This window comes from Scylla paramamosain, chromosome 10, assembly GCF_035594125.1.
Source record: "Scylla paramamosain isolate STU-SP2022 chromosome 10, ASM3559412v1, whole genome shotgun sequence".
Classification (NCBI taxonomy): domain Eukaryota; kingdom Metazoa; phylum Arthropoda; class Malacostraca; order Decapoda; family Portunidae; genus Scylla; species Scylla paramamosain.
This window is the reverse complement of record NC_087160.1, coordinates 5325001-5445000: the sequence shown is the minus strand read 5'-3', so window position 1 is coordinate 5445000 and position 120000 is coordinate 5325001. Positions and strand designations below refer to the sequence as shown.

Genomic DNA, 120000 nt, shown 5'->3' with positions numbered 1-120000 from the left:
AGTTCTCAGCCATTAGATTTCTCTAATCCACCTGGCAGACCCGATCCCCATGAAATAATCCATCGTCCTACCGCGCTCAATCCTCCGTCAGGTTTTTCTCTACCATCTAGTGACTTGAGATCGGCTGAAATTTTTCATTCCCTTGAAAGTCATAGGCCATCCTCACAGAGATTTCCCTCGTCCTCATCCGACCACCTGGCTTCGTCCAGCACCTTCCACGGCCCTGGTGTTGGCTCTCTTTCGCTTCATGACTCGAGCGAAACTTCCTCTGAGTTGTTTTTGAGGACAAGTGGACAGCCGCGGCCCAACTTTGCCCCGCAAGTTTCCGCAAGTCAGCCGCAGACAAGCTTTGTTGGGGTAAGTTACCTGGTGCTGGGATGGTAGGTAGAGTTAGATAATAGTTGAGTGTTATTATCGAAGAGGGAATGGCTACCAGGTGGAGGATTGTGTTTGGATGATGATGAAGAGATATCAAGTTATTGAGGCACTGAGAAACGCCAGCTCCTTTCATGAGTAACAAATAGCTAAGTCAGATGTCAAGAGCTCCGTGGTATGCTTTTAAGCGTCACGTGTTTTGGCACTGGCAAGTCCTAACTCATATGAAATTGGGAAATATGGAGCCATGAGTGTACATGGAGATCAGCTAGATTTGAGATGAACCATCAATGACATGGCATCGCAGGCAGCAGGCATGAGTGTACATGGAGAAGACAGTAACGTCATTCATGTGACCATGACAGTAGATTTTGTGAACAATATAAAGTTTATAGATTTCCATTTCTCCAAACCTTTGGATGTACAATACTTGCATATCACATTTTAGTGCACATACAATTGACAAAACAGGTACCAAGTTTAAATTTATAGGTTAAGAGAGGGCGTTGACCTGACAACACATAATGAATAGCACCATTGAGTTTACAAAAGGTGTACTTTACAAACTGCAAACAATTAGTTATTAGAGAAGACAAGGCCAGTATAGAATTACATTCCTTACACGTCAAAAGAAGCATTGTCTTCGCGAGCACCGTGCACGAGACAACAATTATGAATGCATCGTTGTAGTTCACACAAAGCCTTATACAGCACTCTTCACAATATGGATGCAACGCAGTAATAGACGTAATAGTAGCTGTTAAATAGTACATCGTAATAACTAGCTAAGAGTGCTATAGTCGTGTGTTGTATCCCGACAACATCCAAACAGCAGAGGCGCCGCAGAGGCCTATGGTTGCCGGGGCCGCACAGATTACTGTTGTCAGACATAAGTGTTTTTAGTACCTTCAGGAATCAGTGATAAGCACGATAAGGATTCTGCTTTATTTTAGTCATTCGTTGTGTTATTCATTTCACTGGCTTCCTTCGACTTCCTTCATGTTCTCCTCCTTTGTTCTTATGCATTATGCTGTAACTTATTACACAAGATGGGAGTTGTTGTTTTAGATTAACACACTCGTTGAAAATAAGATGTATTCAATGAGAAACCTGTGTGTTGTCTCCTCCTTGTCTTCATTACGAGAAATGTCAGCAACGTTTTTATTCATCCATTATTTGTAACTGTGAGGTGTGCCCATATGCATAAGCAGAAATGCTCTTAAATATTTTCCTTTCTTTTTAAAACCCCCAAATCATTACTTCGTCATGAACGAATCGGTAGAAAATGCGTTTCCTGTTACTAACATAAGTCCTTCCTCTCCACAGGCATTTCCAAACTACTACTTCAATTACAACGTGCACGATCCAGAAGAGGATGACTTCGATTCCCTTGGGCGAGGTAATAAGGGGCCTAACTTCGGGCACAGCGAGCGACGCGAGGGCGGCCGCACCGAGGGTCGCTACTACGTCGAGCTGCCGGACGGCCGCACGCAAGTGGTGGAGTACTACGCGGACGAGACGGGATACCACCCAACCATTACGTATATATAGAGAGTGAATGGTAGAAACTGTCAAGGCATATAAATGACTAATTTTCTATCTGTTCAGCGCCATATATGACTTCGTTGCTGCGGCGTCGGTGTTGGTCAATCAATCAACTAATCAGTCTCTGCCTGCTGCTTGAAAACTCTTGATGTCTATCGAGTTGTTTTGAGTACAAGGGTAAGAGATGAAACACAAGGCAATACTTCCCTCATAGTCATTATCATACACTGTCTGTAATTTTCAACAAACCAAACAAACCATAATTGTAAACTTAATGCTTCTCAAATCGCTCCACATGTGTATAAGATTAAGAGATGGGCTACTGTGTACATCACAAACCATTGCTTCCACCAGTCATTATCGTCCGCTGATTATGTATATTCTCGTACGCACCAAACTAAAGAAGCCATGGTATTTGTTTGTATTCGTGTTCTACAGCACGTCGTGGGATGGACTTACTGAGGACAATAAAAAAAAAAAAATGTTCTGCAGAAAAGTCAGGAACTCATGTAAATACCAGAGAATAAAGAGAGGTTCTGGATATGCTGCGTCACATGGTCATTACTGGTCCTACACAAACACACACACACACACACACACACACACACACGCTCTCTCTCTCTCTCTCTCTCTCTCTCTCTCTCTCTCTCTCTCTCTCTCTCTCTCTCTCTCTCAAGAGTTACTATACTATTACTTCTACTACTACTGCTACTACTTTTCTTTCTGTAAGACGGGCTACAAAACAAAAAAAAGTCCACTACTACTACTACTACTACTACTACTAATAATAATAATAATAATAATAATAATGATAACGACAACAACGACAATAATGTATATATGTTGCTAGAATTTAAAGTAAAAACGAAACCCTAAGGCGAGGCGTGCAGCGCAGACTAGGGTGCAGCCTGTTGAGGGAAAAAACAAATCGAGCACTTGTTTATCAATGCGCTAAGTGCGACGCAATATTATAAGCTAGACAGATCCACTCCACCCGGAAGAGAACGCGAGTACGACGTAAATGATAAAGTGAGAGCTTGTCGCAATCACGCCACTAAGTTTGGCATTGGGCCGGAGCATATCTCCCTCGTAGGCCATCTTCCCGCGGTGAAGTATAGCCGAGACAAGGCGCCCATCATGCATACTTGCAATCACACACAAATTTCCTCTTACGTTTTATTTTTCTACTTGCACGAAATAAGCGAAAGAAGAAACTAATGTAGACGTTTTAAGTTAGAGTGTATCTCCCACAGTATAAACAATAAAATGAATTATTCCCTCCTGCAGCACCGTCAATGGTTGCTTTATCAGGACTTCTATTGCATTCTCATCTACTGCAACTTTATTAGGACTATACATTAAGGAATAAAAGGCAACTAGGAAAGTATGCATCTGTTACGCGTTTGCTCACCTGGATCCTACTGAATCTGGCAGTGTGGCAAGGCCATCTAGGTTTACCTACAGACGGCCTTGTGTTTGTACTGTGTAGGGTGGGGATGGCAGACTGAAGGTAAGCATGTGACAGGCCAGCGCACCCGTGAGTCACTGCTGTTCCTTCACAACACACCTCACTATTCCTCTCAGGTCGACAAACAAATCATAAGCAAAACAAGACCACAGTTATCTTGATATATTTATCCTTGAATTTACTGTTGGCATCGATCGTTAACCACGGCAAACCTCACTACTTTTATCGTCTTTATCAGGGAAACAAATACGAGCTACATTTCTCATCTTCAGCGATCTCGGCATTAGCAGTGCCCGTGTATGTGATGCTCCAGTCACCCGTAAACATGTAGAAAGATGGTAATAATGTGTATACGTATAATTACATGGTCTAATCGCGCAGGTAGTTACAAAAACCTTTTTTTATTCTTTTGAAGTTTGTGTAGCGCCACTGTGGCTCGCTGATAGGTCGTGTGGTAGCTGAGAGCGTGAATCTGAGGTGAGCGAGGTGATGATCCTCAAGTGCCGCCTTAACCCAAGGATTGGCTCTCAGCTTTCTTTGCTCCCTACACTGATATATCAGTTGAACATTTATAAAAAAAAAAAAAAATATATATATATATATATATATATATATATATATATATATATATATATATATATATATATATATATATATATATATATATATATATATATATATATATATATATATATATATATACTCGTACATATATGTATATATATGTATATATATATATATATATATATATATATATATATATATATATATATATATATATATATATATATATATATATATATATATATATATATATATATATATATATATATATATATTAATTATCAGTTTACTTATACCCTGACACATACATCAAAAGATCCATTAAGGGTCTTCAAAAACACAGGCGGCCTTCCTTATAATAATAATAATTTAGCAAAACATTACTACCGATGGTGATCTCAGTCTCAATGAGTCTTATCAGTAGTATCCCATCACTTTCCATTTTAAAAAGCTTTGATGCACAGTCCATAACTTTTTTGTTATATTTTGAGCGATTACGAGTTACAAAAAACACAAGAGAAAGGGCTTCATAAACATTCTAAAGATAACACATAAATGAAGGGCCCCATGGGGACAAAACATTTTTGATAACATGAACTTGCCATAAAGCAAGTCAGCGATCAGGCAGCTAACTCAGGACGGGAGAATGGCAGGTAGTTTTCAACGAAGCATAGGGTTATGTAATCACGCACGATATCCAAATCATTCCTATAAGACTGACAGTGGTATGAGTATCACGCAGATTTTTACGTAGTAAATGCACGCTGGGCAGCTTGTCCATTACTCACTTTCATGCGTAGTAAAAATGTTGACTACTTATATGGACCACAAGTGGTGTTTGCATGAGGATTTTATATCTAGAAAATATAACTCTCTCTCTCTCTCTCTCTCTCTCTCTCTCTCTCTCTCTCTCTCTCTGAGGCTACAAGTATTATAATTAGCACAACTACATCCCTATAAGTGATAATGATATATCTGGAAAACATTCAAATATTATCAGCATCCATGGGTCACGCGGCCTCCACCAATAAACAAAATCATTGCCAACAACACGTATTCAAACAAAGCTAGTCACTGCTAGATCATCCATTAAATACACAACGCCCAAAAGTGCATTATATCTTTCTAAAACCAATACGCTTTCAGCTTGATTATAATGAAGGATGTTAGGAAAAAAATATAGATATAATGAGTAACTGGGACCTTTGTGTTTATAAGGCGCCAGCACAGTGAAAGCAGACCAGCTGATGACAGTCATAGTCCCTCGCGTTTAGTAGGTGTGTGCGCCTCGGTGGGCTCCTCACTTTACACAATGAGATTGTTGGCCCTCCTCCTGTTAGTATGTCAAGCCCTGGGTGAAGTCAAGAAGCTTCGGCCAGTCCCACCAGTAATTTTAGGTAAGTGAGTGGCTTTGTCAACAAGGATGGTGTGTGTTGTGACGTTCACCTTCACACAACTGTTGCGTCATTGCTTTGTGTGGCTTATTCTGGATCAGCCTTCAGTGCTATGGGGATGTTATTGATTTGATTTATAAGATGTTGGTTGAGTTTATCGCCTCTGCTTGATATGTGAGTAGCTGTGAGTGTTTGGGTTTATTGACAGCGTAAATCTCGTTGGCATCCCATCGCCGTAGTAAATGCATTATATTATGATAGTATATAAGATGCAGTAGTTACCCAAAGATACAGTATATAAGATGCAGTTGTTAACCAAAGCACTCTAAAGATACAGTCTCAATCCATCTAAGATAAGAGTTCACGTGGGTGCAGGGCTGGCTATCACCAAGCACCTGCTGGCCTGATAAGGTCCTCGTGTGGTGCATGACCCACCTCACACCACCACCACTAAGATATTGGTTTGAATGTCAGGAACGCGGCTATTGTGATATGGCTTTTCCTTCAGATAGTTTAAATGCTTAAGACATTGACATTTATTTATGTGCTTCATAAGACATTGATAAATATGTATAGTGTAAGAAAAGGTTACTTGTATGTTTTCAGACGTGTTTTTTTCCTGGTTTCTGGTTAGATAATTGTGTTCATTGAGTCGTTTTTAGTTGAAGTATCGCTGGTAGAGAAAACTAAAAACATTGAAGGATTTTATGGAGATAACATTGGATGTTGTCAGGACAAAGATCCATAACATAGCAGTGGACATGATTGACTTCGTGGAGTTTACACAACATTGTTGATGTTAACTTGGCCACCTAGAGAAAACCTTCATACTAAGTGAGATAACTAAACTCAAATGAAATTTTGACTTTTCTGAAAGTTACTCTTTTGTATTGAAGATGAAATGCCAGAGACTGCAGTATTCATTCATGCCACCAATGTGGCTTCATATTTTTCATGGCAGTGAAGATAACCAGTTAATATTTGTGAGTGGTCTTTGTTGCCATCTCACTGTTTATTTAGGCTTTCCTCATTGAATAGTATCACCAGAGCCATTTAAGTGCTAGGTTTGTTCATAGCAAAGATTTAAGTGATTTTATATAATAGGACCTCATCTGGAACATCCACCAACAAGCTCTGAGGACTGGTGGGGAAGCAAACTCTCAGGAAGGGGGAAGGAAATACCTACTTTATATTATACATACTGCTTTTCTCCCTTGGGACACCAGTCCTGCAAAAGTCATGCTAACTGCTGTACATCAGTCTCTTGGCCACATGAGAGTGAAGGAATCTTCAAAATGAAATTAAACTGAATATCTCAGGTCCTAATTGACTGGACTTTGCTGTCTATGCACCTGCTAAGAGATTAACTGCTTGTGTATCATAGTGCATGGTCACGAGATCTTAAATTTTTCAGTTGGTATTGTTTTTCTGCAAACTGTTATTCACTTTCTATATATTTTCAGTAGTTTTGCACATGTGCTTAGAGCCAGTTACTTTTAAGCTATGCAGGATCATCTTGTAAATATTTTCCTGGATAGGCTCTTCCATATCAACATAAACCTGGATCCAGGGTCAGATTGAATCCCAAGTTGGATTTGGGCTTGTACAGGTTAGGCTGATTTGATTATATGATATTGATGCTAATATTTTTATTAGAACAGTGAGGTCTAGTTTATTTGAGTAGCTACCTACATTGCCAACCTATATGATGCGCTTGAATACACTTTGTTAGTGATTTTAAATATTCTTTAGAACATACCTAACTGTTATGATGGTGTGATGTTTATTCCTAACTTAAGGCATTTATATTCTCAGTAAAATGAATTCTGATAAAACACTGTGCTTTACAGCTTTTGGTTTTGAGAAAAAGTTTATCCAAAATTAATAATTTATGCAAACCCAAATATATTTACTATGTTCTATCTTGGGTGTTTTATCAGAATTAATTTTACTGAGAATATAAATGCCTTTAGTTAGGAATAAACATCACAGCATCATAATATAGGATAAGTTTCTCCATTGGTTGTCAAGCACCACATCTCCATTGCAGTGCCTGGGGATGGCGGCTCTCAGATGGAAGCCAAGCTAGATAAGCCCGCTGTTGTTCACTATGTCTGTACAAAGAAGACTGACTCTTGGTTTGACTTGTGGCTCAACATGGAGTCACTTATTCCTGGGATCATTGATTGCTGGGTGAGTACATTGTGCTGCATTCATGGTGGTTCTGAATGAAAGGGTTTAGTGTATTGAAGTATATTTTTGAAAAGGTTAGGCAAGAAAAAAATTGAGAGGAAAATTTGAATGTTATTTATTTTCCATGAAATTAGAAGATGGATATATAAAGAATAGAGCTTTTGATCCACTTCAAGATGAGATGAAAAAAAGAAATTGATGATACATACTGCAGCTCAAGTGAAGCTATTCATTATGTATGTGATTATTTTTTATTTAGTACTTGATTAAGTTTTATACATTTTTAAACATTGTATTGCAGATAGACAATATGCGCCTTGTATATGACAACACCACCAGGACCACCAGGAACTCACCAGGAGTGATGACCCGAGTGCCAGGCTTTGGCTCCACATCTACAGTGGAGTGGCTGGACCCAAGTCATCACTATCCCACCAGCTACTTTTATGATGTGGTTGAAGCCATGGTGAAGTCTCCGCTGGGCTATGTAAGGGACTCCACGATCAGGGGAGCACCGTATGACTTCCGGAAAGCTCCAAGTAGGACACGACAATTTCTCACATTGTTATGCAAAGTAATTTACACAAGCAGGTGGTGCATAATTTGAGTTATCTTTGTATATTAATGAAAACATGCTTGGATGCTTGTGAAGAAACAAGGGATGAAGCAATAGTTCTTTATTCTCAAATGTTTCTAATACCATGTTCAGTCCCTCTGAAGAAGACAATAGTTTAAGTGTTAGAGGAGTAAAGTGCTTTTCTCTTTTGCATCCCATGTTTTCTCACCACAATTCTAAGTGATGGTTGTCACAGAGGGAAAAAAAAAGGGCTCAATTATTTAATATCCACATGGCAACAGATGAACAGAAGAACTATTTCAAGGCTCTGAAGCACATGACAGAGTCAATGTACAACTCTGAGGGGCAGCGTGTGGTGTACCTGCTCCACAGCATGGGGGGCCCCATGATATGGTACTTCCTGGCTAACCAGCCACAGTCATGGAAGGACGAATATGTGGAGGGTGTCATCTCCATGGCTGGGGCTTGGGGAGGTTCCATCAAGGCCGTCAAAGTGTACACTGCAGGTAAGGTGTGAGGGATTGCATGTATATTTTGTCAGCATATCTGTGGCTTCATTCATATTGTTTTCCCCTTGTTTTATCTTCATTGCCTTGAATTTATGTTATTTATATCAAATGTCTTAATCTTCATCTGTATTGTGGTTCTCCTGTGCACTGTGTCTTTCTTTTTTCCCAATCGCATGGTATTTTCATGATGGTGGCAGACTGGTGAGTTGAAGTACAGACCTAGGTTCAGTCCTGAGGTAGTTGTCAACCTTCTGTGTTTTACTGTTTTCCAGTGTCTCTGTATCCTACAAGCTCATCAGACTTTTGTGCACCATGTAAAAGTTGGCATTAGTAGGCTTGTCATAGGACCCCTTGCTATACTTTTTTTCTCCTACATGACTCTGTCAGAGTATTGCACAATTTTTTTTTAACATGTAGAATTGATCTCAGTAGAGGATGGACATGACAGAAACTACATCAGTTATTAGTCTCCATGCTTACCATAATCACCATCTTTAATACCTATTCCATTTCAAAGATGATTAAAAGTTTGTTATAAGTTTCATACTGTATGCTGTGAGCTCTGTAGTCTTCCAGGGGACAATCTGGGGATCTATTTGATAAATCCACGGTCGATCCGAGAGGAGCAGAGATCAGCAACAAGCCTTGCCTTCTTGTTGCCCTCACCTGATCTTTGGAAGGAAGATGAAGTGCTGGTCCAAACACCTGAGAAAAACTACACCACTGCAAATTTCAAGGATATGTTTGAGTGAGTATTCTTTTTTAATTCTTTGAGTGATTGTTTTGATAATTATTATGACCAAAGATTAGTAGAGTCACACTTCCCATGCATTTTGATTCCATGATTTTCAAAATTTGCATATTTTATCTTCATAAAGTGTTTCACAATTCATATTATGTTATTTATGATGTTTTATTTTTATTTTTCTTAAAAGGAACTTACTACGGCATGTAGAATTATAGGTAAAGAATCCTTTGGAAACAGGTCCTAGTACATATACAGTGGAACTTCAGTTCATTAATTTAATTTGCACAGTTCATGATCTGAAAGCTGAAATCATTTTTCCTATAGGAACAAATGTAAAATGGATTCATTCATTCCTGGATTCCAGATGATTGTTTCTTTAAACTTCTACAACAATACTTTGTGGACAGGTTCGTACACAAAACCAATGAAAATCATTAAATCTAACACAAAAAGAGATAAACATATTATTAAACAGGTAAAATATAGTCAGATCACTGCTAATGTGAGTGTTCAGTTCCACTATCAGCTTTCATTAGATGGAATTCTCATTAGAGTTTTCATGAAAGCAATGGCAGAAAATGATTATGGTTATGACCTGGCTGAGACAGGCTCCAAAAAAATTTTATTATTTCCAGACTACCTATAACATTTTAATCTTTTTAATGCATACGAGTATAACTGAAGGTAATGAATGCATACAGCAGTTATGGCTGCAGCCCACCCTCATCACTAAACTCACATCACTGTGTATAGCAACAGCAATGCCAGCAGTGGCTGCTGCAGCCAGCCTTTCTCCTCACTAAACTTACATCACTGTGTGTGGTGGCAGTTGTGGGATGCCCTTTTCCCTGCAAAACTAGTATCACTGAAGATGGTGGGGCTGGTGGTAGTAGCACACTTGCTCCCACGACATTAGTGTTACCCTACTCCATGTTATGGACTTCCTTGCAGTTTACTGCAGGCCATCCCCATGTTAGGCCTTCAGTTCCCCACGTTAAAGTACGACTTGTAGGCAAACTAACCCTGAGCATTAAATGCAACTCACATTTAATTTAACCATATGTTGACATGTGAGTTGCCAAAAGCTGCTGCACACCTCATGGCATAGCAGAACAATTGCTTGCTTCAGACTACAATGTAGAGCTTTTACTGTTGCTTTCACCCTAATTACAGAGAAAGAGAGTCAGTCCTATTCCTGTAATTGTCTTTGACTCATTAGAAGGAAGGAGTAGAGTATATATTATAAGTTGGTGAGAGAGCTGAGTTTAGAGAATCCCCAGACTCAATGAATGATTTTCCTGGAGAGACATAAATTGCAGCATTTGCTGCAACTTTTAACACCACAAAAGGTGACAGTGAATGAGAACTGAAATGAAGTTCATGTGGTTGTGAACTTGAGTTTGGTAAAACAACACAAGTAATGCAATTGGCTTCATATCATGCTTGAATTGGATAGGTTGGGAGTACCAGCTTTTCTGAGTCTGGCAACTGCTGCCAATTTCAGTGCTGGGAAATAAATACACTGCTCTGTGCAAAACCAGGGTACAAATTTGGCAGTTTGGTGGTTGCCATTGCTGATCTTGGTGACTCGTAGCTGGAATTTGGCAAATGTAAACTGTCCTGATTATCCCATCTTGTTGCCCCATGTTATTGCTGGCATGCATGTTTGTTACCTGAGGCATTTTTTGTTAGGAAATTTTGTTCATGATGAGAGAAGTTCCAGTGTATGTATAATTTTTCTCATGTCTTTGTTATGAATTTACATCTCATGTGAGAGACTGATTAATTATGAGATTTGAGATTTTTCTTTATATATGTGTAGCTCACTGACAATGTTTGCAGGGCACTGAACTTGCCTGATGCATATAACATATACCTGGACACCAAGAACCTGCTGAAGGATGCACCGCCACCAGGAGTGGATCTTTATTGTCTTTATGGACATGGCATCAACACTGTGGAAAAGTAAGTGCATTGACCTTCCATGAATCTTGTCAGCAGACTGCTTGGGCACCTCTGCAGTCTGTGTAGATTGTAGATGGTGTCAGCATTTCAATAAATCAGTTTTACACAACTCATATTGTTCCTGGTGGAGCCAGCTTTAGCATCAATTACTCAAGCTGCCTTCAGATGGGTGATGTAAAGATATTTGTAATGAACCATGGTTAACTTTTTTTTATCTTTTTTTTTTTTTTTAAGCTAGGTTTATTGCTTTTATGATTTCCTGCAGCTGTTTGCTTTGGAACTTATTGCTTATGGTTTATTGTTACTTTCTTGAAGAATTTTGTAAATTCATGTATGGGGGCCTGGCAGAGATTCATGGTTTAGGAAACAGGTCTCTCACATGATGATGTGCTCTTTGAATCTAAGATGATGTAGTACCTAATTTAAAGGTTTTAGTTGCAAAGAATTTTTAAATAGTATACTTGTCTTCAAGGGTTGCTGACTGTAAAAGCAATTCTTACTTCTTGTGTTATTTAGTGTAGAATGTAGATTATGTCACGTATTCTGTAGCAAATGTTTACACACACACACACACACACACACACACACACACACACACACACACACACACACACACACACACACACACACACACACTGCATTCCACTACATGAATAAAGACATGATGAGAAGGATAATTACCACTATGATTAGGCCCAAGTTGGAATATGCTGAATCAATGTGGTATTCCCATAAGAAGAAACATGCAAAAAAAATTAGAAAGGTTACAAAGAATGGCAACGAAGATAATTTCAGAGGTGGAAGAATTAACATATAAAGACAAGTTAAAGGAAATGAATCCCCCAACGTTAGAACAAAGAAGAGAAAGGGGAGACAATACTAATTTATAAATTATGGAATAGTGTGGAAGAAATAGATAATGAGATACTGCTGCTAAGAGAAGTAGGAAACACCAGATACACATGAGGGCACAGCAGAAAACTAAGAAAATGAAGATGCTTGTGTAACATACAGAAATATAGTTTCCCTCAGAGAAATATAGAAGTTTGGAACAGGTTCAGTGAGGATGTATTGGCAATGAATGTGCACAACTTCAAGAAAAAACTGGACAGATGTAGATATGGAGACAGGACCACACAAACATAGCTCAGACCCTGTAAATACACTCATGATAAGTGAAGTAACAGCTCATGGATGTTTTGGTGATTAAATTATCTCTCTATGACATAGCTGTGATGAGGATAATGCAGGGCAGGATAACTGTGCTTTATAGTGGTGTGGACATGTTCATTCTTAGATTTCCTTTATTTTTGAAAGATTCAGTCTGTCTTTGCTGATAATGTGAAGTCACAGAGCAAAATGAAAAAAGATTCATGTAATTCAATGGATGTGAGCAGTAGTTAGATTTTCAGAATGAAAGAAAGTAGGAGTAAAAGTGATAACCTAATCTGAGTTTGGTGCAAATGTGTTAGGATATTGCTTCAGTGTCTTGTTTGCAGCTTTCAAGCTATTTGTTTGTTTTTTTGTGTTATCCTGGTTGCTTTTGGAAGTATTGGCTATGACATCCTTCTCTGTTTTCCCCATACTTTCATGACTTTTTTACTAACTTCATTGGCTGTGTTTCAAACTCTAGTGCAAGTTGCACATAAATTAAACTATTTTTTTCTGTTCTTTGACACAGACTAGTCTACCAAGAAGGCTCATTTCCTGATAAACCAGATCTTGTGTTTGGGGAAGGAGATGGAACAGTAAACCTTCGCAGTGCCCAAGTCTGTGAATCGGTAAGTTATCATTTGTAGTTTATTATTCAAAACATGTTGAAGCATATGCCATGCAACTACCTCATGTAGTGTGGTCAGTGAGGATCATTCTTCTCTCCCTAAGAAATCCATAAACTAAGATGTGAGGGAATGCATATTGGTGGGTTTGTGAGTGAGTGTGTGTGCATGTGTGTGCCTTGTCTGTGGAGGATGGAAGGATGTTGGTGTGATATATGCAGATATGTTTAATAAGAATGAAGACTGTGTAGGAAAGAATTAGAGATGACTTCAAGGAACACCAGAATAAATATAAATATTCTGCATCCTTAGGAATAAAACATTTTTGAAAATGTTTTAAAGTAGCCACCACATATTCACTTTGCTGTTGGTAATATTGTCATTCATAAGGGTGTGTTTTTGAAGGAAGGTGAAGGTGCATTGTACATAAACTTGATACTGTGGTTGAATTACACCTTTGTATGTATCAATATATATATATATATATATATATATATATATATATATATATATATATATATATATATATATATATATATATATATATATATATATATATATGTTCTTAATGATATGCAAACTAGTATCCTTTCATGTGCAGCATTCTTAAACTCTTGTTTTTTGATGTACAAGTAGTGGATTGCAAATGTTCAGTGGTAGTGTAGCTTATTAATAGAAAATTTGTTTAAAGACTTTCATGTATTTTCATCTATATCAGAAGCTTTGGCATTCAGTGGGTGTTTCTCATACAGCTGAAGAGATGATTGTGATCAGTCTGTGCTTTTTTTTTTTTTTTTTTTTTTTTTTTTTTTTTTTTTTTTTAATGACTGGTGCTTGCAGCAATCCAGTGAACATCACTCAAAATGTTTAGAAGATGCATTAAGTTATTCACCTTCAGCATTACAATAACAAGTCCATAGTGCTTTTTGTTCCTTATTTATAGATGAAAATAAGATCTATGTAAATTTGAGATGTGACCAAGTAGAATAAGTGCAGTACTTATGGTTATTTATCTTGTTAAATTTCTTTACTTGAGTAAGACTGACCAAGGGCATAAAAAAGTATTTTTTGATAATTTGAGATGATGACTTGGGGCAGAATTTTGTATGATAATTGAAAGAGAAACTAAGCAAACTAAACATGAAGTGGAGAGATGATACTGAAAAGTTTGTAAGTAGAATGTGGCAATGGTTAGCATTGTGCCCGGACTCATGAAGATTGGGAGGTCCAGCTGTGGACATATAGGTTATATTATAATGGATGATGTTGATTTTTTTTTTTTTTTTTTTTTTTTTTTTTTTTATGTAGGAGGGACACTGGCCAAGGGCAACAAAAATCTAATAAAAAAAACTCCACTGAGATGCCAGTCCCAAAAAAGGGGCCAAAGCTGTAGTCAAAAATTGAAACCTCCCTCTTGAAGGAATTCAAGTCAGGAAGGTGGAAATACCAAAGCAGGCAGGGAGTTCCAGAGTTTACCAGAGAAAGAGATGAATGATTGAGAATACTGGTTAACTCTTGCATTAGAGAGGTGGACAGAATAGGGGTGAGAGAAAGAAGAAAGTCTTGTGCAGTGAGGCCGTTGGAGGAGGAAAGGCATGTAGTTAGCAAGATCAGAAGAGCAGTTAGCATGAAAATAGTGGTAGAAGACAGCTAGAGATGCAACATTGAGGCGATGAGAGAGAGGCTGAAGACAGTCAGTTAGAGGAGAGGAGTTGTTGAGATGAAAAGCATGACTGATGTGACAAAAGTACAAGTGGTAAGAAAGGGTTGATATATTGTAGAAGCTGAGTTAAAGTAGAGGAAAGCTTGTTCCAAATAATGGAACATGTATGTTAAAATGTTATTATGTAGGTATTTATGCTTTTGCAGTGAATTCTGCAGAAGCAGGTGGATGAGGAAGATGGAAGTAAGGATGTGAGAATTTAATGAGGAGATATTGGAGAGATAGACATGTTTGTATGTAGTTAAGAAAAAAAAAAGAATGAAAAGTAGAATGGATATGTTAATAGGAAGATGCTCAGCAGACTATTTGACAGTGAGAAATTATAAAGAAAAGGTACTATGCATTAGGGCATTAGGATTCAGAAAATTATGAAGCTAACTAGTAGCAAATCAGAGTAAGTACACCATTAAAGTTGTGAGGAGGATTAGGCAAGGATAAAGTATATGTATTTTGGAGAGATGGATTGGAGGACTATTGGTTAGCAAGGTAATGTTGAATAATTGCTGTATGTTTGAAATTTTCCTTCTTGCAGTTTGCATCAAAACAAAGGCAGAAGGTGCATGCTAAAGCATTCCCAGTGATGGAGCACATGGCCATCTTGAAGGATGTCGACAGCATCTCGTATGTCGTAGAAACGCTCACAAACATTACCCAGAAGAACGAGGAGGCTGCTGCCAAGGCCACTCAGGTGGAGGCTTTGGAAAAGCAAAGAGAGAAAAATATGGTGGATCAGCATCTTTTCCACATCTTATATAAGAAAAAGAACTTTAAAAGAAATGATATTAGTTCAGCATCTTTCTGGAAGGTCTTGAATATGAATGCCATGCCTAATGTGTTGTGATGAAACATAACTGTGTTATTAACAAATGAAAGCTGTCAGATCCACCACAAGTTACCTCTACCTTAGTATATTGTTGATAGAGTCCCAGAGATGTTTGATGACTGTTCTCATGTGATACCTTTTCTCCTGTGTGTCAGTGTTTGGTCTTTTTGGTCAAAGATTGATCCTCAGAAAAGGATGTTCTTGCTAGTATGGAGAGATAGAAATTGCACTCAGTTGAATTTCCACTAATTGAATACTTTAGTGAATGTATATGTGTATATATATATATATATATATATATATATATATATATATATATATATATATATATATATATATATATATATATATATATATATGTATGTATATGTATGTATATGTGTATATATATATATATATATATATATATATATATATATATATATATATATATATATATATATATATATATATATATATATATATATATATATATATATATATATATATATATATATATATATATATATATATTAATTGTATCTGTATTTGTTTTTATGGATATATCTATGTTCAAATATTTTTACTATATGCAATTTTTTACTTTTTTTTCCTTATTTTGTTAATTTCATTACAGTACTTTATATATTTATGCAAATTGCTCAACATACACTATGTTTTAATGTTTTGTAATTCTTTCCCAGACGTTGTCATTACTTTTTGAAGTATAAAATCACTAAGTGTTGGAGAGCAATAGCATTCCCTCTCACATGCACAGCACAACACATTTGCTTGTTGCACAAATCTGAAACCAGCACATGAATATACTATGTATGTAACTTTTTTAATGTTTTGCAAAGCATCATGCTGTCAATTTTTTTTGCTTATACTGGGAGGAAGTTCATGCATGCAGTCAACTTTGAAGAGTTTTCTTGGTTTCCATTAGCTGCTTACCTAGTTTCATTGTCTTGATAGCTGGACTTCAGCACACTGCTTCATGCTGTGGTCTTATATAAGTATTGCAGTGAATGCTCTAGTCAACAATAAACCTCAAATTTACCTGACCAGTAGCAATGTTGCTTGCTATATTCTACTCAAAAGATGAAAGAAAAAAATGTGCAATTCACAGTTTATTTGACAAAGGATTAAATGTTAAATGTAGTGAAAAAGAAGAATGTTGAGAATTTTGAATTTTGTATTTTGAATGATGTGTGTATGTAGGTATGTATCACTGCTCATTGTTAGGTATTCCAAGGTTTCTGAATGCCCATAGCAAAGTGATTGAGTGCTGTGAGTGTTGAGGGAAGGACTCAGCAGGTGCTGTATTATTATTTTTTTATTTATTTATTTATTTATTTTTATTTATTTATTTTATTTTTTATTTATTTATTTTTTTTTTATATGTAAGTAACGAAATAGACATGGAAGTTTGAAGTGTGGAGTGTGATGAATGGAATGGTGAATGAGTGTGCAAGGATAGAATAGAGGCAAATGAATGAAAAAAATATGCACTTCACATGATAGTTAAGAGATAGTGAAAAATAGAAATGTTAGAAATACTTGAACTATATTGTGGGAAGTTTCCAGAGCATGCAATGTGTGCTGTGAAGTGTTTTGGCAGCTGTAAAGAGAGATATGACTGCATTCTCTATAGTACAGAAACTGATAGAGAAAGGATAATTGTGAGGTCATGTGTATTTTGATTTTTTTTTTTTTCTTCTAGCAGTTTGAGACGAGTGAAAACTTACTTAAAGGAAGAGTAACAAATAAAGTTTTTAAAACATGTCAGTGAAAAAAAAAAAAAATGAAGCTCTGAAATTAAGTAGGAGAAAATTCATTAGTTTTGTAAAAAGCGTAATGAAGAGGCAGGAAGGAGTAGCATGCATTTTTTTAGGTATTACTACAGTATTATGGAAGGGTGGCAGTGAAAGTTTGTGCCAAGTTGCAGTGGAGTAATTGTTGTCTCATAACAGCAGTGCATGCAGCTCTCAATGTGAAGCCTCTGGGTATCTCAGGAAGTGTACATGTTTATGTTCATGGGGCCATGGTTATGTAGTTACTGTTTTAGTAACCAGGAGATGGAAAAGTGTCAGTCCCATCTCAGAATCACATGTTAATTCTAGATTACCGAGCAAACTGAAAGGCATCAAGTTGGAGGTACTGAAAATTGCCTATTCCATGTTCTGACAAGTCATGCATTGTTTTACTCTATTTTAACTTTTAGATTAACTTACTATTTTATCCTCTGTTTGCAAGTACAAGTAGATATTTTTTTTTTTTTTTTTATCTATGTATACTGAACAGATGGCATTATTCGTGGGTAGCCTTGCAGCATAACCAGACCAGAAGCAGCAAAGATGTGCAACAAGATTGACGTGATTTGCTTTGAAATAAATGGTTTATTCTTAAGTGTTGACGCGTTATCTCTATCCTTGAGCTGAGAACGTTCCGTGCTGGATATAACTCAGTTGACCTGAGTCAAATATGTATTTTTGTTCCTTTACTCGTATAGCAGGTCTAAAAGAGGATTTGCTGTAACAGCATCGATCCACCAAATCCGGGTAATGTGTTCCCTTGCACACTATCGAGGGGTACTTTTGAGGATGGAGGTGTAACAATAAACCCTGACAAGGTCACGCAAAGGAAAAAGTCGATCAGCAAGATTGAACTGGTTCTGGTGTGTAGCATTCACACCTGGTTTGGCGAATGTGACTCATGTATATGAATACAATGTAGGGTTCTAAACAAAACGTTTATTTTATTTACCAATAAGATTATTTACAGTCAATGTGCGCATGCCAGAACGCACTGCATCAAAATGTTGCCACGTACAGTATCTATACACCTATCTGTCTCAGACCCTTATTTCCATTTATCATGTCCCTGTTAACGAAACAATGTACTGTATGTATGAAAGGAGTATGACACAAAGTCTGCATCTCTGATAGATCGATAGGCAGGTGCAGTAAATAATAATCTGGCGGTATCTGGAAGACTACGTCATTGATCTCAGGGTACAGGAGACGGGGGCCTTCACTCCGCCTGGCCAGTCCCCCGCATCGACGAGGGTAGAGAATACACTCCCGCTCCTCAGTGCGTCACTACACGTGCGTCCTCATTTCATTAACATCCCCAAGCAAAATGTTTGCGCATAATTTTTTAGGAGTCTGAAGACAGTCCTCCCTAGGATTGCAGTGTGCGATCTTCATGTTGGCACAGTAACGGGAGGCACCAAGGCACTCTACCACCACCACCTCCGCTACTACAGGCCCAGCCACCGCCACTTGCAGGTGAGTCCCTCTAGGCATTTTTCTTGTGATGTAACGCGTGACAGGTGATGGCAGTGGACAGGGAGTGTGATGTACACCCTGTCCCTTGATGTACCTCTTTTCTGAAGGTGTTATTGGTTAGTGTGGGCATAAGGAACCTGTCCTCTGGTGTTTATTTATATGTGTTTATATGTGCGTGTCCTTCACCTGTGTCACCGTCTGGGATTTACGTTTTTAAGTGACATGATAGGTGGTGGTGTTATGCAAGACAAGACTCTCTCTCTCTCTCTCTCTCTCTCTCTCTCTCTCTCTCTCTCTCTCTCTCTCTCTCTCTCTCTCTCTCTCTCTCTCTCTCTCTCTCTCTCTCTCTCTATATATATATATATATATATATATATATATATATATATATATATATATATATATATATATATATATATATATATATATATATATATATATATATATATATATATATATATATATATATATATATATATATATATATATATATATATATATATATATATATATAATTTTATTGTATTATTATTATATTGTTATATGTTATATACTATTATATTATTATATTTTATTAAATTATTATTATTTATTTTTATTATATTTATTTTTATTTATTTTTCCCCTTTCCTGTCACATCAAAGACCATACCAATTAACGGTTGGGTCAGGAAATCTATGCGTTTATTTTTACACACACACACACACACACACACACACACACACACGCACACACACACACACACGTGGCAATACGAGCGCTGCATCTCAAGGTATGGATTATTTTTATGATCGCCGACGCGCTTCCTTGCAAGGCATTGATGTATTCATGTATGCGTTCTCATGTGCATTTTTGTTACCATTATCAGTTGCTTTATTTTTTTTAGACACCGAATCATCTAGTAAGCTGATCTATTCATGTATCTATTAGTATATTGAGGTATTTATTAATGCATTTATTTGTATATTTGTATTACGTTGACAATATTAAGATTAAAATGATAAATTCGTAGTTAGGTAAGCATTTTGAAGTGTCGATTCCTTTTTGAAGTTGCAGATGAATTACTAAATTTCTACCTGTAGCTTATAAATCGTAACGATGTTAAAACTTACCCTCGTATTATGTTTAACATCATCTTTAACCCACTTTCCTCTTTACAAATGTCTCCTAAACTTCTTGCATGAGACGAAAATTATCTTCTTGATCCTGAAAAAAATAGATTAGTAAATAAAGTAAATAAATAAATGAATAAGAAAAATAACGTGTAAGGAAGTAAAAGTAGGTAAAAAGAAAGACAGAAAGAAAGAAGAGAATAATACCGATGTGTTTATAGTAGACATGGTTAGTTTCCTTCAAACATCAGCAGATGGGTTGTGCAGTAGGAGTGTCACATCTTAGCGGATGCGTTGCTGTTAAGTATTCGTATTACGCAAAATAGTAGCCCATATTATCTTTTTTTTATTTTATTTTTTTTATCTGGCGTTCTGAAGAGTCTGAGGCGTGAGTGAGACGGATAAGGTATGTGGAAATATTAGTTTAGAGGGTTTGTAGGGCAGATCAGCGTGCCTCGGCTGGCTGTCAAGTGTTTAGCAGTGAGGCTTAGATTGTGTCTGTCATGTTGTGTGAGTGTGCTCTAGGGGGCGGGGCATGTTACGTAATGGTTGGATGGACGGGCTCTCTCTCTCTCTCTCTCTCTCTCTCTCTCTCTCTCTCTCTCTCTCTCTCTCTCTCTCTCTCTCTCTCTCTTACCGTGTTACTCCTTTTTGCTTTTGAATATTTCTGTATCATATCTCACACACATTCATAACAATTTCAAACAGGAGAAAACACACACACACACACACACACACACACACACACACAGACACACCCCGGCAGCACGATACATCTTTCCGACCCCACGCCACGCACGGCCTGGTGGGTATCGATGGGCTGCTGTGGCCTTGAGCTCCATGTGACGCGGAAGGAGGTCAGGGTCGCGGTAGGGCGGAGACAATCGCTCTATGGGTCGGGTACATCACTGACGCCGCAGTGTACAATCGCGGTGATATGCGTGGTGTGTCAACCGTTGTGCCTCAGCCGTGTAGTGTCTCAACTAATGTGTTTTGACCTTAGTTGCAGTGCTGTAACACTTTTAAGTATAGTGTTAAGTGCCCACAAGGGTCCACGCATCCGCAACAAGAGTCAGGCGGCGGTGGTTGTGGTTTCACTCTTTGCTATTAACTACTTTGCTGTCCGGTCAAGGTAAAAATGGTTACAACACGTCGAAAACTCCAAGTTTCATGGTGCTGTAAGGTTGCGGCCCCTGGGTGTGGTTGTGGCGGGCGCTGTGATGCAATCCCGCGCCCCTTGTAGCTCGGCAATCGGCTGCTGGTGCAACAAATACCTGAAGGAGAGAAAAAAAGAAAAAGAAAAACGGGGATTCTAAACGGAGAAACGAGGAGAAATCGTGTGAAGGTCGAACGTTGCCATCGAAAATGTTGAGTGGTTTTTTGGCTCTCCTCCCCTTATGACTTGGCGGCTGGCGTGGTGTTGTGACGCGGGTGACACTTCCTCGCTCAGGAACGAGTGAATTGTCTTTAGGTCGAGGTCACATCGTGGACAGAGAGAAGAATTCTATTTAGTAGCTATAGTAGATTAGTAATGTGTTCTTACGTATGTAGGAGACTAGTCAAGGGCTGAAACAAATAGATGAATAGGTAAATGAATTAATAAATAAAAGTAAAAAAAATATAAATGTAAGAAGCAAGAAATCAGGAAAAAAAACGTTGAATTGTTGCTCCCGGAAAACATTGTAAAAGAAAGGTGCTTCAATCGAGTTATTAATAAAAGCATGCGCACCCATCGATGGTCCTCATACAGAGATACTTTAAAACAACACGTCAGCAGTGTACAGAGAGCCACAGAGATCCCTGGGTGGGTAGTGTGGATGAAGGATGTGACGGCAGGATATCCTTTTTCCAGACAGCCTTCATGGGGACCGGTGTCGAGGGTTAGGTGACGCAACTGTGGAGGAAAGACGAGATTGGCACCATACAGCAGCAACGCCGGTGCTTGCGGGTGTGGTGCGTGCGGTCCGCGGTTGTCTCAGCATCTCAGCACACTCGGCACGCTGACCATAAATTCGTACCCAGAAGTACCTTTACCTATAGTTATCCATAATGAGGGTACAAGAATGGCTTGGAAAAAAAAAAGTGTCCTCAAGAGTCTAGACAAGCTGAATGGGGACTGTGCTCACTCACCAGTCTTCGTGTGGAAGTGCTTCTATTTGTCTGTGTTCCTTACCTTAAGTCCCGAGAAGTGCTTAGTTCTCCCCGAGAGTTTACTTTTGACCGCGTTTTGGGGATTTTCTTTGTCGTGGGACGGTTGTATTTGGGTCACACGAACCGCTTCAGTGCCATGGACAATTCCCAAACTCTGTAAAATCTATTGTTAGTCAGAAGAGAGAAAATGGGTTGTAAACTGTAGCGGATGAGTGACATCAAGACATTTTTAACACATTGGTTATGAAAATATCCTCCAAAATTTTATAAAGTCTTCTAACAGTATCCAGAATAAAAAAAAATAAAATAAAAAAAAACTGATATCGTTGTACTGGAAGCATTAAAATATACAAAGCAGGACGTGTATCTGCAACAGCACCAATAGAAATCATATATTACTGGCTGAGAAATGCAACAAAAGTCTTAACCGCAGTTCTTACTAAGTAACTCGAATTAATGAGAACATTCTGAACCTAACCAGACGAAACCTGCAGACGTGAGCAGTATGCCGACAGTACCGTGGTCTTGTGTACCTCATGTGATCTGTATCAGGAGCGCAGGAATCCTTACAGCCATCCTCCCAGGAGAGGACACCTTATCTGTATCTCATCATCCGGTTAGGTGTGAAAATATAGTGCTCCTGGATGATAAGGTAATCCGGCGATCCCAGGGTGTGTGTGTGTGTGTGTGTGTGTGTGTGTGTGTGTGTGTGTGTGTGTGTGTGTGTGTGTGTGTGTGTGTCCCTGTACACAATGCCACTACGACGACACCTGGCCAGAGAGAGAGAGAGAGAGAGAGAGAGAGAGAGAGAGAGAGAGAGAGAGAGAGAGAGAGTCTTCTTAAAAGATAATAGTTTTGACTTGATGATTTGATTGATAGACTGATTGATGTGATATCGCCGCAGCAACAACGAGATAAGTGGAACAGGTGTGAATCAGAACAGGTATAGTTAGCAAGTAACAATTCTGAGCAAATAAAGCGATGTACTAGGTAAAGTAAGAAATGGCTGTTCTAAATATAAAAGAATAGATGTGTTAAAGAAATAGAGATGCGGGATATTATTTTTTAATATGAGTAGAGCTGAATGGGAAACAGTTATTCTAAGAAGGAAAAAAAAAATCTGCTTGATAAAATAATAATACTGAACAAAAAGATAATCCAGACAAAAAACACGAAAAAGACCAATAATATAATCTAGCATCTAACTATAATAATAAAAAAAAAAGCATCATAAAAGAGAATGCCAATAATTGAAGCTAATACACACATAACCACAAGAGCAATGCGAAGACGCCTTGTCACACCACCTCAGTAACAACACATAATATTACGCAATAAGTACCTGTTATATCCTTCACCACCTTCTCCCCTTCCCCGCGCCCTGACCGTGTCCCATACTCTGCCTCGCTTTCACCCGGCTGCTCCCACCGAGGTCGCCGCGTTGAGCCGTGACCACCACCACCCCCGCCCATCATATGTTGCGCCTTTCCCAACACCGCTGATGTTACCGCCGCCGGCCCTAGGTTGCGACAGCGGTGCCAAAGTCTGAAGGGTTTTGAATCACCTGGGTATGTGGTGTGGGATAGGGGATGCGCGCGTGTTTTGTATGGTGTGTGTGAGTGTGTGGGTAGAACTGATGGTGGTGATGATTGTGATGCTGCTGATTAATTTTTTTGATGGTGATGATAGTACGAGTGATGATGATTATGATGATGCTACTACTACTACTACTACTACTACTACTACTACTACTACTACTATACTATACTATACTATACTACTTTTACTACTACTACTACTACTACTACTACTACTGATCAACAACAACAACAACAACAACAACAATGCACCTACGTACACACCTTACTGATATCCACCACAAAGAAGGAACAGCGCAGACCAGAAACCCATATACACTTACTGATTCACCAACACTTCATCACAAGACCCTCAGCTGCTTACGCCAAGGAGAGAGAGAGAGAGAGACGCTCATTCCCGCTATTCTCACCGACTGCCTCGCCACTGACTGCCACCGCAATCGTACCATACCCCCTCATACAAATCAGGTTCACTTTTATAACGGGAATTTGCTATCTTGCTATATTAGAATTTTACATAACAGCAAGACTTCGACGAGGAATATGTATTGATTCATGGAAGTGCTGACAGTTTTATTATGCTAGAGAATTATGGCAGGAGCGAGTTATGTGTCAAGGATTCAGATCACGTGTTAGTTCAGGTATTTAAATTCTTGCAGCCAGACCGCCACACCCTGAGCAGGATTAAGTAGGTGTCAGTGCAGTGTTTGTAATGATGGTAATGAAGATTATGATGGTGGTGGTGGGTGGAGGTGTTGGTGATATTAGTAGTAGTAGTAGTAGTAGTAATGATAATAATAATAGTAATGATGACGATGACTGGAAGAGGAAAAGGAAGAGGAAGAAAGAGGAAGGTCAAAGGAAGAGAAAAAAAAAACAAAGACGAGATTAATGAAGAGGAGGAAGAAATTGGATAAAGTAGAGGAGGAAGAAAAGTGCTTAAGTGTATAGAAAAGATGAGTAATGCTTAAGTGAAATGCTTAAGTGAAAGGAAGAGTAATATGACTGAGTAACATGATGATACGGGTGGTGGTTGTTATTATTATTATTATTATTATTATTATTATTATTATTATTATTATTATTATTATTATTATTATTATATAGCAAATTTGATAACAACAAGAGCTTAATAAAACTACACTACATTAAAACATATTTTTTTACTCTTAGATGCCGTAAATTTTAGAATACCGTTTATATATATATATATATATATATATATATATATATATATATATATATATATATATATATATATATATATATATATATATATATATATATATATATACTCGTATATATATATATATATATATATATATATATATATATATATATATATATATATATATATATATATAAAAGTGTTAAAAAAGAATGCATGAAACTTGGCACACCACGGATGAGAATATTGCAGAGTGCACACCTAACCACTTGCAAATATTTTCTTTTTTTCTTTTTTCCTTTCTTTTTCTGTCTATCTGTCTATTCCCCTTTCTTTCTTTTCCCTTTTCTTTTTTCCTTTATATTCATCTATTTATCTATATGTCAATTTGTCTATCCATCTGTCTATCTTTTCTTTCTTCTTTTTCTTTCTTTTTTTTTTACTTTTGTTTTCTTCCTCTTCCTTTCTTTCTTTGCATTTCTCTCTTACTCATTCTATTATTCATTTCGTTTGTTTGTATCTACATTTTCTTTCTTTTTCTTTCTTTCTTTCCTTCCTTTTTCCTTCACTCTCTCCCTCCCTCTCCTCCCTGCCTTCCCTCCCTCCCTCCGTCGTTTCTTGTTTCCCTCAGTTACACCACAGCTTTCATGCAGCAAAGAGAGGCTCAGGGGCGTTGTGTCTACACCTGGCCAGACTTGCTTGGGATGTGTCGGCCCAGCTGTGAATTTTGCAATACCCGAGACAGAAACACTTTAAACTCTTGGAAATTTACTGCTATCTTAATAACCATAATAACCTCCTTTTGTCAACACCCTTAATTCATTTATGTCTCTTGTTCAAATTTACTTGCCCTTATCTAGTATTCTTCGAGTAACAAGATCATAACTCCTAATAACTGTGCTGTTATCGTCTCAAATGTTTTAATAATAGTATCGCTGGTTTCCGTTATCTGTGCGAACTTGATGTATAAAATGCTGGTGGTTTGATAGAAGTGTTAGTTCGTGGTAACCCGGTGTGTGAATAGCGTGTGAAGCCTTGTGTGTGTGTCAGTATACTGTAGTGTGTACGGTTAAGGGTTTTGTTTGATGTGTGGAGAGCTAGAGAGTATTTTTAATGTTCGAATTCTTAAACCCTTTGTTCCCTCACCAGGTCTGTTTCCAAAGCCCGGTGACCCAGTGTGTAAATAGTGTGAACCGTTGTGTGTCTATATAGCGTTTACGGGTGAGGGTTTTATTGTGATGTGTGGCCAACTGGAGTAGGTTTAATGTTCGAATCCTTAAACGCTTTGCTCTCTCACCAGGTCTGTTTTCAAAGCCCGGTGACCCAGTGTGTAAATAGTGTGAATCGTTGTGTGTCTATATAGCTTTTACTGTTGAGGGTTTTGTTGTGATATGTGGCCAACTAGAGTAGGTTTAATGTTCGTATTCTTAAGCACTTTTTTTTCTCTCTCATCAGGACTAATTTTGAAGGCCGGTGATCCAGTGTGTGAATGGTTTATGAACAGTGAAACCTTGTGTCTATATTAAACGGCTGAGGGGTTTTGTTGTATGTGTAAAGAACGAGGGCAGTTTTAAGACTTCTATTCGTAAACTTCTTCTCATCAGGACTGTTTTCAAAAGCAACAGAGATGAGGAGTCGAGTTGTCATGAATGTTTTTCCCCATTAATGATGCGGAATTCTTGTTAAACTATCACTAGAGTCATTAAAACACCCTTGAAAACATAACGCTTTGCTCTCTCATCAGGAGCATTTTCAGAAACCACAGAGATGAGGAGTCGGGTTTTAACGAGTGGTTTTCCTTCGTTAATGGCGCAGAGTCCTTGTCAAACTATCACTAGTCACGAAAACACCCTCGAAAACGTAAATAACCTTCATTGTAGCGTATTGAAGATAAAAAAAAAAAAAGAGAGAGATAAAGCGGCGAAACATTTGAAGATACTGTTTTGTTTGGGCAGTGCTGTCACACGTGAACTGGTGCAGGTGTGTGTGTGTGTGTGTGTGTGTGTGTGTGTGTGTGTGTAGATGTGAGTGTATGGACGCGTATTGATGTGTTTGTCTGTGTCTATTTACTGCATGTGTGTAGGTGTGTATAGATGTGAGTGTATGGACGTGTATTGATGTGTTTGTCTTTTGTCTATTTGCGTCGCACACACACACACACACACCGTCTCTCTCTCTCTCTCTCTCTCTCTCTCTCTCTCGTCCACCCACGACTGGCCTTGTGTCCCGTACCAAACAACTTATCGCTACGTCTCAGTAATACTTGTTTCAACTCCACGCTTTAGGCAACATTCTAAAGACACCGCCCTCAGCCCCTTACCTCTCCGGCTCACCTGCCTCTTGCTTGGTGCTGGAAGTCGCGCACCAAAGCATCAAAGAGTCCAACAAGCGATGTAGGGATGATGAGAAGTTAACGTTTTGTGTCTCGTATTTCCAAATATTTATTCTCTCACCAGGATTGTTTTTCAAAGGCCACAGAGTTGGTATGTCCGGGTCTCATTTGTGTGTGTGTGTGTGTGTGTGTGTGTGTGTGTGTGTGTGTGTGTGTGTGTGTGTGTTTTCATGCGTCGTCTTTCGAAACATTTACTTTCATCAGTAGTGTTTTCAAAAGCCACAGGGACAATTAGTTAGAATCTCATGAGTATTTTTATTTCCATCGTTAGTAAAAAAAAAAAAAACGTTTACCATCACTAGAATCATGAACATTTCCTTTTAAAAATCCCAATAAGTCCCACTAAAACCTTTTAAAACTAGTCACCATAAGGAACCAAAACGTTTATGGTATCCGAGGAAGATGACATTAGCTGATGAAACATTGCCGAGCGTCTCCTTGCAAGATGGATTAGGTGTGTCGTGAATTGGGAGTGTCATGGAGGGGGAGTGTCGCGCCTCATGTAGTTGGGGTGACACGTGAACTGGCTGTAAAGTAATCCTGATCCACTACCCGCTGGTCCTCACACCAGCCTCCTCGTCATGTAGCAACATTGAGTAGATCTGCCGTGGCTCACTAAGGTCACACTTGTCCTGGTTTTTCAGCACGTGAGACGAGAACAGTTCATTATTATCCTGAGAGGTATATGTGTTTCTTTCTTTTTTCTTTTTTCATTTATTGTGCTGTTATAACTTATCCTATTTCTTAGTTTAGTAAAATGAGTACTTTATTTCTGACTAATTTCGCAAAGGCTTCTATAGAGGAGGTACTTTGAAACTAGTCAGGAATAAAGTAGTACTCATTTCTCAGCCTGTCCCTTTCACCACCTACCGCTAAAGCTGAGTATTAAGTCTTCTAACACCAGTGAAACAACGGCGTAGTAGGGGTTACAGTATAAGGACGCAGGCAGCACTTGATCTTAATAATGAGCTGAGCGCGAAAGAGGACAAGACTGGCAAGGTCACGCCGCACCCCCACCGCGGCTGTGTGCCGGGCGAGTGCTGGGGAGTGCTGGGCAAGTGGGCGAGGGATGAGGGCAGTTTAGGCCCTAGGGGTCCTCCACATCAGCTTGTCGCGGTGTGTGCCTGGCTCATCCCGTTCATTATTATGTTTTCCGTTTTCCTGTTGCTTCCCGCTCGTCCTCCATAACTCTCCAGCGAAGTATCTTTGTATTGTTTTGAGCCCTTTGTTTAAAATATGTGTAAATGCAGGAGGAAAGGGACGAAAGAATTAAGAAATTGCAACAGTCATGCTTAGGAGATAACTGGGAGGTAGGAAAGGATAAGGAAATTGCAACAGTCATGCTTAGGAGATAACTGGGAGGTAGGAAAGGATAAGGAAATTGCAACAGTCATACATAGAAGATAGCTTGGAGATAAAAAGGGACAAGGAAATTGCAACAGTCATGCCTAGAAGATGACTGAGGGAAGGAGAGAGATGAGAATGTTGCAGCAGTCACATGTAGGAGATAACTAAACTAAGAATGTGTGAGATGAAACGTAAATGGGATAAGTTAGCTGGATACATAAAGAACACAATATGTAAGTTTTAAGCAAATACGAGAAGAAAGAAGAGCTGCAAGGAAATGAATGCAAGAGGAACCGAGAAACAATAATCAGAGGTACCCTTGTGAAGACCGTGCCTCTCATCTCAATAGAACTCTATCGCAGGGGGTTCGTATTGTGAAACCCTTAGGACTCTTGTAAGAAAAATTTTGAAAGGCAATAGCGATAATTTTGTAAGACGGCGGGTTGGGCAATACTGATGAGGGAGAGGAACAGTCTTCGGAGCTTTCTTCTTTATAGACAAGGCGGGTTATCATGGATGCTTTTCTCATCGACAGTGCAGAAGTCTTGTTGAATTATTTACTTCCACTCATATACACGTGCAATGATTTCCAGTTTTATTAATGACTACAGTTTAGTTATACTCCTCGGAAATATCTGTATAATCACGAAAGCACCCTTCAAAACCCCATTAACGTCCATTAAAGCAAGTATAGTCGAGATAACACAACAAAACGTTTGAGAATACGTCCCTCGTCTTGCCTGGCCCGTTGCATAACTTAGCCAACTCCTCCCCAATCACAGCCCTGCCTCTGTCACCTCGCCCACCTCATCTCCGCACCACTGGCACGAAGACAGTCACGTAACGATGAATAATGAGACGAAGCCCTTTGATCTGTGGGGTGTGAGCGTTGCTGTGGCGGCCAGTGCATGCAGGAGCGGCGGATGGTCATCTTGAAAACACTAGTCTCTCTCTCTCTCTCTCTCTCTCTCTCTCTCTCTTTTCTAATTCGCTGTGTTTGGTATTGACGTGTGTACAGCTGTGTGTTAGTGCGACCATGCGAGGGGGGGGGGAACGTAGAGGTGGAACGAGGATAGAAACATGTAGGTATTCTTTTTTCGTATTTCTTTTTATCCTTTTTCATAGTGTGTTCACTCTATAGCTGGATGCAAAGGCAGAATTGTGAATGTTTTGTTGTCTTTTTTTCTTCTGTTCGTATTTATTTTTGTGGCATCTTTATTCTATAGATGGAGGGAAGGTAGGACTGTGCATGTTTTGTTGGCTTTTTCTTCTCCTCGTATTTATTTTCGTGGCATCTTTATTCTATAGCTGAAAGAAAGATTGGAATGTGAATGTTTGTTGGCTCTCTCTCTCTCTCTCTCTCTCTCTCTCTCTCTCTCTCTCTCTCTCCTCTCTCTCTCTCTCTCTCTCTCTCTCTCTCTCTCTCTCTCTCTCTCTCTCTTCGTATTTGTTCTTATAGCACCTTTATTCTATAGCTGATAGAAAGTTAGGAGTTTGAATATTTTGCTGGCTTCACCACTAACTCTTCTTTTACCATATTGCATACTGCCTCGTATTCTTAAAACCTTTGTTCCATCATGAGGAATATTTTCAAAGACTACAAATATCACTGGCCGGGTTCTTATGAGTGCTGTCTATCACTAATGACGCTAGATTCTCGTTAGATTATCACTAGAATCATGAAACAAGTCTTGAAAATATTAGTAATTCCCACAAAACTCTGTTCAAACTAATTGCAATAAGACACCGAAGCGAGAAAGAATACGGTGCTAAATCAAAGCATTTCGTCTGTAATCACCACCATTATCACCACTACTGCCCTCACAACCCCAGACACCGCCAACCCACAGCTACCCTCACCACCATCACCACCACTCAACTGTTACCCTCACCACCATCACCACCACCACCACTACCACACTCACCATCACCACCACCACTACACCACTGACTTCACTACTACCCTCACAATCCCAAATGCCGTTATCATCACCCACACTCATCCTCGGCAGTAATGTCAAAAGCCACTTCACCTGCGGCGCCTCACCTTGGAAATACATTTACCGGGTAGGGCGACAGTCTGAGTATCATCCGTGTTCCTGCACCTTTTTTCACCCCACAGCGGCCAGTCCTATGCTGACCCTTGCCTGCATATATCAACAGCAGCAGCACCAAAGGTCATGCCAGCGAATAGCGTTTCTACCTCGTCGTAAATCTTTGCTTGTTTGTTTATATTTGGGAAGATGAATGTAAAGTTAGTGTTAGTTATATGCTTCATCGTTTAAAGGAGTCTATGATCATCGTTACCGTCAGACCTTTTTTGCATTGAACTTCCTTATGATAGTGATTATTATGATCATTATTATCATTATCGTTATCCTGTGAGTTAAAGGATGCAAGAAGGTAAATATAATTCAGGTTATTTTGCCTTATGGTAGTGAGTGTTCTCATCATTATCAGCATCATCACTACTAAGTGGGTTAATAGATTCAGTGAAGGAAATATAAATCAGGGGAACAAGGGAAATGTTTAAAAATGGTAATAAGTTGGACAAGATCAGATTAAAGCAGATAAGTAAAGGCTGGCTCACGAATCAAAACAGAAAATATAAGTTCTTTTAATTAGCGAACAAATTCAAACGCGCACGAATGGTTATGAGATGGACAAGATCAGGTTAAAGTAGTAGAAACGCAAAACACTCGCTCTTAAATCAATACAGAACATATAAATCCAGTTCTTTTAATGAGGGAACAAGTTACAACGCGTACGTATTCATATAAACTCAACAAGACCAGATTAAAGAAGGATATAAGCAAAGGCTGGTACGTAAGTAGGATTCCAGATGACCGCAACAAACTCAGTAAGAACGTGGCTTAACCGCACACACGTCTGACGGGTTTAAGAGGAGTTTGAATGAATTTATGGGTCATGATAGCAAATGGTAAAATATAAGTGCCCAGGAGCTGCCGTGTGGAAATCAACTGGCCTTTTGCTGTCTCCTTATTTCCTCGTGTTCTTACCAACCTTCTTTCAACCTTTTTCCACTCATTGTCTGGTGTACGTTTATTCCAGGCTGCCTCAGTAAGCTTGTTTAATCTCTCTGTCTAATTCTTTGTTCTCGTGGCTAGTAAAGGTCATACAGCCTGTAGATATACGAGTATAGACCAGTATGTTTGTTATTTTTTGTTATTTGTTATTTCATCTCCCTATCTAGCTCTCTGTCCTCGTGATTAGTGTAAACGAAACAGCCTTTATATATAGCAATGACCAGTGTGTTTGTTGCTGTACGCATATCACCAATCCCTTTACAATCCACATTTCATCTCTCTCTAGCTTTCTGTCCTCGTGGTTAGCAAATATCAAGTATAGATGGAACAGTTGTTATATACAGCAATGTCCAGTATGTTTGTTGCTGTATGTAATCTCTTCGTAATTCCTCGTCCTCTTTGCCGTCCTCCTCCTCTGCTCTCCTGCCCTGCCTCTTAACTTAGTAATTACATAGTTAAAGTAATTCCCTAAACAACCACGCAAGGGTAAAAAGGACTCATACTTTTTGCTAGACCTATGTAATTGTCCTCCTTCTCTTCCTCATTCTTCTCTTCCTCTTCCCTTTCTTCATCTTTGTCTTCGTCTTTGTCCTCCTCCTCCTCCTCCTCCTCCCAGTCATTGCATCACCGTTCCCTTTCACCCTAGAAACTCCGTCTTCTCACTTACACACCTGCGTCACTTAAATGAAACGCACCTTGGAGTCTCACAGGTGTTCCCGCGCCCTCCCACACCTGCCGGGAATGTGCCGCTCCCAATCCCCCGCACCCTCGCCCCCTGGAAAAGCTACCGTTGCATTGCCCTTCCTCCCGGACTTGTGTTGACCTTGCGTTGACCTCTGTGGGTAAAATGTCTTGTTTTTTTTTTTAGATATTTATTTCTTTATTTTTATCTAGAGCACGGGAAGAGAAATTAACCAGTGAGAGAGAGAGAGAGAGAGAGAGAGAGAGAAGAGAGAGAGAGAGAGAGAGAGAGAGAGAGAGAGAGAGAGAGAGAATGATTTTATCCAACGTGAGGGAACAAAGCAAGGATAACCAGAGAGAGAGAGAGAGAGGAGAGAGAGAGAGAGAGAGAGAGAGAGAGAGAATTATTTTATCCAACGTGAGGGAACAAAGCAAGGATAACCAGAGAGAGAGAGAGAGAGAGAGAGGAGAGAGAAGAGAGAGAGAGAGAGAGAGAGAGAGAGAGAGAGAGAGAGAGAATTATTTTATCCAACGTGAGGGAACAAAGCAAGGATAACCAGAGAGAGAGAGGAGAGAGAGAGAGAGAGAGAGAGAGAGAGAGAGAGAGAGAGAGAGAGAGAGAGAGAGAGAGAGAGAGAGAGAGAGGGACCTGGTGCGGGATCAGGAAAATGACATGAGGTTGAAAATATTTAGGAATGAATAATGCAAGCTGCAGAAAAATGTAAAACAAAACCGCATTTAAAATTACGCACAATATTATGCCGTGATTTTTTTTTTTTATTTACATCTCATATAAAAAAAAAAGGAAAGATCAATACCAGAACTTCAAGGGATAATATCATAGCGCTCTGGTTGGTTTCTGGGGCAATATCTGTAGAAGCTGTCACCTCTCTCTCTCTCTCTCTCCCTTGTCACTGTGTACCTGTCAGCATCTGTCTAGATTATGTCATTATATTCTGTGTTGGTTTTCCTTGTGGGGGGGGGAGGAGGAGGAGGAGGAGGACGAGGGAAAGGGAGATGAGGAGGAGGAGGAGGAGGAGGAGGGAAAGGGAGAGGAAGAGGAGGAGGAGGAGAAGGGGGAGGAGGAGGGAAAGGGAGAGGAGAAGGAGGAGGAGGAGGAAGAAAATGGAGAGGAGGAGGAGGAGGGAAAGGGAGAGGAGGAGGACGAGGAGAGGGAGGAAGTAAAAGAGACTTATATGATGCTCACCTAAGCAGCAGATTACAGATGATAAGAGTAATCATGGTAATAAAAAATAATAGTGATGAGAAACATAACAACAACAACAACAACAACAACAACAACAACAACAAGAACCCCACCTCATCCTCAGTCACAGCATAACGCAACACACACAGTAACAAACAACACATGATAAGTGAATGTGTGTGTGTGTATGTGTCTGTGTGTGTGTGTGTGTGTGTGTGTGTGTGTGTGTGTGTGTGTGTGTGTGTGTGTGTGCGTGTAGAAAAGACACGCATAGTAAGTAACACACGAGGAACACTTACATAACACTAAATCAATAACAACTAACATAAAAAAGACAAGACAAGACAGAGGAGAAGAAGGTTAAGCGGAAGGACAGACAGTATAAGGAGGAGCAGCAGGAGGAGGAGGAGGAGGAGGAGGAGGAGGGAGTGTCCTTATCGCCTCTTAAACCATCACCTTTAAACGCATTCATTCCTCACTCTCTCATCTCGCAGTCTCTCGAGCACACACACACACACACACACACACACACACACACACACACACACACACACACACACACACACACACACCTCCCTAGCATCCCATTACGTCTAACAGTAGAGCTGCTCCTTCACTATCAGCCCCCCTCAATGTTTAATGCAAGCCTTGTTCCGTCCCCAAGCACCCAGACACTGAGGCATATAGAACCTGCTGTGATGTTACGTCATGGAGAGAGAGAGAGAGAGAGAGAGAGAGAGAGAGAGAGAGAGAGAGAGAGAGAGAGAGAGAGAGAGAGAGAGAGAGAGAGAGAGAGAGAGAGAGAGAGAGAGAGAGAGAGAGAAAGCTGGTTTATGCAGTGTACAAACATGGCACATACTAAAGTAGAAGTGGGCGAAGAAGAAGAAGAAGAAGAAGAAGAAGAAGAAGAAGAAGGAGAAGAAGAGAGAGAGAGAGAGAGAGAGAGAGAGAGAGAGAGAGAGAGAGAGAGAGAGAGTGAGTGAGTGAGTGAGTTATATAAGTGCTATGGAAGCAGATAATGAGCAGACGTTCTGGCATATGAGAGAGAGAGAGAGAGAGAGAGAGAGAGAGAGAGAGAGAGAGAGAGAGAGAGAGAGAGAGAGAGAACATAAAAATAACTACAGGCCTGGTACTACTGGCCCACACACACACACACACACACACACACACACACACACACACACACACACACACACAACCTGTTTCGTGTTTGTGATGTGTGCAGAGGACTTATACTACATCAGAGAGAGAGAGAGAGAGAGAGAGAGAGAGAGAGAGAGAGAGAGAGAGAGAGAGAGAGAGAGAGAGAGAGAGAGAGAGAGAAGGCTTAATAAAAAAGTGTGTTGGTTATGGGCATAAAGGGATAGAAGGGTGCATAGCGGTGTGATGATAAGAAGTAATGGTGAGAGGAAAAGATAGCGAAAGATACGAGGTGATATGTGAAAGTACGAAGTGTCAGAATACGGTGTGTGTGTGTGTGTGTGTGTGTGTGTGTAGTGTGTGTGTTGTGTGTGTGTGTGTGTGTGTGTGTGTGTAGTTATCAGAATGAATGATAGGAGGTAGGAAGGGAGGGAGGGAGGGAAGCAGGAAGGGATAGAAGAACGAGAGGAGGAGCAAGTAATGAGAACAGGAAAGAAGAGGAGGCAAGGAGGATGGAACGAGGAAAAGGAGACCGAGAGGGAGAAACGGAGAAGGGAAGGAGGTAACAGAGCAGAAACGGGAGGAGAGGCAAGGAGGAAGGGACGGGGAAGAGAGACAAAGAGGGAGTCACGGGGAAGAGAAGGCAAGGAAGGAGGAACGGGGAAGAGAGACAAAGAGGGAGGAACGTGGAGGAGGAGGCATGGAGGGAGCAGCGTCAGGTAACAGAAGTAGCCGAGGTCTCACGGGTCACCTGGTTTGCGGCAGGTTACGAGGGCAAGGATTGTGTTGGCGGTGTTATTTCTGGCCGCCGTTCGAATCTCGCCAGTGGTTGTATATCTTTTTTTATTTATTTATTATTTTTTTTATTTATTTGTTTTTTTTTGCCGAGTGCCTGTGAGGTTTACTACTACTACTACTACTACTACTACTACTACTACTACTACTACTACTGTTACTACTACTACTACTACTACTGCTACTGCTACTGCTACTACTACTACTACTACTACTACTACTACTACTACTACTACTACTATGCTGTTCCTTAAAAGAAAATAGAAATAGAACACACACACACACACACACACACACACACACACACACACACACACACACACACACACACACACACACACACACACACACACACACACACACAGAGAGAGAGAGAGAGAGAGAGAGAGAGAGAGAGAGAGAGAGAGAGAGAGAGAGAGAGAGAGAGAGAGAGAGAGAGAGAGAGAGAGAGAGAGAGGGAATCAGTGTGTGTGGGTGGAGGTTTCAACGAATACTTTGCTTTTCTTCCTCCTTTTCATTTAATTATTTTTTCTTTCCATTTTCTTTTCTTTAATCGTTGTTTATATCATTCTGTTCTATTATACATGTTTTTTTTTTATTTATTTATCCATGTATTTATTCATTTATAGATTCATTCACTCGTTTGCGTATTTGCTCATTCAATTATATATGCACATGTACTGAATATATTATCTCTTCTGCCTTGCTTTCTGTAATTCTGTTTATTTATTTATTATTCACATATGCAGATGTTTTATGATTTACTTCAATTCATCATTTACGTCTTTCTTTTCTGTTTATTTTCATCTTCATTTCCTATATTATTTTTTTTTTTTACTTGCTTTAATTTCTTCTTTACATCCTTCTTTTCTGTTTCTTTTTGTGTTTATTTCCGTATTTCTCTTTCCTTCCTTTCCTTTCTATAAAAATAACGATGCTTCCTACTAAACTCCATTTCTCCTTTACCCCATAATTCAAACGAAGACTTTTTAACAATATTAATAACAACACAACACCTGCTACCTGAGTCACCTTCCATAATTTTCTGGAATAGTAAATTAAAATGTACGAAATCTCTAAACTACTCAATCCTTTTACTGCCACTGGTGTCTTGGTATCCTATTGTAAACTTGAACCTAACGAATACCAGTCAGAGGGCTTAATTAAACAGCCGTGGTTCGTACTGCGTGCTTCCCCCTTTAGGGTAGTGGCTGTGCAGTGCTGTTTGTCATGTCACGAGGGGGAAGGTTCAGTGCCACGTGCCAGCAAACATCGGCAATCATGACAATCAAAGGGTACATGTAAGATTCCTCGATAGATTTGGAGAGAGAGAGAGAGAGAGAGAGAGAGAGAGAGAGAGAGAGAGAGAGAGAGAGAGAGAGAGAGAGAGAGAGAGAGAGAGAGAGAGAGAGATTAGTTTTCAGATAACGTGTTAGGTGATTGAAATACGATTAGACTCAGGAATCAGGTTATCAGTGTCGAGTCAGCAGGAAGTTAAAAAAAAAAAAAAGTTTAATTTATGGATAGGAACGATAGATGGGTAATAACACGCAGGCATGTCTTAAATAAACCCCACATATACAAATCAACTAACTAATTACTGACTTCTTTCCTCTCTCTTTATATTGTCATGGATTTTGTGATATAACCATTCGAAGCCCGCATGAGAGACGGCCGTGACAAAGGTCCTTCACCCGTAACACCTGCCGTCACACACACACGTACAAACAGCTAGCCCTACCTCAGATGCCTCACTTATCGCCTCTGTCCGGATGTGCCAGTATCTACACAGGAAACAGAGGAAGATAGGTTATTAATACATACATGTTGAGTTAATTTTTCATCGTCAGCCTTCATGATTCCACTGCAAAACTAAAGCCTTTCTAGTCTTCTCCACGCACCTTTTGCTGGCTGCCCGTCTGTTTCAGGCCACCCCAGCCAAACATCTTTAAATTTCTTGGCTCATATTTTGAAACGTATTGTTCTCTCATTAGGATTATCATGGTGTTTTTTTTTTTTTTCCATCTCATATTGTTTGTTTTAGGCCACCCCTGCTAAATTTCTCATCCCGTATTCTGCAACGTGTTATTTTCTCATCAGGATTATTTTCAAAGGCCACCGAGATGATTAGTAAAGTTCTTATGGGTGTTTTTCCCTCTAGACGGTACATAATCCTTGTTAAACTTTCACTGGCATCATGAAAACACCCTTGGGAAACTTTTTAATAACCTCCAGCAGAGTTTGTTAAAAGTAGGGGAGATAAGAGAATGTGGGAATGTTTAGAAATATGGAGCCTTATATTATCTCATTATCTTCAGCTGACTTTGTTTTCTTCTTCTTCTTCTTCTTCTTCTTCTTCTTCTTCTTCGTTGTTGTTGTTGTTCTGGTTCTTCTTTTGCTTCTTTGTTGTTGTTGTTGTTGTTGTTGTTGTTCTGATTCTTCTTTTTCTTCTTTGTTCTTGTTGCTGTTGTTGTTTTCTATCTATATTATCTATTCACTTTTTTTTTTTTTCTCTCAATATAAGTCTCCACTTGTCGAGAGAATATTTCCATGTTATTGCTTACAAGTTAACCTCCGAGGTGAGAGTATTTTTCATGTAAAAAATTATCGTGTGACATAACCCGTGTGAACTTTGCGGTGTGTGTGTGTGTGTGTGTGTGTGTGTGTGTGTGTGTGTGTGTGTGTGTGTGTGTGTGTGTGTGTGTGAGGCATATTGCATGTGGTCCTCGTGGGAATGTTTTGTTTTTTTCCTCTCGTTAAAGGTTTTAATTTACGTTGCCGTGGGAACATTTCTCTTTAATCAGGTGTGTTTTGTTGTATCTCGGCTGTACACCACAACACACACACACACACACACACACACACACACACACACACACACACACACACACACAGCAGTTTTCCTTCTTTACCCGTTTCCTTTTTTTTCTTTCTTTTTCCTTTCTTTCTTTCCTTCTTTTATTTCTTCTTTTCTTTTTCTTTCTTTCCTTCTTTCCTCATTTTATTTTTATTTCTTGATTTCTTCCTTTTGTTTCGTTTCTCTTTTTTTTCTTTCCTTTCATTTTTTCTTTTTACTTTTCTTCTGCATGAGGAGCGCCAAATTAACGGTTTTCCCTTGTATTTTTTTTTCTCGGCCTGTCTACTTCACACACACACACACACACACACACACACACCATACAGTTTCCCTTCAGTGCAGCGGCAAAGAATGAAAGCTTTGACAGTTCCACGGCAGGATAAGCCAGCTCGGGGACAGGTGGTGCGGCGGGGAGGGAGGTGTGCATGCTGGCAAGGTAGATAGTGTTGCTTTGTGATGGAGACACCAAGAAGAGGCACGTGGGTAATTTATGTATTTATGTATTGAGGCGGCAGTACTGAGTTTGGTTCAGTCACTGTGCGGCCAGTTTGGAAGAATGCAGCTGCCGTGTTGTCTGTGCATGGTAAAGGCGAGGGAAGGACACCAAGCGAGGCAACTGGGAACCTTCTTGTGTATTTCATTCTTACAGCGGCGTCTTATCTTGACTACTCTTCTTTCTTTTTATCTTAATCTTATTTATTTTTTATTAGCTCTTTCATATCCTACATCGTCTCCTGTAATACTTCTGCCCGATAAGGGGGATCTCAGACTGGTATACAGACAGCCAACCTTTCTTCCTCTCTTCTAACATTGTTTCCAGTGCGATATCTGTCCAACATTGTAAGTATAAACGCTTTTCTTGAGAACATAAGAATATGATAAGTTAGCAAGGCCTACGTGTTATTTTCAAGCAAGTATTCTTCATCGGTGTCCTGTCTGTGTGGTTGTTGCAGTCTTACGCTTCCCCGTCTTTTGTCCTCAATGCTTATACTGTACCACACCCATAACCATCGTATGTTGCTTCCGTATGTTGCTTCCTCGTTCTAAAACCTGCTTCTATTGTCACTCACTGAGCCCTGCATGGAATTACTCCTCTTTAGCGTTTGACGAATAAATAAGTGAATAAAAGAAGGGATCAGATTCCTTACATTCCCCCAAACAAACCTTATCGACTCTGAAATTCCCTCGTGCTCTGCCAGCTGGAGAAATGCGGATGGCGATGCTCCATTTATTTGTGTGGCTGCGGCTTCTATTTATCTGTTTATCCCTCGCAAGTGCTGGGGGGGTTGAGTCTCTGCGTTCTCAGACTACCTGCCCTGCACTCCATCATCCCATTCACAGCGGCTCATTGGACGCGCCTCTCTACCTGAACCAAGCAGCAGGTCACGTCTTTGGAGCATGATGACCTCAATGGTGCTACAGGAGAACAGTGCTCGAGTCCACAGAGTATTAAGTAACGCGCGGCGAAAACTTAAGCACCTTATATGATCATGAATACCAACTGTGACTAGGCTTGCTCAGTATTTTGCTAGCTGGTTAGTTAGTTGTCTAGTTAATTAAGCAGTTAGTTACTTTGTTAGTTAGGTAGCTATTAAATGGTTAGCTAGTTACTTGAATAGTTATAAGAATAGTCTAGTTTGTGAAGTTGTTAGTTAGTTAATTAGTTTAGTGGAGGAGCAGTTAGTTAGTGGGATGTTTGTTTCGTACATTAGTTCATTTAATAGTGTCAAATAGTTAGCCAGGTGACCGGTCAACACAACCTAATATTACGTTGCTTCTTAAGTTGGCCTTTTAACACCTACTTTAACCATAGATACACACACACACACACACACACACACACACACACACACACACACACACACACACACACACACACACACACACATTTGTAATATGCCCCACCTGCACCTACCAGAGCATTCAGTCATACACGCCAGCGACTGCCAACCATCGCTACGCCTTCAGTTATAGATATCAAATTGTAAACTCAATGTGACAATTTTTTTTTTTTTTTCTGTGGCTTGTACTTTATAGCACGGAAGAAACTTTTAATGGCAACATAACATCTGCTATCTCACATGGGTCACCGAAGACGACCTGACTGAGCGAAAATCGAACTGCAAGTACTAAAACGAACATATGTCTATTCAGTCTCCATTTGCTGTCAGCGGTATCTTGGAATTATACTTTAAACTTGCACCATACTCTGTTCTGACGCTTGAGGTGCTATAGGAATGAAGAGGTAAATACTCAATCAATACTGTTATGGAAAGTAAATTGATGAAGTGAGACTGATTCTTTTGCTGTCAGTGGTGCCTTGAAATTATACTCTATACTTGCAGCAGACCATTATATTAAGTGTGAGATGCCATGAAAAGTATTAACGTTCATTACTGCTATGGAAGTAAATCCTTTTGGCCTTTCTTCTTTAAGGGCTGGTACCTCAGTGGACCTTTCTTCCACACAAATTTACATAAAAATTTACATAAAAAAAAAGAGGATGAAGTGAGACTAATTCATATAAGGCGCCGCAACATCGAGGTCACAGGCAGCCGATGGTGACTTCAGCCGTGTGTGTAAGAGTGGCATCAACAATCACATGAGGTTTGAGGCACCCGACGCAGGTATCCGCAGCGTATTGGAGCGTGTGGCAATCCCTGCAGTCTTTTCTTGTCTGCTAATTGCCGGGTAAACGTTTTCTGTTTCTCTGCAAAGGGCTCAGTTCTTTCTATTTACACAGAAGCAAACGTTATACAGCGGTTGGTTTCTGTTTCTCTGGCTGGCTGGCTGTCTATCTGTCTGTCTGTCTGTCTATCTGTCTCTTTCTCTGTCTGTTTTGTCTACCTATTTGTCTGTTTCTTTCTCCGTCTTTGTCTACGAATATATATGTCTGTCTGTCTGTCTGTCTTTGTTTTTGTATAAGTTCGCTTCCTTCTTTGCCTCTCTCTCTCTCTCTCTCTCTCTCTCTCTCTCTCTCTCTCTCTCTCTCTCTCTCTCTCTCTCTCTCTCTCTCTCTCTAGCCGTTAGTTTGTTTTGTTCCCTCGCGTTGAATGGAAAAAAAAAAGAATAAAGTCAGGATCGGATTGCTTACACATCCAAACTGAACCGCATCGACCCAGAAATTCCCCACGGGCTCTGCTGTGTGAAAATAGAAATACGACTGTGAAATAAATGAAAGTTGCAATATTTACTCCACAACACATGAAGTCCTCTGGTAACACATTCATACATCATTATCATCATCATTATCATCATCATCACCATTATCGTCATCATCATCATCATCATTATCGTCGTTATCATCATCACCATTATCGTCGTTATCACCATTATTGTCGATTCTCTACTCATCTCTGTCAACTCTCCGTCTATTCCATGCAACCAGACTACTTAAATCTCATCTCTGCATTCAGTTCTCTGCCTGCTAACTTACTTGGCTTCACACACACACACACACACACACACATCCCTCCGCGCCTGTCTCTAATATCACACGATCCGCTGAAAGTTCGATAATATTTCTTGATAAACATTCATTACTCGAGATCATCGTACGTTTTTTACACGTCAGAACGTACCTAACTATTTTTGGGTGGGAACGAGGCTGTGATGGATGGCCGGATTGTGTGTGTGTGTGTGTGTGTGTGTGTGTGTGTGTGTGTTTATTTGGGGTCGGGTATGCACAGGTAAGTCGGGTAAGACAGGAATATAAAAAAAAAAAATAATAAGGTCACGGTAACTTCAAAACCTCGTTCTATCAAGTATTCGATGTAGGACTTCATATATATATTTCTTTCTTTCTTTCTTTATATCTATTTAAGAATTAATAGAAAATGGTTTCTTTCTCTCTCTCCCTTCCTTTCATTTCTTTCTTTTTCTCTATCCACTTATTTATGTATATTTTTCATAAATTTCGAAGAGACTGGGAAAGACTAAAAAAAAAAACGAAAGAAAAAAAGAGGAAGAGGAAGAGGAGAGACGCTGGGGGGGAGGGGGGGAAGCCTGTCCAACTTGCTGCTCTCCCAAAAAAGTCCAGGAAAGAATGACAAAAAAAATAAATAAATAAATAAATAAATAAATAAATAAATAAATAAAATAAAATAAAATACTTGGTTAATTTAGTTCCAGAAGTGTCTTGATACATCCTTCTTGAAACAACTGAGGTCTTAGGAAGGATGAAAAACAGAAACAAGTAGAGTTATTATTATTGATGTTGATGGTGGTGGTGATGGTGGTGGTAGTGGTGATGGTGGTAGTGGTGAGGTTAGTGCTGGTCAGTGAGAATTTCGCCATCCTTCTCACCTTTCACCGCCTCTCCCTTCCTCCCCCCCCTCTCTCTCTCCCCCTCCCTCCCTCGCTCTCTCTCCCTCCGCCAGTCCATAATAATTTCCTCTTCCTCCATTCCTTCCTCCTTCATACCCTTCCCTATCACCTCCCCAACATTCCTCATTACTTCTCTCCATCCTTGCCTTTCCCTCCTTTATATGTGTTTCTCCTAACCCTCCTTCCGTTCTCCTTCACACCTCGCCTCTCTTCCCTCCATTCTCCTCCTTCCTTCCCCTCTTCCCTTCCAGACTTGCATTGTCCCTCACTGCCTCGCCACACATGCCTCTCTCTCTCTCTCTCTCTCTCTCTCTCTCTCTCTCTCTCTCTCTCTCTCTCTCTCTCTCTCTCTCTCTCTGGTTGCTATCCTCGTCTTCCCCCTTTCCCCCTCTCCCTCTCTCCAATAATCATGCCTCTTCCTTTCTCCTCCTTCCTCCTGCGCACCTCTTTTCTAATTTCCTTTTCTCTCTCTTTTCTCTTCCTCTTCCTTTTCCGTTTCCCCTTCCCGTTTTTCTTGCTCCCTCTCCTCTTTCCCCTTCTCTCCCCACGCCTTCTTCTTCACCTTCTGTCCCTCTTGTCATGCTGCACTGCGCTTTACCTTCCCTCCCTTTCCCTCCTCCTCCTCCCTTCCTTTCCCTCCCCTCCTATTACAGTCTCCCCTCCCTGTTCCTCCCCTCGCCCTGCCCTTGTCTCCTCTCATTCTCCGCCATTCATCTTCGCCCACGGGTTCATTTCTTATTTCCCGCCTTGTTTGTTCGCCTCGCTTCTTCTTCCTTGAGTGTTTCTCCGCTCTTCTTCTCTTCACCTTCTTTTTCACCTTTAGTTTTTTTTTTTTTGTTTGTTTGTACTTTTCTCTTCGTATCTTACGCTTCTTTTCTCTTCCCTGGTTTATCTTCGTTTTCTTTTGTGTTTATGTATTTCTGTCCTCTTACGTAATTTTTTTTTTCCTGCTCTCTCTCTCTCTCTCTCTCTCTCTCTCTCTCTCTCTCTCTCTCTCTCTCTCTCTCTCTCACCAAAAGGATACGACTACTACTACTGCTACTGCTGCTGCTGCTGCTGCTGCTGCTAATACTACTATTATTATTACTAGCTGTTGTTGTTGTTGCTGTTGTTGTTATCTTATTTCATCCGGAGGCACAGTTTAAAAAAAAAAATAGTGATAATAAAAATCGTAATAAGAAGAAATAAGTAAATAAACAAGTAAATATAAAAACAAACAAATAGACAATTGAATAAACTTTCATTTAAGAATTGATAGTTTTCATAAACTGCTTATCTACAACTTAGTACATATAATAAAAAATAAGTAAATTAATAGACAGATAAAATAAAGAAATTAATAAAAACCCGTGTAAAAATTGATAGCATACACAAATGGCACATATGGAATTTATATACGTGTTTTCTCCTCTGCAATATTGGTGACCACTTTCGTTGATTGGCTTAATGGTTCACGGCGAGGCGTCGAATCGTTACGAGTCGATGCTTCGCTCGCTGGAATTGGCCGGGCAGGAGTGGTGGGGGGGGAGCTGTAAATTAGTGAGTGGGCGGCAGTAAGTGTAATGCTGGGTAGAGGAGGGCTGCCTTACACGTCTTTCGCCTGTCGATCTTCGTTGTGTGAAGGTCAAGTATGTGTGGAGGACTTGGGTCTCATCAGTCATCACGTCTTATCGCAGAGTAATTAGTCACAGCACCTCACCACTTATTTACCACTATTTTTCTTTGATTTTTCCTCGGAAGCAACAAAATAGCGAACCTTTCTAGTCCCCTTGCCCAGCCTCCTCCACAGATAACACACACACACACACACACACACAGACACCTATAGAAACACGAACACGCACACACCATCACGTACACGAAAACCAAGCATTAGTACCCCGCTTCATTTGTGTCGCACCTGCCGAGAGGATAGGGTAGCAGACGGCTGGCTGGTGGCTGGGGTGCGTTGGCTAGGTGACAAACTGCCCTCCTCGGCCCTACCACGCCGCCAACACAGCCAACACCACGCCCACCACGCTGCCACCTGTATGCACGACCTTTACAAACACCTGAGAGACGACGATGATAATGATGAGGATGATGAGAAGGAGGAGGAGGAGGAGGAGACTGGGGAGGGGCGGGGGAAGAGAATAAGGGAGGAATACAAAAGACCATAAAACAATAATAATAATAATAATAACAAAAAAAAACATTACTAGATTTGTTGTATCTTTCGTGACTAGTATTTAAGGACTAGTGTAAACATGATGGTGATGATGATGAGTAAGAGGAGAAGGAAGAAACACAAACGACCACGAAACAAAAGCAAAACGTCACTGCTTTTGTGTATTCCGAGACTAATATTTTGGGCGCTAGCGTAAACAAAGAAAAATCTCAGTAATGTAACTCATCCTTGCGGCAGAACAGCTGTTAACGGTGAGGCACATCTGGTGGCGGGCAACTTTACTACCTTACAGTTATACTAGAGCAGCCACACTTCATTATTCTAGTCTAAAATGTGAGACGTGGGATAGCGAGAGAATGAGAGAGAGGGAAGAGAGAGACTAGGAAAAGGAGGAGAAGGAGGAGGAGAACGAAGACGAAGACGAGGACTAGGAGGAGAAACCATAAGGACAACATAAAGAGCCGTTATAAAGTCAGTAATGACAGACGCAGCGTGCCCTTAGCTCAGTTTCACGGCCAGCGTGGCCAGTGTAGGTGGTGACAGCTGGTGTAACCTTGTGCATACCTGTGAAAACCTGATATGACTCGCGCTGGTGAAGGAGCGTGGACAGACTAGCAGACAGTAGGAATGAATGAATGAAGTTTAGGCGAAATGGTGAAGGGCACAAATAGATACAAGTGGATACCAAACAGAAACAAACCCCTAAGTGCTAAATAGATCGTTTAATCTGACCATGCTTCACTAAGTATGGGGAGAAACTTACTATAAGAATTAGAACATAACGGGGAAAAACTATGTAAAGGAATTAGAAACTGTACATGGAAGGAAAAGGTACAACTAATTTCAGTGTAGAAATAGAGAATTAAGGAAAAAGATATAACTAATTACAAAATAGAACAAAAATATAAACAAAAAAAAAACTACAATGTAAAGAAATTAGGAACTGTATAAGGAAGAGAAAGGTATAACTAATTACAGTATGAGAGAATCAGTTGAAAGTCGAAAAATCTACAACTAATTTACACTACAGAAGAACAAAAATATAAACGGAAGAAAGGTGCCGCGTAAAGGAATTAGAAACCGTATATGGAAGAGAAAGGCGTATTGTTCAGTATTGTTCAGTCGAGTGGTGATGGTAATGGTGGCGATGGCGGGAAATGCAGCGTGAAGGGAAAAGGGGGGTCAAGAATAGACATCAGTAACCCTTTAGATATAAGCGAGGCTGAATGGTGGTGGTGGTGGCTGCGGTGGTGGTGGTGGTGGGGGCGGGCAGTGCAGCGTGACACAATTATCTTCGTTAGTCTGGCGCAGAAGAGCAATTATAGATCCACCATTACACCTAACCCAGCACCCCTTAATTATGAAGCACACTAGTGAACAAATGATCCAATAGCAGCCATTATAATCTCGAATAGCGGAGCAGTGGTAATTAATGTGTGGTGATTATTTAACTGCTGAGGAGGAGCTTTGTCCGATGGTGATTATGATGACTAATTACTTGTCTGCAGTTTGATTGATTATCCTTCCCTACTGAACGTTTAGAAAAAAATATGTATTGTTGAAGGTTGTTGAAATGCCAGAGAGAGAGAGAGAGAGAGAGAGAGAGAGAGAGAGAGAGAGAGAGAGAGAGAGAGAGAGAGAATGAAAGTCGAACGAACAGACTAAACAAACAAACAGGCCACAGTAACAGTCAAACGAACAAACAGATGAACGAAGACAGTGATACACAAAACAGACGAACCAAGTGACTGCCAAAGACAAACGCAAACAAGAAGAGAGAGAGACATAAACAGAAGGAAAGATCGTGGCGGGCGGGGAGGGAGACAGGCTGACAAAGAGGGACAGGAGGATGGGAAATTGAGTTACAGCCTCGCAACAATAAGTTCATGGCATGGAGGATCCCTGCAAATTACAATATTGATCCATATTCTGAAACGCTTTACCTTCCCACCACGACTGTTTTCAAAGGCCACAGAGATGATCAGCCGGGTTCTCAAGACTGTTTCTCATGTTCATAATGTAGAAATCGTGTTAACCTGTCACTAGAACATTCAAAACACTCGTAGCGCAGAAGTGTTTCGGAATATGGTTCGTTGAGTGACTGTCGCTGGTTCGTGAGTCGTATTCTGAAACACTTTCCCCTTGACCATTTTCAGAGGTCATAGGGTTGATTAATTGGATTTCCAGTTCGTTTTCTCATAGATGGTGCAAATAACTCTTAAAAATCCCAATTATTTCCACTATAGTCGGTCAAAATGGGGAGAATTAAGGCACTGAAATGTTCGAGGATACGGGTCTCTCTCTCTCTCTCTCTCTCTCTCTCTCTCTCTCTCTCTCTCTCTCTCTCTCTCTCATGTTGACAAAGCGCATGCAGTCACGGGATGGTGCCCCTGAATTGTTCCCCGTGACAGCATTTAATCTACAGCTATACATGCAGTCAGCCATTCAGCCAGCCAGCATTCATTCATCCAGCCACTTCGTCAGCCATACATGCACTCACTCAGCTGGTCAGTTATCGTTCATCCATCCATCGATTTATCACTCCGTTCATCTTTCCATTGCAGTAACCATTCAGCCAGCCAGTCAACCATTCATCCATCCATCCCGCCATTCAAGACAACCAGCTAGTCAGTCAACCAGTCAACCAATCAACCAACCATCCGTCCATCCGTTCATTCATCTATTCATCCATCCAATCAACCTGCCAGTCAATCAGCTATCAGTCCATCCAGTCGCCCAGTAAAGCCATGAGTTCAGCCAGTCCAGCCAGCCAGCCAGCCAACAAGCCACCCGCCCTTACCAAACATTATTATTCCTTCCATCCATCACTAAAAATCCCATTAACTTTTTGGGGCGTGGCAATTAAGCAGACTTTCCTTCTTTTTTATATGTTATTTTTTTGTATATTTTCATGCTTTGTAGCCCGTGGACAGCCTCCTTATCACTTTAAAATAAATGGTATAGTAGATGAAGAGATATCTGAAGAAGGCGTAGCAGGGAGGGACCGAATGTTGACGTAAGACAGAGAGTGTTAATCCTTTCAGTACCACGACATTGTTCAGTTTAATTCCGGATACCGTAACGAGAATGCATTGTGTTTTAGGATTATTTTTATAGTAATGAAGGCGTTAAAAATAATCATTAGTTACTTGTCCACTATTGTCATATGCCTGTCTACACTTTCCTGAAGATTTGGAAGAGTTAAGAGAATGAAGATTAGATATACGTATGGAGTGGTATGGGGTGAAGACAAAATACTTTATGTACACTGGTCTGGATAACTAGCTGACTACCTAACTGATTAACCGACTGAGCTATTGCAGGATGCTCATGTTCACGTGTTCCAGTCTCATTGTCCTTATATAACTAAAGTATTGCGTCTCTTCAAGTGTTTTTTTTTTTTTTTTTCATTCCATCATCGCGATCCTGTGGTGGTGTTTCCTCGTCTGTCATCTTTGTGTGTGTGTGTGTGTGTGTGTGTGTGTGTGTGTGTGTGTGTGTGTGTGCTGACTCATGTGGAAACTTCAATTGCAGGGATAAAAAATAGAAACAAAAAAAAAGTCTATGTACGTATTTTCAGCGGTGTTGTGATCGGGAGGAGGACTCAGTGATGTCATTCTCTCTCTCTCTCTCTCTCTCTCTCTCTCTCTCTCTCTCTCTCTCTCTCTCTCTCTCTCTCTCTCTCTCTCTGGATCCGGCCGGAAAATTTGTGCTCTGAAGCGGTAATGAGTAACAGAGAACATGGTAGTAGTAGTAGTAGTAGTAGTAGTAGTAGAAGTAGAAGTATCGTTGTTGTTGTTGTTGTTGCTGTTGTTGTTGTTGTCGTTGTTGTCGTTGTTGTTGTTGTTCGTAGTAGTAGTAGTAGTAGCAGTAGTAGTAGTAGTGATGGTTGTAGTCGTAGATGTTGCTGGTTTTTTTTCTGTATTTTCATCGTATGAGTGACATAATGAGTATGATTTTGCGTGTGTAACGGTAACGAGGCAGGAAACAATGCAGGGTGCACGTAAACCTCTGCGTGGCGAGGCGTGACGTGACGTGACATGACGTGACTGAAACAGACGGCGGTGCTGACGGGGTCGATGTCATTAGTCCTCCATCGCGCAGCACCCAACGCACTGAATGGGTTGTAATTTCGAAAGACATTACAAAGAAAACACTGCTTGATTTTGTAACCTTATTTATTTATTTTATTTATTTATTTATTTTTTATTTATTTTTTTTTATTTCTTGATTCACTTTTTACGTTTTCCATCAGTTTAAGTTCGTATCAGAGCGTTGTGTTCACCCTCTCGCTGCTAGACAACTATTGCCATGATCACCTACAAATTTTTAAACACTTACTCTTGTATTACAGTCTCTTGAGTAATTCTACAGCTTAGCAAAGACAAAATTTACCACTTATTCTTTCTCTTTCTAACAATATTGTGTTCTGAATGTTCACCTATTTGGCACATCTTTCCTTCATCACTAGCCACTCTAAGACATCTCTTCTTGCTCTACAACCACCTCCAACCATTACACTGCCTAGAAACTGTAATATTTTTTTAATTCCCTTCTTTCTTATCGATGCTTATAAAGATTTTTTTTTTCTTATTTTTTAGTGCTGTGAATAGTTGTATATCCCAATGAAGGATTAACAAAAGGGCGACTATAGTTGTAAAAGATGGTATATTTGGTTTTCCCACACGCCTGGCTCTGATATCTGTCAGGAAGCATCATAATGATGCTGCCTGATAAATCTCTTCCTGTTGTCTCCTTTTTCACTCGTACTCTTGGTTTTCATTGCCTCTCCTCACATGAACTAGCGGATTTCCTTTGTTTTCTCCCTTCCATCCCTCTCAGAGTGTAGCCCGTATTTGGAAACGTTTCGCTCTTTCACCACGACTGTTTTCAAAGGCCACAGAGATTATTAGCCTGGTTTGTAAGACCGTTTCTTCTTTTGATAATGTAAAAAAAACCTTGTTCATCTGTCACTAGGACGTTAAAAAAAAATGTAACTTCAACTTGAGCCTTTTCAAAATAGTGGAGTGGCAGAAGTGTTTTAGAATATAGTCTTAAGTGTTGACAAAAATAAAGGGGTGTCCAGTGTCGTTCTCAAGGGTGAAGGCTTGTTTTTTCTCTCCTGTGGACGCCATAAAGAAGGGGAGACGCATGTTTTCACGACGTAGGCTCAGACAGAATCTATAGAAGCTTTTTGGGGCTCAAGTCTCAGAATGGAGGCGTCTAGACAGCTCGAGGACAACTTATTCTGACTTTCTGACACTTTTTTCTTTTCATAACTTTTTTTTTCTTTGTTTGTTTGGTTGGGTGATTTGCTTGATTGGTTGGTTCGTTGATTGTTGTTGTTGTTGTTGTTGTTGTTGTTGTTGTTGTTGTTGTTCTTGTTTCTTTTTTCTTTTTTTCTTCATCTTCATCCTTTCGGGTTCGACTCTCATTCTTCTTCTTCTTCCTCTGCGTTTTGATTCTGTTGTTGTTGTTGTTGTTGTTGTTGTTGTGCTTCCTCCTCCTCCTCCTCCTCCTCCTCCTCCTCCTCATCATCATCATCATCATCATCATCAGCATCAGCATCATCATCCTCCCTGACCTAGCATTTAATTTTACTTCCACGTTAAAAAGATACCTCACAACCTCCTTCATGTTTCCTCCCGGCAGGTAACACCCACCGCTCGTTTACTCAGGTGTATCGCGTGCCTGCCTGCCTGCCTGTGTGTGTGTGTGTGTGTGTGTGTGTGTGTGTGTGTGTGTGTGTGTGTGTGTGTGTGTGTAGGAGGCAGGTTTACAGCTTTGCACACGCACACATGCCAACACACTACCACCACCTCCACCACCACTAAGTCACGTGACCCCTGCTAGTCTGAGATACATGACTTCGTGCCTAGTGTCTGGTGGTGGTGATGGAAGGCTAGGAGAGAGGGAGGGAGACGATGAAGGCGATGGGTAGTGGGAGAGAGAGGTAGGGAGACGGGCGGTGGTGGTGGTGGACTGGTAGTGGGAGGCTGTAGGAGAGAGGAAGGGAGACGGGTTGTGGTGATGATGGCGGTGATGGGTGGAGAATGGAAAAAAGAGGAAAGTGATGGGATGGAGAAAGAGGAAGGGTAGTGGTAATAGTCAACAATATTCTACTACTGAACTATTGTCGACTTAACTTTATCCCTACACGCAGCAATTATACTTTCTCCTTTTCTTCATCTCACCTGTCCATCAGAAGGGAGGTAATGGTGTCGGGTGATGGGAGAGGGAAATGTAGCGTTTAACTTTTATGTGTAAGAGTTATCCTCCACTAAACTTCATTCATACACGCAGTTATCTTATTTCCTCACTTCCTTCACCCCAATTGTCCATAATGAAAGAGATAGTGGTGAAAGATGATGGGGAAAGAATGGGTGTAGCGCATCTCTTGCACACACGAGAACAGTCTTTCACTAAACTTAATTTCCATCTTACTTTCCTCGTTTCCTTCATCACACCTGTCTGCAGGGAAGATAATGGTGACAGGTGATGGGAAAGGGGGAGGGGCATAACGTGTCACTTAACTAAACTTCATTTCTATACGCAACCATCTTATTTCTTCCCCCTTCCTTCATTCCGACTATCTGTGGTAAAGGAGGTAATGTTGAAGGTGATGGAGAAGGAAAAGGGAAAAGTATAGCGTGTCACTTCCACACACGGGAAGGAAAAAAAAAGAAAAAGAAAGAAGAAAAAGGCAGGTAAAAAGCAAGGTATTCATCATCGGATCGGCCGGGACACAACACATCACGGCGTCATCATCACCCGCGCAACAAAAAAGCCAGCGGTTGACAACATTCTCATCAGCGTAGAGCAAGCAAATCCATCTCTTCCGGGCATGTTTTCGCTCGACCTTTCCGTCCTTTTTCTCTTGTATCTCTCTCTCTCTCTCTCTCTCTCTCTCTCTCTCTCTCTCTCTCTCTCTCTCTCTCTCTCTCTCTCTCTCTCTCTCTCTCTCTCTCTCTCTCCTGTTTTCATGCAGGTCAATACTCTCCTATGGAAATCTGGCGGCCCCGTTTTTCCCTCTGTTTATATTTGCACCCATCATTGGTCTATTTACTCTCGTGTGAAAGGTTGTTGATTGCTGACGTGCTTTTGATGCTGTGATAGTTTTAATTTGCGCTATGCGTGCTGGAGTGAGAGAGGGAGGAGGAAGAGGAGAGAGCAACCATTTCCATCTGCTTTCCACAACAGCGCAGGTATCGCGTACGCAGTTATCAAAGTTATCATTCGTCCTACTGCGCATGCGTTGTGACTTGTGAGAGCTACGACGCATGCGCAGTACTGGAAATACTAACTTTTTGCACGGATAAAGTTATACTCGTGACGGTTGTTCAGAATGTATCATTGAGCATGGCAATAGTTATGTGGAGTTTGACATTCCTCGTCATTCATGTAGTTCTGAATGAAGGTTAACCTCCATTAATCACGTAACAACAGGTGACAGAGGTGGACCGCCGGAAAAACACCCAAGGAGAAAATGAGAAAGTAAAATATACCGTGTTTTCATAGCCACGTCCTCCGTATGAGTCTCGCAGCCTCCCCACAGCCAGCAGGCATCAGCAGACCTTGAGTTGCCTCGCCATCCGTCACTCAATCGGACCTCAGTACACTTCCAGCCGTGATAGTGCGAGGGCAGGGAGGCAGGACCGCAATACTAAGACTTCCACACCATCTTGGCGCTGCAGCTTCGTGATTATCGGAAACTTGGCGCACTTGAAGACTTACGCCATTCCTGAGCGAATAGCTGTTTTTGATCAATTTTTAGGGTCAGGAATAGTTTTTATATTATATACTAAGGGAAATTATATGTATGAATACTTATAATATTACATCACAGTGTAGTGAACATTAGTATCATCAGTGTTACCAAAAAGGGTTGCTTAAAATAAACTGGGCATTAAATATTTTCTGAGTTTTGATTTTTTTTTGTGTTCAGAGTCCGCTGAAATATATCTAAGGATGAAAACCAGTCGATGAATTTTCACGGTTTTGTGCACCAGTGAAAAGTTGTGTGTGGCGGCCAGTCAGAAGTCGTTAGTGAGTTTTGAAGGTTTAATGTTCACGCCTGACGAAGGTTGCGTAGACCTGTCAAATGTTACAGAATATTTGGACTGATCAAAGTCACGAATCATGTTGTTCAAGTTAGTTGAAACAAATATTCAAACCAATCGAAAGTCATGTAACAGGTCCGGACAAAACTAATAAGTATAAAAGCCAGTCCATGGATGTACGAGCGAAGGAAGGCATGGTTTGAAAAAAAAAAAAATTAAAACACTTGCATAAAGAAAAGCTAAAATACGATAGTTTTGTCAGCATCACACAGGATTAGGATTTCATTGCGTAACTGATAACCGTTTTTGCCGACATGTGATATCAAATCGAAGGGTACACAAACAAGTCGAAGCGAGCGACTAAGTAAACAGAAAGTGGGGAGCGAAAACACAGCAAACGTCTGATTCCCAGCCCTCACACACCGTCTCCCGCCACTCTTGTTTTAGCGACGCGTGCTCATAGCAATCATGACTCACGGCTGCATACCTGAATGGCTGAATGGCTTGATAGGTAGAGTATTGATGAGGAAAGCACGTCGGAACATAATTACATGCGGATATAAATACATAGTTGGAGGAGGAAGATCGACAGAGAGAGAGAGACCGAGAGTGAGGTGGAGATAAACTAGAAATGCAGAAAATGAGAATAACGGAGGAATGCGAGTAACTTCGAAAGAGTCGTAGAGGGCACAACCCTTGACACTTAGAAGCGGAGCGTAAACGAGATAATGACGGGTATTTATAAACGTTTTTTTTTTATGTAGGAAGGATACTGGCCAAGGGCAACAAAAATCTAATAAAAAAAATGCCCACTGAAATGCCAGTCCCATAAAAGGGTCAAAGCAGTGGTCAAAAATTGGTGGATAAGTGTCTTGAAACCTCCCTCTTGAAGGAATTCAAGTCATAGGAAGGTGGAAATACAGAAGCAGGCAGGGAGTTCCAGAGTTTACCAGAGAAAGGGATGAATGATTGAGAATACTGGTTAACTCTTGCGTTAGAGAGGTGGACAGACATTAAGTCTGTTGCGAGACGTGTTTTGGGATTTTCAAGAGTTTTCATAATGCGAGTGGTACTTTGACAGGAATTCTGCTTCGCCAATAAGAAAAACTTCAATAAGAACACAACTAGGCCTTTTGAAACTAGGTTTTTGAAAACACAACTGTGGCTTTTGAAAATAGTCTTGATGAGAGAACAAATAATTTAACCCTTTCATGGATAGATAACCACCTACAATCTTTTAAGCACTTGTTATGTATTACAGTTTGTCGAATAGTTCTAGAGCATGGGAAAACTCCTATTTCTCTCTCTCTCTCTCTCTCTCTCTCTCTCTCTCTCTCTCTCTCTCTCTCTCTCTCTCTCTCTCTCTCTCTCTCTCTCTCTCTCTCTCTCTCTCTCTCTCTCTCTATATATATATATATATATATATATATATATATATATATATATATATATATATATATATATATATATATATATGATCATGCAAAAACTCGTTACAGTGCAGTGAAGGTCAAGAAACAAGGACCGTGGCAGTAAAAAGATTCAAAATACAAGCCAATGTACAAATCTTCATGTCAATATAATATTTCCTCGATGAGTCAGTGTGTGTGTGTGTGTGTGTGTGTTATGGTCGGAAGCAACTGAGGCGAGAAACGACAAGAACCGAACATCCATAAACACACCTTGCGGAACACGCTGTTTTGATCCTCTGGCCCGTATCCAGAAACGCTTTGCTCTCTTACCACATCTATTTTCCAAAGCCACAGAGATAATTAGCCGGGTTCTCAAGGCTGTTTCTCCTGTTAATAATGTAGAAATCTAGTTAGTCTGTCACTAGAACTGTACAAAATACTCAAAAAAAATCCGTGTAGCTTCAACTAGAGCCTTTTGAATGGAGTGAAGGTGCGGCGCTGAAGTGTTTCAGAATATGGTTCTTTCTTTCACTCGTACATTCACTCACGGCTTCTGTGCACTTTTCTTCTTCTTCTTCTTCTTCTTCTTCTTCTTCTTCTTCTTCTTCTTCCTTTTCTTCTTTTTGTTTTTTTATTTCTTGGTCATCGTGTTTTTTTCTCTTCTTTGCCTCTCTCTCTCTCTCTCTCTCTCTCTCTCTCTCTCTCTCTCTCTCTCTCTCTCTCTCTCTCTCTCTCTCTCTCTCTCTCTCTCTCTCTCATTTTCATCTTTTCTTCTTTCCATTTCTTTCTTTCTCTATTTTATTTATTTAGTTCGTTAGTTAGTTTCTCATTGTTCTCTAAACAAACGGTTTTCTTTTTTTCATTTTCTTTCTCGGTTTCTTCCTTTCCTTTCTTCCATTTCACTTTTTTTCATCCTTTCTCACTCAGCCTTCTATTTCTCTTCATGACAGCTATCCCCTCACCTTTCCATTTTCATTTTTCTTCCCTTCTTAATCTTTTTCCTCGTCCATCTTCAACTTTCAACCTCTCCTTTTGATTCTTTCCCCATCTGCGTTCCTTATATTCCCGCCAGAACGCGGATCACAACAATAACAAGTACCGTAGTGAAGAAGACCACACGAGGCTTTGCAGACAGACAGTTGATATCATACCCCTCTTGTTTACTCGGTGCGTTCTTGGCAAGAGCATGCAAGAAGGGGGACGGGGATGAAGGAAGGGAGGAGAGCTGTTCAGGGTCATTCAGTACGAGTCCTTTTTTTTCTTTTACTCCAGGAAGAAGAAATACCCGAATTTTAGACGTTATTTTTTTCTATTGATCTCACTAAGGGTATATATTTTCTTTTATCATATATTGAAGAAATATTTGTTGTTAGAAGACGTATTTCTCCTCTTCTGAGTTGTAATCTTGAGTGGATTGAAGTATAATAGGATATGTGTGTTCCTTTCACTATATATACGTCAACCTTTGCTTCGTTACTCCGCTTGTGTGTTTTTATGAGCGTTTGTGTCTGTGTTTGTGTGTGTCTGGGCTGGGTTGCATCATGGCTGTTCAGTAGGAGGGAAGATAAAGAAGAATGATGGAATGATTGATTGGTTAGATTTTGAGGCTGACGTAACGAGAAAGAAATCAATAGGAAAAGAACGCCAGCACATAGATGACAAATCAGAGGAACAAAATATGAGAGAGAGAGAGAGAGAGAGAGAGAGAGAGAGAGAGAGAGAGAGAGAGAGAGAGAGAGAGAGAGAGAGAGAGAATGGCTATCTTGGGCAAGCTTGATGTACATGGTGACGGTAAAAGTATGTAAGTATGAATGAAGGAAGGAAGACGGAAAATAAAATAATTGAAGAAAAGGAAAGGAAAAATGCGTCGCTTGTACTTAACAACACACGAGGCCATTGTGCACGAGAAAAATAGTTATGAACACTAAACTTCTTTTAAAATCGTGAAAAAAGTATTCTTAACTTCATTCTCCTTGTGTATTCAGAAATAAATCATAAACAGCGATCTTCCAGCATGAAAAGGGAAAAATTATTATTAAATTTCTTGTTTAATTGTAGAAAAGTATTATAAAACTTGTATAACGATAAAAAAAAAAAAACGCTTAAATTAATCTTCATATGGAATGAAAAAAATCGTTGAAATTCTTATCATAAAGAATGTATTATCAAACTTGTGTAATAATGATAACAACAACAACAACAACAACAACAACAACAACAGCAGCAGCAACAACAACGACAGTAATAATTAATAATAATAATAATAATAATAATAATAATAATAATAATAATAATAATAATAATAATAATAATAATGTCAAACATTTCTAAACCCAAACTTCACATGGAATCACTATACCAATAAATAAATAAATAAATAAAACGTTCACAACATCAAACTTCTCACGTGATCACCTGGCGAGCTGAACTGTACTGTACGTGAATAGAGTTAGAACTGAACCAAACCTATCTACCACTTACCTTATCCCACTAACCACCTTCCCTCGCCCTCACATGCTCCTTGCGCAAGACTTATCACGGAGAGCTTATCTAGGAGTGTGTGAGATCAGATAAACTATAAGTAAAAAAAAAAAATGCAAAACGTCTGTATAAACAAATGCGAGCTTGTTATCATGTTTATATAATTTCATCTCCTAAATGAGGGACCTTTGTGGGCGCAGATGACGTAGAGCATGGTTCTTTTTTGGATTACGTGAGAGAAAATCCCGCATTTAGAAACACTTTGCTCTCTCATCACGACTATTTTCAAAGGCCACAGTTAGTCGCGTTTTCTGGAGTGTTTCTCTTGTTAATAATGTAGAAATCTTATTGATCTGTCACTAAAACTATAAAGAAAAAATAAATAATAAATAAATAAATAAATAAAAAACCCGTGTAACTTTAACTAGAGTCTTGGAGGTGCGGGCGGAAATGTTTCAGAAAGTGGTCCAGACGGGCATGAGAGGAGAATGGTAGAGAGGACTGGAGTGTGTCAGGAGAGAACGCAAGAACAAAAGTAAATGGAAAGTCTTCTGTTGTGGCTCTTCCCCTGCAGGAGTCCTTGGGAATGAGTATCAGATATACATACGTACTTAGGTAGACAACAAGATGAATATAGAGACGTACAGATAGCTAATTAGATTACGTCCAGTTAAGATATGATATAGATTTATATTTAAATAGATATGTAGATAGATTGATAGATAAAGAACAGTTGAGAAAAGTTTAGATATATGAATAAAAGGTAGGTAGGTAGGTACAGAGATATAAAAGGTACAATTAAGAGGGTTGAGTAACACTGACTGTCGACCGCCGAGAGAGAGAGAGAGAGAGAGAGAGAGAGAGAGAGAGAGAGAGAGAGAGAGAGAGAGAGAGAGAGAGAGAGAGAGAGAGAGAGAGAGAGAGAGAGAGAGAGAGAGAGAGAGAGAGAGAGAGAGAGAGAGAGAGAGAGAGAGAGAGAGAGAGAGAGAGAGAGAGAGAGAGAGAGAGAGAGAGAGAGAGAGAGAAAATCAGTTAAGGAAATATCTCGAGACTGAATCATCGCCATAGTGAACGGAACTTAAGCTTTTGAAGGTTTCCTCGATAGTGGCTGATTGACAGGAGATAACCAGACGAGACACTGCTAAGAGAGAGAGAGAGAGAGAGAGAGAGAGAGAGAGAGAGAGAGAGAGAGAGAGAGAGAGAGAGAGAGAGAGAGAGAGAAAACTAGCTTGCTGATAAATTAATGAGTTATCGTGTGTGTGTGTGTGTGTGTGTGTGTGTGTGTGTGTGTTAGCAGTTTTATTTTTCTGGTGGTAATTATCGGTTATCGAGAGAGTTAAGGAAAGTGTTATTTAAAAGGACCAATCTAAATGACAATACAAAATTACAAATAAGAGAGAAACAAATGTATGCACGATATTTTTGTGAATGATAAATAACAATAGCTTTATACTGTAATTCAATGGATATAACGTCAAGTCTTATATTTATTTATTTTTCTAACACTTTCTCGTACAAACATCCCCCCTCCCCTCCCGTCCCAACTCCTTACACGCCCACATAGAAACAGAAAAAGATGCGCGTACGATAGTTTTGTAAATAGGCAAGAAAGATAACTTTATCATATTTATATAAAAAAAAAAAGAAAAAGGAAATCTCAAAACTGGAGTGCTCTTTCGAAATTAACGCTCTTTTCCTCGGCAAGCGGCATTTAGCTAGATTATTTTCTGATCAATGTGTCATCTCCCGACATTTTTCCTTACCATCAAACATAATAGTAATAATGATGATGATGATGATGATGATGATGATAATAATAATAATAATAATAATAATAATAATAATAATAATAATAATAATAATGATAACAATAACCCTTTAAGTAAAGTATAAGTGCAACGAAGATAATACTGCATAAAGATACTATGCTATTTTCTCGTAACTGACCGTGAACTGTAATATATATCCAAATAATGACACACCCCAGGCATGGCAAAGCTGCAGGCAGTGAAGACAGTCTATCTATAATGGCATTCAGAAAAAAAAATACATTGCAACAGTAAATTAATTAAAGGATTGCTGCCAATTAAAGTCCGGATTGAGTTGTTCATCAGGTCTCTCTCTCTCTCTCTCTCTCTCTCTCTCTCTCTCTCTCTCTCTCTCTCTCTCTCTCTCTCTCTCTCTGGTGTGTGTTGGAGAGAGCAAGGATGAGGAATCTGACTCAGCCTTCACGCACTCATTCACTTACACTCACACCTTCACTCACGACATTACATTTGATGCACTTTCAACTTTTTTATTTTCATTTTTTCTCCGTAATTCTTCGTGGTATTTATTTATTTTCCTTCTTTTTCTCTCCTTGATATTTATTTTTTTCTTTCTTTCTCTTCGTTTTTCTTTGAGTGTGTTTAATTGCTCTTTTTTTGCTCTTTGATCTTGTGCGTTGCCCTCTTCCCTTTTCTTTTCTTTCATTCTCCTCTGTCCTTAGTCATCAGCTTTCAGCTTCTACCATTTCCTCCTTTTTTTCTTAGGTATTTATTTTTCATCTTTTTTTCATTTCTGTCTTCCACTCTTCTCTCTTTTCTATTCAGTTGTTCTTCTTGCTCTCTCCCTTTCTCTGTCTTAGTTCCTTGTTATATAATCATGCTTCCGTTCTCTCTTTCCCTCATAATCTTATCACCACCAACCTTCCACTTTTTTTCCTCGTTTTTTTTCTATTTCTATCATTATTTTATCCGTCTCTCTTCTATTCTCTGGTCTTTAATTTGAAAATACTCACCCTTTCTTTCCTCCTCAGCCTTTAACTTTCTATTATTCGCTCTTTCCTTCTTTTCCTCAGTCTTTCTTTATTGTCTCTATCTTGATTTTAAGTGTACCTATATTTCCTAACAGCTTTTAACTTTCCTTACATTTTTCTTTCTTTTCTCTCTTTGGTCTTTAAGTGTAGCTCTCCCCCTCCCACCTCCTCCAGGCACGCTGCGTTTCGAAAGGACTGGAAACGTGAAATGTGTCCTTGATATTTATGACTCAGAGAGCAGCAGTAGGAAAGAAATTATTATTGTTGTGGAGACTTTCGTTCCGGGTGATGGTGGCAATAGTAGTAGTAGTAGTAGTAGTAGTAGTAGTAGTAGTAGTAGTAGTAGTAGTAAAAGTAATAGTAGTAGTACTAGTAGTGGTGTTTCAGTTATGGCTTTACCTTGACAGACATAAGGCTATTACTATTACTACTACTACTACTACTACTACACACACACACACACACACACACTCACACACCACACCACCACGCACACGCACAGCTCAGATAACTAATAAAAGGGAACAAGAAATAACAATACTAACTTGATACCATCCCTTAATGAGGCCGATAAGACTTGAACAACAAAACAGAAGGGAAAGAAAAATTGTCAGGCATCAGCGCACGTGAATCCAGTGTGAGGGAGCGCCAGCCAATCATTAGTCATGCCTCCTAACCCTGAGCTATAACAATGCGAGGAAGATACTGCTTGCCAAACTGACGTAGATCGTGACGCGGGGGGTGACAGTACCAATACGCCTTCATGGGTAGTTGCCGAGATGGTGCATGCCGTGTCGGAAATGGTCCCCCCTCTCTCTCTCTCTCTCTCTCTCTCTCTCTCTCTCTCTCTCTCTCTCTCTCTCTCTCTCATTCTCTCTCTCCTCTCTTCTCTCTCTCTCTCTCATTTTTTTTAGTTCTTGTCTTTTTTTTTTTTTTTAGTTTGTCGCATGCTTATTTTTTCCTTCTCTTTCAGTTAACTATTTCCTTTCGTACTTCACTTCATTTTTCAGTTATAATATTGTTTTCTTTGCCTTTTTTTTATTCCTGTCTTTCCTTTTAGATGTTATCCTTCATTCCTTCCTTTCTTCATTCATACATCTTCTATTTTTATTCTTTTTTCATTATTTTCTCTCCCTCTTTTCTTCCTACTCCTACGATCACCAGGCAGACACAAGCACTCACAAGCGAGGTAATGAAGCAATAGGCGAGTTACTGTGGCCATGCCGTTCCCCCAGTAAACTTTGTTAACTTTGTTTGGCTGCCCTGAGTGTCGTACGCGGGATCTTGCTCGTCATCAGCCAACCTTCGTTCTTTGGACAGATTGTATCTCTTCCTACACTAGCTTTGTCTGTGAGTTGCTGTGTGTGGAGAGAATGTTAATACCTCAGAACAGACGCATGAAGGGACAGTGATGCGGTGGCAAGTGGCCAGTAACCGCTGACCGTCTGTCTGATACACCTCCGTCCGCATCTTGCCTCCACTTTTCTCGTCGCTTTCGTTCTGAGCGCTCGGCTTCTCGCTCGCTTCGCTGCCACATTCCGAGTCCCTGGTGGCGCGTCACGTGTGTGTGTGTGTGTGTGTGTGTGTGAGTGTGTGTGTGATCATAGCTGAAAAACCGAGGTCGCCAATACGTCCTCCACCGTGCAGTAGGGCGAGATGTCTGCTCGAGCGTCAAAGGCTATCCGCCCAGACACCACCTCCCACGTGCTTATATATGTGGAGGCGATGATGCAATACACGAAGAACTAAAACCGCTTGGATATCCTACCTGTTCTTGCTGGGATAAAACTCAACTTTTTTTTTATTTTCTTCCTAGTATGATCAAGGAACTACAGATGCAGTTTAGCTCATTGATCTGTGTGTTGTTTGGTGTGTGATCATTGTTTCGTCAAGTGTTTTGTTTTCTACGAATCGAGTGTCTTATTTGAAACAGAACAAGTGCATGAGGTCTATAACAGTGCATCATTACCGTGAAGGTGGAACAAAACTTTGCGTGTGGAACAAGTGTTTAGTGCATAGTGATAAACTGACCTGAGAACACGTCGCTTGAAGGTGACACGAGGAGATCCTGACTGTAGCGCGGCCGCCATGGGTAACTCCGCTTCCAGGAATCGCCTCTGCCGGAACAAGGTGGGTATTGGAAGAGGGCAAGACTCCTCCGTGTAGCAGCAGTGTGGTGGAGAGGTGGAGTGCTTGGAAGGTACTCATAAACCACACATGCGAGCATTGTAATAGGAATGGAAGAATGAGACAACATGCTAGGCTCTATGTGACAGCAGCTGACGGTTTACCGGTATGGGAGGAGTACCTCAAGGCTCGTTGTTATTTTCTTCCATGAAGTTGGATGGAAAATGTGGGATTTTAGTGTCACTTGGCTTGTAGGTCACCTTGCAGTGTCGCCTCGTGCGTGAGAGGCCAGCTGGCCAAGTACCACAGGGTGAAGCTTACGCACTGAACACATCTGTCAGCCAATCTGAGTGGAGTGTTGGGATCTACAGGCAGCCTGAGGGTGAAGGGTGAAGGCAAGTTTAAACAACAAATCATGTAGGTTTGCTGAGGAACATCTTATATATATATATATATATATATATATATATATATATATATATATATATATATATATATATATATATATATATATATATATATATATATATATATATATATATATATGTATATATATATATATATATATATATATATGTATATATGTATATATATATATATATATATATATATATATATATATATATATATATATATATATATATGTATATGTATATGTATATATATATATATATATATATATATATATATATATATATATATATATATATATATATATATATATATATATATATATATATATATATATATATATATATATGTATATATATATATATATATATTATATATATATACTCCCACAATGTCAATGCTCCGATCATGGGACTTTTGATTCAGCTTTTGTTGAGGGATTTGGGTCTTCAACATCCATAAAATATTTTTTTCACATAATATATATATATATATATATATATATATATATATATATATATATATATATATATATATATATATATATATATATATATATATATATATATGTATGTATATATATATATATATATATATATATATATATATATATATATATATATATATATATATATATATATATATATATATATATATATATATATATATATATATATATATTATGTGAAAAAAATATTTTATGGATGTTGAAGACCCAAATCCCTCAACAAAAGCTGAATCAAAAGTCCCATGATCGGAGCATTGACATTGTGGGAGTCGCGGAAAAAAAACGTTGCCAAGCACTACCGCGGTGGCCTGGCACTATTCGCGTCGAGGCGCGGTGAGGTGTAAATGATGTGTACCGGGTCTGGGGAAGGAAACCATAACCAGACTTTCATCTGTTCTGTATAGATTCTCCCTTTATGCTTGTAACACATTGTGCCGGAAGGAGAGTCTTATCGCCCAGGTCCTGTGTTACAGCGCCGGGTGTTGCACGACCAGGATAAAAAAAAATAACGTTGCCACATTGTGAGTGAACATAACTTCGTCCCTTCCTAGTGTGTGAACGTGAAGTGACGTAACTGTGAGTCACCAGACACTCCGAGAGGGAAGACGGACATGCGGTGTATCCAGGTGTCGTCGGCGCCTTAATCGACCTCAACACTCACGCCACAACACAGGGTGCTTCTCAAGATTGACACAACATCATATAGGGCTGAACTCCATCAGCACATATTATCAAATGCATTTCCACGACATGGTGGTAAACGTTTTTGGCAACGAGGGAAACGTCACCAGCCTTCCCGCCTGCCACCCCCACCGCCTCTCACCAAGCAGCAGCCAAGCTCGCGGCCCGGGCTCTTTGGCACTGAACCCTGTGACTTGCCCATTCCAGTGACTACGGTATCGACCGTGAACTCTTCAGCCTTGAACCACCTCCCTATCCCCCTGTCACCGCCAAGAAAGGAACACTTCGTACACCAAGGTGCGTGGTGGAGGTTTTCCCGGCCTAGACATCGTTCCCAGGATAACGTGCACCGAGCTTCCCTTATGGAAAATATGGATACCGGCGCTGTTGCCCCTGAGGTTTCCCTCTGCCTTCTGTCAGTGACCTGTGACCATACCTGATGGGTGAGTGCTGCACCAAGCTCTATCCACATGAAAAAAAAAAAGAGAGAAAAGAAAAGTGGGATGAAGCAAAAAATAGCATTCATATATTCAGATAATTGTGTGTGTGTGTGTGTGTGTGTGTGTGTGTGTGTGTAGATATATATATTTTTTTGTGTGTGCTGGTCGGTGTGTGGCGGCGCGCCTTTAACCTGACCTTGAAGGTGGGTGGCTATGAGGTGGATCAGTGTGGCAGGCCAGGCACGGGCGCAGTGGTCACTATTCAGAAGTGGAGAGTATTAACCCACCACTAGGTTATTGAATGAGAGGAGTCTGACGGTGAATAATAAATGTCAACTAAAAACCAATCTTAACACAGGTGGTATTCATGAATATTTGTTTAGAGCCAGCGTGCCACACTTCATACCGTTTATGAACTTTTGTGTTACTGTTTTTATTTGCATGCCACCAAGGCTGTCGCTTTTCTTTATTTGTTCTTACTTCTCCATCAGACCCATTTTAAAGTATTATGCCAGCCCATCGCTGAGTGGCTGCATCAAATAATACTTCGTGATTACTCTTTTGATCCACCGCAACCGGGAGACGATGTAACACTGACCACACTGCTGCCTCACAATGCGGTGTTTAAGGGTGTTTAAGTAGCATGAGGAACACTGTAAGTGATATATGTCGTATGAAAAGACTACTGCCATATCACTCACAAAAATTAGTAAAAAAAAAAAAGAGAAGAAGGAAATTAATTAATACACGAATAACTAATATTAAGTAGGGTAGTTTCCATTAATCGTGCTGTAGTTAATGGCGCTCTCTCTCTCTCTCTCTCTCTCTCTCTCTCTCTCTCTCTCTCTCTCTCTCTCTCTCTCTCTCTCTCTCTCTCTCTCTCTCTCTCTCTCTCTCTCTCTCTCTCTCTCTGTGTGTGTGTGTCTGTGTGTGTGTGTGTGTGTGTGTGTGTGTGTGTGTGTGTGTGTGTGTGTGTGTGTGTGTAATTTACCATTCCCCTCGCTGGGACTAGTAGTCCGATCTACAGGTGACACCTTTCACACACCACACACCACACACACACACACACACACACACACCGTCCTCTTGCTCATGGAGGACAGTGAAAATAAAATCCTTATCGACGGAAGGGCGGCGTGAGTCTGGTCAAAGTGGAGGTACTGAGGGAAATACGTCAGACTGACCAGCTAAGGGAGACGTTAACACACGAGCCTTTTGGTATGATGGCGTCATGTGCAACCGAGGCATTACCGTGGTGGTTGACGGACTGGCAGGACACATGACAGGATGCAACTATTATAACAAACAAAAATGTATATTTATGAGTGTATTTCATGCGTTTCATGTGATATATACTTCAACTTTTATTTGGGAGCTTATGAGAGAGAGAGAGAGAGAGAGAGAGAGAGAGAGAGAGAGAGAGAGAGAGAGAGAGAGAGAGAGAGACCATTGCACAGCTGTACTTCATAACTATTCATCACTGGTGTATAGGTGTATTTTTGTAGGTATGCACACTTGTGAAGCTAGGTATGTGAAGTCTCACAACTCGTGGGCTTGGAGAAGTGGCTGGTGTCTGGGCGTGTAGGTCAAAGCATTAGTTTGTTTACATTAATGTGACACGGACTGCAGCGTGACGTAATAGTGAAGCATTGAGAGGCTAGGAGCTTTTTAGGGTGTGAGTGTTGCAATGGGTAAAGCGTGACGGTTATGGAGAATTGGAAATTGATTGAGTTATGGCATTACGACAAGGTCACAGGAGTGCTATTACGAGTATGACCTTGTTGTGGCGTCAATTTTTCACATTTATCTCAAAAACTCACCTTTGAGGAAGTGAGGAGAAATACGACCAAAAATTCGGGCACAGCGTGCATGAAGCTTAGTAGCAGTGTGGGAGTTGACGACCGTGGGACGATTCTTGAATACCATTTTCCCACATCACGAACGTTCTTACATTGTGGGCCATTCTTTGGTGTGGTGTTTTGTTGACAGTTGCGAGAGGAGAGGGGAAGAGTAAGCTGCAGATGAGGGAAGAATGGGTACGTAGTAATCCATACCTCAGTAACCACACTATTCTCCTCTTCCGTGATCTTACATCCAAGTGTCGGCTTAGCTGAACGCCTGCCGTCTCAGAACGTTTACCCTGACGTTGTTATCTCCCTTGGTGGTTGTTTGAAACAGCCTTAGTAGCAGCTATGTAAGGATCTCCTTGCGTTCTGCGTTCTGAAACACTTAAAAAATTATCAAAGAGTTTTAAGGATAGGTTTGCTGTAATCAGTTTTTCTCTTATAGTAATTTACTCGTTGTTTGATTTGTCATTTATCTGTGTACATATTTAGCTTATAGACATTCATGATCCATAACCCTTTCCCAATCGAGGCATTACGAAACGGTGACTTACGAGTATAATGCAGTTTTGCTCGCCGTGACTGCCCGGGCACGAGTTATTCATACCCTGTGACTAGACTACTGATATATTTGAGCTCTTTGAATGTTGAAAGGGTAAAGATATACATCAGAATGTTTCTCAGTGCTGTGATTGGTGATGAGCTTGTGTGGTTGTGAAGAAGGCGGTTGGACAAGTGGGGATAAGTCTGGAGCTTCCGAACTTGATTGATCACCTGTTAGTTAGTAATGATAAAGGAACGTACTCGTATGTGATCTTTTTGTTCATAATAGAGTAAATAAGGGTATTGGAGTTTCAACCAATATACCTTACGTAACTATAGCTCTTCGTAAGGTCTACATCTCGCTGTTTGGTTTAAGTCAATTCTAGCGTAGACCCACCTCCAGTCGTCTCTCGCAGGATACTGAGTTTGTTCGTTGTTTGTTATCTATGGTGCGCATGCTCGATGGCGACATGACGTTAAGTCACGTGTTAAAACCTATGATGAGGTGAGGTTACCTGCTGTGAATCAGGTTACACGGAAATTTGTCGGACAATCACATCTAGGCACTTATGTTTAGAGGAGGATAACCCGGGACTGTGCTGCGTCGGTTAGACCGTGCCTGCGGAAGAGATGTGTGCTGGCTGTGAATATACGAACTGGCAGTTTACAGCCACTTTCCTCCGCCTAAGGAATTTTTCGTTAAGTAATTACTGGTGGTATGTAGTAATGGCTGACAGAATGTAGGTTACAAAATGTCACGTTGTTAGTTTACCTTATTGGGAGGTTAGGAGATTAGGTAAAGTTAGGTGTAGATTAGTGATCTTAAAAGGGGTGTCCAGAAGGGACGAAGGCCCCTCCTTCCCGGTTAGGTTGGTTATGTTAGGTTAGGATAGCCTAGAAATTTCCCCTTTTCGGGATATAACGTTTGTCATCCTTAGACTTTCAGGAATGTAAAAAAACGCCTCATTTTGGCTTTCTCCACCTAAAAACCCCGCATTCCCACCAGGTCCCTGTGTTTGTTGGCTATAGTGAAAGAGATAAAGAAGATGGGTGTATTGGTTGAAACTGCAAATTTACCTAAGGTATAATTGTATTAGATGAATGTATGAGTAGGCAGTTTGCATTCCTCTATTAACAGAAAAAAAAAATAAGTTTGCATTCCTCTATTAACAGAAAAAAAAAATAACATGATAATGTCCCCTAATGACATCTACAATACAACAAATCAGTGTCGTGGTACACACACCAGAAATAAATAATAAATAAATAAACGGGGCATGGCTGAGTCAGCAAATGGTGCGGGAGCATGCTAAGTTCCAGGACCACTATAGCAATTCCAGCGTGTAGTGGTGAGAAGTTAACCCTCCCCTGAGTGAAAGCCAAAAACAGTGATACATTAGAACAATAGATTACGCCTGTGTACACCGTGGGTTTCTATAAACCACTCCTAAGTTCCAGGACCACTATAGCAATTCCAGCGTGTAGTGGTGAGAAGTTAACCCTCCCCTGAGTGAAAGCTAAAAACAGTGATACATTAGAACAATAGATTACGCCTGTGTACACCGTGGGTTTCTATAAACCACTCCGTCACCATGTATGTACTTGTCTCTCATGCCTATCGGCTGGTTCCACACTCACCATTTTCCATTTGCCACCTAACCAGCAAAACCACTTAAGCCATAATCAGGTTCCATAGTCGACTTTGGCCATTGCTTTTCATTTGGGTGCGTACTAAATATTGGAATTAGCAAGGCAGCTTTGGAGAGTTGTGAAGCAGGTATTAAAGGTTCATTTGCCTCGGGGTCAGTCATTTGCTTGGTTTCTTGCCATGTAACCTCTTCCCTCTCTCAAACTGGGGTACTCCTCCTGATAATAGTTGTGTGTATTGTGACTAGCTCTGTGTGTCACGCTTTGGTTGAGAAGTGCCGTCCATTGGGTACCGGAGGCTCCCCCAGCCAGCATTCTGGGTGTCCTCAGCTGGTAAGGACTATTTCATGTAACTACATCCTGGAAATATTCCATAGTAAATCCCTAAATTTTCCGTTTCGCACCAGGAAGGAGGCAAGGGAAGTTTTGAAGTTGGACAAGTGGAAGTAGTATGATTAGCCTGTAAAATGATGAGTTGTTGTTTTGTTGGGGGTGGTGGGCAGGGAGGAGGGATTAAGTGGAGGATTGTCACAAAGCTCAGAAATAAAAACAGCCTGACAGGATCCCGCCCCACTTGGCACCCGCTAATGCCACAACAGTGCTACACCCACCTGCTTGTGCCGTATTCACTCAGGCCTGTTCATGCTGCTCACATTGCATTACACCTCGATGCTCTTAGGAAAAATCATGTCACCTTACACTTGATACATTATAAAATAATACGGATAGTATAAAAACAATATGGGTAGATAAAGATTTTTTTTTCTATCACTGAACCTGTGCATTCCAGACTTGCCAATAGCAAAAAGTAAATAGGTACATAAGAAATTGCACATTTTTAAATTGTCAACATTTAGGAAAAATTTTGGTTAGGTATTCTTAACTTGCCAACTCTTAGATTATATATATATATATATATATATATATATATATATATATATATATATATATATATATATATATATATATATATATATATATATATATATATATATATATATATATATATATATAAACCTATTTGCTGTCAAAATTTTCCCTGCCTCAGAGGTTGACTGTATATTATGCCCTTGCTATGTTCCAGTTGAAGGTAATTTCAACACAGATTTAACCTTGTTTTTAATACAGTGGTGTTCCATTTTTCTCATTGCTCATCTGATTGCCATAAGTGATGTTACATACGCCTGTCCCATGCATCAAGTTCCATACTGTCTGATTTATACTTGCCATCACTCTGTCATCTCCATGTGTTTCATGTGCATCAGACCTGCTATCTGTGCTTGGTTCAGTTTTGATAATAATGTGATTTACAGAATAAAACAAGTGTTGGAGAGTTTTATCTCCTGTACAATTGATTATATATATATATATATATATATATATATATATATATATATATATATATATATATATATATATATATATATATATATATATATATATATATATATATATATATATATATATATATATATATATATATATATATATATATATATATATATATATATATATATATATATATATATATATATATATATATATATATATATATATATATATATATATATATATATATATATATATATATATATATATATATAAATTTTTTTACCACCTTGTAGGTAATCTTAAACTAAGATGCTGGAAACTCTTGTAATACAATTAACTATAATATATTTATTTTATTAGCCACAGTATTATATGTTGTGATCTAGCATGAGTGAGCATATTTCTTTTCTAGTAAATGAATTAATAATGAGGTAAGGAATTATAGTTAATATAATATTTAGTTGCCTAGCAAACACTTTTAATCTACAGACTTATGTTGGAGCACAAGTGCTACACTGACCAACTACATTGAGTAAGAAATCATGACTCACACTAGTCAAAGGTTTGTGCGGGAGTGAACCTAAGAGTAACGCATTACATTTTCACCATTTGAGTCCCCTGTGTTACTTGCATGGCATTAAGGAATAAAGTTGAAGGATTGAGGACCCCTCAACAATATTGTTTTATTTTATTCATTTATTTATTATTTTCTTTCTTGTTCTAGTTAATGGAGGAAGTTATTGTTTCATGGATGCTGTCTTGCATGTGTGAGAAAGCTCATATATTAAAAAGCCATAGTAGTATGATAGCCTGTATTACATTATGTTGGTTTTAGGAATATGAGAATAATATCTATGATCTGAATTTATTTGCTTTTTCACTTACAGAAATTTCTTGGAAGGATAAAAAATTGTTATATTTGTATAGAATGTGTATTAAACATTCCATCAGATTGTGAACTGTGTTTTGGTTTTGCACAACTGACAATACAATATCAGTATTCTTATAATGTATTAATTGACATTGTGCTGTGTAATTTAACATTTATGTACATCTTATTGCATTAGTCAGGTGTGTGCTGGAGTATTTTTTAAACCACATCTCTACCTTGCAGGAAATTCCAACACTCATCACCAGTAGCAAACTCATATCATCACCAGTCATGGTGTCGGCAGAATCCAGTCCAGAAACATCCTCCAACGGATCCACCACTCCAGTCCATAATGGCTTCCGCACCCCATCCATCACAATCCTGCACTTCAATGATGTGTACAATGTGGAGGAGCAGGCCACTGAACCCAAGGCAGGAGCTGCAAGGTTCAAAACAGCCCTCAGGAGCCTGGCTGATAAGGATCCCCTCATCCTCTTCAGTGGGGACATCCTTGCTCCATCCATCAGTAAGTGGGCTTTTCTTGTACTGCAGAAATGGAGTGAAGTTTTCCTTCAAACATTTATTCAGAAGATAGATGTTATGGTCCAATTATTTCATTGGAAACTCTTGTAATACAATTAACTATAATATATTCATTTTATTAGCCACAGTATTATATGTTGACAGATTCGCAATTCATAAGTTTTGTTTGGAGATTTCTCTATCTTGGCAATTACTAATATATAATGCTCCCATCAGTAAATACTGAGAAACTGATCTAAAGACAAGATAAATCTTTAGCCACTGGAGGCCACTGTTGAGGAGTAAACCGCTGACCAAATCAAAGATGTTATAACCACAATGATTGTCAGGTCCTGTGATCAATTTTGAGGTCTTTGTACTCCTGGTCATTATATGGCTTCATCCCTCCATATAGATCAGTTTATTTAGCTTCTTTTTCCTGTGTACCATGAACACAATAGACTTCCATTTTTAGGCTGAACTTCCTCAGAGAGAACATGAGACAATCATTGCCCCAACCTAGAGGGACATATTATATCATTACATCTTTAAACACACACACACACACACACAAATATTGTATTCCCCACAGGAGTATGATGGAAACCCAAAGTAATTGATTTCCACAGGAGTATGATAGAAACTTCAAGTAATTGATTTGAATGCAAGATAAATCTTTAGCCTTGAGAGGCTGTAGGCAGGGACTAGATTCCCAACCAGAAAGTCAAAGAACACCACCTTAGATATTGGGACCATAATGATAGACATGTCCCAAGATTAATTTTGTGGTCACTACATTTAATTGAATGGATTTCTGTTGGCTATGCATTTAACAGCAATTTACTAATAATTTTGTTCTTGTATTAAAGAAGAGCTGTCTGAATAATTGATTTTTCTGTAATTACTCATACTTGACCCAGATTTTTATTAATCTTTTATTATAGGTATAGTATTGGGCACTAGTTGTAGTCTGGTCATTTGTGAAATTAACTTACTCTTCCTTATTTGAGGATAATCAGTCATTGAGAATTAGTTGATACAGAAAGAATCCATAATTTACCTCTACATCAGATGATCCTTAGTTAAGAGGTAATGTCTTCTCTCATTTAGAAAATAAATATAAAGAGAAATGATGTATAAAAGTGAAGTTAAAAGATTTATGATGATGAGGCCTAGATTATGCCATTTCAAATCAATAAGAAAACTGGCAAGGTAAAGGTAGCAGTTAGAAATACACAAATGAATGTTGTGACAGGACAGTCGAGATTGACCAAAATCTTTTCTGGTGACCATCTTGACCTGACTTGTTACATGTTGCACTCATGTCCACCATGACTGTCTGTGTAAGGGCAACAGCCTCTCATGTGCCAGTTAATCCTGCTTCAGATTAGCTTCTAAGTGCTTCCATGTTCTTCAAAGATGAGGTTGTTATGAATGCTGTTGTAGAAAAAAGTTAGTTTGAGAAAATTTATGTAAATATTGGTAGGTTTGGATGAATATGGAAGAGCAATGACAAGTGATGGAGCGTTGTTACATAGTTGTGAAAAAAGAAGGTAGAGATAATGACACAATTCTATATGGAAATGAAAAAGTGAGAAAAATCAGCACATGCACATAAATTATATAGTTTATTGGTCAGGATGTGGCTTGGCTGAGCTGCTCCAACATGTCTTTGGTCTTTGTTGCTGACAGCATCCTGACATGTTGAAGTGAAGTTCCTTGCTAGTGTGGGAGCTGCTCATACATGTCACCTCTCTGCTCTAAGAAGGCTTGGCCAGTCCACCAGTGTATGTGACAGCTACTGAAGAGAGAGGGAATGAGAAGAGAAATCATAACAAATATGTTCCTCTTGCTGTAATGAGGGATGATCAAAACAGTATGTTCAGTATGTTAGTTATAAGTATTATGCCAAGTAAATAACACTGTATCTTTGGCTCCAAAGTGACTGATGCACAGCACCTACAGACATTGCTGTAGTGGGAAATGAGAGCAGTAGTGAAACATTTCTGTTGAATGGTGTCCTTTTTGTTACTTTCCACTGTAAGATGGAAGACATGACTGGCAGCATCACGTCCTCAGTTGATATGAAAACACTGTAGAGGATTAATCCTTTACCAATTTTCTCTGATGCAGATAGCCACCAATTTAGCACTATTTTATAATGGTTTCCTACTTTCCCAGAGTATGTAGGTAGTTGTTGATATGGTATATAGTGTTTTGGGTTTGTATTGCTAGCACACAACTAGTTCATCAATCATATGGCCTCAAAAATGAGTGTGCATTTCATGTGAGTGTATGGGTTTCACCTGTATTCTGTAAATCACTCCTACGAAGAAGCAAGGTTTTTAAATCAGTATCTTGATTCTGTGTATCACCAGTAATTTGTAAAACACTGTCTTGTTTCTTCACCCTTTCAAGACTTGGGCTCCTTCACAATGGAAGTATCAAAATGAGGGAACTAAATTGACAACAATCCTTTTTAAAATTCTTGTCATCTTTTAAGGGAACACTCTGTAACACTTTAACCTTTATTCTGCTCTTGTCTTTGGTCATTTTCATTTTTGAGTTAGAAAATTGAATAATAGCACATATTAATTTTGTTTTCCTTGCAGTGAGTTCCTTCACCAAGGGGGAACAGATGGTGCCTGTCATGAACCAGTTTGGAATTCACTGTGCTGTGTTTGGCAACCATGACTTTGGTGAGTAACTAATTATCTCTTACTCACTATGATGAATAATTATTGTTACATTTGTTAAATTGTCCCAGTCATTTGTTTTACATGATGACTCCACATACTTCCTGTTTAGAGGTGCCTGCTTTGGAATACATCTTTACATTGTCTGCTGAGGCACACATTCCTGATGTTAAAACTGTACTTTACATATTTTTTTGTGTTTCTTGGTTCACAGTTACTTGTATCACACATTATTTAATTTCCTACTTATGTATGCATTTCACCTCTTCCTAGATTTTTTATAGGTCACAAGAATGCATAAATACTTGACACCAATTTTTCAGTCATTCTGCCATTCATGTCTTTCAGTTTGGCATCATATCTTCATCCAGTACTTCAATATTTCCATGTTTCTTGCTCACAGTCTTAAGTTCCATAATTTGGTTCTATTATGTGCCATTGTTTCTAGCAACACATGCTTAAGTTTGTAATATTTAATATATCTTTCTATCTGTCTGTGTACCTGACTGACATTCCCTATAAGAGGGATAGCAGCATAGCTGGGCGTGATAACAAAAATATTTATCACAATAACTGATAAATTGATAATGATAACCTTATCAGCAATAACAGATAATTGATAACTGGCAATAAATTTATCACCTGATAACAGATAACTGATAAATTGACAAATTATAACTCTTCCCAAAAGAAGCTAAGGTGGCTGATCTTCATGTGGTTCAAAGGGATAATGGTTATGTTAAAGATTGTATTGGAGATCACTTGTCAGTTAGTGATAAAAGTAAGGCCAAAGGAAGATTACATGTTGATACTTTTTAATATATTTAGAATTAAAGACTCCTCTTGTTTCAGATTTTGGTCTGGAGAGACTTGTAGATGTTGTAGAAAGGACCCACTTCCCCTGGTTGATGAGCAATGTGGAGGATAATGAGACTGGCTGCCCTCTTGCTGGTGGCATCCTCACCCACACTATGAACTGGCATGGCTGGAAGATTGGACTGGTGAGTTTAGCACAAATATTTGGATAAGGCTTATATGGTGAAATATGATTCTTGGGAAAACTGTTTTAAGACAGTTTTCAGAGCTTCCTGATTAATGAAATTGGTAAAAGATAAACTTAAAAAAGCTTAAGACTTTTGAAAAGAAGTAATGTGAAAAAATTAGTCATGTAGTAGGACAGGTTCAGAACCATGATCTATAAAATTGCAATAGAAATCAATGGAAAAGAATAGAATATTGTGAAAAATCATTGTTAATCTTTTAAGTGTTAGGGCCTTTAGTTACTTGAATGTTCACTATTATTGACATTTTCTCAGAGATAAGGTTATTACCCACTAGTTTTTTCTTTGTTCATCCTTTGAAGTTCCCTGTTCCAAATGAGAGCTGAGCTAGCTACTCACTTCTAATATTTTGTTGAGTGTGGTAATTCAGCACCTGAAGAATAAGTCAGTCAGAATCACCACATCATACCTTGGCTGCACATGTAAACCCAAGCATTTTGGCTACTTGAGTAACATTTTTAGTAAATGTGTTTATCTACTTATTTGTATTTTCAGAACTGAGTCAAGCTTGCAGTGTCATATTTTAAGTACCAAATTATTATAGTTTTCTTTTCAAAATTTTTTTATATTGTTTGCACAATTCACTTGCTCCACTTATCTGTTGGTCTATTTTGAAAGCTTTATTTCTAGACATTCTTAACTCTGTCCTTGGTGCTCCATTTTTCATATTGCTGCATTTGCCTGTTGGTTGCTGATTGTAGCAAAGAGTACCTGAAGTTTGACAGTTAATATTTATTATTTGGTGTGACTTTTCCACTTGTGTGAAGAAGAGCAAGTTGTGTAAAGGAAAAAATTGTATTCATGAACATTATTTTTGTTTTTTAGCAGAATGTCTGATTTAGTTGAGGATTTCATAAGTGATGTTTACAAAATAAGAGTCAGCCATCAATGGGAGAGGTAGGAAGTTGGTAAAGGGAAAGTAATAGTTATTACAATAATGACTTTAATGAAAACCCAAAGAAATACAAAAAAAACTGTTGTATTTATTTAATGATGTGTGCTGGGAACTGTTGTCATTGCTAAACTTTCCACAGGTTGGCCTAGTAGAGAAGGAGTGGCTAGAAACGTTAGCAACAATAAACGCCGATGAAGTGACATTTACAGACTATGTGGACAGAGGCAGAGAACTGGCATCATCACTAAAGAAAGAGGTGAGTCAGAGGAAGCAGAAAATTACAGCATGAAGTCATTCAACATGACCATTGGTACTGAATTTCAGCTGTACTATTTTAAGTGAGGCAAGCCAAGAGTGGATAAACATAAAATTTACTCTCTAATAAAGGAAGAGTTTGACTTTTTATTGTGTCTTGATGCACTCTTACAGTGACATTCCAGTTTGTAGGAAGATTGAATAAACAGAGAAAGGGAGATTGTCACCAGTGAAGGGAGCTTGGGAAAAAGATATAGGTGAATTGTTTTCAGTATTGAGATGATGAAATATTGATTATTAAGTAGGAAGATTTGTGTAACAGGGCAACAGTATGAGCATAGTTCCTTTCCTGTATGTCACAACCAGGTAAATACACACCAACCAGCAAACACCTGCCAAAATGATAATTACTCCCAGTGAGGTCTGAAGCACTGGACCATGGGGTGCTGTGAACTTACCATTAAACCCAGCTGTGACCTAACTGAAAGTTTCCCTTTGTGTCTCACAACACTAGGGGCAGTCACAGCCTGCCTTCTAAACACAATTCTCTTCCTTCACACAAAACTACATGCACCTAATTACATATACATCCTTTACTTAAAATTCAAAATTAGATATGGTGACTCCTACACCAGTCTTACAGTTCCCATCTGGGGAGGGGACCACAAATGTCCCCAGGTTGTACTGCTCTTCTGGTATCGACCCTAAGTGTCTTGACACTTAGGATCAACTTTGTCTTCATTAACTTCTGCAACATTCGCAGTCTTAGATCTGATTTTCAATCTGGAGAACACCACCTAGCCTCTACTAACCTCATCTTTTCCTTACTAAAACACATGTGTCTGAGGCAACAGATAGTAGCCCCTTTTCTGTTCCCTCCTACTTTCCCTATCCTCATTTTCAATTCAAAACTGGATGTTGCATCTATGTGCATAACAACTTAACCTGCTCTTGTGCCCACGCTCTTGAATCATCCAAATTTTCCACCATCTGGCTACAACTACAAAGTCACTCTTAGATTAAATTGATCTGTGCTGTATACCTCTCACCTAACTCCTCTGACTATAAAAAATTCTGTGACTACTTAACTTCCAAAATGGAGCACACTCCTTTTTTTGGAAATTTCCATTTTTGGAGACTTCAGTGTTCACCACTAGCTTTGGCTATCCCCTCCCTTCACTGACCATCCTGGTGAACTAGCCTGTAACTTTGCTATCCTTCATGACATAGAGCAATTGGTGCAACATCCTGACTGTCTTAGTGATATGCCCAATATCCTTGATCTTTCCCTAACCTCTAATCCTTCTGCTTATACTGCCACCCTTATCTTCTTTGTTGGACTCCTCTGATCACAACCTCGTATCTGCATCTTGTCCTATCACTCCAATCCCCCGTCAGGATCCCCCAAATCAGAGGTGCCTCTGGCCTTTTTCTTGTGCTAACTGGGGGAGACTTGGGGAGATACTATTCTGATTTTCCTTGGAATGATTACAGCTTCCATGTCAGAGACCCATCTCTGTGTCCTGAGTGCATAACAGAGGTGATTATGTCTGGCATGGAGGCATACATTCCTCACTCTTTTTTTTACCTAAACCTTCCAAACTTTGGTTTAACACAGCCTGTTCTTGTGCTACACATGATAGAGAGGTGGCCCACAAAAGGTACTTGAGCCTTCCATCACCTGAATCTCATGTGCTTTGTATTTCTGCTCGGAATTTGTTAAGTCATTTCTCCAACTAGCCAAAAACTCCTTCATTAATAGAAAGTGTCAGAATCTTACAAGATCTAACTCCCCTCAAGATTTCTGGCACTTAGCCAAAAATATATCCAATAACTTTGCTTCATCTTTTCCTCCTTTATTTCAACATGATGGCACCACTGCCATCTCATCTATTTATAAAGCTGAACTCTTTGCTCAAACCTTTACTAAAAACTCTACCATGGATGATTTAGGGCTTGTTCCTCCCTCTTCTTCACCCTACAACTACTTCATGCTGCCCATTAAGATCCTTTGCAGTGATGTTTTCCATGCTCTTACTGGTCTTAACCTTGGAAGGCTTATGGACCTGATGGGGTCCCTTCTTTTGTTCTCCAAAACTGTGCCTCTTAAACATCTATCACTTCACAATATTTTTTCTGATCATCAGAATGGTTTCCATGAACTCCACTCTACTAGTGATCTTCTGGCTTTCCTTACTGAGTCTTGGTCATTCTCTTTCAGGGATTTTGGTGAAACTTTTGCTCTTGTTTTAGACATATCAAAACTTTTGATAAAGTCGGGCACAAAGCTTTTGATCACAAGTTTCCTTTCTGACCATTCTATTGCTGTTGTGGTAGACAGTCACTGTTCTTCTAAATCTATTAACAGTGGTGTTCCTCAGGGTTCAGTCCTGTCACCCACTCTCTTCTTATTATTCATTAATGATCTTCTAAACCAAACTTCTTGTCCTATCCACTCCTATGCCGATGATACCACCCTGCACTTTTCCACGTCTTTTCATAGATGTCCAACCCTTCAGGATTTAAACAGTTCACATAGGGAAGCCATAGAATGCCTGACTTCTGATCTCTCTATAATTTCAGATTGGGGCAGAGCAAACTTATTAATGTTCAATGCCTCAAAAACTCAATTCCTCCATCTATCAACTCAACACAACCTTCTAGATAATTATCCCTTCTTTTTCAGTGACACTCAACTGTCCCCCTCTTCTATACTGAACATCCTTGGTCTGTCCTTTACTCATAAACTAAACTGGAAACTTCACATCTCATCTCTAGCTAAGACAGCTTCTATGAAGTTAAGCATTCTGAGTCATCTCTGCCAGTTTTTCTCAGCCTCCCCGGCTGCTAACTCTGTACAGGAGCCTTATCCATCCATGTATGGAGTATACTTCACATGTATGGGGGTGGGGGGGAAAATTCCACTTATACCCCTATTTTAAACAGGGTGGAATCAAAAGCTTTTTGTTTTATCAACTCTTCTCCTCTACTGACTGTCTTCAGCCTCTTTCTCATCACCACAATGTTGCATCTCTTGCTATGTTCTACCACTGATTTCACACCTCCTGCTCTTCTGATCTTGCTAACTGCATGCCCCCCTTCGTCCTGCACCCTCGCTACACAAGATTTACTTCTTTCTCTCATCCCTATTCTGTCCACCTCTCTAATGGAAGAGTTAACCAGTACTCTCAATCATTCATCCCTTTCTCTGGTAAACTCTGGAACTCTCTGCCTGTTTCCGTATTTCCTTCTTTCTATGACTTGAACTCATTTAAGAGGGAGGTTTCAAGACATTTATCCTTCAATTTTCAATGATTCTCTTTACATCTCTTTTGGGAATGGCACTTCAGTGGGATTTTTTTTTTTTTTTGTATCCCTTGGCCAGTGACCCTCTTACATAAAAATAAAAAAAATAAAAAAATGCCGAAGGCTAGATTGAATCCATCTTAGCCTCTGAGCCTCTACAGAGAGAGAGAGAAAACAGATCCCCACTGACCATCTTTCCCCATGTATCAGTCATGCAGGCATACTTGTATCAACAACTCTTCACATTAGAGCTTAACACCAGAACTGGTTAACCATGTTACACCCCACATCTGATCTGGTCAGTTAGTCATACTCGTACCATAAGTGGGTGAACTTGATGCAAAGGTTCTCAAGTCTGCATCACATTTATGCATCCATAGTTGTCCATTCAGACCCATCAGTTGTATCTATTGTTTCTTGCTCCAGAAATCCCTCTTGCATCTTACATCCTCCTAACATTATCTATATTTCAGGTTCAAGTAAAGCTTGATTTATAATAACACTTTATTGCACATTCAGAATAACCTAACTGTTCTAATGTAAAAAAAAATCATACATTATCCAGATTAAGGTGTGTGTTTAATTCTGTAATGTTGTCTCATGATCTTATTTCAGGGCTGTGACTATGTTATTGCACTAACACACATGCGGACACCCAACGACATAAGGCTTGCAGAAAATGTTGAGGAAATTGATCTCATTTTAGGAGGTCATGATCATGTCTATGAAGAGTTAAAGGTGAGCATTATTTTCTGGATATTACATGGGTTTTTTTTTTTTCATTCTTCTTTTTTATTCCTTCCTTTACATTACATACTGTAGACATGGAAAGAAGAAAAATTAAGACAGAATTACTTGATCAATGACAGTAAAAATATTTTTCTTAAAGACTGTAATTTTAGTTTTGCCTGAGTCTGTGTATCACAACTTTCTTTCTTTTCGTATTGTTTATCTCTCTTTATACTAAGTTGAGATCTTCATTTTAAAGGGGAGAGCTGAGTTTAGATATCAAGCCTTGTTTCAGGATAGGAATGAAAACACATACAGGATTCCATACTGGGAGTGTAGTTGCAGTGTTCTACCTCAGATATGTAGCATGTAACCATGCTGGGTCCCTGCCACTAAGATATTCCAAGCTTGCATTAAGAAAACTAGCCATTGTATCCCATATTCACTTTCAGATAGTCTCTCTCTCTCTCTCTCTCTCTCTCTCTCTCTCTCTCTCTCTCTCTCTCTCTCTCTCTCTCTCTCTCTCTCTCTCTCTCTCTCTCTCTCTCTCTCTCTCTCTCTCTCTCTCTCTCTCTCTCTCTCTCTCTCTCTCCCTCGAGTACATATTTCCAAAGTGGACATTGAATGGGAAAGTGTTTTCTGTAAACATCTGAAAAAGAACTATATAACTCATCTCTCTCATCTTTGAAACACCATTGCTCACAAACAAGAATTGCTAGTTATTCAATGGTATTAGTAATGAGCTTTTACAGCTTAGACATCCCAAGCCCTGGTGGCAACCTCAAAGGAAAAAGGTCACTGGAAATATGTGGTCTTAACAAACAGAAATTGTGCATTTACAAGTTCCTTTTTTACAGGTGAATGGTAAAACTATCTTGAAAAGTGGGACAGACTTCAGGGAGTTTTCTGCACTGACCCTCACCCAGCAGAGTAAAGGGGTTAATGTAGATATAAAGAAGGTGGTTGTGGATTCTGCATTTGAACCTGATGCTGAGCTGAAGGAAGCTTTGTCTAAATATGAGGGTGAGTCTGCATATTATTTATATTGATGTGACTACACATCAATATAAATACACATGTAGATATTGATATCATAAGGTTGTGGATAGCTGAATATTGTCAGTGTGATAGTCTCTCTCCTCTTACAAACATAACCAGAAAGGTGGCCTACCCTCTTATATTATCCCATATTATCTCAATCTTACTTATTTGGAATTCATGTCCTTAGAGTCTGATAAGTTGTTTAAAATGTTTCTTGTAGAAATTGTGGGTAAGAAGATGGAGGAGGATTTGGGAAGCTTCAGTGTTGATTTGGATGGAAGATTTTCATCTATAAGAACTTCTGAAACCAACCTGGGCAACTTCGTGTGTGACATCATGCTGGCATCATGTAATGGCGATGTGGCTCTGCTGAATTCTGGAACGCTGAGATCTGATAGAATTCATCCCAAAGGAGAATTCAAGATGAGGGATTTGATGACCATTTTACCCATGCTGGACCCTCTTCTAGTCTTAGAAGTCACAGGTAGGTTACTTTGTATTGAAGCCATTCCTTATTGGCCTTAAAGAGGCAGCGTTTCCTATCTAACCTGCATATAAAATGTGATGTGGAATAGTTTTCATTGATATATCTGAAATGTTTCTTTTTGTTTAGCACACATTATTAAACTTGTAGAGTTGTCTGTAAACTTGCATAATTGGGATTTTACTAAAGCAAGGCATAGTGTCTTGATTTACTGATCTCAAAGTAGTTCAATGATATGATGGATTATAAGAGTAAGGCAGATTATTCTGAGCCTTATCAGTAAAAAGTACTACATGAATGATCCCTTCATATCACCCTTTACTATTCCATGTGTTCACTGCCTTTGTGACAATACTCATGTAAGAGCTCTTTACATTCTGTTATTTAGATGTACTAAACACACCTACTATGTCACCTTACAAGTGATTTACGAGTACTCTTCCTACTGTGTACTTCCTTTCCTGTAAATGCTCCTTTTTTTATAGAGTAGCTACTAAACTATATCATCCATTATTCCACTGTCAATTTAATTTTAAACAAAACCAAAAAAACAAATTCCAGTGATTATTTAATCTACTCTTACTTCACTCACATTCTTATCTCTTATTTCTCACAAAATTAATATGTAGAGAAAATATTAATGAGAATTGTTTCTTAATTTAGAGAGACCTTGAAATAGCTAATTCAAGTAATATTCAACAGGAGAGAAGCTTTTAGCAGCCCTTGAGAATGGAGTGTCCCAGTACCCAAAGTTGGAAGGCCGTTTCCCCCAAGTGGCCGGCGTGCAGTTTGTGTTTGACCCCAATGGTGAACCGGGGTCACGAGTGGTCAGGGACTCGGTGAAGATTGGGGATGAATACCTAGACCTCACATCTACATACCGCATGGTGACTAAGGCTTACATGAAAGATGGACGTGATGGATACAACATGCTTGTGGACTGCCCCATCTTGGTAAGGCACCAACACTGTGGCCAGGGACTGTCTGTACCTTTCAGTGTGCAGTTTCTGCTTCTGCATATAATTGAGGAACTAGAAGACTGTAGACACCTGTTGAAGCAATAATTATTCCCAATGAGGTTTAAAGCACTGTTCAGAGGGTGCTGTGAACTTATCATTAAACCCAGCTGTGACCTCACTGAATGATTCGCTTTGTGTCTAACAACACAAGGGGGCAGTCACAGCCTGCCCTCTAAAGACAACTCTCTTCCTCCACACAAAACTACAAGCACCTAATAACACACACACCCTTCACTCAGAAATTTCAAAATTATCATGGCGACTCTTACACCAGCCTCAGAGTTCCCATCTGGGGAGGGGACCATAAATGTCCCCAGGTCAGACTGCCTTTCTGTCGACGACCCTAAGTGTCTTGACACCACCCTCAACTTTTCTTCATTAACTTTTGCAACATTCGCAGTCTAAGATCTGATTTTCAATCTGTAGAATAACACCTCTTCTCTTCTAAACCTCATCTTCTTTTCCTCACTGAAACTCAGGTGTCTGAGGCAACTGACAGTATCCCCTTTTTTGTTCCCTCCTACTTTCTCTATCCTCATTTTCGATCCAAAGCTGGATGTTGCATTTATGTGCGCAATGACTTAACCTGCTCTCATGCCCACGCTCTTGAATCTTCTGAGTTTTCCACCATCTGACTATGACTACAGAGTCACTCTCAAACTAAATTTATCTGTGCTGTATACCTCTCACCTAACTCCTCTGACTATAAAATTCTTTGACCACTTAACTTCCAAAGTGGAACACATTCTGACCCTCGTCCCTTTTGCAGAGATCTCCATTCTTGGAGACTTCCATGTTCACCACCAGCTTTGGCTTTTCTTTCCCTTCACTGACCATCCTGGTGAACTAGCCTTTAACTTTGCTATCCTCCATGACCTAGAGCAATTGGTGCAACACCCTACTCGTATTCCTAACCATCTTGGAGATATGCCCAACATTCTTGACCTTTTCCTGACCTCTAATCCTTCTGCTTATGCTGTCACCCTTTCTTCTCCATTGGGCTCCTCCAATCACAATCTCATATCTGTATCTTGTCCTGTTACTCCAATCCCTCCTCAGGATCCCCCTAAGCGAAAGTGCCTCTGGCATTTTGCCTCTGCTAGTTGGGTGGACCTGAGGAGGTATTTTGCTGATTTTCCTTGGAATGACTACTGCTTCCGTGTCCGAGGCCCATGTTTATGTGCTGAGCGCATAACAGAGGTGATAGTGTCTGGCATAGAGGCGTACATTCCTCACTTTTTCTTGACCTAAACCTTCCAAACCTTGGTTTAACACAGCTTGTTCTCGTGCTATACATGATAGAGAGGTGGCTCACAAAAGGTGAGCCACCTCCATCACCAGAATCTCATGCACTTTATATTTCTGCCCAGAACCATGCCAGGTCTGTTCTCCAACTAGCCAAAAACTTCTTCATTAACAGAAAGTGTCAAAACCTTTCAAGATCTAACTCCCCTCATGACTTCTGGCATCTAGCCAAAAATATCTCCAATAACTTTGCTTCTTCTTTCCCTCCTTTATTTCAACCAGATGGCACCACTGCTATCACATCTATTTCTACAGCTGAACTCTTCGCTCAAACCTTTGCTAAAAACTCTACCTTGGACAATTCTGGGCTTGTTCCTCCCTCTCTTCCTCCCTCTGACTACTTCATGCTACCTATTAAAATTCTTTGCAATGATGGTTTCCATGCCCTTGCTGGCCTAAACCCTCGGAAGGCTTATGGACCTGATGGGGTCCCTCCTATTCTTCTCCGAAACTGTGCCTCTGTGCTTGCACCCTGCCTAATCAAACTCTTTCAGCTCTGTCTGTCAACATCTACCTTTCCTTCTTGCTGGAAGTTTGCCTACATTCAGCCTGTTCCTAAAAAGGGTGACTGTTCTAATTCCTCAAACTACCATCCTATTGCTTTAATTTCCTGCCTATCTAAAGTTTTTGAATTTATCCTCAACAGGAAGATTCTTAAACATCTATCACTTCACAACCTTCTATCTGATCACCAGTATGGGTTCTGTCAAGGCCACTCTACTGGTGATCTTCTGGCTTTCCTTACTGAGTCTTGGTCATCCTCTTTTAGAGATTTTGGTGAAACTTGTGCTGTTGCCTTGGACATATCAAAAGCTTTTGATAGAGTCTGGCACAAAGCTTTGATTTCCAAACTACCCTCCTACAGCTTCAATCCTTCTCTCTGTAATTTCATCTCAAGTTTCCTTTCTGACCATTCTATTGCTGCTGTGGTAGACGGTCACTGTTCTTCTCCTAAATCTCTTAACAGTGGTGTTCCTCAGGGTTCTGTCCTGTCACCCACTCTCTTCTTATTATTCATTAATGATCTTCTAAACCAAACTTCTTGTCCTATCCACTCCTTCGCTGATGATACCACCCTGCACTTTTCCACGTCTTTTCATAGACATCCAACCCTTCAGGAAGTAAACATTTCATGCAAGGAAGCTACAGAACGCTTGACTTCTGATCTTTCTAAAATTTCTGATTGGGGCAAAGCAAACTTGGTATTGTTCAATGCCTCAAAAACTCAATTCCTCCATCTATCAACTCGACACAACCTTCCAGACAACTATCCCCTCTTCTTCAGTGACACTCAACTGTCCCCCTTTTCTACACTGAACATCCTCAGTCTGTCCTTTACTTATAATCTGAACTGGAAACTTCACATATCATCTCTAGCTAAAACAGCTTCTATGAAGTTAGGCATTCTGAGACATCTCCGCCAGTTCTTCTCACCCACCCAGCTGCTAACTCTGTACAAGGGCCTTATCTGTCCATGTATGGAGTATGCATTCACATGTCTGGAGGGTTCCGCTCATACTGCTCTTCTAGACAGGATGGAATCAAAAGCTTTTCGTCTCATCAACTCCTCTCCTCTAACTGACTGTCTTCAGCCTCTCTCATTGCCACAATGTTGCATCTCTAGCTGTCTTCTACCGCTATTTTCATGCTAACTGCTCTTCTTATCTTGCTAACTGCATGCCTCCCCTCCTCCTGCAGCCTCGCTGCACAAGACTTTCTTCTTTCTCTCACCCCTATTCTGTCCACCTTTCTAACGCAAGAGTTAACCAGTATTCTCAGTCATTCATCCCTCTCTCTGGTAAACTCTGGAACTCCCTGCCTGCTTCTGTATTTCCACCTTCCTATGACTTTAATTCCTTCAAGAGGGAGGTTTCAAGACACTTATCCTTCAGTTTTTGACTACCACTTTGGATCTTTTTATGGGACTGGCATTTCAATGGGCTTTTTTTTTATTTGATTTTTGTTGCCCTTGGCCAGTGTTCCTCTTACATATAAAAAAAAAACTGTTTTCATTCAAAACCTTATTTCAATTTATTATTGAGCTATTTTACTGTGTATGTCATTCCTTTCTTCGTAGGAAAATTTAGTTGGTAAGTCTACAGTTTTGCAGAACGAGTTTCTTTGTTTTTCAAGGTTAAGTGTACCTCTTAATTATTTTCTTCTTTATTTCTCATGGTAAGATGTATTTCATAACCAACAATGAGGCTCCTGTACTTGGTTAGTGATATGATTGGCTGTGTGATTTTGGACACTATGTCTTTCACTTACAGGTTTTTCCGAGGTGGAGTCACTCTTGACTTGTTACATCCTTTGCATGTTATGTTGTCCTTCATCTCATGTGTTTTAAGAGATGTTAGAGAGACTAAGTAATACAGTGTGTGGACAGGATTAAGTAAAGACACTTCAATAATGATCTCAAGGGAATCTTGACGCATAAACTGTACAATAGGGTTTCAGTGGTCAGTGGTGTGCAATTATCAGTATAAAATAAGTTCTCAAAAACAATTTTTACTATTATAACATGAGAGATTCTGTAGAAAATATAGGAAGACCAAATATTAGTTCATTATTTACATTAGTTCAGGTGTGGCGATGTAGTGAAGTTGCGCAGTTTGTCACTTTGAGCTAGCGGGTGTCAGGCGGTGAGCGGTGTTGGTGGTGTCATTTGATCATTCAGGTTGTATATATTTGTGATGTACATACAGTACAAATATACATACATACATACAAATATTCTCTGTCACACACATGCATGCACGCACACATGTGTGCACACACAAATTATACAAAGAAAACAGGAAAACTATGGGAAAAGTAAATATAGATGATCTTAGGAGATTCTATGAAGAAATGGACTGAAGAAAGCTGAAAAGAGCAAATGATGTGCAAGATAAGTATGACATTTTTGTGGAATTATATAAGACAGGAGTGAATAAATATGCCCCACTATACAAACCTAAAGAAAAAAGGAAAACAGGTGTGGTTCAGTGCAAGATGTGCAAAAGCAAAGAAAAAAAAAGATTAAGCATGGATAAAAATGAAAAGAAATAAAAAAAATAAGGAAGACTTTAAGATAGCAAGTAATGGATATGTGAAAATAAGGAGAGAGGAAGAGAAAGGATATGAAAAAGATATAGTTGAAAAGTGCAAGGATGAACCAAACTGTTCTACAGATGCATAAAAGAAAAACTGGAAAAATTGAAGAATGGAAATGAAACATATGAAGACCCAAAAAAACATGAGTGAATTGCTAAACAAAAATTTTCAGTAAGTTTTCACAGAAGAATCAGAACTTAAAGAACCACAAGATGAGAAAACAAAAAAGTAAATGGAGGAATTTACAGTAATCAAAGAAGTTTATAAAATGATGGAGGAACTGGAAGAGAGAAAAGCAACAGGACTAGATGGAGTATCAGGTCTTATTTTAAAAGAGTGCATGAAACAGTTAATTGAACCTGTATATGACATAATAAAGTGCTCATTATCAACTGGAAGAGTGCCTAAGAAATGAAAGAGAGCAGGCATAGTGGAAAGAAAGAAGAACCACTAAACTGTAGACCAGTATCAATGACCAGCATAGTATGTAAGATATGTGAAAAAAAAGTGATAAAGAAGCAGTGGACAAAATTTCAAGAAAATAAACATGATATAATATTAGAAAAACAGTATGGCTTTAGACAAAAATGATCATGTGTAACAAATTTGATGAGCTTCTATTCAAGTGATACAATGCAGGAGAGGGATGGATGGGTACTTAGATCTAAAAAAAAAAAGCTTTTGACAAAGTTCCCCACAACAGGCTACTATGTAAACTACAAAATGTAGGAGGATCAAATGGAAAAATAATAAATTGGATAGAAAGCTACTTAAGGGGAAGAGAAATGAGAATGCTAGTAAAAGATGTAAAATCAAAATGGAGAAAAGTAGATAGTGGAGTACCACAAGGATCAGTGCTAGCACCTATATTTTTCCTGATCTACATAAATGATATGCCTGAAGGAGTAAAGAGTTACATGAGTTTGTTTGCAGATGATGCAAAATTACAAAGACATATAAGAAACAACAAAGACATGAAATTCTAGAAGAGGATTTGAATAAAACCTGGGACTGGAGCAAGAATTGGGAGATGGAATTTAATGTGAAAAAATGTCATGTAATGGAAGAGAAAAGTGAAAGAAGACCAAAATGGACATATAAAATGGGAAATGACGAAATAATAAAAGTATAAGAAGAGAAAGATCTGGGAGTGATAATACAGGATAGTCAATAGTCAGAAAAACCTGTAGAAAAGATATTCAGAGATACATATAGAATGGTGAGAAATATTGGAACAGTATTCCACTACATGGATAAAGATATGTTGAGAAAGATAATTACCACTATGATTAAGCCAAAGCTGGAATATGCTGAATCAGTGTGGTCTCCCCATAAGAAGAAACATGTAAAATAAAAAAAACTAGAAAGGAGACAAAGGATGGCAATGAAGATGGTTCCAGAACTGGAAGAATTAACATATGAAGACAGGTTAGAGAAAATTAATCTACCAACACTGGAACAAAGAAGAGAAAGGGGAGATTTAATACTGATATATAGATTGTGGAATGAAGTGGAAGAAATTTATTATGAGAAATTGCTGCTAAGAGAAGAAGGAAATAAAAATTTCACACGGACACAGCAAAACAATAAGAAAAGGAAGATGCTTGAGTAACATGGAGAAATATAGTTTCCCACAGAGAAATACAGAAGTTTGGAACAAGCTAAGTGAGGATGTAGTGTTGGCAACAAGTGTGCACAACTTTAAGGAAAAACTGGACAAGTGTAGATATGGAGACAGGACCACACAAGCATAGCTCAGGCCCTGTAAATTATAACTTAGTAATTACACATACACACACACACACACACACACACATAGAAGAGAGAGAGAGAGAGAGAGAGAGAGAGAGAGAGAGAGAGAGAGAGAGAGAGAGAGGACTCACTCACCTGAGATGCCAAACGTCATTTCAAGACATATGGGAGCAAAATATAGGCCACCAAGTTTGGAAATAGCCCTCACATCATATGATGCAAGTTGAAGTTATATATTGTTCATCATTTGATGTATGTCACAGTTTACAGATTAATTAAAGAATAGGCATCATGGAAGGGACATTACTTTGAAGATTTTAATGATTTTCATGTAAGCATTATATTCCATTATGGAAAATAGTTCACTAAAATTGATACACATGTGTTTGTATTAAGAAATATTTGCACAATAAATGTTATAAAATTAATGGGATGTTGTGTATCTGTAAGGAATTAATAATATGCAACTTCTCATTGCATGGCATAAAATTGTCGCCTCAATTTAGTACAAGAACAAGGGATATATTCTCTTTTTTTTTCACAGCAAGATGAAGAGCAATGTCCCATGCTTTCCACGGCTGTGCAGAACCACTTTACTGCCATCCAGAGTCACTTGGGCAAGTCTCGTCGTAATTCAATTCATAGACAGTCACTTGTCCTTCTTTCAAGAAGGTAATGTTGTCTTAACTGAAATATGTGAAGTTTTTATTTATTTGAGTGAATTAATCTTTACTTTTTGACACTTACCTAAAATTTAAACATAATCAGATATATCATGAGGTTGACATTTTAAATTAACACTCAGACATGTTATGTCTTATTAATAAACAATTTATTGCTTTCCATTTATGAAAGACCAACTTCATGATATATGCAGGTAACAATATTGTGCATGCAAGCTTTAGCTTGAGCATTTTATTGACTAATAAAATAGGTTGTGTTTGTGATTTGTATTTGTATCTGTATTTTTTTTTTCTCTCTCTCTCTCCCTCCTGGAACACTAAGGAAGTGAGCTTTGCTGTTAATAACCTAACATGCCCTACCCACCTCATACAGACACAGTCTCATACGTCAAGATGATGAAGTCCCTCCCTCAGCCCGAGGCTCAGGACACGCCCGCCTTGGCCGCTCTGTATCCACAGACTCAGCACTCTCCACTGCCTCTTCAGGCTCAGTATCCTCTGCGTGAGTAACAAGGAATGGAAAGGTGTAGCCCTCAGATGGGAGGATGATTTCTCTTTGTATAAGGTTATAGATGTCAATATGGTAGCAGTAAAATTCATTGATAGAGCTGGAACAGGGTTGCTGCTATCATTAAACAGTGTCTGCTCTTTGAAAGACCTACTTGCCAGTTCCCACAGATCTATGAGAAATGCTTCAATGTGCATCTAACAATGTTTATCCACATCAGCTGTTATATACTGCAGGGACAACATCACATCACCTATTAATGGTGCTTAAGGACCTCAGGTAGATTATATACTACAGGGACAACTATACATTACATCACCCATTAATTTGTGCTTGAGGACTTCAGGTAGATGTAACTACTTTCAGACAGTACAAATGGCCATTGTTTCTCAAACTTAAGAATTTCCACATTTCAGTTGCAGTAAGAGATCGCGATGGAGTTTATCACGGCAGGAAAGCTTCCATGAACTGGAGGATTTGGCCTGCAAACTGGCACCAAAAGTGGAAGGAAGAATAGTATTGGCCACTGATGAGGTGAGTGCAGATGTATGGTTTGTTTTGGTATGTCTTGTTGAGAAAATGAAATTGTATTTAAATGTGCACAATATCACTAAAACAAAGGTGATATTTGATATTGATACTATTCATTTACAAGTGTCATTCAAGAATTATCATAGTCTATGGAGATACTTAATTATTTTCAACTACTCCATTCTCTTGGTTTTAGTATTTTAGTGTGCACTAGTGATGGTCCGAGAATTATGTAATTAGGGGACTAAGGACAATGTTGACCAAGTCAAATGAAATCAAGTATGTGGCACTGTTCATTAAACAGAAGGAAATTGACTCCTTGCTCATTGAGGTGTTATATGACCCACAGTGCACCATGTACCTTAGATTGCATCTTCTCATAGATGTCCTCTTATATTAAAAAGTTTTCACTATTTTCAACTAATTTAACATTTTTTTTCTAGACAAACTAAGAATAAGCACTGTTAGTGATTTGTATTTGTATTTGGCCCCAACTTGGCCATCACTGGTGTGCACCACTTCTGAGAAAACACTTGTTCTTATTTCTGCATTACAGTATAACCTCTTCTTCATAACAAACCAATTAAGATAGGCATGGTTATTATAACTGAATGTTCATTATACCTGAGGGCAAGCCTCATTTGTCAGTCTGACACTAACCAATGGAGTTAGGTTAAACAGCAGCTAACTGCCTGATAAAAGGGCAGCTGAGAAACTTACTTGTGTTAATAATAAACACAGCAGTTATGCCATGGATTTAATAATAATAATGAGTGCTCACTGGCTGCTTGATGAATCCAAGACACCTCAGTGTCCTAGAATAAACACTCAGTCTTTTTCACACAAGCTGTCACTCACACCATAGTTACCCACACCCAAGTTAATCAAGAATATGGTGCTGGATTTCTCCATTGCCCATGGCCTCAGAGGTGTGCCAGCATTCTTGGGTAGAATCCTTTATTACACTTGAGACACATGAAGCACATCCAAACATGCTTATTGTGGGGAACAACACATTCCCTCTTCTTGCATACAAGCAATCTTTCTGTATCATGTCATAAAAGCCAGTCATCACTATGTTCTGCATCACTGGCCACATCATCAGTCACAAACTCCTCCTCACTAGTTTTGACACACTCACCCAGTCCAAATTCTTGGTCAGAAACTTGCTATATTTTATTTTTACCATACTACTTACTATATTTTATTTCACAAATTTCACAAATTACCATCAAGATCAGCCACTTTTCTAACTCAATTAGAGAACACAACATCCCTCTCTCATTGTCATGTCATATTATAAGCCTATGGAAACAGACATATATTAGTTATTCATTATAAACTGGTAAAAATTTGTGATGTACAGCATACATTGGAGTCAACATGCATTCCAGGAAAATGCAATGCTTGACTGAGATTATTAACATATCATTATATTGGCTGGTCATCCAGGGGATTGGAAACAATGAACCATTCACAGAGATTAATTTATAATATTCAGTCTCAAATCAAAACATACTTTGTCATCCAATCAGTCCGAACAAATGGGTGCATTGGCTGGTATTAAGAGTTCATTATCTGTTCAGCATCATTTTAAATGCGTCATCTGATCATGTTCTGGTGGGCAGATCTTATGTATGAGTGTCCCAGTCCAGTTTAGTCCAGCCTGGTCTGGTCTGACTGTTATGCTATCCACAAGTTTGTATCTATGAACCCAGGTATGTGTCATATGTACATACATAATTGAGTATATCAAATCTGGATTTGCATTTCACATACACAAATGCCTCATTGCAACTCATGAACTAATAAAAACAATCAAGCTATAATTTAAGCAATGTTGGCCAACAGTGCTTACATGAGCATGCAAAATTTTAATTCCTTACATGGATGTGTAAATCAAAGAATGAAAAAAAAAAAAGATATATCAATTTTCAACAATTTTAATACCCTAAATTATGTTTTGGTAAGAATGGAGACATAAACACAACAAAATTGAAAAATTCAATTAAATGGTATAGGGAGTAAAGCTTTGACTCAGTAGTTTTGAGTTATAGTTTGTTGAACTTAAGTATTATGCTGAGTGTCTTTAAGTGTAATGCTTTTAACAAACTCATCATATCATGGTCATCTTACAACTCTTGAATTTCAAAATGAGACCAATAGTTACTTTGCTACAAATAATTAAAGGTGAGGACAGTAGTCTGGAATCTTCACTCACTGAATGTGATCTCAGTAAGAATGGACAAGCACCACAGATGCAAAATTAAGTATACTATCCACAGATATGTGTAATAGACCATTGACTTGGAAAAATTTTTGAGTTATAGTGAGTTGAAGTTAGTAGGTGTCTGCCAAGGTGCTACTAGAAGGTAGAAGCTCCTGGCAAGAATTCTGTGCTGGATGTGTAACAGTGCTCATTCATTGCCTGTCAGATCATTTTCTTGGTTCTGTAGGATGTCAAACACACATTTGTTTGTCATGAGGCCTTACTTACATTAATTTTGAATGAAAAAAATAGGTATATAAATGGATTATTTATACCCATTGTTTTTCAGTTAAAAAGATTGACAGTATTAAATATATGTGACACTTGACCACAAATGGGGCAATATTAACCAAGCTTGAAGCAAATTTTAACTGTATGGAGGGAGCTACTATGTGACTACTGTCATGTACGCGACATTTTGCAGTGATTCATTTCAGATCTGGAAGCCGAATGGTTTAGTTGTGCAATCTCTCTCTCTCTGGTGTTGCTCTTAATTTGTGCAAAAAATGTCAGCAAAATTAAAAGGATCTTTTTAATTTAATTTATTTAAATTTTTCTCTTTGCTTCATAGTGAAAAAACAATAAGCTTTAAGGCTTAGTGTGTGCTTTTCTAGTACACCATGCTGTTGCATACTAAAACTTATTTTTCATTAACACCAAATGATTTTGTTAACATTATGGCTGCCATATGCTACTTTTCTACAGAACATACTGATCTGACATTTGGATCACAATATAAAGTTGAGAGTGTAATTCAGAGATTTTGATTGATTTCACTGTATCTAAAATTCACAATGTGGAGGATTTATTATATGTATTTACATATGCTTACATTTCTCATTTATTTTTTCATATTGCCTATTTAAATGCCTTATTATTTTTTCAGCTTCTGAGCCTAATTAATCAAGATGGCTACCTATGTTTGAGGTGAACATATACCAATATCTTCCAGTGTTGTGCCAGTCTGCTTTAACTATTAATCTGAGATTGTTATTTTATGCTGTCTAGGCCCAAGATGCAGGTACTTTTGTAAACATGTTGCAGTGGCTCACTAATCCCACAAGCACTTAGTTGTTCCCAAGTTTTGTAATTTGTATTTAAGTTTGGCCTTGCTCTTTCAACTACTATGCCACATACAAGTATATGGTAGTCCATCATCCACATACACAATATTGTGGTATTTGTCATCTGACCTGGCCACTCTCAGACCAGTCCTGTACTGGAAACTGCTTTGCATCACCTGCCTTTAGTTTGTTGTGTTGAAGTAAATGTTTGTAGGCTTGTACTGGCATATCGGATTTGTGTGTGTAGTGTAATGGAATGGCTGAAGCATTATCTTTGCAAGGTTTTCTGCTTCATCTATCTGGTATAACCACAAGGAAAAAGGAATATTTTTTTATGCTGTTGGGATTCTGAAAGAATATTAGCTATTATTGTAATGGTTGTTCTTTTTTGAAGCCAAGGTCCACAGCCATATTATGATGCTTAGTGTGTAGGTAACAAAGGACTGTGAAGAATTTCGATAAATATTGTGGTTCTGCACATCACAAATTAATTACTGCTGCTAGTGACAGCTCAGCATATCCCAAATTATATGATTATGCAACAGAGCTGCAATTTAAATCTTAATGTCAGTGGAGATTATTGATGATAATATCCCATCTTACTTAGATCAACTACCTTGAAGAGTAACATCCAATACTACACTACTGCACATTCAGAAAAAAGAATCACAGCAAGATTTCTGTATTTGGTTGGGAAGGGAGGGAGGGTGGGTGGATGGGAGGGTTGGAGGTGTTGGTGGGCTGGAGGGAGGGAAAGACAGAAGAGAGGGAGGGAAATATCCACCTCCTCCCTACATTGCTTCCCATGCGATACTGGAAGATGCAAGGTAGCACACAAGATACTCAAAGAAATCTTTAATTTTCTCTTCTATATAACTTTTCATACAAAATCTGAAAGCCCCATTATATTCATGAGTATTTTATGTCCAAGAAGACATGCTTTGTTTTAAGCATAACCTTACAATGGCTGGACATTATGATTATAAGTATGTTTTATTTTAAGCATAATCTTATAATGGCTGGACATTACGATTATAAGTAAAGTGGTGTATAAACCATGACATTTGATTACTCTTGCCATAATTACTTTTTTTTTCTTTTAGATTGAAAACTGTTACATAATTGAACAAACACTGCTTTATCAGTGGATGTAAACAGAATTTATCTAACTTGTGTAATTGTTGAGCCAAGTGAAGAAATGTTAGTATTTCTCACGGGAGATTAAGTTTCCTTCAGACTCTGTGGGGAAGTGGTGACCAGTGTTCTCAATATAACACAGAGGTCTTGCTGAGATTCTTTCCCTGAAAGGACTGTAGATATAATATCTAATCCTTTGATCCTTTGGCTTGTAAACTTAAATTTGCATCCCCCTTATGAAAATTAAATTTATATTGTGATGTTTCTGTGCTATCTTTTTATTCTCTGAAATGGAGATCTAACTATGTTCAGAAATTGTCTCTAACATACACACACTGTACACCATTCTCATCCCTTTACTTTTTCAGTCATAAAATTTAAAATGAAAGTCTTGGATCTGCTTGCTCTTGGTCTGTCAGACGGAGGAAGCTCTCAGAAATTACTATAACCATCCATCTTTAGAAGCTCATAGGTGTTTGGGATTCCACACAATATCTTTGAAGATTGACTGAGTTTCATCATTAATAGGAAATGTCATAATTATAACAGTAGGTATTATGGAAGATGGTGAAGGAAACACATGCTGGGAATCGAATGATTCAATTCCCAGCACATGTTTCCTTCACCACCTTCCACAACTCATCACAGTGTCTTCACAAGTAGGTATTACCTCTTACCCACCGAAGTATATATTCCACACCATCCCACTTAACTTATTCCTGAAAATCACACCCTATGTAATGAAATTTTTCATGTCAAGAATCTACATCTGTAAATCATCAGATTAAATCAGTGATTGATTATCCATACAGCTGGCCCCAAGTCAATTAAAGTTGAGTATGTGTGTATATTTTCATGCATATTATAAAAGACAGATGAAAGGAGACACAAGGAATCTGGAAAATCTCTTCTGCATAGAGAAAGAGGGCTCATTCAGTTCAATCTGAATCCTAATGAAGATGCCTTGTGTACACTATTCCCTTTTAAAGTTGATGTCACTGTAGTATATATTGGACAGATTTGATGAGACATGAAATAGTATAAATAGGCAAAATCTTAAATGTTGTACCACTAGATATATTTTAAGCCTTGAAATCCCATATTTATTATTCTGTTTTGGTTCTGTTATATCCAGTACACAGTAAAGCATTGCATTGTCTGTTTCCTGAAAGTACCATTTATTATCTATACAGAGGGTGTTTGGGCTCACATATATTGTCTTAAGCTGAGTTTCACACATTACCCTCTTAAGTTTGAGCTCATTCTCAAACATAATGCTCAGCTTCTATGTTAGTAGTCTTCATGTAATAAGCATACAGTTGTCAGTTTTAAAATCCCCAGTCATCATATAATGACAAGTACGTACTTATATAAGTGTCTTTTTTAAAGTGAATGAGAATCCTGTAATGTACATAGTAGTGTTGGTTTGTGACCTTTTGTTCTGAATGTAATAACTAGAAGGGGAGAAATGAGGAAATTGGCACAATTACAAAATGTGAATGAGTACAGTTGGATGGCTGCAAGAATACCGTGATTGAATGATAAGGTTGAAATAATAAAAAAAAAATGCCTGGGGGTGTGTGTGTGTGTGTGTGTGTGTGTGTGTGTGTGTGTGTGTGTGTGTGTGTGTGTGTGTGTGTGTGTGTATGCATGCAACTACAAACCTCAAAATAGTGAGAAAGAAGAATAAAATAATGAAATTTTGCAGTTAACTAAATGAATGTATTAAGACCTTTGAGAAATGAATAAAGATGACATGCTGGTCAACATGAATGCAAAATTTGGTGATGAAAGTGCAAATGAAGTGGTTTCCTGGTGGGTGGAATAAGAATGGTGTAGGAAACTGGGGTGATAAGGAGTTGTACACCCATCAAAACACTATTCATTACTCTAGACTCTGAAATTGACTGCAACAAATACTGGCACAGCAGCTGTGATGACTTTGTGGAGGTTGGTACGCCTTCCTGTCTCTCCATACTAACTTAGTCCTGAGTGTGGGTTGTTTGCCAGAACTAAGTAACATTACATGTTGGGAGTCCAAATAAACATCTCATACTACTATTGCACTAGTGTGAACACAGCTGTTTTAAATTAATTGTGAAGCATATAATGGTTCATGGAGTGCATTCTCCACATCATACCAGTGTCATATAGCATACCAGTCACAAATTCCCCAGTAATTGGCAACATGGCACAGCAGGATTACCAACCTTGCACCATACCACACGGGTTGTACCAGAAATCATCAGGTGCTGTCCTATTGTATCACGCCATAAAGATAACGATAGGTGTACAATGCACACATCTTTTAGCTCTTTGCACATACCTTTTGGCATAACTCTCTCTCTCTCTCTCTCTCTCTCTCTCTCTCTCTCTCTCTCTCTCTCTCTCTCTCTCTCTCTCTCTCTCTCTCTCTCTCTCTCTCTCTCTCTCTCTCTCTCTCTCTCTCTCTCTCTCTCTCTCTCTCTCTCTCTCTCTCTCTCTCTCTCTCTCTCTCTCTCCTTGGACAAGAATGTAAGATAAGCAAGAGGGATTGATTAACTCAAGATCACTAGGCAATATATAAAAAAATAGATGTGATAGATGCAAAAGTTAAGTAAGCATCAACATTACACTGATTATTTAATATGGCAAACAGGTAACAATACTATTGAATAAATATCAACGATGAAAGGAAACTGTCACTTGATATCAGTAAGCTCCCACCCAAAGCTGTCACTGGACATAGGTAAGCTCCCACTCAGAGCTGCCAGAGCCCACATGGGGCATTGAAGTCTTTGAGACCAAGCTGTTGCAAGTGCCCTTGCCAAAATTAATACAGTATAGCCTCATGACCTTTATATACCCACATAATTTTGCCTAACCAGGGGTGGACTTGAAATGAACCTTGATTAACCACTTTGCTCCAAATGCTTAAAAAAATGGGCATTGCTCATTTATGATGTAGGCCCACGAGCAGTAACTTATCTAATTTCTAATACTATAATTTCTCTCTCTCTCTCTCTCTCTCTCTCTCTCTCTCTCTCTCTCTCTCTCTCTCTCTCTCTCTCTCTCTCTCTCTCTCTCTCTCTCTCTCTCTCTCTCTCTCTCTCTCTCTCTCTCTCTCTCTCTCTCTCTCTCTCTCTCTCTCTCTCTCTCTCTCTCTCTCTCTACACATACACAAAAAAAAGAAGTGTAGACTCACATCCATTGCCTTCATTCATCAGTAATTGTAATAAGACGATCTTCCTAACCGCATCAGCACACACACACACACACACACACACACACACACACACACACACACACACACACACACACACACACACACACACACACAGAGAGAGAGAGTGAGAGAGAGAGAGAGAGAATAGGAGGGTAAGAGGGCAAAGAAGGAACAAGGGAAGGGGAGAACTGTACGCCCCCCAACAGTCTTTCCTCCCTGGTGGAAAGGGATATAGGATGAAGAGAAGGATAGGAGGATATGGAAGATAAGGGAAGGACCATAGTGGGGGGGAACTATGATGTAAGGCTCTGCCAATAAGACTTCCTCATTCTGGATAAGGGATGGGGCATGGGGTAGCTCATTTACATAACTGGTGAAAACAGGGAGGGTGGCAGAAGCAATAAAACCTCAAGGACATAATACAGAGACTGTCAAGTCAAGGCAGGATACAATATCACTCATCAACAACTACACAGGTGTCATCGTATATTCCACTGGCACTTCGGGACACCTACATAGGCATCATCATATTGAAGGGGTTAAGCAGAGTAGAAGGGAACCATGAGTGGAGGGATAGTGTGCATTACTTTGGCAGACCATAAGTACAGACAGGAATGACATACCATAAGTAGAGTGAAAAGGAAGTGTCTGTAGAGTGAGTGGAGTTATGGTGTACTTCATGTCTGAAAAATACAGGTTGAAAATCCCTTAATCAGAATGTTTAGGGCCAAAAGTGTTCTGGGCTTTAGATTGTTTGATTTTAGAATATGCATACACACTTGTTTACAACAGGATCATATAACAAAAACAATAGTAAATAAAAATCATGTATGTACTGTCTAAAATGTATCCCCTATAACACTGCTCATTACTGTACTACTATTGTCATATTGACATAAAAATATGAATAGATTATGGATAAGGTTAGCACTCAAAAACTTCCATAGTTTGGAGATTCTTGGATTTTAAAGTTTCAAATAAAGAATTCTCATGGCAGAAGCACCTTCAGCTCTGTCTATCCAAACATTCCCTTCTTGCTTGTACAAGCATTTGGGCTTCTACTAACACCTCTTTGACACATATACTCCATCACTCTACACTTATGTTTTCTAAGGGGTTTTCCTCTCATTTAGATATATCACTTAACCTGTATAGTCATAATCTACTAATAGAGCATGAATAAGTGTTGTTATGCTATAATCTACACATATTGCAGGTATTGGAAGAGCTGTCCATGAAGCGAGCCATGCATAGTGTGTCCGTCATTGAGGAGGAGGATGAACCAATTACACCCTTGTCTCCCAAGAATAAACCAAATCCTTTAACATGAAAAGTTATTTCACCTGTCTACCAGAAACAACCTGGTGTGTGTGGTCATGCTTCAGGGAGTGAATGGTCAACCACTGACTGTCAATTGCCTATGCATGTCTTTACAAAATTTCTCTGCCAGTTATGGTGCTTTGTTTTATCTTTGACTCTATGAATGTGTCCCTATGAACAGGTAGCTAATGCCATTCAATAAGATATGATTTACAATTCAGTATTTTAGGCAAGTATTACAATACTTTGTGGTGTTTGGACACTAGTTTTAGAACAAATAATCAAAATCTATAGTTACTATTATTCCTGTACATAGTCAAACACAAATTATGCACTGAACCCTTAATAATTCATGTGTAAGGCTAAATATTTTAATGTGGCAGTCATTCAGAATTTTTTTTAATTGCCTCTAATAGAAAGTTTCTTTTGGATGTTAGGAAAATCTTGTGTATTTTTCTTCTTATTTTTCTTCTTCAAAATGATTGGCTTCCTTTAATTTCCACAACTGTTAATCTCCTGAAGCCTCACCTATGAAAATGAGGCACAACTTATATTTCATCTGAACTAGGTAATGAATGTGATGTAACCCCGTCCTTTCTGTGTAGCATCTTGAAATTCAGTTGCCAACACCAGTGAATATACAGATGCATCAGTCCCTAATCTCAACAGACTGATGCTTTTCATAACAGTTGTTTTGAGATTAGATGATTAGAAAGCCAGAGATGTAGTAATCATAGATTTAATTCATGCTTTTTATATGTGCATACTTGTGGGTAATGCATATGATTTTATTGTTTTAAAAGCAGGTGTTTTATCGAATAAAGTCCCCTTCACACCAGTACAACTAAGTGTGACAGCTGCTTATGCTTGTTCACTACACAAACATGAGAAATTCTAACAATGGGAGATGATTCCATCTGAACTGTGACATATTAAGGCATCAAGGTTTCAAACTTAAACAGTAAAAAATTTATTAATGTGTGCAACTAGTCGGCAACCATGGTTGCAAACTTCCCAAGCCTACTGGTGAATGACACTGAATTGTATGAGCTGTTCATGCTGAATGCTGAATGGCTGATGCCAAGGGGCACTTTGAGGTATAAAAGGGACCTTGTGTGGTTTGCAATCCACATATAATTGGGTCACCAGCAGCATATAGAGGGCATCACGTCAGATTTTTCAGTGTTTACATCTTCTGCTACTTCATGATAATAACAAAAGCCCAGTTGCTAATAAGGTTTCAGACTGTTGCAAATGTGTAGCAATGAGGTCAGTGACCACTCAACAGGTTGCCTTTTTTTTTTTTTTTTTTTTTTTTTTTTCAGGTAAAAATTGATAACTATTGTCATGAAGCTGGCTGCAGACCTCTTGCTCACAACTGCCTCCAGTTGCCTTATCAGTCATCATGTGTTCCTTTCAGTGGCTACTCTTCCCAGGCACTAAAAATTTTGTTCAACTTTTTGGTAAACTTTTGATCCACCTTTGTGACCTCCCAGTTCCCAAGACCACATCCAACTCTGCTGATACATGCTGGTGGCTATTTGGCCAACTTAGTCATGACTCCTTAGTCATTAGCAATTGTCATACTTAATTACACCAGTATGAAGAGGGCTTAACTTTATTCCATATCTAACCAATTCATTAACCTACAGATTTTCCTATTTGTATCTGCTGTTCCTTTAAAGCATGAAATCACAAAGAACATAAGCCATGCTTGAGTCTTAGATCTGCATAGCAACAAATAGCAAATGGCGTGCAACTATGCAATCTTATTTCACTACACCTTTGACCAGTCCTCTGTCTTCAGAAGACTACAAACCATTTATTCACAGTTAAGGTGCAATGGTTATATGGTATGTGATACTGCAAAAAATTTCAAGTATGTAAGCACTGAAAGTTGACAGAACTGTTAGACATGATAGTATTTGGCATTACATTTGATTTTCAATTGAATCTCCGGCATAACAAATAAATAGACTTTCTATGCAATGTTATTGTACTGCATATCATAATTTAGCTGAGAAGATGGGATTTAAATATATTCTATGCAATATCATTGTACAACAATGCTGCGTTCAAATACTGTACTGAAACGGGTAAATTGCAATTAACTATAATTTAAGAAAACTTGCATTTCAGTAAGGTCAAAAATGAAAATGAAATATTGAAGGTTCAGTGTACTTTATACTACTAATGTCATTGCATTACTTTTGAGTCCTGAGAGTGCATGTTGAATTATTTTGAATATTATTGTATTGAAGTAATATTATATGTAAAATATACAAAATATATACCATCTCACTATGTTTGTTATAATGTTGGCATTTTCAGTGACTGTTAAACTTTAACTTAATGACCCTCTGCCAAACATTACATTTTATGCATTTTTTGTTCTTCAGGTGATGATGAATAAGCCATCATGTTACTTGTTTGGTTAAACAAACAAGAACTAGGCTGCTTCTCATCAATTTAGGAAATATTAACGTCACTGCTGAGCTATCTGACCTTTATACCACTAGAAAAGTTTGCAACCAAAATTTTAAGAACAAAAATTTGTAACAATTGCCAAAGTCAAAATTTATGCAAAAGTGAAGTAACCTCTTTAGTAACATTTAAGTAATCTGTTCAATATTTAATACTGTGGTTTGTGTCTCAGATATGACAAAAACATTTTGCTTCCCACACTCACACAAACATGGCAACACTGGGCAGGTGATGTTCTGGGCTGTTGATTTGCCATTCTGACTTTTTATTAGCATCCACCATATTTACTTAGTCTTCCTGCCAAAATGCTGAGTGCAGGAAGCAAAATGTTTGTCATGGTCCAGGACACAGATTATGAAGTGCTGTACCTTCACATATAGGTGAGTCACCTTGTGGTGAGAAGAATCCAAAACTCTGTGGGTTGTGGGTAACTTGGTTAAATTTTAAGTGCTTTCTGTTCTGTATATCTGTTAAGTATTGAAAAGTTTATTTATAGTTTATCCCAATCAAATATAAAAGGCAAATGTTTTTTTTTTTTTTTTTTTTTTTTTTTTTTACAATGTAGAACACAGATGTGAGCTAAGCCTCAGGAGGGTACATTTTCTGTTATTGATAACTTAAGTACATCATCATCTCCAGCTATAGTCTCTGACATGTCCAGTTAAACCCTCCCATGGCTAACAGGACTCACTTTCATTTCTGCAGTTGATGCACCCCACAGTAACCTGCCAGCTGTAGGCTTATACACTGTCCCTGTCCGCAGCAAACATTAGACATGACTTGTTTAGATTGACAGCAAAGGCTAGATGCCATTAGCTGTGCTACTTAGTAATGTTAATGGGGTACCTGCATTATCTAAGTTATCAACACAGCAATACTTACTGAGTATTAGGATAATTATTTGCTATGGTACATGCCAGGTCATATGATCTCTCATATGCAAGCTACTACTCTATCTACTACAAACTGATTAACTCCAACATTATTCAACATTGATAAATTTGTCTTTGATATGAAACTTTACCAGCATATATGTTTTCGTTGTCATCTGTGGATACTCAAATAAGGTAAGACTGTCAATAGCCCATATATTCACATCTTTTGAAATATGTAACAAATTTACTTTGTTTTACAAACCATTCATTTATTTATAGGATACAATGATACATACACAAAATATAACTTAGCCAACATCTAAAAAATAAACAAGAGCTTTGATGCTTTGATAGGGATACAGCATCAATTTGGTGCACTTTTAAATGCAATACACAGGCCACTCAGCAAGCAAGATTATCACAAAATGACAGTGTTACCATGTTTACATGTCCTCAGGTGCCAAAATCACTTGGCCATAATAGGTGACATTGAGAATAATGCACATCTATTACAAATGATTCCATCCCCAGCAATGCTCACCGAATTTACTCTACAATTATTCATTCAAGGTGAACTCAATTCTTGCTTGGCATGGTGCACAAATCTGAATTTTCATCAGCACTAGAAGTAAACATAATGCCACTCATGTCACAGATCAAATAATTTGTGACACATCTGGAGAAAGTCAAGTAGTAAGAAACTTCTCATGAATGCCATTATCATATAATATATATATATATATATATATATATATATATATATATATATATATATATATATATATATATATATATATATATATATATATATATATATATATATATATATATATATATATATATATATTGCTTGAATGGTAGTCAGTCTTGGATCATTACCACCCATATTTTAAGACCACAGTTTTCACATTCTACATTATATACACACTTATATTTTAATGAAAACTTGATGAAAGCAACTTTTAAGTTTGGAAATTAAAGATCTTAATTTTTATGCAGCACTGTTATGGCAAAGTCATGGTCAACCAAATTGGTAATGTGTCAGATTCAATACATGGTGCCTCTCATGTTGATACATCCATCTTTCAAATGAATCTCTCAGTGTTTTAGTGATTCTTCAAAACTGAGCAAGACATTGGTATGCACTGGCAAGGATCCCATAAATGACAATTAATTGTCATGCCCTGCTTCAGAGTATCACAGAAACACCAGGAAATTGATCTGAAGGTAGAAGAAAATGGCATGAGATGCACCATAATCAAGGACTGCACCTGATATGGGCACTCAGGGTAAATATGAGTTCCAACACGTTATCACTCAGTCAAGACAACCACCAAGGTCCAAGGAGATTTTAGTCAGCCTTGATTGTCCAGTCATTACAGCCAATTCTCCTCCACAGATTATTAGCTAAACATACTGTTATTTGTTGAGTATTTTAATTTATTATATCAAGCTGGAAGGCTGATATTATGATAAAATCTTTCAAGTTATTTTCATATTCTAAGACAAAAACTAAATCTTAAATTTAACATATAATTGTTTTTTATCTCAAGCTTTGTCATCCTTTTCCTAAGTCTGACTGTGATAGTGAATGCCTTGCAACTCTATTACTTCTTTCCCCACTGTTCTGCTTCTCCTAAGCATGTATCTATAGCTGACATGGTATAAACCTTTGCTGCAGGGGGGGAACAGAATTAGGTGGCTATAAAGCCAAACACTTGAGCTGTGACAGAAATAAATTATGAAACAACATGCCTCTTTCATGGACTAGAATTACATTAGATCTCAAAGTCTAAATTAAATTTTATTCTTGCCACTCAATCATCTAAATATCTGGTTTCTTTAATAACTACCAATACTGTAAGAGATTAAGAGAATACATATTATTTATACTTAACTACAGATTGCTGTTGACAATATTCTGACTATTGTAACTGAAGCATATTTTGTTACCTTGAAAGTGTCCTGCATCAGCATATGCTGTCATGTCTCATGTCCTAGTTCAGGGATTACTTGTTGCTTTGTACTGAAAATAATATATTAAGTGTATATTCATTATGTTGAGAAGTTTGTTCATGAAAACTTTCTTAATTTTAACTAATAGTGATAATGTAGCATGTGATGTCATAGATAATATACCTGTATATTGTTGATTACATGTTGGGAAGAATCCCAGTATATGGCAGTATTGGTAAGAATATAAAGGTTTAAATCCTCTATCAATTTTAGGATTAGTACACAACCATATACCTATATGCTGACAAATTCTGTGATATAGTATACTGTTAAATTTATATTGCCCCATCCCTCTCAAGACCCAGTATTATATTTGTCAAGTTTTGCACAAAGTTTGATATTTTGGTTGGAAGCATAGTACAGGTTGGCATAATGCTTAGGTGCACAGGAGTGGTTATTTTATTACTAACAACAACATTGTTTCAAAGGGTAACCACACTGCATAACAGTTTTATAAAAGCACAATATAGTTAACTTTTACATGATATCTAACTTAGTGTATGGTAATGAAACATTTTGTGTATGTGGTGAATTATGTTCTGGCACTCAGTCTTCTTTCATTTTTCATAAGTGTTCTCTCATTCAAACTTGTTCCATCTACTCTTATATTGATGACTACCCTGCATTTCTCAATGTCATTTGCTAGATACCAACACAAAAAGAATCACTGTTAATGGAAGGAAGCCACAATCCATCTACTGTAAGGTCTAATCTATACATTTTGAATGGAACAGGATTAACATCATGTTGTTCAATACCTCAAACAGAGTTCTTTAATTTATCCACTATAATGAATCTCACCTATTCTTTCCTTAACACTTCATACCTAGATTGTCCTTACTAGAAATCTTAACTGGTCTACTAAAAATTACTCATCTTATCCTTACAAAAAGTATCTTTCATGATGTTTGGTGTTCTATGTTCCCAACACATTTTTCCCCTTCCTCAGGTGCTAACTGAATTGGCACCCTATCCACCCTTATACCACCTCCCCTGCTTCAACAGACCATGTTCAATCTCTCAGTTTCCCTTGCACCTTTACATTCCTTGATAACAAACTGTCATTTCCTTGTTTACTCCTGGCCTCCCACCACCTAGTTGCAAAACATTTTCTGCTTACTCTATCCACCATATTAATACAAGAATTAACCATTATCTTCACTATTTCATATATTAACTCTGAACTTGGAGCAGTTTTTTTTTTTTTCTATATTCCTATGATGAACTCTAAATTTTTAGAGAGGAGCTTTAAAACATCTAGAACCCAACCCAATTGTAGCTCCTTTAGATTTAAAAACTCTCTTGGGCAGCAGCAATCAAGTGAGCATTTTCCTCCCAATATTTGTAGCCTTTAGGCAATCCATTTTACATGCAAAGAAAATTTATACATTTGCACATCTGTTGAGAAAAACATGACTTGATCTAGGAAAAAGTTCCTTATCTTTTGGGTTTCAACTCTGTGCTCCTTGTGACTCCACTCATAAAGTCCATCATTCCCTCCATTGCTTGAAAATTTTATGGAAATCCTGTTCAAATAATTGCTAGGTTCATGATCACTTGTTGCATGGTGTCATTCCATTTCTCCATTTGGGATACCAGTAGCATTTTCTGCTTAGGGAACATCCGTAAATGAAAAAGGGTAATTTCTGAAGAACAGGTGACCTCACAAACATGAGAAATTTGCAGTTTGATGAAATACTTGATGAGGAATGAAGAATGGGCCTGGGCATTGTCATGATGCAGCTGCCAGTTACCTGACTCAAACAGATCTAGTCCTACCCTGTTCTTCTCACCTGATCCAGGATTTCTTGACCAAGCACTCAACATCAAGTGTTTGCTAGATCTCTGTACTCTCCAGATATAGATCCATTTAGACTTCTAGCTATTCCTCAAGCTGAAAATAACACTGAAAGTGTCCTGTTCTGAGTGGCATAAACATCATCATGCATAATGCAATTGTACATCTATTAGTGATTTTAGAACAGGACTCCTGGAAATATTTTCAGCAATTGAAGGACCAATGGACCAAACTGGAAATACATTAGTGTGAACCACTTTCTGTCCTCCAACAAAGATCAGATATTTTTAACACAACTTGCATTAGTACTGGAGATTGCATATTAGCTTTGAGTAGTCACACAAATTAATTTCTTGTTACATGCCAGTGTTTAGAGTCTTCTCAGAAGGAACTAAGAAATTAGCAATTTAAGTCCATATCCATGATATAGAAAAAAACAATTAATGTACATACTGTTGCAAAAGCCTTAAGTGTCTCCTGAGGTACTATTCATAATATGACTGCACTGTAATAATTAAAAGACTGACAGACATTACACTTATAATATGTACGGAGTGAGAACTTTCTGGAGAGATAGACTGTATTTATCATTCTTTTCTTTAATCAACTTGGTTTTTTTGGCCACCCACTGGATGTGAATACAAACAGACACTATAAACTAAGAGAAATATCTTGTGATGTGAATGCCCAAAACAACCAAATAAAAACTTAATACAGCATTTCAAGAGCAGCAGTAATTTTTTGATGACATGGAATGTTTCCAGAAGTAAGACTGAAAACATGGTGCTTCACCACAACATACCATTCAATAACTGAACATTAATATTTTTGCCATGCATTATTGCAATTTTATGGTGTTCAAATGCAAGATTTGCAGAGTTTGTTTGATATTAGGATATTAGAGTATCCCAATATCCTACAATATTAGAAAGACAGACTGATAGAAAATTATTGACAAAAAAAATCTAATATATCTTGCTTACAATGGTTTGGAAATCATTGCTCAAATTAATATACTTCTGAAAACAAGTTAATTGCTTTGTTCACTACTAAGGATTCCAAATTTACAATAGAGTTGTGTCCCTATGTTCACTTGTAATCTACTTTAGTACACATCCAGTGTTTAAGCTATACAAATTCGGACACATTTGAAAGGTATTTTGTATTAGTATAACAAACTGCATTCATCTGCCAAGCAGCAGATGGAAAACTTACATGATTGCCCCAAGAAGCTTAACTTCAAAATTCCCAACTGTCACTACCATTGTAAAGACCACAGCAAGAGTACAGCATTGAGTCAAGCTAATCTTCATTAATTTGTTTACTATTAATAAAGTGATGAAGATTTGCACATTTGATCAGGAATATTTACCATTAAAGACTAATTACTGTCAAGGATAAGTGCTTGTTTTGCCATTCCGTAATCACTCTTGAGTCATTGTGTAAAATTACAGAGTTCATTATTTTACTAACGTAACTAATATTGGTGCCTAGCTGTATAACTCAGAACCTTGTGAAATCCTCAGTTGATGACCAGCATAGGAGTAATTATTTTCAGAGGTGTTGAGATTTCTGAAAGGCATGTCTAAAACTTTGCCAAAAAACTTTCAAGTGGGTATTCTGGGTATTCCTGATATAACAGTGATGTACAGCAAGCTCACCAATCTGGAGCTTAGCAAGGTCATCTTATGATGGTTTCATGACCTGGTAGAATTCACTGCAAGTAGAATGCTGGGATGCAGTAAAGGCAATTTGTACTTTCAATTCTGGTTGGTATATTTTTGGATATGTTCTCCAATTATGTACTACTTCACTTTCAATAAAGTTGTGTTCAGTGAAAGTCAATTGTATTCACAATGTATTTCAGGTGAAATTTTTGAGTTTGATACAATTTTACTCATTTGAAGCAGTGCATTTTACTTTCTTATTGGGTTTCATCCAATATTTTAGAAGATGACCAATTCTGCAAGGGAAATTTACTCAAAATTCTCACTCTAGATTCTTATGCTATTTCTTACATGTGCAGCATGTTATTATAACTTCATTAAACAGATAAATTTGGAAAGATCAAGTTAGGACACTTACACACAACAGATGTTATACAGAGACAGGCTGGATAAATTACAGTTGACAAAGCTGAAAAAAGGGAAAGATTTGAACACTGATGTTAAAAGTAGAAAGGGGTTCAGAAAATATGGACAGAAAAGCCCTAATGTCAAGAAATTAAGCTTCACAAGTAGAAATATTGCCACCTGGTGAAAGTTAGACACGGAGGTGACATGAGCAAAAAATATTCATGACTTAAGATTGTTGGAGAAAAGTAAATATGAAAGCAGGACTGCATGAACTAGTCTGAAATATATACACATACACAGTACTTGTCTCTGACAGTTGCCTGTCTATTTCACACCATCGTGGCAAAATGATATTTAGTTCTTTAATTGCCTCATCTCCTATTACAATCTCAAGGTTGTCATTGTTGCTCTAATTGTCCATCTGTTATCTGTCTGTTTGTTGCATGTGTGACCTTCCCATGTCCACTTTTTCCATTGAATAGTAATATCTTCAAGTTTGGTTTGCTCTCTAATCTGTGATGCTTTCTCTATGTCTTTCTATATTTTGGCAACCATTATTGTCTCCATTCTCCAGGTTTCCAGTTCATGTTGCAGCTGGTAGAATACACTGATGCATTTTCTTTTATGATGGTGGAGGATTTCATAACACTACTGTATTTTGTTTACCATAGGCAATTGCATATTGCTATTCTTAAGTTCTTATCATTCCTTTTATATGATCTGTATGAGTTTTCTGTCCTCCATTTATATTTCATAGCTTAATATGTCACTATTAAACATCACTTTTGTTTCAGTGGTAATCTTATTCAAGCATTCTTTGTGACTTGAGTGGCACGGTATGTCTATTCATGTTACCTCTGATCTCACAATGAAGTAGGTTATGGATGTAGTTCAAGAATAATTTAACAATTTGGCAGGATTCAAAACTTCATTGTTCCTTCCCAGCAGACAGAGCCAACTCAAATAGTTGTGCTGCCTGGACAGATTGGCTTTCTGTTTTTCACTTCTTAATTATCTCTTCCAAGGTGAATCCAGCATATATTGTAACAAGTTCTAACATGACCTCAAAAATACTAGTAAAGCTTTCCCCATGGGATATGACAGAAACTGTCAGACAGAGACAGAAAAGTGGCATATGTGTGCAATTAAAGATCAAACTGATTCATGTATGGCAAAATGTTAATTAGGCATTAGTGTCATGACACTTCCAACCTATGCATTCCAGAATTTGAGCTGCACAAGTGCAATGTGATATGAATTGAAGTTTCCATGTACTGAAGATTTTTTTCAAAATCGTAAAATGTAGGAACTGTAAATGATATATATATATATATATATATATATATATATATATATATATATATATATATATATATATATATATATATATATATATATATATATATATATATATATATATATATATAATTCTTTTTTTATTATTTATCATTTGATAAAAAATTTGTTTGGTTACTTGAGTTATTAGGTATGAATTTTGAGAGGGCCTTAGTTAATAATTGTTAGCCATTAATATTTATGCATTAACCAATACCCTCGAGGCAGTGGTCTTTGCACATTGCAAGAGTGATGGATGTCTTTCTCTGATGAACCTCAAAGGTGATTTCAATTGACTTCACTAATCAGAGCATCTTTCTACCTTGATATTCAAAATGTCATTTAAAAAACACTTATACCCCTATATGCATCACCTGGAGGCTACTGGTTGATGTCAACTATAAAGTGACATGATTGTTTGTAGTACATAGTTGTCTTTCAGGCATATTTCTCCTCTGACCATCATGGCTTAGCTTACATGCAGCCATGTAATAATGCAGAAGTCTTGTCCAATAGAAGTTCACGTGTTATGACTGTTCACAGAGTTTACAACTATGATATTGTTCTTGTATTTATTTATTCATCTCATAAAAAAATATTGAATGCTGTACAAGAGGTGATACGTGGTGCTTGGAATAAAATGAGATGCTAAAACGTAATTTTAGGATAATGGTGGTGAAAGCTGGTAAACTTGTATTATTAGGATGTCATATATTTAAAATTATTTAATGTCAAAATCAAAAGTTTTTTTTTTTTTTTTTTTTTATAAATAAATCCTGTAATCAGTAACAGCTGGTCATTCCACCTACTACCTGCTTGATGGTCACTAGAGAACAGAGCATAAATGGTTTGCTACTTCAGATATAAACCTTGTGAATAGCCAGAAGCAGATTTTGTGAATAGCCAGATATATACAAACTTTGTAAGTAACCCAAAACTATCCAGCAAGGTACTGGTACACTCATTACTGATGATTCCCAACCATATATAACTCTAATTTCAAGCTAGTGTCTCAGAGTCAGAAAAAAATAACATTAATAAATGCAAATGAGTAAATGAACTTGGGCAACTAAGGCCATATGACATAAGGAGAATAAGATGGATGGTAATACATAAGGGGTATGACACAATGAACTACTAAAATGAAGGAGCCACAAGAAAGAATTTCACTCCTTTTGAGATGTAAAACTTGTAGATCACCTTCCTTATCACATGAACTGGAAGGAACTCCTTGTGGTCCTAAAGGAAAAGAAGGGCATCTGTTTCCACTACCATAGTGTCTTGAAATGGAGATGTAAAACTGGGAAGCCTATTGTTCAGTCATGTTGCAGACAGGTTCACCAGACATCTCTTCACTTTCCACAGGCCTTCACAGACTTGTTTGTGAAGTGTCAATTCTGTGATAGTGATTTGACTCTTCCTGCTTAAACAGTCTGTAAACACATTGTTTTGGCCTCTCACAAACTGTGTAAGAAAGATAACCATTCTCTTCTGCCCATTGTAGTTTCTTGGGCTTCCTTGTTGAGTGTCCATAAAACAGTGCCTTCTTTCTTGAGGTATGACACTTCCATCATGCTGTCTGAGAGAATTGCCACTGTCTTTCCTTCTAGCAGTTCCTCAAATGCCTGTAACCTTCACTGAATCACTCTCAAGTCAAACAGGATGATGTGCTCTTCTCTCCTGTTGGGACCATATTCTACTTGCTTTCTCATCCAGCAGAGAAACTCCCATCCCACTGTTGAAGTGACCAAGTACATGAAAAGACCTAGAACTTGTCTCTAGAGACTGACCTGCAAACAAATTCTCCACATTGGCCCACCATTGAAGGTTCATTAAAATTTCTTGCCTCATCTCATCTTGTGGTATCTGCCCATCTTTCTCCTGTCTCAGAATGGAGATTGGACATCAGTAATGGGCACCTGGATAACATATGACAATGACAACAGGTGTCCCCATAGGATTAGCCACTCCTGTACAGTGGAGCTTTGTTGATCAACAAACAACTATTATCTCCAACAGATTATTGATTCTCTTCTGGGTCAGAAAAGCCTTAATAGCTAAGGAGTGAATTTTCATCCCCAGGCATATCATCACTTGACTTGGTTTCAGATTCAACTTTTCCCAATTAACAGTCACACAGAGATCCTTGCATAATGCTCCTCTTTGGATGACACCAACACTTACCAATCATCGAAGTAGTAGCACGTAAAGCTACTGAAATCAGAGTCATCACACAAAAAAAATTGGGTGCTGTGAACAATCCAAAACAAATTACCTTGAACTGGTAAACTTGTTAATTCTCCCCAAACAAATAAAAAATACTTCCTGCTCTGTATGAACCAGAATTTGGAAGTAAACATCTTGGAGATCCACTTAAAATATCCAATATCCCCTTTGAATTGCCAGCATTATTGACCTGTTGGATCTCCACGCAAAACTTTGTCTTCCAGGTGAAATGTTAGAGTGGACAGATCTATTACTGGATGAAACTCTCCAGTGGCCTTGGGAACCACAAATAACGAGTCATAAAAACCTGGATTGGGTGGTACAGGTTTTACTTATCCTTTCCTCAGTGAGGTATGTACTTCCCTTTCTACCTTTTCTCTCTCTGAACTGGCTGAAAAACTCTCAAAGGCCCTGGGAATTCTGATATCAGAGGAGTTGCCAGACAAAGGGGATACCAGAGGTGGTTGCCTGACTAAGGAGATACAGTATTATCCTCCAAATACTTCTACCACCTATGCTTCTGCTCTCTTCAACTGTCAAGTCTCTCATCTCTGAGAGAGGTAGCCTGCTGCTTGTGGGGTCCAAGGGAACAACTCCTACTTGTGAAAAACTAGCTTACCTTGTCTCCTACCTTCAGACCTGGAAGATCTAGACTTGGCCTTCTTAAGGGAAGGTGGCAGGAAGGGCTTATGAGGCTTCCTGCTAAAACCTGAAGTATATTGCTTATTAGCAGGGTGGCTCTGCAAGAATAATAAAGCAGACTGGTTCTTCTTCAGAGTCTCTGCTGCTGCCTCCTGACTTTCTCTTATCTTTTTTAGAGCTTGTTGAACTATATCCTCCTCAATAAAAAAAACTCACTGCTTACAGATGACTTCTTCATCTCATAGTTATCTGATGATGAGAATGAAAAGGAAGATCTCTCACAATTGTTTCCCTTCTCAAAGATATGATATCAAGGCAAAGGTTGTCTCCTAAGCAACATCTTTCATACCCTTCTGCATGTATACCTGCCACTGCTTGAGTCATGAAAACTTCACTGTTAAGGATTTTTATTCTCTAGGTTAACAAGACAGGCGAATGTAGCAAAAATCCAGAACTGAAAATTCTGGATCTCTCTACCTAGTATCTTTTAAAGCCTCCTCCAACTGTGCTTTCTTAGGTGAAACACAATCTGAGTTTGTTGTCCTCTTAGGCAAAAAAGTAGTTGTGGTGCCACTCATGATGACCAATCTACCTTTGCAGCACCACCATGCCAATCAAACTCTGACCATCACATTCCTGTTCTTCAATTCACATGAAGCCACCATCAATCGAAATATCTAACATTGCTGTCACATGTTGGTTTTATGCTTTGGCCATTCACAACACAGTGCCCTCAGTTACAAGTAACTAATTCTTCATACAATGTAGGTTTCTACACAATACAACCACAGTGAATCTGTCAGCAATGGATCCCAATGTATTCCAGTCTCTTTGATTGTGCATATTTACAAACATTTTCACATACAACTACAGTTCCTGCCTCAGATATAGAGTTCACAAAATTTGTATGAGGAAAATCAACCAAAAGCTTATTTTGTTTTATTTTGTTTACATGTCAGTGGTATCAAAAGCACAGTCTCCCTTGCACACAACGCTGGTATGAATGCTACTCATGACTTCTTTATCTTGTACATATGTCTGTTTTCAGGATAATGGTCAGCAAAGCAGATACAGTATCATTTCAACTTAAAACATGTTTGAGAAGTGCCTAATGTATAAAGGAATCATTATGCCGAGTCTTGTCTTCCCAAGCCCCATGCTGGCTAAACTGACAAACTGAAGCCATCATTATTGCCATCAATTGTTTAGCATTTACATAATAAAATGGAGTGTATCCAGTCTTATTGCTGGAATACTAAGGTAGACAAAATTTTTACTAACCCCCATAAGCTATTCAAACTATCCCTTTAGTTCCAATGCATTTCTGCATCATAATGTGACATATAAAGAGTAAGACCTATTCCATTTTGCAAAACAACCTGAGCTTACTACATATGCAGCAAGTACAGGAGCAAGGTTACCACAAAGTGGATGGAAAGAGGGATAAAGAGTTTAAAGACAGAGGTATATCTAAATGAAACAGCAACATGGCAACAGATTCACTACCACTCTTCAATCCCCTTCAGTGTTTCAAAGGACAGGAATCACAAGAAAGATGGATGAATAAATAGGTAGTTATTGGAGTCTGTTTTAATCAACATAATCTATATGTTGTACAACTTTGTAACCTACCCTAAGTGGTACATTTTCCTTGATATACCCTTAACTTCCATGCAAGCAACCTCCCACTAATCTTTCCCTACAACAGCCAACAGCTGGATGTGTCCATACACACCACTGCTCTCCTAGGTCTTGGCAGGTCTTGAACTCCATCACTTGGATCTGACAAGGCTATTATTCTATTCTGCTGTTGTTGGGTTCAGCCAGTTGGGCTACACTGCAACTTGGGAAGTCAGTAATGTGTCTAAACCTTGTCATCAGTCCTGTGGTATGGTATATACACCCATGGGAATTATCATACTCACTGCTGTCAGCACTCTGCCAAATCTCCCATCGTGTTTGACTAATCATGGAGTAAATAACAGAATATGCAGCAGACTGCATGTGAAATGCCATCTTAGAATATCTTTGACGAAAAAATTAACCCCTTATTTAGTACAGGTTTTATAACAAGCTTCTTCTTACTAAGAATCTTAAATTACCACTGCACTTGATCTAACCTTGTTTTTACAACAACAACAGGAAATTTCCTCCACTTGAAATTATTTACAATTCTTAATACTAATGGCATTAAGCACTACCATGGTCGCTTTATTGACTGTGTGGCATGACTTAATATCCAAGTATTCTTTTCTTTTTTCTGTATGGCCCTCTGGTTGTGGCGGGGTTTAGCTTTGCACAGCACATGTAACCGACCACGAATCGATACAAACATACAATCTTTGCAGCGTCTTCTTAGCGCAACCTTCTGCTTCATGCCACTGACTTGAACCAGAGATGGTGTTGTTGGCTGGCAAGAGAGAAACAAATATTTAAGTCATTCATACAACACAAGCATAGCTTACAATTATGATGACTTAAAAGTAGTGATCACTGCAATATATCAATAACAACTATTTATAAGCCCACTTTTAATTTCTCAAGTTTTGTTGGACAGTAATTTTGAAAAAAATTACATGCTCCATTTTTTTATACAGGATAGTTTTGCCTAGATAACAACCACTACTTTTCAGTAAAGAAAATACTTTTGTAAATAAACTTCTACTTTTCAGGTCTGTTTTCAGGAAATTATTCATCCACACTTACTGCTTACTGTCACTGATTATTATGTAACTTCTTAGGTGTTTTTGATTCCTAACATGAAGATAGTATTATTGTGGTTGCAGGGCTTTGGCACATAATTTCACAAAATTTGAAGTTTGACATCTTAACTTGACTCAGGTATCCACCAACTAATATGGTTATACAGGCATTTTTGTTTAAAGCAATAAATTTAAATATTTCAGTTTTCCAATCGACCCTATCTAACAAATTTTTCTAATTCCATGAAGAGTGCATATAATTTTCCAACTCTTCTCTAAGTATTCTTGTACTATAATTCTAACTCCAGCAACATCAGAGTAGTAGATTCAATCACAGCTGTGAAATTCCATGTCAGCTTTATGGAATCTACTGAAGTAACTCTGTCAATCTCCCAGTGTAAACCAATGGTAGTAAAATTACTTCTGATTATTTGGAATACACACACTCATCTTTCCTCCACAGAACTCATATGCTGGAACAGGCATAATATCCACATGTGACAAGCACAGAAAACAACAGCAAGCTTTTAGTCTCCACCTATAATGCTGCTATCAGCACTTTTAAACATTTTTAACATCTTTGGACATGAAGCAGAGAAATGGCAAAATATACCTCATTAAATAAAGCATGCACGTCTGGTGGTGATTGTACCTCGCAAAAAAAATGGCACTAACACATAATCAGAAGCCAATAACTCAGAATAACCAACATCAACACATAACAAATTGCCATGTCACTGAGGTCCAAGCAAGTCTATTGGCTAAGAAGCATTGTTTGGTGAAAGGCAAAGCTGTGAAATTTATGAGCACATTGGCTATGTGGCAGGCATGCTGAAGTTGACTGCAATTTTGTCTTTTGTCTCTCTTCAAGAAAGGAACAACCACAAAAATCTAAAATGCAAGTCAAGCAAAATGTACAAAAACATATCACTCTGATGTTCAACTCACTTAAGCCACACCACCACAGTAGTAGTAGTAGTAGTAGTAGTAGTAGTAGTAGTAGTAGTAGTAGTAGTAGTAGTAGTAGTAGTAGTAGTAGTAGTAGTAATAGTAGTAGTAGTAGTAGTAGTAGTAGTAGTAGTAGTAGTAGTAGTAGTAGTAGTAGTAGTAGTAGTAGTAGTAGTAGTAGTAGCATATCAGCTCATGTACACTTATCAAACTTGCATGCAGCAATTATTACTGTAACTATTTCACAAGTGGTACAAACAAAGATGACCAACAAGCAAGATCCTCCCTGACAAATCCACATTCACAGAAAATGACCTGGTTTAACACTCTCAATGTAAAGGCACAACTATTGCTACCGCACAGTAAATAAAGAAAATAACACTGCTAAAGCATTATTTATAAACAGAAAAAATTCAAGGGATTAAACTGTTATTAAACACAAACACACACATAAACACACCACATAGTGTAGTGGTCAGTACATTCGGCTCACAAATGAGAAGGCCCAAGTTTGGATCCTGGGCACAACAAGGCAGATGAGCAAGCCTCTTAATGTGTAGTCCATGTTCACCTAGCAGCAAGTAAGCATGGGATGTTAGCTGAGGGGTTGTTATTTTAATGTCCTGGTGTGTGGCATGTAAGTGGTCTTAGTCATACCCAAAGATCAGTCACTATGAGCTCTATGCTCATTCTGTAGGAGAACAGCTGGCTGGATGACCAGCAGACTATCAATAGTAAATTACACACACACACACACACACACACACACCTGCAGCAAGGTATGTTGTCCTGTCAGGGATGAGAGTGATCTGAAGATATGGCCAGCCTGCTGAAAGGTATGTTGCCCTGCTAAAGACGAAAGAGGTCTAAAGGCATAGCCAGCCTGTTCCAGTGATGGAATAATCCTACTGATGGCTGGTGCTCCTCGGCAGAGCAGTGATAAGAAGTTCATGTCTCGTGCTTATGACACAGTTACCTGAAAAAGAAATTACTATAGTTAAAAATAACATCAGTGCACAGGTAGGAAACGTACTACAATATATTTTGGTAACTTAACACAAATTTTGGGGGAGGAAAAGAGAAAGAAAATACAGTATGGAGACATTATTTCCATACATAAAAGTTTTTGGCTGTCTGTCTGTACACTGTACATAAGATACAGTATTCTTTAGTTACCACATATAAGTTATTTCCAGAAATTTGAATATTTTTTAAAAACCTTGTGGTGTATGTAGCAAAAAAAATAAATAAATAAATGAATAAATAAAAAAAAAAAGGAACAACTGTATACAGGCATATTTGTCTAACAATACATGTGAGGCTAAGTCAGAAAGTTTCCATAAAAATTATTAGGCTTTATTATACATGAGACTAGCCACAATTAAACAAAATAAAATATGCTTAAACAAGCATCTGGGACTGGGACAAGTTGTTACCTACCATGTAGGCTTCAAGGTGTTTTCAAAGGAAAGCACTTTTTGACTTGCATGGAAAGAAACATTTTTAAAGGGAGAACTAACATTAAGTTTCACATCAAACTGGAATGAAAACCATGAAAAATCATCATAGCATTGCAACAAACTTAAGGCATTTTTTTTTTTATAATTAACAATTTTTTTAAAAAAGAGATGACATCAGAGACAAGTCTTGAGAGGGAAGGCCAAGCTCTGCAACAAATTAATAAACTATGACTTGTGTGAATTCTGGTGGAACATGATCATCAAGTCATGATCAATACTATCACTAATGAAGTTTGCATCACATGGTTCACAATTTATCACCCTTACTGGAAATCTAAGTCTGAATAAACTCAACTCACTCTATCAGAGCTGATCTTTCTGTATAAAGAATCTTTGGCTCAAACTGAAACAAGTGTTTTTTTCTTTACAAATTGTCAGCAGAGATAAAACTTGGATCTTTCAGTGTGATTTAGAAAGCAAAATCAAATTTAGACAGATTATTGAATGGCTCAAATGGACCAAAGAAATTTAAAGCAAAGGTCAGCTCAGAAATTTATGGCCTCAGTTTTTCTGAGATTCTGAAGGAATCTTTCTGATTGAATTTCTAGAAGAAAATTGAAGTTACAATAATGACATTTTACAAAAAACAAAGTGTGCACTGGATAAAAAAGTAAAGGAAACTACACTGCATAATCCATTTTTTTTTTTTCACAATAACTTCCTACCCATTTTATTCCTCAAGAGTTATCTGTTGTCCAAAAATTTCACCCTTCCTTCCCTACTGCTCTTACCTCTTCAAATTTTCTCAAAACAAAAGTCATTTAAGGGGAGTCGGGTATTTTATTGAAAACTTGAACTTTTGACAGTCCAAACGAAACAATCCATAATTCTACAAAGAAAGATTACTACGGTAGGAACACTGCCTTCAGAAGTGCATGGGGTACAGTGAAAAATAATTTAAATGTTTGGTAAATAAAAATCTTATTCAAAATTTGTACAAACTTGGACTTATATATATGTTCCTTAACATTCAACATCTATAAACAAAGTAACAGTAATGTTACCTGAAGATGTTCATCTTGTTGTCTCACTAAGCCCTCTTAACCTTAAAGACAATATGACATGTTATGCAGTGTGACAGGATGGTTATTTTGGCAGGCAGACAGCAGAGTTGTCACCACTACTGCAAATATCATTGTCATTTGTATGCTATTTTCTTTCATGCTGGTTTTTCTGTGGTTCAGTAATATACAGCCCATGTGTATGTTTGTTGTATTCAGTAACATATTTTGGTCTGGAAAGTGCTTTTAAAGACATCACAGAACCAATTCTCACTTTTACCACTAATTCCATGTTTTGTTTTGCATGAATCCACCATACAGCTATCATTGCAGGTGAGTTCAGTCATCCTCTTGAGTTCTTTCTAATGACTCCTGTAAGGCAACCAAGAACTGCTGGTGAACACACCTACAACAAAAGTCACACAAAGACATGTGGTGATAGGGCAGACATCTGGGATGCTGAAATCTAGATTTCACAATTTACATGAATCAGGCAGTAACCTGCAGTACCATCAAGTTAAATCTGTTCACATAGCAATAGCATGTATGCAGTTACATAACATGTGTATCTAAAGAATTTCTTTGAATGAGCCACTACTTGATGATGATCCTGAAGCTGAAGAGTATTGAGGAGACATCCAAGTCAAGCTGGCTTACCATAGGGCCCTCATCAAAAATGTTTTTTCATAGATGCTCTCTCTCTCTCTCTCTCTCTCTCTCTCTCTCTCTCTCTCTCTCTCTGTTTCATTCCCACTGAGGGTAGCATCTAAGGAGGTGGCCTTGGCAGAAGAGCTTTCATGTCTTCCTCATTTGTTCAAATCCCTCCACAAGAAACTTTTGTCACACATGTACTTCCTCAGCCAATCTTAAGGTCTAAGTGCCCTTCAAGTCATTCACTATGCCCAAGTACACTCAAGTACTGTCAAAGTAAGAGAGAAGTTTAATAAATAAATTTACTCAAAAATTTAAGTTTATCCTACATTAAAAAAAAAAAAAACATAGTACTTAAAAATAAAGAAAAATGGTGAGAAATCTTAAAAGTAACATGATAATAATGTACTATCACATCTAAAAACTAAGACAACATACATGATATATAATATACAAACAAAACAGCCTTATAATTAATTTTTCTTGGCAGCAATTTCTTCCAGGGAATTGGATATCACTTCCAGCATTGTGGTCATGGCATCCATGCAGCTGCTGAAAGTAGAGTTCATTACTTCCAGTTGGTTACCCAACCTGTCCAATGAACCTCTGACATTCCTCGTCTCATTGAGGATCCCCTGCTGGATCTCCAACATCTGAGGAACTGCCAAACCCTCTGCCTTGTTGGTGTGTCGCTTGCTGGGACCAGCAGCAAGTGTGGTTGAATGGTGGGGCAAAACATATTGTTCCACATTGCCCTTTTCATCCAGGACTGAAAG

The 120000-nt window shown here is 38.6% G+C and overlaps 4 protein-coding genes and 1 long non-coding RNA gene across 14 annotated transcripts in view; 3 read left to right on the top strand and 2 right to left on the bottom strand.

The window, feature by feature from the left end:
* LOC135103973 (uncharacterized) overlaps positions 1-2461 on the top strand; it is a 3468-nt gene extending 1007 nt beyond the window's left edge. The window contains exons 1-2 of the mRNA XM_064010843.1: positions 1-357; positions 1702-2461. The exon at positions 1-357 is cut by the window's left edge and continues 1007 nt beyond it. Coding sequence (XP_063866913.1) covers positions 1-357; positions 1702-1926 — 582 coding nt within the window. The 3' untranslated portion in view covers positions 1927-2461. The remainder of the gene's footprint in view (positions 358-1701) is intronic.
* Positions 2462-5169: 2708 nt separating this feature from the next.
* LOC135104151 (phospholipase A2 group XV-like) lies at positions 5170-15935 on the top strand. The gene is made up of 8 exons (XM_064011207.1): positions 5170-5349; positions 7397-7539; positions 7841-8078; positions 8398-8622; positions 9202-9373; positions 11216-11338; positions 13020-13119; positions 15372-15935. Exons 1-8 carry the CDS (start codon positions 5265-5267, stop codon positions 15678-15680), a joined length of 1395 nt encoding a protein of 464 aa, XP_063867277.1. The 5' UTR covers positions 5170-5264; the 3' UTR covers positions 15681-15935.
* A 2728-nt stretch (positions 15936-18663) lies between these two features.
* Positions 18664-108992, top strand: LOC135104147 (snake venom 5'-nucleotidase-like). Of its 6 annotated transcripts, none has more exons than XM_064011198.1 (13): positions 18664-18931; positions 70317-70599; positions 73208-73294; positions 74144-74292; positions 75387-75503; positions 79424-79546; positions 80395-80560; positions 80799-81062; positions 81765-82015; positions 88779-88906; positions 89291-89419; positions 89842-89959; positions 98848-108992. In XM_064011198.1, exons 2-13 carry the CDS (start codon positions 70365-70367, stop codon positions 98959-98961), a joined length of 1881 nt encoding a protein of 626 aa, XP_063867268.1. In that variant the 5' UTR covers positions 18664-18931; positions 70317-70364; the 3' UTR covers positions 98962-108992. The 6 variants fall into 6 exon arrangements, with proteins under 6 accessions (XP_063867268.1, XP_063867271.1, XP_063867270.1 ...); XM_064011201.1 differs by lacking the exons at positions 18664-18931; positions 98848-108992 and adding exons at positions 61458-61799; positions 93112-93979 and having other exon boundaries at positions 88779-88851; XM_064011200.1 differs by lacking the exon at positions 18664-18931 and adding an exon at positions 61460-61799 and having other exon boundaries at positions 88779-88851.
* On the bottom strand, positions 70609-74136 carry LOC135104150 (uncharacterized). Its single transcript, XR_010270317.1, has 3 exons — positions 73693-74136; positions 72559-72921; positions 70609-72396 (listed from the first exon to the last, which is right to left on the bottom strand). It is a non-coding gene; the product is annotated as an uncharacterized LOC135104150 (long non-coding RNA).
* An 8400-nt stretch (positions 108993-117392) lies between the features above and the next one.
* The window catches only part of LOC135104148 (uncharacterized), a 13966-nt gene continuing 11358 nt past the window's right edge, over positions 117393-120000 (bottom strand). For all 5 annotated transcript variants that reach the window (XM_064011205.1, XM_064011202.1, XM_064011203.1 and 2 more), the window contains one exon: positions 117393-119993. In XM_064011205.1, the coding sequence (XP_063867275.1) occupies positions 119698-119993 (296 nt within the window). In that variant the 3' untranslated portion in view covers positions 117393-119697. The remainder of the gene's footprint in view (positions 119994-120000) is intronic.

Bases quoted from the DNA above. Each gene is read 5' to 3' on its own strand.
- LOC135104147 (XM_064011195.1), top strand. From the start codon at position 61,758: ATGGGTAACTCCGCTTCCAGGAATCGCCTCTGCCGGAACAAG. The intron at 61,800-70,316 runs GTGGGTATTGGA...TCTACCTTGCAG, and splicing joins ATCGCCTCTGCCGGAACAAG to GAAATTCCAACACTCATCAC. The intron at 89,960-98,847 runs GTGAGTGCAGAT...CACATATTGCAG, and splicing joins TAGTATTGGCCACTGATGAG to GTATTGGAAGAGCTGTCCAT.
- LOC135104151 (XM_064011207.1), top strand. From the start codon at position 5,265: ATGAGATTGTTGGCCCTCCTCCTGTTAGTATGTCAAGCCCTGGGTGAA. The intron at 5,350-7,396 runs GTAAGTGAGTGG...TCTCCATTGCAG, and splicing joins AGTCCCACCAGTAATTTTAG to TGCCTGGGGATGGCGGCTCT. The intron at 13,120-15,371 runs GTAAGTTATCAT...TCCTTCTTGCAG, and splicing joins GTGCCCAAGTCTGTGAATCG to TTTGCATCAAAACAAAGGCA.